Source organism: Benincasa hispida, chromosome 3 (genome assembly GCF_027475165.1).
Source record: "Benincasa hispida cultivar pf3 chromosome 3, pf3_genome.v1.1, whole genome shotgun sequence".
Classification (NCBI taxonomy): Eukaryota; Viridiplantae; Streptophyta; class Magnoliopsida; order Cucurbitales; family Cucurbitaceae; genus Benincasa; species Benincasa hispida.
The window spans coordinates 44,049,770-44,193,948 of record NC_143480.1 but is presented as its reverse complement, the minus strand read 5'-3'; the positions used below and the strand labels follow the sequence as shown (position 1 = coordinate 44,193,948).

General features: G+C 35.8%; 3 protein-coding genes, 2 long non-coding RNA genes and 1 pseudogene across 8 annotated transcripts; 2 read left to right on the top strand and 4 right to left on the bottom strand.

The window, feature by feature from the left end:
- The first annotated feature begins 23,280 nt into the window (after window positions 1-23,280).
- HCF164 (Thioredoxin superfamily protein) lies at window positions 23,281-24,826 on the top strand. The gene is made up of 4 exons (XM_039025658.2): window positions 23,281-23,692; window positions 23,838-24,056; window positions 24,174-24,277; window positions 24,384-24,826. Exons 1-4 carry the CDS (start codon window positions 23,480-23,482, stop codon window positions 24,664-24,666), a joined length of 819 nt encoding a protein of 272 aa, XP_038881586.2. The 5' UTR covers window positions 23,281-23,479; the 3' UTR covers window positions 24,667-24,826.
- A 129-nt stretch (window positions 24,827-24,955) lies between these two features.
- On the bottom strand, window positions 24,956-29,765 carry LOC120073056 (Protein kinase superfamily protein). Of its 2 annotated transcripts, none has more exons than XM_039025655.2 (4): window positions 29,424-29,765; window positions 28,314-29,067; window positions 26,740-26,814; window positions 24,956-26,612 (listed from the first exon to the last, which is right to left on the bottom strand). In XM_039025655.2, exons 2-4 carry the CDS (start codon window positions 29,011-29,013, stop codon window positions 25,303-25,305), a joined length of 2,085 nt encoding a protein of 694 aa, XP_038881583.2. In that variant the 5' UTR covers window positions 29,014-29,067; window positions 29,424-29,765; the 3' UTR covers window positions 24,956-25,302. The 2 variants fall into 2 exon arrangements, with proteins under 2 accessions (XP_038881583.2, XP_038881585.2); XM_039025657.2 differs by having other exon boundaries at window positions 29,431-29,700.
- Window positions 29,766-41,726: 11,961 nt separating this feature from the next.
- Window positions 41,727-52,755, bottom strand: LOC120072521 (uncharacterized). The gene is made up of 5 exons (XR_005480511.2): window positions 50,966-52,755; window positions 50,297-50,399; window positions 42,873-42,940; window positions 42,646-42,707; window positions 41,727-42,062 (listed from the first exon to the last, which is right to left on the bottom strand). It is a non-coding gene; the product is annotated as an uncharacterized LOC120072521 (long non-coding RNA).
- Window positions 52,756-54,953: 2,198 nt separating this feature from the next.
- On the top strand, window positions 54,954-57,140 carry LOC150037293 (uncharacterized). Its single transcript, XR_016528168.1, has 2 exons — window positions 54,954-56,414; window positions 56,735-57,140. It is a non-coding gene; the product is annotated as an uncharacterized LOC150037293 (long non-coding RNA).
- Window positions 57,141-59,431: 2,291 nt separating this feature from the next.
- Window positions 59,432-137,154, bottom strand: LOC120072502 (vacuolar protein sorting-associated protein, putative (DUF1162)). Of its 3 annotated transcripts, none has more exons than XR_005480510.2 (36): window positions 136,548-137,154; window positions 136,346-136,430; window positions 133,210-135,446; window positions 131,400-131,514; window positions 125,693-126,520; window positions 124,956-125,241; window positions 124,419-124,882; window positions 124,172-124,319; window positions 123,965-124,086; window positions 116,726-117,381; window positions 116,477-116,594; window positions 116,238-116,354; window positions 115,928-116,022; window positions 115,147-115,295; window positions 96,939-96,994; window positions 96,624-96,837; window positions 94,854-95,273; window positions 94,507-94,784; window positions 93,962-94,047; window positions 93,778-93,858; window positions 93,394-93,649; window positions 92,877-93,278; window positions 92,676-92,772; window positions 89,284-89,564; window positions 86,786-86,902; window positions 86,498-86,665; window positions 69,006-69,134; window positions 68,832-68,921; window positions 68,610-68,716; window positions 68,392-68,528; window positions 68,190-68,237; window positions 67,982-68,077; window positions 67,723-67,845; window positions 62,266-62,349; window positions 61,834-61,977; window positions 59,432-59,935 (listed from the first exon to the last, which is right to left on the bottom strand). XR_005480510.2 is itself a non-coding variant. In XM_039024874.2 (36 exons), exons 1-36 carry the CDS (start codon window positions 136,829-136,831, stop codon window positions 59,597-59,599), a joined length of 9,492 nt encoding a protein of 3,163 aa, XP_038880802.2. In that variant the 5' UTR covers window positions 136,832-137,154; the 3' UTR covers window positions 59,432-59,596. The 3 variants fall into 3 exon arrangements, 2 of the variants coding, with proteins under 2 accessions (XP_038880802.2, XP_038880803.2); XM_039024874.2 differs by having other exon boundaries at window positions 68,155-68,237; XM_039024875.2 differs by having other exon boundaries at window positions 68,155-68,237; window positions 92,877-93,275.
- LOC120074779 (5S ribosomal RNA) lies at window positions 119,767-119,885 on the bottom strand (annotated as a pseudogene).
- Window positions 137,155-144,179: the final 7,025 nt, after the last annotated feature.

The window sequence follows — 144,179 nt, the reverse complement described above, 5'->3', positions numbered from 1 at the left end:
TAAAATGGGAGGTATATTGAGTGGTAATTTTGAACCACTCTCATGCAGATTAAAGGATAATCTCGAATAAACAGGAGTTCATAGTTAGCTCAGGATTAAGATTGAGTTACCTTAGGTCATCAAATTTGAAATAGTCAATTTTCAACAGTAAACGGTTGTTATAAAGAAAAATGACTATTTTGTAGTCCAATCTTATGCAAACCTCTTTTGCATACGATGTCCCCACCCACATGTCTTTATATGAACAATTTTGGGATCACATCATTTGTATTAATATACAAGAAGGGCAATATCCATAGTGTCCCAAGGACAAGGTACCCAACCCTATTCATATACTTATTGACCTTTTTGGCTATATACTACAACTTAAGTTAGTTTTTGACTTAAGTTAGTCTTTACATAAAGTTTAAGTATTCATATTATAGTCATAGATTAGTTTATTGGATTTATAAAAGAATGCAATTCAATAACACCTTTGTTGATAGAAAATTTCAACAATAACTTTTTGTGAATAGAATATGTTTAATGCTTACAAACTACGAGTTTTAGGACAGTCCCTACATGTTCAAGACTAGAAGTCAGTATTTAAGAGAACAATCTTTCTGCTAACTTTAAAATAGATAGGAGAGAATTATATCTTTTAGAACTATACCTTTAATTATCTACTCATTATCCTTAAAATGGTAGGCTTATTGATTGGTGTTTTTTAGCAACTCTTACCCATGCAGATTAAAGGATAATCCCAAATAAACATGACTTCATAGTTAACTCAGGATTGAGAACGAGTTACCTTAGGTCATCAGATTGAAATAGTCAGATTTAAATTAAACGGTCGTTATAAAGAAAAGTGACTATTTCGTGGTCCGGTGTTATGCAAATATATTTTGCATAGGATGTCTCCACTCGCTTGTTTTCACATGAACGATTTCGGGATCACATCGTTTGTATGAAATACAAAGTGGACCACATTTATAGTGTCTCCAAGATAAGGTACCCAACCCTATCCTTATATTTATAGACCATTTTGGCCATATACTCAAACCTGATCCTCTTTTCCACATAAAGTTCAAGTATTCATGTTATAGCTAGAGGATTGCTAGTTTATTGGATTTAGGCTTTACAAGTGCAATTGACATATTCAATAACATATTCAATAGCGGTTTTATTGAATAAACCTCAATAACATCTTTATTATAAATAGAATGTGTTTAATTTTACAAATTGCGAGTTTTAGGACATACAACCCAATAGTTTCCAGGTTGAGGTGTTTCCTACAATCATTAAATACCTCTTTCTTAGAAAAAACCAACCTAGAAAGAGTTTATTTCTTTAAGCAGATAAAAACTCGAAACTTATTTTTTACTAAATAAAACGTACTTGTACATTTAGAGCTCGATCTTACTCTTAAACCAAGACAAATTTTTTGTCTCGACTTAACACGCCTTTACTTGTTGCCTGATCATTTTGAAAGCATTTCCTTCATTGCGTTGAAGATTGACTATTTTATCATGTAAGCTGAACAATCGTTTTTTTCTCCCATCCTATAAACTTGTGGTACAAACTCCCGCCTTCTTTTGTAACTCTTTTCTTATTCTCTTTCTAAAGACCCTATTTTTGTAGATCAACTTTTAAAGGGAATACTCAGATTTTTCAGAAGAGATAATATTATCGATTTAAGTTGCATATTGATAGGTTCCATTACATCTTGTATTGGTTGTTGGATATTTTCCTCTATAAGCTTGGATGATTTGGTGTTGCCTTCCTTGAAGAGCATTTATAGCATGACTTTACTGAAGGAACTCTTATCAAAGAGACTAGTGAGCAGAAGCAAGATCGTTCCAAACCCCATTGTGACAGAACATATACATTTACAATTAAACAATAATAGTTATGCAAAACTCTAAATTACAGCATGCTTCAAAAAGAAAATACTAAGGATCAAGAGAATTCACCCTTGAACAACTATTCACCTCATTCCCTTGATGTAACAACACAATCATTCACCAAAACGAACGTCACGCCTCCACAATCTCCTCGATCAAGAACAAATAACACTCGTCCCTCACACAGTAAGTAGACACCACCAAAAGGCTCCCTTGGTATTCTCGGTGTGAGAATCCAGGAGTTGTGGGTTTTGTATGGATTTGGTAGAGGGTAGGAGGAATTTGAAAGATCGTATAGATGATTGAGTACTCGATCATTTAGAAAACAAGTGACTATCGTATAGAAAACTCATTACACAATCGTGTATGCTATCAAGCTATCGTATAGCTAATTCTTTTGATCGTACGATTCTCAATAGCTTAATGATTGCATTATGTAAAAATGAAAACAATTTTCATTTTATCCATCAGTTACCATAATTGATCATAACCTCCCAATAAGTTGGTTATTAGGAGAAAAAACCGTAACCAATTATCCCATAATTGATTTTATTGAAAATATAAATAATATATATTCATAACCTATAGTTTTAATATCACATCTCATGCAATATATAAATCATAGTTCTTTTTCTCCCTTACAACATTTAATAATATATTCTCCATTTAATGTAACTAATACATTAAGTCAATTATATCTCATATAATTGATGCAATTTAATAATAACATATATAATCAAATTTCCTCTCATTAATTTGAACATTTCAAACTAACCTAAAAATTGATTCTCAACATGAATCCATTGAGCTACCAAGGGGAGCTTATGGACCTATAGCTTGAAGTTCCAACGGTACATGAATAACTAACTAAACTCTTTAATCATGATATCCACCATCTGTTAACTGTCGGGCATTCCACTAAAGACCGACAACTGCACTTTTCACGCTACAGATATATTTCTGTGTCCATTGGATAACCAATCAACAGTAGGATGACTCTAAACAAATCACTTGTAACTACAATTGGGACAATTTATCGTTTTACCCCTGCAATTACATCTATCTCCTTAAATACCATTGATTCCTCTAATGAACCATACATCATAGTCTTACTATGAGTAAATCCTTCTTAGGCCAAGAGAAAGTGTGGCACCACATTGTTCAAGTCCCAGAATTAGCCCTTAAAGGAGCAATTTATCTACTTACCCTTAACTCGGGGAAGGAGTGAATTCCGTGTAGTGTAGCTGAGTTCTCAGCTCCCCAATCAGAAAAATCCCTAAAGTGGTAGGTTTCAGTCGACGATTCTGCAACTTGCACCCATACAAATCAAAGGACCACCCTCATAGGCAGGAGTTCCCAACTCACTTAGGATTAAGGTCATGTTACCTATGGTCATCCTAGTGAAATGAAAGTGTCTGTCATGAACGGCATTATATAACGAGACTAAATATTTCATAGTCCGGCCTTATACAAACTCTTTTGTATAGAGCATCCTTGCTCGCATGTCTAATACATGAATGGTCAGGATCAGACCATTTGTAGCACTTTACAACACTTATAACATCTACAAAGTGGGCTGCACTCATAGCGTCAACAGGATAAGGTTTCCCTCCTTTATCCATATACTACAAACCATTTAGGTTATCACTTAAAGTACGATCCACTTGTATGTCATCACATACATGCTTAAGTTACAACGATAACCAGAGATCTTAATTTATTGGTTTGTGGTTAATGCAACTAAAATATCTCATATTTCAAAGACTGTAGTGAAGAAAATATCTCATATTATTACATCACATTATGTTTGTTCATATAGGTGTTTACAAACTACTGGACCCTACGAGATTTAAGGCATCAACCCCAACATCTACCACATCCTTTGTTTCTTCGTTTAACTCATTTCTTGCACATTTTTTTACGAACTCATGTATCTCACATGGGGTTAGGCTGTAGGACTTTTCAATTAAAGAACATTTTTCCATGTCATCTGAAAATTTTAATGTTTTTTATACATTATAAGTAATCTTCTGATCATTGACTCACATGGTTAACTCTCCCTTCTATACATCAATTAAAGTCTTTCCTATTGCCAAAAATGATTGTCCCAGAATTATCAGTACTTTCTTATCTGCTTCACAATCACAAATTATGAATTCTATAGATAACACAAACTTATCAACCTTTACTAAAACATCTTTGATCTACTTAATTAACGCAATTGTTTCATACTCTGGCAGCTTGCTCTTCTTAAACAAGATGTCTTTTAAAAATTTCACATAGTTGGAAATTTCTCTAATGCCTCAAGTAGTGGAATATTGATGTGAAGATGCTTTAAAATTTTCAAGAATATTGATGTATCATGGTTCGCTTTTTGCAATCATTGGGGAAAAGGTATTGGCAATTTTTATATCGGAATTGTATTCTTCTCTTTTGCAACCACTAATGACTCACCTTCTTTTTGTCTTTTTCGGCCATCTTTTTCTTTTCTTCAACTGCTGGGGATCATCCCTTCCTTAGACTTAACATCAATTGATCCTTCCTTACAGCTTTTCTCCTACTCTCCATACACTTTCGATCCTTCATATTCCAACCCACTTTTTAGAGTGACAACTTTGTAGTGTTCTTTTCCATTTGAGTTTAGAGCCTCCATGCTACTAGGTAGTGTCCCTAGAGGTTTACCCTGAATCTCTTTGGCTAGCTGTTCCACTTGATATCTAAGTTACAAAGAGCGGCATCGTTTCTTGTCATATATTCTTTTAGTATATCTACCATTGTAGAGCTCTTCTTAGGGGAGGTGATGGTGGCTACACTTATGGCTGCTACTGTGACACTTGAGGGAACCCTAGTGGAGTTGTCAGTGGGCGATGCTGAGGTTGCACTACTGTTAGATTTTTCCCATGCAAAATTCGGGTGTGACCTTCATCTTAGGTTGTTGGTGTTAGAATATGGGTCCCAATATTCTTACACCTTTCAGTAAACTACATAGCACACTGAATGGGGGTTATACATATATTCATTAGATAAAAATGGTTCCTAGCACAAAATCCATAGGTTGGAGATTGAGGTTCAGTGTGGACAGCGGCCACTTTTTGTGGTCCCGTCATCCAACTTTGAATCATATTTTCGATTATTGTTAATTGTTGACTCATGGATGCTAGCGTGTCCACTTCTTGTATTTCAACAACAGTTTTTATGATTGAAGTGTGTTCTCCATCACCCCAATTCTGATTGTTGTTTGTGATCATATTCATGATCTCTTGAGCTTCGTTTATGGACTTCTTAAGAAAAGATCCTCAAACAGATGCATTGACCATTATCTTTGAAGCTCAGTTCAACCCATTGTAGAACTACTCCATCACGATGAAAACTGGAAGTCCATGATGTGGGAATTTTCTTACCAACTTCTAGAATCCAATCCACACTCCATCAACATATTTAGATGGAGATTTCCTGAATGCTATAATGTCTTCTCTATATTTGGCGTTCTTTCAAGTAAGAAATATTTTCCTAGGAACTTGTCCACTAGGTTATCTCATATGGTTATAGATTTTGGAGGCAATGAATCAAGCCACACTTTTGCATCTCTCTGCAAAGAATAGGGAAATAGCTTTAGTCTCACTGCATCTTCAGAAACACCATTAACTTTAAAAGAATGGCAAATTCTCATAAAGTGTTATATATGTTTATGGGGATCCTCAATAGGTAGCTCGTTGAACTGTCCAAATGTGTTTAGTATCTAGAACATCAAAGGCTTCATTTCAAATGTGGGTACATCTATTGGTAGATCTAAAATTTTAGTGTCTAAGGTTTTGAATGCAAGAACATAATCCCTGATAGCTCTGCCTCTATCCTCCGCAATAAAGATGGGATTATGTTATTGTGCAACAGGTTGTATTGGTGGTTATTATTGATCTTTATTTTGCTGCTCACCATCTCTGGGAAGGTTAAAGGGATTGCCTTCAAGAGAATTGATTGGAACAAGTTGAACAAATGCAGCTGCTTCAAAGGTCTCTTGTGCGCTCAACTCCTTGCTCTTGACACTTTCATCTTTATTCTTTTATCTGGCGGTGAAAGGTCCTTTCTATTTCAAGATCTTGTTGAAAAATGCAAGGCCTTCTTCTCATGTATTGACTCCTCCTTGCAAAATAAACAACAACGAAAAAGAGTTATATCTTTCTTGTACTAGAGTCATTACGGTCGCATTGCTCATTCACAATTAAAAAAAGTAAAAAGTCGTTTGTCCCTGGCAACAACACCAAAAACTTAATCGACCAAATGTATGGAAGGTAAAATATTTTTAGAAAAATTAGGTTTAAGTGAAAGTATATACTGTCAAAGAAGTAATAATCTTGAAGTATTCAAGGTATCGAACCCACAGAATTAGCAATAGTTTTAATTTGATCAAGACTATAAATTTAATGAAATCAAAGGTAACCAAATGAATTGTGTTGTGAATGAGTAGAAATTGAGGTAAAAAAAAAACAATAAATAATATTAATCGAACGGGGTTAACAATGGCTCTATAGAAAAAGTGATGCGCGCATCACACCAGGATAGTGAAATATGCGTGGAGAGAAATCTACACCTATTCGGTCTGGTGTCCAGTTCCTTTAAGAGCTCTAAGTACGTACTACCGAATGTTCCCATGGGTAGCTGAATCCTAGATTAATGAAAGTTCAGCTTCTTTACCCTATGGTGTCCCTTATTTCGAGAGCGACATGACTATTCTATTCTTAGGCTCTTAGTCCCATATCCCTTTGTGAGATCCATTTACACTCTAGCCTTCTCAGCACTAAAGCTCCACTAGATTGTTAAATTAAGTGGCCAATTTCACCTACCAATACTTCCAATAAAAATCAAGAAAGAGAATACAATAACAAGAAAGTTGTGTGAGCATAATAGTATTTAAGCTATAGAGACTCTAGGGTATTCACATTGTCAGACCCCTAGAAAGAATTTAACTCATGATGATTGAAAAAATACAATTATTATTAGATAAAAAAATCATTACAACAATAGAATTCGATTTAATAGAGAAAAAAGGAATAAAAATAAATACAAGGAATAAATAAAAGAAAAGAAATGTTAGAAAATTGCAACTCCAATGAACTTGAGATAAATCTTCAAGTTTCAAGCCTTTCCCTAGAATAATCTCCCCTTTTCCAAGGTGAAAATCATTCCTCGGCACCCACTTCCATGGGGCGAGAAATCTTAGAGCCAAAACACCTTAGAGGAACTCCCATTCATAAGTTTTTGACTTGAAAGATGAAAATAAACCCAAAGTGACTGTTGGAAAATGAGAGAAACAGTGATGGAGAAGATGAGTTTGGCGAAGAAGTTGATGATCTTGATTTGGAGGTCTTCCATCCCTATTATAAGTCCTAAAGTGGTGGAAAAAGTCAAAATTCATGGTCTAAATGATTTCCGAGCGAAATTGGGGCTAAATAACTGATTAAGTCATGAAAATCGAAACTGTCTTTGACTAGTATGAAATCTAGAATTTTAGGGCCGAGTATTGCGGCCACATCAGATTGTTGTGGACGCATCAGATTAAAATTCTACAGAAATTGCCAAAAACTACCAAAATTCACCAAATTAGGTCAAAATCATAAAATATCATAATTAAAGGCCAATTAGACTTTTAAGAGCTAAATTTTGACAAGAAAAATAGCAAATTTTAAATTTTCATTTGAAAAAATGGAAAAAAGATTTCAAAATTGTAAAAATAACAAAACGTATTTATATGATAGAAAATACTAATTAGTATTGGACAAAACTATCCTAAACATTCTAGAACCACAAATATAGACGAGAATGCAAAGATACATTGCTTCAAAACTAACTCAAATAGCAAAAATACACTCTATCTAAACATTTTAGAACCACAAATACAGGCACAAAATTATTTTGTCTAAGGATCAATGTCCTAAGACACCTCAAGAAGTTGAGAAGATGAGACGGATTCCATATGCTTCTGTTGTAGGAAGCTTAATGTATGCGATGTTGTGTACTAGACCCGACATTTGCTATGTAGTAGAGATTGTCAGTAGATATCAGTCCAATCCAGGATTTGATCACTGGATGGCGGTCAAGACAATCCTTAAGTATCTTCGGAGAATGAGGGACTACATGCTCGTGTATGGAGATAAGAATCTGATCCTTACATGATACACAGACTCTGACTTTCAGACAGATAGAAATTATCACAAATCGACATCGGGGTTAGTGTTTACTCTAAATGGAGGGGCTATAGTTTAGGGAAGCATCAAGCAAAGATGCATCGCAGACACCACTATGGAAGCTGAATACATAACTGCTTGTGAAGCAGCTAAGGAGGTTGTTTGGCTGAGGAAATTCCTTTTAGGTTTGGAAGTTGTTCTAAATATGGATTTACCTATCACTCTTTATTGTGATAACAGTGGAGCTATGGCAAATTCGAAGGAGTCTTGGAGTCATCGTCGGGGTAAGCACATCAAATGTAAATATCACCTGATCAGGGAGATTGTGCATCGAGGTGATGTGATAGTCATGAAGATTGCATCGGAGCACAACGTTGTTGATCGCTTTACAAAGGCCCTCACGGCTAAAGTGTTCGAAGGTCACCTGGAGAGTCTGGGTCTACGGGACATGCAGCATCTTGTCTAGGGCAAGCGGGAGATGATACTGGCCCTAGTTTATTGTTTATTGTACATTTTTATATTGTATTGTACATTAGTCGCCCAAGTCATTAGGACAAATGGGAGATTATTGGGATTGGTGTCCTAATTCTCCCGAAGTCTTGTTGTTTTGTAAAGATACACATTGTTTGATGAATAGAATAATTGTTATTTAATTCTGGCATTTACTCATATCCAATAAACAAAACTCCTTGGTTATCTTATGTGAATTTAAATATATATATATATATATATATGTGATATACAAGTGGATCATGCCTTAAGTGATAACCTAAATAGGTCTGTAGTATAAGGATTAAGGTGGGATACCTGATCCTGGTGACACTATGGATATGACCCACTTTGTAGAAGTTTGCAAGTGTTGTAAACTACTATAGATGGTGGATCCTGACCATTCATGTGGAGACATACGAGCAGAAGTGTCCTATACAAAGAGTTTGTATAAGACCTGAACCACGAGATGACTAGACTCTGTATATGACGCCGTTGATACTAGAGACTTACATCTCACCTAAACGACCATAGGTGACACGACCTCAATCTTAAGTGTTTTGGGAACTCTTGCTTTTGAAGGCGGTCCTTTGATTAGTATGGGTGAGAGCGTCTAAATTGCCAACTCAACATGCCTACCTTTTTGGGAACTTGTCTGATTTAGGGGTTGGGAACTCAATCCACATGATGGAATTCACTCCTTTCCTGAAACAGGGATAAGTATAGAGATTGCTCCCTTAAGGGCTGATTCTGGGGCTTGAACATAGTGGCCACAGCTTCTCTTTGGAAAAGAGGACTCAGTCATAGTAAAACTAAGACTTATGTTCATTAAAGGGATCGATGGTACTTAATAAGTTAGATGTAACTACAGAGGCATAACGGTTATTGGCCCAGCTGTACTTACGAACGATCGGTGAAGGGTTGTCGCACTTCTTATTAGTTAAGATAGACATTTAATATATCTGTGGTAAAGAGAGTTCAACTGTCGATCTTTAGTGGAGTGCCTGGTAGTTAACGGATGGTTGATCCTGTGACTAAAGAGTTTAGTTAGTTATTCACGTAACGTTGGAGCTTCGAGCTATAGATCCATAAGGTACCCTTGGTAGCTCAATGGATTCAATTTAGGATCGGTTCTTGGTGTTAATTTGAAATGTTCAAATTGACAAGAGACATTTTGATTATATGTAATATGATCGATATGATGTATGAGATACATCTAGTGGAGGATTAATGTAAATGGGATTTACATTAAGTACCATGGAATAGAAAAAGAACTATGATTTATATGTTTCATGACATGAAATATTAAAACTATAGATTATAAATATAGTATGATAAGTTGGTTATCATTTATATTTATAATAATATTAATTATTGGATAAACAAATCTTTTTCTCTAATAACAAGAGTGGGAGGTTATTGGTGGTTCATGGTAACCGTGAGATAAAAGGAAAATGGTTTTCCTAATTTTAGTAAGTTTTTGAAATATTTGTTTTGAGATTTCTCTCTAAAAAAAAAGCATCTCACAGAAGCTGTCAAGTAAATACCAATTTACTAAGCGACAGCTTGAGCAAGCTAAAAGATCGTGTAGTGTTTAGCTTTTGCTAGACGATCACTTAGCTTTTGCTAAATGATTGGGCATCGACCTATACGATAGGTTTCAGCCATCTCCCACTTGCCCAATCGTATACACGACTGTTGTTTCCTCCTTTTTCTACCTTAAACCAAGTCCAAACAGAACGCACCCTCAAGATTCTCACACCTAGAATACCAAGATCGCCTTCTTGGTAGTGTTAAACTCAACTCGACGCCATAAAGGTTCTATGGAGGCCGTTCATGCTGTTGGGGTGTTCGTGACCGAGGCGATCGAGGAGTTCCAGTGCGCGGTGTTCGTGCTTTGGAGCGATCATGTTGTTCGAGCTTTTGAGGTTGCTATGTTCGAGCGTTCGTGAGCAAGGAGCGTGGAGACGAATCAAAAAAGGATCGTAGCATTCTCTTTGTTTATTTGATTGTTCATGCTATAATTTTTGTATTGATTGCATAACTGTATGTTTTGTGTACGACTGTAATTGTAATGTTCATACATGATTGTAATTTGGAATGATCTATTCTGTTGCTCATGGAAATCCTCGGTTTGATTTCGTTCAGTCCATCGTTCTCCGAAGATACTTGAGGATGTTGTTAACTGCGGTCCAGTGACCTTGGCGTGGGTTAGACTGATACCTACTGACTATTTCTACAACATAGCAAATGTTTGGCCTAGTATAGAGCATCAATACATCAGACTACCGACGGCAGATGCATACAAAACCCGTTGCATCTTCTCAACCTTTTGAGGCGTCTTAGAACACATGTCCTTAGACAAAATGACTCCATGCCTGAACGGCAGTAGGCCCCTTTTGGAGTCCTGCATCAAGTACTTGAGCAACATCTTGTCAATGTACGATGCTTGAGACAGCGCTAGTACTTTGTTCTTACGATCCCAAAAGATCTATATACGCAAACAAATTGAGCCTGTCCCAAATCATTCATTTGGAATTGGGATGCTAGCCAGTTTATAACTACAGTCAGTAGACCTATATCATTCCCAATTAGTAGGATATCGTCTACATACAACACTAAAAAAACTACTGAACCATTGACGATCTTCTTGTAGACATCAGGTTCATCAACATTTGGTTTTGGTCGAAGCCATACGATTTGATCGTAGTATCAAACCGAATGTTCCAAGATTGAGACACCTGTTTCAGCTCATAAAATGACCGATTCAGTTTTGCTCTTGACCTTGGGCAATGAATCCCTTGGGTTGCACCATGTAAATGGTCTTCTAAAGATTGTCATTCAGAAAAGTCATCTTGACATCCATTTGCCAGATCTCATAATTATAATAAGCGAAAATGGACAGGAAGATGCAGATCGACTTTAACATGGAAACATGCGAGAAAGTCTCCTCATAGTCGACTCCCTCCACCTGGGTATTTCCCTCTGCCACAAGTCGAGCCTTGAAGGTTTGCACCTTCCCATCAGCACCCCGTTTTCTCTTGTAGATCCATTTACGACCTATAGGTCTTACCCCATAAGGCTGATCTACAAGATCCCATACTGAGTTGAAGTACATCGACTCCATCTCGAGATCCATGGCTTTGACCCATTCATCTCGGTCTATATCCTCCATTGCCTTCTGATAAGACAATAGATCCTCAACATCGCCATCTGCTACCATAATTAGGATTTCTATGAAACCTATATAGCGAACGGGTGGGATCGCAACCCTCGAACTGCGTCAAAGTTCCCTCAACTCTTGAGGTGGAACCGACTTACTAGGTGAACTATCATCAACAACTCTTGCTGATGAAGGAGGCTCTTCAACAACCTTATTGAAGTTTCAGTAGTTTCGTTGGAAAGCTCACATAACATGACTTTACTACGTGGACTGTGCTCTCTAATATGATCCTCCTCCAGAAAAGTAGTGTTCGTGGAACAAACACCCTATTTTCTAACGGATTATAAAAGTAACCCCCTCGTGTACTTTTGGGTTAGCCTACAAAGAGGCATAACTTCGACCGTGGTTCCAACTTCTTGGGATTTTCCTCAAGCACATGTGTTGGGCAACCCTATATGCAGAAGTGACGTAAACTAGCTTTATGCCCATTCCACAACTTCAAAGGTGTTCTCGCAACATTCTTGGAAGGAACACAACTGAGTATGTATACTGCAGTTTCCACTACGAAACCCCAAACGAGTCCGATAAGGAAGCGTAACTCATCATCGAACAAACCATGTTCAACAAGGTTCTATTTCTCTTCTCTGCTACACCATTCTCTTGAGGTGTACCCGGTGCTGAGAGTTGGGAAACAATTCCATGTTCTATCAAATAGTCCTGGAATCTAGAATCCAAAAACTCTCCACCTTGATTTGATCGAAGTGTTTTAATCCGTCTATCCAATGCATTTTCAACTTCAGCCTTTGTTACATTAGATAAACATATCCATACCTAGAGTAATCATCAGTAAAACTGATAAAATACTCATAGCCTCCTCGGGCTCGCACGTTCATAGGACCACAGAGGTCAAAATGTACTAACTCAAGAGGCTCTTTGGCTCGATAACCTTTTTCTAGTAAAAGGTTGTTTAGTCATCTTACCCTCAAGGCAATATTCACACACTGGTAAATAATTTTCTTCTAACTCACTTAGAAGACCATTCTTCACCAATCTCTCAATCTATTGAACTTGATGTGCCCTAATCGAAGATGCATGGACATTTTCTTTTGGAGAAATTTGTTGACGTTTAGATTGAGTTACAACAGATTTAAACATCTCTATGTTATGGACGGAATTAAGGCTTACGATCTTAGCACATACAAGTTATTTTCCAGTTTAGCTATACAAATCTCAACACTATCCTTATAAATATACACTTTATCCACATTAAAAGAAAGAGTGTTTTTACATTGTAACAAGCACTTTACAGAAATTAAGTTCCTTTTTAATTCAGAAACTACAAAAACATATTTTAATACAAGAAACTTATTCTGTAAAGTTAACTGGATGTCTCCCATTGCCACAGTTGAGACGACGTTCCCAGTTCCTACTTGCATCGTCATTTCACCAACCTCCAACTGTCATCAGGATCTAATCCCCTGAAAAGAATAATAAGCGTCATTAGTGGCGCCCGAATCAATTATCCAGGCAGAATCATCATTCTGCACTAAGCAAGTTTCTAACACAAGTAAATCATATTTACCTATGTCTGTTGTGGCCTTAGTTTTGGTCTCCTTCCTTCCCTTTAGCCAGTGAGGACAATTCCTCTTCCAGTGTCGATCCTGGTTGCAGTGGAAATATTTTCCTTTTTCAATCGATGGCGGATGCCTCCTCGGGTTGACAGGTGGCGGGTTAGCAGACGCTTTCCCTTTTCCCTTACCACCCTTCTTCTTCTTCCCCTTTTGAGAGTTAGAAGTAGAAGGTGCGAACTTCATTCTTCCCTGAGGTCGAACCTCGATGAAACGTTCTAGAAGATGAAGCAAAATTTGCCTCACCCCTTTTCCTCTCTTTACTTTTTAGTAAAGATTAGAATGTCTGCAACTCGTTGAGGAGAGTTGTAAGGGTATATTCCACTTTGCTAAGAATCGCATTACTAACAAAGTAGAAGAAGCTCTCCGGCAAAGAATGCAGGATTATGCTAACCTAACTGCCCTTATCAATTCTAGACCCATTCATCTCCGCCACATTAAAGTGGACCATCATGTTAAGCACATGTTCACGAATAGAGGTGTCTTCCTCTATTTTGGAGTTGAAGATGTATTTCAGAGCATCGTGCTTGAGCTATCCAAACAATTGTCCAAACATGCCCCGCAGTGACTCCATGATCTCACGAGCTGAGACCATGAGCTCATGCTTCTTGGCCAACACGTCATTAAGACTGGCCAAGATATAGGCTCGGGCCTTCTTGTTTGCCCGTGTCCATTGCTCATACGCCTCCCGAACATTTCGAGCAACGTTTGGAGCTGGAATAGAAGGATAGACCTCCGTAAGGGCAAACATGAGATCCTTGATGATGAGTATCATCATGATCATATGTTTCCAACTCGAGTAGTTGTTGTAGTAAGTTTTTCGATGCTTAACAAAGCAATTGTGGCTGTAGCCATTTTTAAAACCGTTGCTGAAAAATGAACAAACTTTTATAAGACTTTGCTAAACCAAATTTTAACCAATTAGTTTTAGAAAAATAGTTTCAAAGTACCCTAAGTGATTAAGACTTCTATTTTGCAATGATGTCCCAGCGAGGCAGGGTAAATGTCACTGATGGGGTGATCATATGCCTTTTCACTGAGATGAAACATTCTCAACCATTAGGCATAACCAACTCTTGAAACTAAACCTAACAACCACCATTTATTTGGTCCAGAACTGTTAATCCTTAATAATTTCCTGTAATTGTGACCCTTCATTTTCGGCCCCAGAGTCCTGCCCTAATGAGCCCACCATAGGGAAGAAGCAGATTAGGACAAGAGACTAAGTAACCTTATACTGTTACAGGAGAACAAAAAAGGAAATGCGGAAAACTGCAATCCTATAAGGGGACACTCCCAGGGTGCCTCGAGGCGATGCACAAAAACTTTATTCAACCTAACGAGAGAGACCGTATGATATGCTTTCGCACTTCCCACTCCCATTTATTATGAACATTCTCTCCATTGACCTTGATATTGACCTCCCAAATACCATCCATTAGGAAGACACTCCTAGGGTGCCATGAGGTCGAGAGTAGATCTCACGGTGTGGACAATAGGGGAGAAACACGAGAGGTTTAAATGAAGTATCATATGCCCCAAGTGCCTCCCACTGAATGTTCTACCTAGGGGTTCATTAACCTAGAAAATCTGGATACTGATTTTAGTCTAAGTCATTTATTAAGTCTGCTAAAAAACAACTTTTGTCTTTGAAATAAAATAAAACAAGTTCAAGTAGTCACATTAAACTCTTTAATGGACTGTCTTTAACTTGCATGCATGCATCAAATCTATCTAATTCATCTTTCTAGGTAGGTTCCTAGGTAGGGATGTTACGTTTTTATCACCTTAAATACCCCAACCTAGACAGAACCCGCCTTAGACAAAAGGTCCCTTATAGATAGATTCGCTACATTTTAACTTTTTATTAGTCAATTCAATCATGTTAAACTGATTAAAATATTAAAGTCTAAGGTTACTAATCATATTAGAACTGTGATCTTAGGTCTATCTCATCCAAGTTTTAAACATTTTAAAACCATGAATTAAACCTAAGTGAGGATGCATGTCTTTCTTATTGATTTTAGTTCTAATTTCTTTTTATAACATTTATAAAAGAAACAACTAAAACATACATTGCCACACAACAAGGTATTTATAACGCTCATAAATTTAACCTATGTGTCATGCTTCATGCAATGTTCGATCATTACTATACATAACTTTTATATACAAGTAACAACCAATGACACATGCTTCCATACAACCTTATACTATAACAATTATAATATAAAGATGATTCATGTCAATGCTTTATGCATGCATAAATATAACTCTTATATTATATGATGCATGAGTATGCTCTTATGAAACTTAAATCATGCTTCTTAAATCATAACCTTTATAATAAAGAGATGATGCATGATCAATGAAAAACCTAAAGTGGGATTTTTCTATATGTGCATATTATATGACATATAAATAAAATATACATCTCAGTATAATAACATAGATTAATGGACCGGGATGAATCACCTCTAAAATCAGAATGAAAAATTCTATCTATTAAATTTTTCCATCGAGGAAACCAGTTCACAGGCAAACCAGGTCTTAAACTATCGGGCGAAGCTCCCATCGTTTAAAAAATGCCTCCAGGTAAATGATCGTGTAGCACACAAAACGAAAAGACAAAGATGCTAAATGATCTCTTAGACGAAAACGAAGCTGCGAAGCCCGATCGTCTAGACGATTGCTTAACACGTGATAGGTAAACGATTTACTATGCGATTTACTCTGCGATCATATAGTCAGTAACTAAGCGATAAAGCTTGCTGAGCTATACGATCGTCTAGTACGCACGCTTGAAACAACCCCCGATCATTCGATACTCAACGATCGTCTAACCCATCATCTTCATGACCTGACCAACGCTTGGTCGTCTTCATCCTCGAAGAATAGCAACCCTTACTACGAAGCTTCTTCACGAACGACTCACAGACTCAAACTAATTTTGAATACATACTCGATAGCAGTTAATAATGCCTAAAAATGTAGGGGCCTTTACAATTAACTCGAAATGTAAAAGAATTTAACAAACCGAGGCTTCATCCAGAAACTCCATTAATCCAAACATCCACAAACAAATTAATGCTTAAAACAGAGAGTAGACATGCTTTTACCCATTGAGAATTAAATGCAATTCTTTGCAGCGATGAATTTGGAATATAAAAAACTTGGCTCTAATACCAATTGAAGGAATTCTTATACAAGAGTACCTCTGAGCGGAAGCAAATCTTTCCAAAACACTGTGACCGAATTACCACATTTACATTCAAACATACAAATATGCATTAAACTACTAAATTACCGGCTTGCTTGAAGATAAAACAACACAGAGAACAGAAGCGTACCAGTTGAAGACTTTCTTCTCGGAAAATCTCGCTCTCTCCATGAATGGCTGCTCTCGCTCTCACTAGAACGAAAAGCTATCATTCAGCAACACTATGGTCATCTACCACGAATGGACTCCTCACGAACGGACGAAGAATGGTGACGACACCACCACTTGGAACCCTTAGTATTCTCGGAGTGAGAATCCAAAGAGTGGGCTCTGTTCGGATTTGGTAGAGGGGAGGAGGAAAACAGATCACATACAACGATAAAGCAAGTGGGAGAAAGGTGTGTCTATCGTATAGACAAGATGCTTGATCGTTTAGGTGAAGTACAAGATCGTGTAGGAAAAGTTAAACGATCGTCTATACGATCGTTTAGTAAAGCTCGGGCGCTAAACGATCGTTTAGAAAAAGGTAAGCAATCTCTAGTAGATGCGCGCTCACGTGGAAGCGATCCTTTAGTAAACACAAGCTATCGTATAGGCTCTGATTTACTAAGAAATAGAAAGCTAAACACACTATGAGCAATTAACCGTGTTCATTGATTATCTTTGCAAAATGAAAATAATTTTCATTTTATTCTTTAGTTACAAAAACTGAATGAACTCCCCACCCCCTCACATCAATCCCACGAGCCTCTTATCCATTCTCATTCGATCACGGCGGGGGAGCAAGTCAAAATAGAAAAACTCACATTGGGTTTAGGGATAATCAGGCTCGAACTGATGACTTCCGCCACGTCAAGGCGATACTCTACTGCTGAGTTATATCCCTTCCTTTTCCCTCATCGAGAAATAGAATTGACTAATCTTAAGGCAAAGGGTCGAGAAACTCAACGCCACTATTCTTGAACAACTTGGAATTGAGCCTTCCTTCTTTTCGCACTATTATGCAATACGAAAATGAAAATAATGGGCAAAATTGGATTCAATTGTCAACAGTTCCTATCGTAAATAAGATTGACTACGGATTCGAGCCATAGCACATGGTTTCATAAAACCGTACGATTTTCCCAATCTAAATAAAGCAGGTTTTACATGAGGAAGATTTAGCTCAGCATGTTCTATTCGATACGGGTAGGAAAAGAACCCAACTCAGTATTATTAAAAAAATAGAGAAATCAGAACCCAGTCAAACTGATATGGATCAACCCCTTCTTCTTGTGCCAAAGATCTTACCATTTCTGACGGCACCTCTCTCTCTATAAGAACGATGCATTCCAAGGTGTGAAGTGAAAGAGAAAAGTGGGAGAGAAGGGGTTTTGAATAAGACGACCTTTTCATTTTTCATTTTTTCCCCATATTTATATTGAAAAGTAATAAGAATTGGAGGTGTTAAGCTTTTTATCATCCTGGCGTCAAGCTATTTTTCTGTAGGACCTCCCCTACAGTATCTTCACCGCAGTAGAGTTTAACCACCAAGTTCGGGATGGATTGGTATGGTTCCTCTACGTCTAGGACACCAGAATATCAAACCATGAACGAAGAAAGGCATGACAGAAAAGTATATTGGCTAGTGATTGTGAGGCCCCAATTCTTGACTAGAGGGGACACCAAAGGCCTCTGCCCTTCCATCCCTTGGATAGATAGAGAGGGATGGCAGAGCTTTTTTTGGTTTTTTCATGTTGTTAAAGAGTTGAACAATGGTTCAAAAGATTCTGAAAATTGGTATGAATTTGTTAAAAATGCAACTTTTTCTGTGAGTATAGCTTCTTTCGGAATATTTATAGCATCTTTCTTCTATAAGGCCGCTTATTCATCTTTACAAAATTTGAATTTTCGTAATTCATTTGTTAAAAGTTCTACTAATAATTTTTTTTTAAAAAAAATCTAAATATAATATATAATTGGTCATATAATCGTGGTTACATAGATGCTTTTTATAGACTATCCTTAATTGGGGGTATAAGAGTATTAGCTAAATTAACTTATTTTTTTGATCGACGGGTAATTGATGGAATTACCAATGCGGTTGGTATTCTGAATTTTTTTGTAGCAGAAAGTATTAAATATGTAGGAGGTGGTCGAATCTCGTCTTATATCTTTTTGTATTTAGCTTATTTATTTATTTTTATATTATTAATTTACTTTTTTTTCTAATCATTTCTAATCAGTTCTCATTTTTTATATATCGAAATGGACGATTCCATCGTTTATAGTCGAAAAGAATAGTCACAAGAAGTTTTTCAAACCAGAAGAGAGATTTTCTTTTTTTATCTATTTTTAACTCCAAATTTTCTTTATTTCCATCTGGAGGGTAAGAAGTTTCATAAACTGGTCTTTTTATATTTTGATAGCGTGTCCTTTTAAAGTGGAATTCATCCTTTGTTTTTTCCTTTCCATTCACTCGGATCTCTTCCGTTTCATCAATTTTGTCCAAATCCTCCTTTTCTTCCGAAAAAAAGGAAGGAGAAGTATCTTCTTCAGTGGATCCCTCTTGTTCCTATTTAGTCCCCTTCGTTTCGGAAGTGGTTTCTATTTCTACATCTGTTTCTTCCTCGCTTTCCCCCATTTCCTCTGTTTCCTCCGTTTCTTTCAGTTTCTTAGTAATAATGGGTGACGGTATTCTGCCTAAATAGTAGACACAGGTAATAATTTAGAGAATACTAAAGATTCGAGCCATAGAATTTCTCAATTCTGACACAAGGTACTTATTAGATCTAATAAGTACATTAGATCTAATAGAATTATTTTGCTATATCCAGACCAATATCAATCCAACCCATTTCATGAATAAAATGTGACCAATTAACCAACCAACAAAACTACTTGTTACAAATAACATCTTATTGTTGCATCGAAACATAGAAATGTTGACTAATCTGACTAACATTGAACTTGGTAAAATGAAATGGTTGAATAATTGAAAAATGAGATTATTCAGGAATACACATTGAATGCTAAGATTATGCATTGAGTTTCTAGTAGTAGATCTATAATCAAAAAAGTGTTTGTGATTGTTCCAGAAGAAATGAAATAAAAGATACAGTAGAGTTAGGACAGTTACTGTATGAGGTCTACCCAATGCTAGATGCAGAGGCACATAATAGATCGATATGAACATCATAAGTTGTCTCGTAATAAAACCTGTTGTTGCTGATACTTTCTTCTCGGTTCCTTCTTCCATAACCCGAGCCTCTTATCCATTCTCTGTCCCGTAAACTATAGGTTACGGAGAAAACGGTGGCCAATCATCCCATAATTGCCAAATTAATAAATAATAAATATAATCATATTATATTCATTAACCTATAATTTAATATCATATATCAACCATAGTGTTTTCTCCTCCACAGATATAAATCATATTTATATCCAATTTCCTCCAAATTAATGCATCTCATACATAAATTCAATTATAACATATATAATTAATTAGTTCAATCATATCATATATAATCAAACTCTCTCTTGTCAATTTGAACATTTCAAACTGGCCCAAAAACTAATTTTAACTTGAATCCAAGCTACCAAGGGGACCTTATAGACCCATGGCTCGAAGCGTACGTGAATAGCTGACTAAACTCTTTAGCCACGAGACCCACTATTCGTTAACTGCCAGACATTCTACTAAAGATCAACAGTTGAACTCTTCTTACCACAGATATATTTCTGTGTCCATCGGATATAACCAATCGTTAGTACGATAACCCTTCATATATGCTCATAAATACAGCTAGTCAATTTACCGTTAGAAAATAGGAAAAAAATTATAACTGGAAGTGATATTAATATACTTAATTTAAGAAAAAGAAAACAAAAATTAAATACGAACTTAAGTAAAAAATAATAAGATACTAGAAAAAAAAACTAAAAACTAATCAAGAGAAATAGAATGGTATGGAGTGATTCTTCTATTGGAATTTGTGCCTCTTTGTTTTTCCCCTATAGTAACATCTTACTCCTTAAGTACCACTGATCCCCCTAATGAACAATACAAAATAGTCCTACTATATGTGGACACCTCTCAGACCATGAAAAGGTGTGTGGAGCCCCATTGTTCAAGCCCCGGGAACAGCCCTTAAGGGAACAATCTATCTAGTTACCCCTGTTTCGGGGAAGGAGTGAATTTCATCTTGTGTAACTGAATTCCCAGCTCCCAAAACAGACGAATTCCCAAAGTGGTAGGTTTGAGTCAGCGACCTGGCCACTCACACCCATGCAAATCAAAGGACTACCCTTAATGGCGGGAGTTCCCAACTCACTTAGGATTGGGGTCATGTTACCTATGGTCATCCTAGTGAAGTGAAGTCTCTGTCATAAACGGCGTTAAATAACGAGACGTTAACACTTCATGGTCAGGTTTTATACATACTTTTTATATAGGACGCCCCCGCTCGCATGTCTCCACACGAATGATCAAGATCAGATCATCTGTAGCAAGTCACAACACTTATAACTATTCTACAAAGCGAGTTGCATCTGTAGCGTTACCAGGATAAGGTTTCCCTCCTATATCCATATACTACAGACCATTTTGGTTACCACTTAAGACATGATCCACTTGTATGTCACTACATATATGCTTAAGTTATATAATGACAAGTAAGGATTTTAGTTTATTGGTTTGTGGTAAAGCAAATGAAACATCTAATGTGCAAAGTCAATAAGTGAAGTAAATATCATATATTATACATCACAAGTGTTTGTACAAAATGTGTTCACAAATTACAGGACATGAGACTTTAGGGCATCATCCTCAATAGAAACATGTGTGCACGAGTGGCCAAGGTCAACGACCTAGCGAGGGTGGTTGTCAAAAGCTAGTTAAGACGATGGAATTCAAGAAGGGTTGTTGAACCAATGATCGCAGATATGAGATTGAGAGAGAGATTTTGGTGGGCGCGACTAAGTGAAGAAGATGAAGATGAGATTTAGGTTTTTTTTGTTATCTTATTTTATTTAGATTGTTGAATAACAATAATATAATAATAAAAAAGATCAAATTAATTTGACAACAAGATGTATAAAATAATGAAAAAAATATTTAGATACAATCAAACCTGTAACAAATATTTAAACAAATAGAAAATTAATTAAGTAAAATCAAATTAGATAATAAAAGATAAATTCGAGTATATATTGGAGAGAAACATAAGGAAGTTTTTGTTTATTGTGATTAATTCGAAAACTAGTTACATAAAATCTAATAACAAATTGAAAGCTAGTTAAATAAAGTCAAATTTGATAATAAAAGATAAATTCGAATATAAATTAAAGAGAAAAATCAGGAAGTATTTGTTGTGATCAATTCGAAAAGTAGTTAGATAAATTTTAATTTGATAGTAAAATATAAATTCAAATATAATCTGAGGGAGAAAAATTAGGAATGGAGCTCATTTTTTTTTAATCTGTTAGGTCATAGTTTGATAACTGAAGTTTCAATAATTACACTATATTCATAAGTTTATTCTCATTTAAGCTTCAACAATTATATTTTATTTATAACTTCATCAATTACAAAACCTAAGAACCCATAGAGGAAAAAATAATAATAAGCTTAACTCGTTGTAGAGTCATAGCTAAAAGAGCAAGATTGCAAAAGTGAATATTCACTTGTTTATCAAAATGACATATTTTCATTGACATGCTGATAAAAACAAAGTATATATCAAATTTTTAAAACAATATAATAAAATAATAAGATGATAAGTGATAATCGTGGTAAAAAAAAAATTGAAAATTTGAGATATTTGAAAGAAATAGACACTTTGTTTGATGAGAATATTTATAAAATAACAAAAAAAAAAAACTCAGTCGAAAATAAATATGTTAATAAGAATTTAAAATAACAAAGAATTAATAAGATAATGTAAAATCTGAATATATACTATACATTTGAATTTAAATGGAGATATAAAAAGCAGTTTTTGATTCATTTTGAATGAACTTGAAATTTGGTTATACAAATCAAATATGATAAAAAATTACCAATTTAAAATTCAAAATTGGCAAAAAAAAAAAAAAGCTACAAAATTTGTTTGATTGGAAACTGATAACAAAGGGTTACCCAATAGATTCACGTTATAGTAATTACACTATATTCAATATTGTTGTTGGCCAAATATATTAAGAGTGAATCTGATATTATAAAAGTCGACCTAGTCGCACACGTCTTTTAAAAAATCTTATTATTTCTAAGTTTTGCTATAAATCTAAATAAACAATTGAATTGTACTATTTTCTCCTATTACTCTTTTATTATTAATATTAATCCAACTCAACCCAATGACTCAAGTCCAACTCACTTTCTCTAGTGCAGCCCACATTTTTTTTACTTTCCCAAAATTGGCTCCTCAATCGAACAAGATAGAAACACTTGACATTAAAAAGAAAAAAAAAGAAAATCTTACAAAAAAAAAAACTGGCCACAACCGACCAATAAACTCTTCAAAGTTTAATTTATGCATTCAATAAATTTAAATTTGTGTAACTAACCTTGAAAAAAGCTACGTAAAATTGAATATTGTTGACATTATTAACATTAGAGCGTAGAAATCATTACATTATCATATTAAAAATGAATAGAGGATAGTTTAACTAAAGTTAACACCCCGCACATATATCAAACCAATTATCCCAATTCAATCTTAGTGGCCTAATTATTATTATTTTTTTTTCCATTCATTTGTAAATGTTTAAATTTTTAACTATGAATTCGTTCTCCAAAAAAAATAAAAGAAAAGTTTCATTTACTAAAGTCAACTTTTTGTGGATGAATTAACTAAGAAAAGAAAACTGCGGAATTGAGTGGAAATGTGAAATGCAGAGATTTTGGAGTGAGTAAACTTATCTTGTTCGTTATGAATTCCCAAATGGCTTTCCCGCAAAGTTGTAGAACTCCCCCAATGGCTCGCTTTGCCTCTGATTCCATCACTCTCCACCGAATCCCTCTCTGCTTCCGTATCCCTCACCCTCTCCTTCATCCTTCCGCCGCCCGGTTTCCAACTTCCCGCCGCCAATTTTCACCGCCAGCTTGCCAAACGCTTCCTAACTCCGACACTTCCTCCGCTCCGGTATGCTTCAATTTCTTCTTCATCTCTATCCATTTCTTTCTTTTTTGTTATTTTTGCTCAATTTCCTTCAATAATTGAATCAACCAAAACTAGCCCTAATTACCTGAAATCGAAACCGATTCGTTTTTCTGTCTTTCTTCTCCAGGAAAAATCGTCGGACGGTCCTGAAACAGCCGGTGACACCACTGGCCAACCCGCTAGTTCTTCAAGTAATCAGGGCTTTCCAGAGTTTCCCAATAAAGATATCAATAGACGAGTTGCAGTCATTTCTACCGTTTCTGCACTGGCACTTTTCTCGTCTAGTCGATTGGATTTTGGAGTTTCTTTGAAGGACTTAGCTGCGGTGGCTTTGCCTTATGAAGAGGTTTGGATTCCTCTTTGCTTTACCTGATTATGATCTCAAACTAAACTAATTATAGCTCAGAGTGAAGATTCATATGATGCTTTGCTGATGATGGTTGACGATGATTAAATGATTCAGGCTCTCTCAAATGGGAAGCCTACTGTTGTGGAGTTCTATGCAGATTGGTGTGAAGTTTGTAGGGAATTGGCTCCAGATGTATACAAAGTTGAGCAGCAGTTCAAGTAATCATCTTAATGTTCCATACATTGTGGAAATGTTATTCCATGTTTACAAGAAACTTTTTTGTTTAAATTTGAGGAAGCTAAATAGATCTCTTTGGGCTTCCAGGGACCGTGTAAATTTTGTAATGCTTAATGTTGATAATACAAAGTGGGAGCAGGAGCTTGATGAGTTTGGTGTTGAGGGTATTCCACATTTTGCTTTTTTAGACAAACGGGGGAATGAAGAGGGCAATGTAGTTGGCCGACTTCCAAGACAATATCTGCTCGAGAATGTAGATGCTCTTGCTCGTGGAGAAGCATCAATACCTCATGCCCGTGTCGTGGGACAGTTTTCAAGTGCTGAAGCAAGAAAAGTGCACCAAATTTCTGATCCAAGAAGTCATGGGTAGATTCTCTTCCTTTCTTTGAAGCATTAGGTCAAGTTGTTAATTCAAATACTCTCTGATAGATATTCCAGATGTAGCTAGTCCATCTCATACCATATATCCAATTGTTTCTTGTATTATGGACATAATTTCTCCTCTTGATAGTAAATAAGTCTTTATTTCTCCTCTTGATTGTTAATTAGTCTTGCTTGTTTCCCCATCTGGTTTTATGCTAACTACTGGTGGGTTTAATGATTAAAAAAAGTACCCAGGAATTTGAATTCCTCTTATTTATGGTGTTTTGCGATCTGTATTTACCCAATTATGATAATCTCATTACTTTTGACTTTTGTACATGTTTGAAAAAATGAAACAAGTTATACAAGAATTGTAATCGGACAGATAAGCCGATCCCACTGCTTGGATATGAACTTTATGTGAAGAAAATGTCCTATGCTTGGCATGTGGCATTCCCTGAAGATGAACAAAGAATGCTTCACATTTCTGGGAAATGACATCTATAATTCTATCCATAAGGAGGTTAAATCAATGACACAATGTAAGAATTTTCCGTAGGATACACAAATAATGGTGAAACGTAAAAAGGTTAAATGTCCTACAAAAGAGCTTCCTCTTTTTCTTCTTCTTCTTCTTCTCTTTTCACCGTGCTACATTACCCAATAAACTATTTGTTGAAGGTGAGCTTTGTTCACTTAACCAAGGATCCTGTATGGAGACTGGGGAACTATCCATAACCTCCTCTACAGGAGGCAGATAGTCCTTATTATGGTTGTTTTCCGACGGGATCATCAATCTCTGGCTCCCCAGTCCTGCAAGCAACCCGACCTTTTTAATTGTAATGCTACTTATGGATCTCTCGCTTACACTACGAGGAGATGAACAAGCTGATCCTGCTGATGATGCAGCACAAAAATGCTCCTCCATTGATGTCCATCCACTGCGTCTGATGCTTTCCAATTCCTCTGCTACTTCTGTCATCGAAGGCCTCATGTCGCTGTGGAAAGCAAGGCATCTGAATGCAAGCTCAGCCACCTTGTGAATAGAGTAGAGGGTCCAAGCATCTCTATGTGGCTCGATGAAAGGATCAATTAGTTCATCCACAGAATTTCTCCCAATCCTATCAATGGCTAGTGCAGCTAAGTTTACTTCACTCTGGGGACGGGTGAAATCAACCACTTTCAATGCTGTTATTATCTCTACTAGGACTACTCCAAAACTATATACGTCGCTTTTGTCTGAAAGATAAAAATTTTGATGGTATTGTGGATCAACGTAGCCTGGGGTCCCTTGTGGAGCTGTTGAGACGTGTGATATTTCTGTCATACCAAGTCGAGAAAGACCAAAATCTGCAACTTTTGATTTGAAACCATGATCCAGAAGTATATTGCTTGATTTGATGTCCCTGTGATATATTGGTGGATGCACAGAAGAATGGAGGTATGCTATTGCACGAGAAGTTTCAGCTGCAATGGTGAGTCGTGTCGTCCATGGGAGTCCATTTCCACGCTCTCTCTGAAGATGTTGAGAGAGAGTTCCATTGGGCATAAACTCATAGACAAGGATCTGTTGGCCTTCCTCAATGCAGCAGCCAAGCAAGCGAACCAGATTTGGGTGGCTCACCGACGAAAGCAGTTTTATCTCATTCATAACCTGGTCAATGCTATTGTGGTCTCTATATTTGATCTTTTTCACAGCAACCCACTCATCCTCGTGAAGCCTTCCGGCATAGACTGTACCAAAGGCCCCAGTTCCCAGCCTTTGTTTCTCAGAGAAGCCATTAGTAGCTCTTTCTATTTCTTTGTAGGGATATAAAGTAACACTTGAATTTCCAGCGGCCTCACTTAGAAGCCTCTTTGCACTCATCTGACCTTTCAGACACATTGAGCGCCGTCGGATGCAGTAACAGATAAGGGTCAGGACAGCCATAAGAGAAGCCCCTACGACGACACCTGAGAGTATAACTGTGTTAGATTAGAACCATATACAACCGATTGATGTGTTTTTTTTAACAAATGGATGTACCATCTGATGGATAAGCCATGTTATTTACATTTAAATGAAGTAGGGTATAGTTACCTGTAATTAGAGCAACGACTTTGCTTCCGCCACATCGGCCAATAATATATGTTGAAGGATTGCACTTGTGAGAAACTGTAGCAAATGCACCCAGCAAAACAAATTAATAAAAGAAGCAAACATATGCAGCTTGACAAATAATGAATGGAACAAAAAAAGTGAACAATGCTTTATGCTTTTTTCACTTGCAATTTTTGAAGTCTTTGATTCTCTACCATTGAATTCTTGTAAAAATAAATTGTTCATTTCTCTTGGAAAATTAATTAGAACAAGAAGAACGAATTGGCAAATATGTAATGAAACAGAGGCCATGGCATGTTACGACAACTGGAGAAACGTTCCAAAAAAAAGTCTCACACTCCCAGTCCTAATTGTACTGCTGCTTGTGGTAGGGACATGACTTCAAAGCTCTCCTTCTTCCTCCCACTAAGTCTTACCATCTCTATGACTTTCTAATTTTACTCTAAAACAATGTTCCATGGTCTCTATCTCTCTTTGACTTGTAAATTATCAGAAGCCTGGAGAGTAGGAACCTCATTTTAAAACTCTAAATTGGCAACATTTATGGCGCATATTATGATCTATAAGTTATAAACAACCCACATAAAAATCCATTGATGATGCATTCTCTCTTTGACCAATTCTAGATCATTCACACAATTTGAAAAATTGGCATCACACTTCTCTCTCCCTCCCTCCCTCCCTTTAATATTATTATTATGGGCACATGGCATTCGGTTTTCACACGGGCATGAATTTTCTGACTTTTCACACTAAAATCATATCCACCTCAAGCACCGATGTGGCATATAGCCAAACTTTCAGAAATGTACAGAATTGACTTTCCCATTAACTAACATTATTTTAAAGGCGTCTCAAAATAAAAATGAAAAAAGATAATTTTAAAAATTCTGAATTCAAAGGAAAAGCTTGTAATTTTTTATATAATACCACAACTTCAACACCCTACCCCCCAGAAAAAAAACAAAAAAGAAAAGAAAAAAAGAACGAAAGTAAAGAAACCAGAACGAGAAAAAATGGGGAAAAAGCAGAATGAGCAGCCTTTGATTATTTATTTAATTTTTTTTTAAGAAATAATTTAATTAAAGTATGGGGGAAGGAATCGAACCTCAGACTAGGAAACTACGTTTTTGTTGGCATAATTATTCTGTTACTCATTTGGAGCTATTTAATTTTTTGGAAGGATTTAAAATAAAAGTCCTACTACTAATTTTAGCTAGGTTTTACAGAATTTAACCACCATTTTGCCACCGTCGGACAAATCAAATGTAGACGGGGCAAGCAGGCAAATGGTTAATGAATATTTCCCCACGACAAGAAGGAGCAGCATTGACTAGAAAGAACAAGGTGTCGACCTCTAATTGGCTAACATGTGCCGTTTCTTGTCGTTTATTTTCCCAATTTATCCCAGGGGATGGGTATATTAGGTTACCCACTAAAAACATTGAAATAAACAGGAACCCAATGCGTTGAATATTCAAATAACTCATATTTAATATCTATTTTAAATAAAATAAGTTGTATGTAGTCACCGAATTAACTCTGCGACTTACCTTTCCGGCAGCCGTGGCCGACGTCGTCGTAAGCATTTCCTTCAAATCCGTCCATGCACTGGCAACGAAATCCTAGGAGCTCCGTCAATCTGGTAATGTTCTGGCGTTGGGCATTTTTTGAGCATCGTACGGAAGACGAAGGTGAGAGCCACCACTCTAACTCAATTATCCCAAATTCGACCTCGAACAAAGAGGTTGTATTTGACGTAGAATTAACGAATACAGAGAACAAAAGGGAGTGGCACTTATCCAAAGGAGGCAGAAATCCATTTTGCTCGGTCTTGGTGAAGCAGCTGACATTATTACTCTTAAAGCCGCAGTTCGTCGGTTGATTCAGGTTGAAATTGGCCGTGACTCCACATGGAAGTGGTTGTTCGGTACAATTCAAGAGGAGACTATTGCGAAGAGTGGGCTTGTAGTTTTTGGTGGACAGTTCTGAAATTGAATTGATAGAGATATTGCACTCTGTAGGGAGTTTGATGAGGATGCTCCTTTCAGTAACGCTATGGACCTGGAATCTGCCGATTTGAATCTCGCCATTTTTGCTGCAAGTCAATTTGATTGGGTTCGAGTCTGAGAATCCAAACGGATGGCGTACAAATTCAGCCGAATTTTCGCAGGACGTTAACCCCTCGGCGATTGTTAAAGAAACCGAGAAAATTGCAATTATAACGATTAGAAAGTTTCGATGCGAAGACATAGTTGACTGCAACTTACTCCAACTGAACAAGCAACAAACAGAATCATCCCCTCCCTGCAAAAGAAGATTTATCTTCAAAACTAAGCCAAATAATCAAAACCAAATGCCTATTCTTGGACAGGAAAGATGATCAGCAGAATCTGAAGAGATACACAATAGAATTTCAGAAAGGTTTTCAAATGTGAACAAAGCAAACAGCCCTCCCTTCAAATCGATTTCTCTCAACAAGTTCGTAAAGAACCTAGAAATTTCAAAACTCTGAAATTAAATGAAGAATTTAAAGCAGGACTGCGATGCCGTTGGGAGGCCATCTATCCTAATAAATATTCTTAAGATGGAAGCAAATATCATAGACGAAAAAGAAGGAACAATTTTCTACGGTCATAGCATTAATGAATTGAAAACTCTACCTCTGACCTCGCTCTTCAATGGCAGTAAATGCTCTGTTGATCACACTTGGAAGCTGGTGAGAGAAGAAGTCGATACGATCATTCAAGTTGATTTCAGATGAAAATTTGTAGACTAAGTTTCAATCGAAGAAAAATTTGTTCCCCAAAATTGTTCTAAAGAAACGACCCGAATCGCAAGGCTTGTTGATTCTGATGGAAAACGGAAAGGGAAAGCTGAGGAAAAGAGAGAACGAACCGTGAAATTCATAGAGAGCTTCTTCTTCTTCTTACTTTTGAACGCCTCGACGGGTTTTTTATTATTATTAATATTTTTAATATGACCAATGTACCCTTTATCATTTTAATACACTCTTTCTCCACACTCACACAAATTTATAGAGAATAACGAAAGTACCCCTGATATTTTTAACGTTCTTCAATGTATTACTTTTAATTTATTTTCCTATTACATCATTTATTTATTTTTTCTTTTATATATATGTCACTAAATTTTGTGGCAGTTAAATCTGCTACCAGAATCATTTAAATGCAGAAAGAATTAAAAAAAAAATAGGTGAAAACATTGCCATGTCATGAAAAAATATATTGTTTAATTATAAATTTAATCTTTCAACTTTTATATTTGAATCTAAATGACTCTAGTGTTTTAAAAATTAGAAATTAAAAGTTTATCTTCTATAGTTTTGGAGATGACTTCTCGTGTAGGAACTGTATCTTATTCTTGCAATTTATTCGTATACTGACTTGTTTGTACGACGTATTTTCTTGCCCTTCGAAAATTTTTTAAGCTAGCTTTGAATCTCCTCTACATTAAGTGAGGATGTTGGTTGTGGTCAAAAAATAAAAATAAATAATTGTGTCGAGAAGAATTTATTACATTGAATTGAAAATTCTAGAGACATGTTGGGAACAAAAGCTTTGAGGTTATGAGACACTTTTTAAAATTGACACAATATTGAAAATTATTGAACCTATTAAATAATTTTTATTGTCTAGAGATGTCATTTATTTGGTGACAATTTATTTCATGGGATGGACATCTTCGTTATCTCATTTGTTTTGCATTAGTTTAAAGCATCTAAGGCATATTGAGATGCTATATCAGAGGTGTTTATCTAATTTTGGATGCCTTCTAGCAAAATGAGTTTTTTTTTTTTTTTTTAATGTCTACATAATGATATATTTGCTCTTCAGATTTTTTTTATATTGTTTGTTATTTAAAGCGAAATAGTGTATTATTTTCTTATAATATACTAAGAGCAAACTACAGTTTTAAGTCCGAAATTTGAAGAATAGGTATATATAGTCTCTGAGTTTTCAAAACATACTATAAGAAAAGAGGTAATCCTAAAAAGATAAAATTTTAATTTAAAATAATAATAATGAATTTTTGTAGTGTCTTATTATATTTATTTTTAAAAACTCGAGGACTATAATAGAAAGGTATATTTTAAAAATTTAGTGATCAAATGAATCTATTCTAAAAGACTTGGGGACTAAAAATATATGTTTTAAAAATTTAGAGACCAAACACACATATTTTTCGAATTAAAAAATTAACTTTCCCAAATTATGCATTCTTTCCCTAACAAATTATTACATATTCAATTAACTATATTATTATACATTTATATATAAAATAAACTTTGTTTCAATCGAATAATATCTTAATTTATTTTCAATGGAAATTTAAAGTGCAAAATTCCTCTTATTTTCAAAAGTTTCTCGAAACCTCTATATTTAGCGATTTTCTTATTCTGTAACTATTGAAATTCTTTTTTAGTTAATTTTATAAACTAAATATATTTAAAACCATACTATTTAAATTAATAAACATAGTTATATAAATATGAATTATATTAAATTGATGTGTAAATGACATGAATAGTCATAATAACGTTCTTGAAATAATTAAAACATTTCCAAATACGAGTTATGCGAAATAAATATAATTATCTAAATATTTTTAAATACCTATAAAAAAAAAATTCGGACAAAACAAACATGTCCACCTAAAAATGGCTGACAAGTAACCGTTATATTCCAGGACACCAAAAGATTAGATTAAAAAAAAAACAAAGTCTTTAAAACTAAAATTTCTTACTAAACTTGTAGGAAAAAAAATCTAGGAGAAATTGTGAAAATAACCAAGAAACTATGTACTGTCAAAATATATATACTATTGAAATATATAAGTAATAAACATAATTTTCAATCTAAGTATAATTTTTTTTCCCCTTATGTGTAAGTATGGCAAAAACAGAAGATCGAATCTTTGACCTTTAAAAAACAATCATATTAAATATAGTTGATAATTTACAAATCAACCAAACATTACTTAAATATAAATGACGATCTCTCTCATTTGAATTACTAAATTGTAAAGAAAATTATAGTATGGTATGAAAATATTATTTAAAAGTAAATTGTCAATGCAAAATAAAATTGGAATAAGGACCACAATGCTTAAAAGTAACGAAATTTGGAGGAAATGAGAATATTATACAGCGAAGTTATGCCTTATAAAAAAAATCTCATTTGTGTTATCCCCACGGAGACTTTGATGGGTGCTTTTTATTTATTTATTTATTTATTTATTTTTAATTTTCTAAAAGAAGAAAAAAAAATAAAGGTTCATTGTGATTTGCCCTTTTCTCCCATCTAAAGTTACTTTTTCAATATACTCTTTAAATTGTCAACACACATTAAATTTGGTTGTCGTTTCATCTTTTATACAACTCACTCAGCCACCCACAATTTCAAATAGTAATCAAATAATAGGGTAAATTAGAAATTTGATCCTAATATTTGAAAAAAAAAAGTTAAAATTTAATTTTTATGAATTTGATAAAACTCTGAAATTATTTATAACTATTTCATTAAATCAAATCATAGGGACTAACTTTTAATTGTAAATCATGGAACTAAATTCTAACATTTTTCAAATCGTAGAGAGTAATGAAATTTTAATTCAATTGACATAAATTTATATTATTGACTTGGAGGAAAAAAAAATTGATTTTTATATAGTTAAAAATACTAATAATAATAATACAAAAAGGGAAATGGTATTTATTTAGCACTTGTTTTGTGGCAATCATCTGATTTAAAAAACCTTTTCTCATGTGCAGTTTTTTTTAACATTCTGTGCCTTCAATAAATTAAAAAATAGATACATAATTTGAGGAAAAGATGCTCTAATTGAACGTTGGTATGAAATTAAAGTTTTGAAAAGCTTAGATTTAAATACTAATTTGGTTTTTGGTTAATTTATTTCAGTATTAACATATATATACCTGTAGTTTGAACTCTCTGGATCTCAACTTTCTTAACTTTCTTAGTTCGTATATTTTTAGAAGGGATAGTTGCATGAATAGCAAAAAAAAAAAAAAAAAAAAAAAAAAAAAGTTGCAGACATGTCTCAATAATTTGTCTTTTGCAATTTTAGCAAAACAGCAACCCACTCAAACATTAAAAGACTAAAAATCCAAAATGTCCTTCTGCTATTGATATACTTCACTTTAGGTAATCATCTTAATGATATACTATCACTACACTAATATTCTATTTGAAATTTTATTTTTAATGAGTATTGACATATTATTGATATACCAATGTTATACTTGAAAAGAATTGAGCCCATAAAAGCAACAAACAATATGAAAGTTAAGCACGCATGCACCTCAACAATTCTAAGTTCGTAAAAATAGCAAAATTAAGAAAATCATTCCAAATGAAATAATCAAAATCCAAAATGCCTCTCACGGTTAAAGTGCATAATTGCTATTAGATATATTAATAATGGACTTGGAATATTGAGTGATGTTATATAATATCCATATACTTATAGCTTCAAGTATTTACTGATTGATGTCTAATACATTCAGATCTTATATTTGATATACTATTAATACACTTGGATATTTACTTATAAAATGAAACATGCATGCTTTACTTCAAAATAAGTTACTAATCAATTGTTAATTATTGTTAGATAAACTTCTAATACGCTTGGAATGTTGATTGTTGTTAGAGTTTACTATTGATACACTGGCATAATCTTACTTCAAGTATTAATTGATTGATGTTTGATACACTTATGTTATATATCTAATATATTACTGATAAACTTGGAATATAATGCTTATAAAACCAAATACACATGTTTTACTTCAAAATAAGTTACTGAATGAATATTGATTAGAGTTAGATATACTATTGATAGTCTTGAATCTTGATTAGTGTAAGATGTATATGTTGGAACATACCATCGTGCAACGGAAGTGACCAAGATCCATAAGCATTTCAATTCATTAATTTTGGCATAAATGAAAGCATGCTTCAACAGAAATAAATGGGTTTCAAGACATACCTTTGTAGAACTTCCTCAAAGCTTGAATCTAGCTGCAAATCTCCGATGAATCTTGTTGTAGACCACTCAAAGATCTTCCCTACTATCATGTTGGTGCTCTAGATTGAGTTGTGGGGCTCAAAATGAGCTTGAATTAGGGGAACTCATAGACAAACTCACTACAGCAACCCAGCAGAAGAACTCCTTTCTTCTCACGAATTTTTTCAGAAAATTTTGATCGGTTGCCTTTTTTCTCCAAAATCACTCCAATCTCTTCAATATATTGCAGACTATCATGCAAAGAGATTAGCTGCATGACATGCAACTCATGCTTGGAATTAATGAAGCTTGAAGATAGTGGGTTGTTAATGAGCTACTAGATGAAGACAATGGAAAATACTTATTTTCCATTTTGTGTTTTTTCTTTCTTTTTCAATTTTGATAAATTGATTTCATGAATAATTTTTTAAATAAAATTGAAAATATTATTAATTTTACAAAATTAATTTCATAAATTAATTTTTTAATAAATAATTATTTAAACAATTTAAATAATTCTAATTAATTTAATATCAAATATTAAATTAACTTTTACACAATTCCATCTTCAAATATTTAAATCATATTTAAATATTATTTATCCAATTTCGTTTAATTCTAGTTTGAACACTTCAAATTAACTTATCACGCTGCTCTAGAGCTAATCCATTTATAAGCTAGTAGGGAGACCTCACGGACCTACAAATCATGAGCTCCAATGATCCGAGATTAATCGGCTAAACTCATTAAACCGAACTAATCCCATTCGTTAACTAATGGGTGATTCTAGTAAAGCCCATAGTTAAACTCCCCTCACTGTAGATATATTATATCCACTCGATATAAGTTAACCCTTCACAGGTTGTTTGTAATAACGGTTGGGTCGAATCTCTATTTTACCCCTGAAATTACCTCTTGTTATTTAAGTCCCACTGATTCTCTAATGAACAATTAATTTGTGATCTAATCAACAAATGAATCCCTCTCAGACCAATGAGAGGGTGAGGCCTCTTACTTAAGACCCAGAATTAGTACTTAAAGGAAACAACCTCTGTACTAACCCTAATCGGGTAGGAATGAATTTCGTCTTGCACCCTATATCCCCAGTTATTCATTCAATCTTATCCCCAAAATGGGAGGCTTATTGAGCAGAGACATTTGATCAACTTTCACCATTTACAGATCAAAGGATAATCCCGAACAAACAGGAGTTCATAGTTAGCTCAAAATTAAGGTCAAGTTACCTAGGTCATCGCTTTGAAATAGTCAGTCTTAAACAGTAAACAACATTATAAAGTAAAAGTGACTAGGTTCATGATCCAATCTTGGACAAACCTCATTTGCACATGACACCCCCATTCCTCATGTCATAATATGTACGAATTAGGACACTTCGTCTGTAGCACTTTACAACTCTTTGTAACAACTACAGAGTAGGTCGCATCCAATAGTGTTACCAGAATAAGGCACCCAACCTTATTCATATATTATAGATCATTTGACTATTTACTCGAACCTGATCCACTTATATGTCTCTACATAAAGTTCAAATACTCATATAATAATCAAGTGACTTAGGTTTATTGGATTTCTAAAAAAATAATATATTTAATAACAACTTGTTGAATTTTCAAAATAAGTTCTATTGTTTACAAACCACGAGTTTTAGGATATAAAACCCAACAGTATGCTTGATACACTCATGTCTTACTTCACATACTATCTTATTGATATTTGATACACTCATGTACTATAATCTAATATAGAGTTGAAAGTTGTTTGATATTTGATATACTACTAATATAATATTGATAATATTGAAAGTTGATTGGTATATGATATATTGTTGATATAATTTTGGCATTCTTAAAAATTGATTGATATGTTTTGATATACTGGTGATATAATGTTGATACACTTAAAAGTTGATTGGTATGTGATATATTGCTTACATACCTATTATACATAAGAGTTGTTTGATTTCCTCAAGAAAAAAAAAAAGAAAAATGAAAAAGAAGTTATTTGATATGTAATATATTATTGATATACCATTTACCCAAAACTTCATTTATATTTGATAAACTCTTGATATACTTGAATAGAGTATCTCTTAGAATCTTAAATGATATAGAAAATATTAGGTATTGCAAAATAATTTTGTGGTGGGATGGGTCTATGGGCTGGAGAATGAAGGGAATAAGGAATGAATGGGTCTGTGAGATGGGGTTTGTGGCTGCAAAATAATTTGGCAATTTGGGAATATAAATAAATTAAAAATTGGATTTTAAAAAAAAAATGTCATACATGCAAAATATAAAATGCAGTTGATATGCTTGCAATATTATATTCCTAAATTTCCACCCATTACAAATTCCCTTTTTAGAATGTTGATTTTCATTCGTGTACTTAAAAAATATCATTTTGATTCATATGTGAAATCTTTTAATAAAGATTTTACACATAGAAGTTATCACTCGATCCAAAAGTTTAAGTTTTTTTTATTCATATATATAAGGTGGAGAACTAAAAGCCAGTACATACTATATGCCAATTGAGTTATACTCACTTTATATTCATGGATAAATTTACAAATATGTCGTACAAATTAAAGAAGAAAAATGTGCGGGAATTCCTTTAAGGAGCCTTTTGTTTTATGGGAATCCAAGATTCTCATGGAGTGGTGATCATTTGGATTACCGCGCTTGTTTTGTGGTAATATATATAAGAGTTTTGGATATCCTCCTGAAGATTAGATTTTCTGGATTTGCTTATTGACGGCATTCTTTTTTTTTTTATTTTTTTAACCCTTCTTTTTTCACATATATATAAATATCACTCTTCTTTATTTTCACATTTTATAATTAAAATAAATATTGCCACTTTCTTTAATTTATATATATATATATATTAAGAAATATATTAAGTTTAAATTTAACTTAAAATCTATTTTATAAAAAATTAAATTAATCTACATTATTTTGTTGAAAAAATAAAATGATAAAACTATATTAATTTAAAAATAAATTCAAATTAGAAAAAAAAAACATTTTACGTTAAATTAATAATACTAAAGACATTCAGGTAGAAATCCTACCAAATAAGTGATTGTAGTGATCCAAGTATTCTCATATATCTTCAAAAATATTTAGAACAAATATAATTATCTAAAGAAGTATCTATAATTACGGATATCTAATTATTTTAATTATCTACGTTTCTAAAAAAAAACACCGACGTAATCTTAGAATTTTTTTTTTTTTTTTGACTTTAGGTAACTTGATCGAAAATTTCAAATCACAATCACTGAAACTAATTTCAGAAATTAGGACCAAAATTGAATTATTGAAATAGTCAGCAACGGGAAAAGAGGTGCGGGAATTGCAAATTGCATGGAGTGGACGCGGAAATGAAATAGAGAAAGTCAACGAAAAAAATTATAAAGTAATTGACCAATAATAAAACCCAACAAACAAACTACTTTTGTCTACACACCATCACCTCACCTTTCCTATTCATCCATTATCCATCTTTGTGCTAATTGCTAATCACTTTTTTTCTTTTTCTCACCCCAACCTTTATATTTCTTTCTTTCTTTTTTTTTTTTCCTCTCTCTCTTTATTTTATTACTTATTTTGTTGAAGCAACCACAACTTGATATGATGGACAATCTTATCCAAACTTACAAAAAGGAAAACCTTTTTTTTTTTTTTTTTGTCGGTATTATGCTTAGCCGACCATACTTTGATACTTAAATAAGTTATAGAAATTAAGTGGTGATAAGTAGGGATGTTCAAAAAACTCGATGACCCGAATAAATCAATCAACCCAATCTAATCCATTCGATTTGGGTTGGGTTATGAACTTTTTTGAATTGGGTTGGATTCAAATAAATGAAAATTTTATAGATTAGATTAGTTCATAGGTCACTTGAAATAACCCAAACCAACATCAATCAACCCAAACTTATTATTAACTTTAAAATGTATGTTTTTTCTTATCTACAATTAGATATACATATATTTATTTTAGTTTTCTTTAATGTTATCAATTTTTTGAATAATTTATTCTTCAATAACTTTTAAAATTAATATTGATTACATATATTTTGTAGACTAAATGAAAAAAAAAAATACTATTTACTAACTAAAATTTTCTTGCCCCTTATTTTTGTGATAATGTAACAAAGTGTAAATCTAGTTTATATTTTTTTAAAAAAAGATATATCAGATATTTGATTACATAAATTTTAAATCATGATTAATGAAAAAAGTTCTAATTCATAGAATCTTATATTTCAAGAAAGTTGAGATTTGAGAGTGTTGTTCATATTGCATTTTTCTTAATTTTTAAATAAATGTAATATTCAACATGGTTAAGTTAAGGGTATGAATGTAAATTAACATGAAAACAAAGACGAACGTTGAGAGAGTCGTCCTCATGCAAAACACGGCGCGGATAACATTCGCGGAAGTCTTCCGCCGTATCTGTGAAGCGGAAATTTCGAATGGACAAAACTACCCCGAGAGCAAAAAAATATTGACCGGAATATTCCTCGAATTTTTTGACTTTGCATGAAGGAAAGGATAAGAATGTTTGAACTCTCCATTTCAATCCACATGCATCTAAACTAGAATTCAAACTTCAAGTTGCTATTTTTCAACTTTAATCAAATGTATATGTAGCAATTTTTTTAATCTAAAAAATGCATATTTTTACTAATCTAATAGTAATAGAGTAGTAAAAAATTAAGTATATTAATATAGAGAGAACGACATCTCTATTAATATAAGATACTCAATTATAAAATTTATCAAAAATCCCATTAGTTTATAACTACGATGAATTAAGTATTGTAGTAAAAATACGTTTAGTGTGGTTTGTGAAAAACTCTATCTTAAGGCTTTTAATTTGAAAGTAGTAAGATAATAACTACTCTATATTATGGTCTTTTTCTTTTGTAATTTCCATTTCTTTTAAGGTGAAACATAATGGAACTAGTACAACAAATTTCCTTACCAAGATACTGTATTTAGTTTTTGTAACTTAGCGTACATCAGCATTCACAAATTTCTTATATTCAGGAAATTATTTTATTTTGACTAATATCCATTGTAATCTATTTTAATAATGAGCACAGATAGCCAACTCTTTATGGATTAGCAAAACCTAAAATTGGTAAATTTTTACAAAGAGAGATAATGGATTAGATGTGTTTTTCTTACCTAATAAAAAAAATATAGATAAAATAAGTTATTATTATTTTAGTACATAGAAAAAAATAAGTTAAAGGAACAAAATCAACCTTATTAAAATGACGTGATGAATTTCTCTCCGTGTAAGACATCAAAACGGCGTTACCCATTCTTTCATGGTAACGTTTTGTGTCCAAGCCGTGTTCGATAAGTTGACTTAAGGGTGTTAGTTAACTGTTCAAATTAGCTTTCGTTTTATTTTCGACAAAGCAAAAAAAAAAAAAACATTGAATTAATTTATCAATTTATAATGATGGTTTGTTCAACTAATACAATTATGTTCAATTTTTCTACCTCATATATTGTAAAAAAAAAAAAAAAAAAAAAAAGATTTCGACACTAATAGCCTACTAATGTAAGAAGAATAGAAGTTAATTAGGTAATTAGGTAATATTTTAGATTAATTTTTTTTTACACCTACTTGTAATAAAGCTCTATTAAATAAGAAGCTTCCCCTCTTGGATTACTCTTTAAGGCTACTTAGGGTACATCAATTTGGTATTAGAGCATTCGTCTGGGCCAACATTGATTATCGTCAGTGGTAGTTTGGGAAACTCTTGGTGACGTCAATCACAAGAGGGAGTTTCGTGAGTTGTGCTCGTTGTTGAACAACCCACATATAGTTAGAGGGGAACCCTTGAAATTTCAAGAAAAAAAGAAGAAATCAAAGATTTTTCAAGATTTTACAAGAATGGATTATTGCCGATCAAAGAAGATGTCCAAGAAAAACCATTAGTTGTTATAGGCAAGAAAATCAAATTCACTTCCAAAAACAATGTAGGGATTCTGGCTCAAGTGATTCAGAAGAAGAATTTCAACATACTAATTTTGCCTATGCTCGATTTTCTCAAAGAACCTATCGTTATCCACATTGGAAATTTGATTCTAGTGACTTCAAAGACGTTTCTAAGTCAACTTGGGATGGAGTAAGAAGATGACAATATAAAAAAAGGGCTCAACAATCCAACCAAACCCATTTTTCAAAAAATCAATGTAATGGGAGTTAAATGAATTAAAGAATCATCCAGAATCATCAAGGATGGATTTTTACAGCCCAAGAAGAATGTTCAAGACTCAAAACTATTCTTTTGGTTATGAAATACGACCAAGAAAGATTGATTTAAGAAAATCAATGGATGAGTTCTATCCCCATTACAAGATTAAAACATATCCAAGAATCCAACAAAATGATTACTTTGATCATGTAATATTGGAGGAAATAAAGAAAACAACAAAAGAAATCCAATGTTCATTGTGAAAAATGACTCAACATATCACTACTGCAAAACTGGGCTTTAATGTCAATTTAAAACTAATATTATAGGGATAAAATGTCGATTGGAAACTGACATTTAAGATCGTGTTATAAAAGGTTTTCAATTTCGGTTGTCTTTAACGTCGGTTTTAAACCGACATTATAGACGTTAAAGACAACTGATATTAAACACCTTAAATAACATCTTCTTCAATGTCGATTGTCTTTAATGTTGGTTTTATACCGACATTAATGACAATAAAGACAACCAACATTAAACACTTTAAATAACACCTACTTCAATATCGGTTGCCTTTAATGTCGGTTGTCCGGCATTAAAAGTCTATTCTTTTTGTGACAAATACTACCTATCATCGTTATGGTACTTCAAAAATAATAGATATATTTTGCTTGCACACGTGTGAATCAATAGTATTTCTCTTTCCTGTACATGCACAAAATAAAATCTTAATTGCTTTTAAATACACAACTCAACTTTATTGAAATACAAAAATGAACTAATACACAACAAAAAAAGTGACAAGTTGTTTAACTAACTTTTCAACAAATTACATTGATCGAAAAACTGAGAATAGCTCAATTTGACATCTGAATGTGCTAGAAATCACGAGGTCTGTGACTCAAATTCCCCTATCTCAATTGTATGTACTCAATAAAAAAAATTACAATAATCAATATATACATAAGTTTAAAGATTGAAAGCGCTGGTTGTCTACTTTGAAGGATCCAAATTAGTCCAAAATCCACCATAAACTTTAACTAATCATTCGAATTAGTCCAAACCTACAACCAATAATAACCTTTCACAAGTCACAGATTTTTCAAGGTTTGAAGACTAACATGCAATGCTTTAATTGATTATTCTAAACAACGTTTTAACACATAAAACTTACTGGAAATGACTTGAGTCCTAGTTGAAAAGTGATCGAAGGAGTCTAAACTAATCCAAAGCTACACACAGAAATTTTAAGTGTTAGAGACAATTATATGACTATGGAGGACTCGAAGTCAAAGAATTGTTGAGCTCAAATGCATAAGGGCGACTCATATTAGCAAAATAAACTAACATATTGAAAATACTACAAAGATAAAAGAATCTTAAAATTATGTCAATAACATAATTGAGGTACCCCATAGATGCAAAAAAATAATAATCTCATGAAATTTGTTTATGAAAGAAGAAAACTTACTCAGGAAAGACAAAGAAATAGGTGTAAGGATGCAACATAGTAGCAGTGGGAAGTCCAATGGCACCCAGAAGAAGCAAATTCATGACCCCAAAAAAAAAAAAAAATCATGGCCAGTAAGGAATTTTACTTTTTTGTCAAAGACAGCTGAGTATTTGCATTCAAAAACAAATTCTATTAAAAAAAAGGGAGGCGTTAGTGAATCCCCCATCATGGAGGAGAAATTCTTGACAGTTGACTGAGAAAAACCCCAATTCCAACTCTATAACACTATCACTTCTAATCTAAACTTCCCAAAGTACATTTCATGTTCTCCATCCTCATGCTTCAAATATGTATGATAAAAACTTTACAACAACAACCTTTACCACTGTGATGGTAACTAAACCTTACTATCCCATGAAGAATAAACCACAATGTTTGGAAGTTCGAAAAACAAAATTACTTGTGAGCTCCGTTTGCTTTTAATTCATCAGTCAGCTGTGATTCCCATATTCATGTGTCACTTTCACCAAGAAGCCATTTTCAACATCACTGCTGCAAAAAAAAGGTTTCATAGTATTTCATTTAGGAAAAAAAGTTCCATTGTAGAAAAGCAGCAAAACAGGTTAAAAGAAACGTCCCCAATCATAGTTCTGTTCCAAGTCTGACTCCTCATTTTCATTTTTTTGCTTTCTTCTCTCAATAACTTCTTCAAGAGCACTTTTAGAGGCTGAGTTCAAAGGGCTTGAGCTTTTACCTGAGCTTTCTATCACGGCTATAAAACCTTGAAATGGTTTAACAATATTCACACTTTCAATTAATTCCTTTGCATTGCATTTGTTGCCGCCTTCATTAAACCTTATAAAACTATTCCCAATATTTACTTCAGAACTTTCCAAGGGCAACTCTTGTTGACATAAACCAAAACTATTCATATTTTGAATTATTCATAACTATTCCCTACTGTATGTATAACCACTTCTCTAACAAGATCTTTATCTAATGAAAATTATGCTTTCTTAATATCCTAATAATATTCAAAACCATCATGGATCTATAAATACAAGTTTCCAAGAGTTAGCAACAAAATTAAAGAACCTTAAACTAGTTTGAAAAGGGACTTAAAGTGATATACCCTTTAAATCTCACCCAAATCGACTTGAAGCCTTGCTGGTTGGTGTCCAAATGCGTCGAATCCTACATAATTGACTCAAGTGGTTGTCATAGCATCCTAGCGCCAAATTGTCCCATAATCACAGCAACTCAGAATTATAATGAAACAATGAAACCTTTACTTTTTTAAATGTTTCAATGTCGATTGAAATGGAAAGAGCTCATAATTAACATAAGCAAATTCCCTACCTTCCTACTTTCCATCAGAGGACATGGTTGTCTGTCTGATGGGAGACTTCAACTGGGCATGAGACAACCTAGATGAGAAAATGAACAAGAAAACTTTGAATCATAGAGGAGTTAAGAAAACTTTTCAAATTGCTCATAAGTATAGTTAGACCAAAATTACCATTTTGTCCTTGTAGTTACATCTAACTCCTTAAGTACCACTGATCTCTCTAATGAACAATAAGTCATAGTCCAACAATGATCAAACCCCTCTTGGATAGGATAGAGTGTGACGCCACATTGTTCAAGCTCTAGAATCAACCCTTAAGAGAGCAATTTACCTATTTATCCCAACCTTGCAGAATGAGTAAATTTCGTCTTATGTAGCTATGTTCCCAACTCTCCAATCAAACGAATTTCCAAAATGGTAGGTTTGTTGAATCGACGATCTGGTCACTTTCATCAATACAACTCAAAGGACCACCTTCATAGGCAGGAGTTCCTAACTCACTCAAGATTCAGGTCATGTCGCCTATGGTCATCTTGGTGAAATGTAAGTCTCTATTATGAACGATGTTATATAATGAGACTAGTCATTTCGTGGATCGATCTTATACAAACTTATTTGTATAGAATAACCCCACTCACAATTCTCCAAATGAATGATCAAGATCAGATCATTTGTAGCACTTTACAATAATTGTAACATCTACAAAGCGGATTGTACTCTAGTGTCACCAAGATAAGGTATCCAACCTTATCCATCTACTACAGACTACTTAGGTTGGTCTTACAAACTCCTTTGTATAAAATAACTCCGCTCACAATTCTCCAAATGAATGATCAAGATCAGATCATTTGTAGCACTTTACAATAATTGTAACATCTACAAAGCAGATTATACTTGTAGTTTCACCAAGATAAGGTATCCAACCTTACAGATTATTAAGGTTATCCTTTAAACAGGATCCACCTGTATGTCACTACATACATGTTTAAGTTATAGAAGATAACCTTGGATGTTAGTTTATTGGTTCATGGGTTTAATGTTACTAAATGTCAAATAAAACATCTCATATTTTATTAAATAAACAAAACTTTTGTACAATACATACAAACTATAGGACCCTACGAGATTTAAGGCATCAACCCTAACAATCTCCCACTTGTCCTAAAGTTAGTGCGGTGTACAATATACAAGTCATACTAATATACAAGTACACAAATCAATAAACTAGAGCATAAAACGCGTCCAGTACGAAAATCTCCCACTTGCCCTAAACTATATGTGGCCTATCTTGTAGACCCATACTTTGCAGGTAACCTTCAAACACCTTAGTCGTGAGGGCTTTTATAAATAAATCGGCAATGTTGTGCTCCAAAGCTATCTGCGTGACGATCATGTCCCCTCGATGCACAATCTCTCGGATGAGATAATACTTCTGCTCTATGTGTTTTCCGCTTTTTTTACTCCGAGGCTCTCGAAAATTAGCCACAACACCACTATTATCACAAAGGGTGATGGGCTTCGACATGTTTGGAACCATTTCAAGATCAGTCAGGAATTTTCTGAGCCACATAGCTTCCTTAGCATCTTTACAAGTTGTTACATACTCAACCTCCATAGTGAAGTCAGCAATGCACCCCTGCTTGCTGCTTCTTTAGACTATTGCCCTCCGTTAAGAGTGAACACTGATCCGGATGTGGATTTCCTAGAATTCTTATCAGTCTGGAAATCAGAGTTCATGTATTCTCTAAGGATCAAATTCTTAGAACCATACACTGGCATGTAGTCCCTCATTCTCCGTAGATACTTGAGGATGTTTTTAATGGCAGTCCAGTGATCAAATCCTAGATTAGACTGATATCTACTAACTATCTCCACCGCATAGCAGATGTCAGGTCTAGTACATAACATCACATATATCAGGTTGCCAATAGCCGATGCATAGGGGATCCATCTCATTTCCTCAACTTCTTGAGGTGTCTTAGGACACTGTTCCTTAGACAATATAACTCTATGCTGAAAGGGAGTAAACCTCTCTTAAAGTTCTACATCGAAAATTTGACAAGCATTTTGTCAATGTACGATGCCTGAGATAGAGCTAGCGTTTTGTTCTTTTGATCTCTAAAGATCTGAATGCCCAGAACAAACTGCGCCTCTCCCAAATCTTTCATTTGGAATTAGGTCGCTAGCCAATTCTTAATCTTAGTCAGTAGACCTAAATCATTCTCAATGAGTAGGATATTGTCTATATACAATACTAGAAAAGCTATTGAACTGTTGATGATTCTTTTGTATACACAAGGCTCGTCGACATTCTGATTAAAGTCATAAAAGTTGATCACAATATCAAATCTTATATCCTAAGATCGAGAAGCTTGCTTCAATCCATAGATGGACCGATTAAGCTTGCAAACCTTTTGCTCTTGACCTTGGGATATGAATCCCTCAGGCTGCTCCATATAAATGGTCTCATCAAGATTTCCATTTAGAAAAGTAGTCTTGACGTCTATTTGTCAAATCTCATAGTCGTAATATGAGGCAATGGATAGAAGGATCCATATAGACTTTAACATGGCAACATATGAGAAAGTCTCCTCATAGTCGACTCCCTCAACTTGGGTATAACCCTTTGCAAGGCTCTAGCCTTGAAGGTTTGCACCTTCCTATCAACACCCCATTTTCTCTTGTAGATTCATTTGCAACCTATAGGTTTTACCCATCAGGTTGATCTACAAAATTCCAAACTAAATTAAAGTACGTAGACTCCATTTCGAGATCCATAACTGTGATCCATTTATCTTTGTCAACATCCTCCATTGCATTCTTGTAAGACAATGGTGTTGGGGTTTGTGCCCTAAAGTCTCGTGTCCTGTAGTTTGTAAACAACTTTGTACGAACACTTATGATGTATAATATAAATGATATTTACTTCATTACTTAACTTTGCACATTTAGATGTTTTTTATTTTACCACAAACCAATAAACTTAATATCCCTGGTTGTCTTTATGTAACTTAAGCATGTATGTAGTGACATACAAGTGGATCATGTCTTAAGTGACAACAAAAATAGTCTGTAGTATATGGATATAGGAGGGAAACCTTATCCTGGTAACACCACGGATGCGACCCGCTTTGTGGAATTGTTACAAATGTTGTGACTTATCATAGATAATCTGATCCTGATCATTCGTGTAGTAGACATGCAAGCGGGGCCGTCCTATACAAAGAGCTTGTATAAGACTTAACCTCGAAGTGTTAATGTCGTCATATAACTTTATTCAAGAATGAGACTTCACTTCACTAGGATGACCATAGGTAACATGACCTCAATCCTGAGTCAGTTGGGAACTCCTGCCATTGAGGGCGGTCCTTTAATTTTCATGGGTGCGAGTGACCAGAACGCCGACTCAAACCTACCATTTTGGGGATTCGTCTAATTTGGGAGCTGGGAACTTAGCTTCAAAAGATGGAGTTCACTCCTTCCCCAAAGTAGGAGTAAGTAGATATATTGCTCTCTTAAGGGCTGATCTTGGGGCTTGAACGATGTGGCGCTATGCACCTTCTCATGGCTTGAGAGGTGTACACACATAGTAGGACTATGTTGTATTGTTCATTAGAAGGATCAGTGGTACTTAAGGAGAAAGATGTAATTACAGGGGCAAAACAGTAAATTGGCCTACTGTAATTACGAGCATCTGTGAAGGGTCATCGTACTGATGATTGGTTATATCCAATGGACATAGAAATATATCTATGGCAAGAAGAGTTCAACTGTCGGTCTTTAGTGGAATGCCTGGCAGTTAACGGATGGTGGATATCGTGACTAAAGTGTTTAGTCAGCTATTCATGCACCGTTGGAGCTTCGAGCCATAGGTTCATAAGGTTCCCTTGGTAACTTGGATACAAGTTGAGAATCAGTTTTTGGGTCAGCTTGAAATGTTCAAATTAACAAGAGGGAGTTCGATTATATATGATATAATTGAACGAGTTAATTAAATATGATATAATTAACTTTATTTATGAGATACATTAATTTGGAAGAAATTGGATATAAATATAATTTATATCTAGTAGAGGAAAATATTATAATTAATATATGATATTAATTTATATGTTATGAATATGATAAGATCACATTCATTGAACGGTTATAAAGGAAATGGAACGGCAATTCTTCTGTTCAAAATAATGGATGAGTGCATTATAAATAGCTGACAGTGTGCAGGAGTCATAGGCGTGCGAACATTGTGAAAAAGATAGTGTCATCATTTAGAAAATCAGTGCCTATATGATAGTGACTGCATAATCGCTTACATATACGATATTGCTAAGCGATCGCTTACCGGTTACACCATCGCGCGCTATTAACTAAACGATCGTTTACTTTTTCCTAAGCGATCATTTAGCTCTCGATATTTACTAAACGATCGTATAGACGATCGCTTAGTTTTTTCTACGCGATCGTTTGGACGATCGCTTACCCTTTTCCTACACTATCGTTTATATGATCGCTTACCTTTTCCTACATGATCGCTTATTTTTTCCTACACTATCATATACTTCACCTAAATGATCAAGCATCTTGTCTATGCGATAGACGACTTCATCTCCCACTTGCTTGATCGTTGTGTGCGGTCTCTCTTCCTCCTTCCTTCTACCAAATCCGAACAAAGCTCACACTTTGGATTCTCACTCCAAGAATACTGAGGGCTCTGAATGGTGGTGTCTTCTCTGTTTCCTTCTCTCCGAGTGGTGATTGTTTGAGGTAAACGGTTGAGTTTTAGACTCGCTGTGAAGAAGAAATCTTCATCTGATATGATCTCTTGATCTCTTTAGCATTATGAATGCATATTAGTATGTTTTGAATGTATATGCAGTAATTCTGTCACAATGAATTGGAAAAATCCGCTTCCGCTCGTAGGTACTCTTGAATAAGAGTTCCTTCAAATGGATCCTCAACATCTACGTTAGCTAACATAACTAGAATTTTTGTTAAAACTCATGTAACGGACAGGCGGGTTCTAAACCCTCCCACTACGTTGAGGTTCTTTCAATACTTGAGGTGGACATGACCTACTAGATGAACCAACTTCAACAACTCTTGTTGAGTTATTGGGTTCTTCAACAACTCTTGTTGAAGGTTCAACAGTTTCCTTTAAAAGTTCATTCAACACAATCTTACTGCGGGGCTTATACTCCCTAATGTGGTTCTCATCTAGAAATGTAGCATTTGTCGATACAAACACTTTTTTCTTTAGGATCGTAAAAGTAACCACCTTTCATTCCTTTAGGGTAGCCTACAAACAGGCACAATTTTGAACGAGGTTCTAGTTTCTTAGGATTTTCCTCTAGCACATGTGTTGTGCAACTCCAGATCCTGAAATGATGTAAACTACCTTTACGACCATTCTATAATTCCAATGGCGTTCTGGTAACACTCTTGGATGGAACACAGGTTAAAATATATGTTGCAATCTATACTGCATAATCCTAAAATGAGTCCGGTAGGGATGTATAACTCATTATAGACCAAACCATGTCCAATAGGGTTCGATTTCTCCTTTCTGATACATCATTTTGCTGAGGTGTACCAAGTGCTGAAAGTTGGGATACAATTCCATGTTCTATCAAATAGTTCTAGAATGTAAGATCCAAAAACTTTCCACTTCGATCAGATTGAAATGTTTTAATCGTTTTATTTAATGCATTTTCAACTTCAGCCTCAAACTCTTTGAACTTTTCAAAAGCTTCAGACTTCTGTTGCATTAAATAAACATACCCATATTTTGAATAATCATCAGGTGAGTTCCCAACCTACCCATTAAGTCAAGGTTCTCTCAATACTTGAGGTGTTCAGTGGACATGACCTACTAAACGAACCAACTTCAATAACTCTTGTTGAGGTGATGAGTTCTTCAACAACTCTTGTTGAATGTTGAATAGTTTCCTTGGAAAGTTCATTCAACACAACCTTACTGCAGGGCTTATGCTCCCTAATGTGGTCCTTCTCTAGAAATGTAGCGTTTTTCGATACAAATACTTTATTTTTCTTTAGGATCGTAAAAGTAACCACCTCTCGTTCCTTTAGGGTAGCCTACAAATAGGCACAATTTTGAACGAGGTTCAAGTTACATTATTATAATTACTAGAGTTACATTGCCTTATTTATTTTCTCAAGATTGCTCGTAACTGTAGCAGAGGGGACCGACAGAGGGGACCTCATGGACTTGTAGCTTAGAACTCCAATGGTACTTGAATAATTAATTAAACTTCTTTAATTATATTATTCAATATCCATTAACTATTAGGCACTCCACTAAAGACTGACAGCTGCACTCTTCGCACTACATATATATTTCTGTGTCTATTGGATATAACCAGTCAATAGCACGACAACCCTTCACAAATTGCTCGTAAGTACAACTATGCCAAAATTACCGTTTTTCTCCTATAATTACATCTAACTTCTTAAGTACCACTGATCTCTCTAATGAACAATAAGTCACAGTCCAACTATGATAAAACCCCTCTGGGGCCAGGAGAGGGTGTGGCGCCACATTGTTCAAGTCCCAAAATTAGTTCTTAAGAGAGCAATTTATCTATGTACCACGACCTTAGGAAAGGAGTAAATTTTGTCTTGTGTAGCTGTATTCACAACTTCTCAACTAGACGAATCCCCAAAATGGTAGGTTTGTTTATTCAGTGATCTGATCACTCTCACTCATACAAATCAAAGAACCGCCTTCATAGGTAGAAGTTCACAACTCACTTAGGATTCAAGTCATGTCGCCTATGGTCATCTTGGTGAAATGTAAGTCTCTATTATGAACAGGGTTATATAATGAAACTAGTCATTTTGTGGTCCGGTCTTATACAAACTCCTTTGTATAGAATACCTTCACTCATATGTCTCCATATGAATGATCGAGATTAGATCATTTGTAGCACTTTACAACAATTATAACATCTACAAAGTGGGTCATACTCGTAGTGTCACCAGAATAAGGTATCCAACCTTATTCATCTACTACAGACCATTTAGGTTATCACTTAAACATGATTCACCTGTATGTCTCTACATGTATGTTTAAGCTACAGAAGATAACCTTGAATGTTAGTTTATTGGTTTGTGTATTTAATGCTACTAAATGTCAAATAAAATATCTCATATTTTATTAAATAAACAAAATGTTTGTACAATACAATTACAAACTGCAGGACCTTACGAGATTTAGGGCATCAATCCCAACAGTATCTACATACAGGTTTAAGCTACAGAAGATTGGAGGGATCGAATCCTGTAGCGGAAGCATTTCGACGAGGAATGTCTTGCATTTTTCGATTTGATTTTACATTAAACTAAATCTTTACACTAAACAAAATAAATAAACAAGTAAATTAGCATGCTTTAGGGAAAGGATTAGAACAATTCTTACCTTTGTAGATTCCCTAATGCCTCAAACAAGTCTCTCCAAGGTTCCAACGAACGGATCTCCAAACAGTCTTGATCACGAACAACTCCTTGAACGATCTCGAACACTACCACGAGAGAAACCCCGTTATTCTCTTAGAATTCCAATAGCGGATAGGTGATATCCAACTATTGGGAGAAGGAGAGGAGAATAGTGTTTTTTTTTTTTTTTTATAGTAGAAAGGCTTAGAGAAAATTCTACACAATAACATCAGAGAGTTGTGTATTATCAGAGTTTCTCTACAACGAGACCATATTGTATGTTTTGCAAAGGACTATAGGGAAGTCTTTATATAGGGAAAAGTTAAGGACTTTCCGTAATATATTTTCCATTTCTTAATATATATTTTTCTTTTCTGTAATTAATTAAATAATAATTAGTCCACTTAATTAAATAACACTTATTTAATTAATTAATCCAATTAAAATAACACATTTTTAATTTGTACAATTAAATAACACTTATTTAATTTTAATTTACACAATAATTAAACGAGCAATTATACATTATGATGGAACACGAGATATACGCAGCAGAATAAGGATCTAATTACACTCTAATTGCTTTTAATTAAAAGGAAATTAGCATGCAAATGAAGGAAAAACTAGTAAATTAATAGGGATAGAATACAACCTTTGTAGCTCCCAAAACGCTTTCATCTCCACCCGAACACGAGCCAGAAAACTACTAGTGCTGACCTACTATCCTCTGGACTTAGAACCGGATTGTGGGACCCAATGGATGAAGAACCCGAGAGAGAGAAATAGATGAAAAAAGAAGATGGAATTTTGGGTTGGGTTTGGGTTTTGAATTTCACTCAAAAATAGTGATTTTTCCAGTCCAAATTTAGAAAATAATTTTGGCAAAAATGGCAAAAGTTTTTCATCCAATTTGAAAGTCCAAATTTATAGAAAAAAGTCATGCAACAATTGCATGAAACAAATTCATAAAAACCCAACACCTCAAAATTCATTATCTAAGTGGGCTTGATGTCTCCACTATAAGCCAACACCTAGTCCACTATTTTGTTAGTGGAATTATCCAACAAAAGTTTGGATTTTCCTATTAACTTTAGTCAAAGGGCAAAACAGTCATTTTGTCAAAGTCAAACTTTGACCAAAAAGTCAACATTTTGACTTTTATATTTTTTCCGTGTTGACTAATTTTGACCTCCGGAGCATGAATTCGCATTCATTTTCTCAAAATTCAAATCACATTTGAATATAAGGTCGGTCAAAGTTTGACTTTTCAAAGTCAAAAGCCAACTCTTTGACTTTTTACATCTTTGACCATTTCCATTATTTTCAAGCTTTCGAATATGAACGTATTCATATTCTTGATATTTAAATCACATTTAAACATTAAAGCTGTATCTCTAAACTGAAAAACCAACCACTATATCACATATACTTGTCGGTTTCTCTCTCTTCACTTAATTCGAACAATTCGAATTATTCTATCATACTGTTCTAAGTTTATTCCATATGAGCTAGTAGGGGAACCTAATGGACCTATAGATCATGGGCTCCAACGATCCGATATTAACTGGCTAAAACTCTTTTAGACGAAGCTAATCAACATTCGTTAACTAACAGGTCATTCCACTATAGTCCTGTAGTTGCACTCCCCTCACTATAGATATATTTGTGTCCATATGATATAACCATGATTAGTAAGCTAATCCTTCACAGGTTGTTCGTAATCTCGGTTGGGTCATAAAAATCGTTTTATCCCCAAGATTACATCTTGTTCCTTAAGTTCCACTGATCCTCTAATGAACAATTGGTTTAAGGTCTAACGTATAAATCGAACCCTTCTCGGGCCAAGGAGAGGGTGGGGGCCCTTGTTCAATACCTGGATTCAGTATTAAAGGGAACAATCTATCTATTATCCCTATAACGGGTAGGAGTGAATTCCGTCTTGCACCCTATGTTCCCAACTATCCACTTGATCTTACCCCTGAAATGGGAGGCTTATTGGGCCAGCGATAATGAGCTGCTCTCACCTATGCCGATCTAAGGATAATATCGAGTGAACAGAAGTTCATAGTTAGCTCAGGATTAAGATTAAGTTTCCTAAGTCATCAATTAACGAAATAGTCAGTTTTATACATAAAACGACATTTAGAACGTAAAAAGTGACTATTTCATGGTTCAGTCTTATGCAAACTCATTGCATAGGATGCCTCCACTCACATATCTCTATATGAACGATTCAAGATCACATCGTTTGTACTAACTACAAAGTGGGTCGCATCCATGGTGTCCCCAGAATAAGGCGTCCAACCTTATCCCTATACTATAGACCATTTTAGGCTATATATTTGAACTTGATCCACATTTATGTCAGTACATAAAGTTCAAACTACATTAAATAATCCCAGGACCTTATTTTATTGGATTTAAGATTACAATTTCAATAACAATTTTATCGAAAAACAAAACAGAATATGTTTATTAATTTACAAACTACGAGTTTTAGGACATAAAATCCAATACATTAAACCCAATTTAATGTATATATTTAATTATCATATACATTGCATGTATATGTGCAATATCTCTCTATTAATTAATTGTTTATGAGTCTAATTCACTTGAATTAATTAATTTGAATCTTATTCAAATATTACTTTTCAATTTAATTATAGATCATATCCATTATTAATTATATATTAATCACATTAATATATAGTTTTCTCAAATTAATTTAAACATTTCAAATTATCCCTTTTAAGTATCCTCTAGTGAGCTAACGAAGGACCTAGTGGACCTATAGATTAGAAGCTCTAACTATATGAGATCAATTGGCTAAACTCATTAACCAAATTAATCAATATTCGTTAACTGTGGGTACACTCCACTAAAGATCTACAATCCACTCTTCTCACTACAGATATATTTTTTTTGTCTACGTGAAGGATCCATAGTGAGGGGAACCTTGAGTGGAAGCGAGATCGCCCCAGATCCCATTTGTTTTGAAAAAAAAAAAAATTTATAGGAAAAACAAAAGGGGAAAGATCATGCATTTACAAAATTAATACAACATGCCACAAAAAGAAAAAAGAAGGAAAATAATTTAGGATTTCGGAAATCCTTACCTTTGAAGACTTTCTTCCAAGATACCTCCCTTAATTTCAAAAAATTAAAATAAATAAATCAATTTTAATTTTAATTAATATATATTAATTAAAATTAAAATTGATTTATTTATTTTAATTTTTTGAAATTAACTTCCCTCCCTTACGTGAGTTGGTTGGGAAGTTTTTGATCTTCTTCTTCTTCGTTTTGACAGAGAGGAGGTAAAACAGAACAGTTCTGAGATTTTTTTTTTCCAATGTCTCTTCTCCTCTCTCAACTCTCATTCCCTTTCCAAAAAAAATCACAGAGCCAATAACTTGTGTAATTTTCATCCTAGAGAATACAAAAGGCTCTAATTGGCGTCTAAATTAGGGTTTCAAGTTCGTGACCATCTGGAAATATTTTTTATCGTGATTGTTCCAGATCAAAGAGGATATATTTGAAGAAGGGTTCTTCAAAGGTCAAAGGTAAAGGTATACTTATTATTCCTTTTCTACTTTATTTTACATTTAGCATGCTGTAATTTAAATTTAATGCATAAAGTTTCTATATTGTTTATGTAGAATTCACGTTTTGTAAAAATTGGGATTTGGGTCTGATCCCCGTTTCTGCTCACGAACCTTAATCGATTCCTTCAATTGTTACTACTATTGTCTTTGACATGTGAAGAATGAAAGTTCCTAAACCCCCTGTCCAAGCGTCTTATAAATTTGCTGAATTGTTTAGTTAACAAAGATAAGGTATCAGCAAGATTTTCTTCTGTATATTTGTCTTTATTTCGAATTTGATCTTCATTAGAAACAAACTGCAAGGCTATACCTTTACCTTTCTTATCACATTTTTCATCAAAGGTCAATTCAAAGGTTCACAATGATCCAAACAACTCATTCGCCTTCATGGTAGCAATATTATAGGCCTCTTCGATAATTGTAACTTTCATATCAAATCTTTTTGGTAGTAACCATAGAATATTTCAAACGAGTTTGTCTTCATACATTTTTCCACCAAAAGCAAAGGATTCATTCGCAAAATCCAAGATGCAAGCATTGAACTTAGTAATACTTTCATCTTCCAACATCTTCAAATTTTGAGGTTAGAATCTACAGACGAGACAACTTCACTTTAAAGGTTTCTTCATGCGCCACAACAAGGATATCCTACGCTTTTTTAGTAGAAATACATGTATTGATAAGTTGAAAAATTTTCTGGTCAACTCCATTGAAAATAGCGTTTAGAGCACGAGAATTTCCAAGGGAAGCCTCATCCTCAACTTCAGTCCAATCCTTCTCAAGCTTGAGAGAGATCTTGCCATCTTTGTCAACAATTTGGGGATGTATCCATCCAGAGACAACTGCCTTCCAAGTCTTACTATCAATGGACTTAAGAAAAGCTATCATTTTTGTTTTACAATAGAAATAGTTAGTTCTATCAAGCATAGGGGAATGAGTAGTTGATCCACCTTTCCAGATCAACTCCATTGAATACTCGATGAACAACAGTTAACCTGCTCTGATACCAATTGGAAAAAAAATGGTGGATCTAACACAAAATAAAATGTCAAGCACGATGTCACAAACAATATGTATAACAAGTGGAATAAAGTAAACAGAAAAATAAAGACAGAGATTGATAACCCAGTTTAGTGTAAATTCACCTACGTCTGGGAGGCAGTGTTCCCGGTGGAATGAAACTTCACTATATATAGAGCTTAGTAATTACAACGAAAGTACTTATCTGATAAATTCCCTCTTCACTGCTTCACGTACAACTACCTCTTCAGTTTCAACTTAGGTTTCTCCTAAGTTTGAGCTCCCCTTTCTTCCACAAAAATGCTTCTCCAAATTTTGTATGAGATCCCCTCAATACAACATACTTAAGCTCCCCTAAGAGAGAGATCCTCTCAATACAACATACTTAGACCCCCTAAGAGTGAGATCCCCTCACATTCATCATATTTAGGCTCCCTTAAATATGAGTGTTCATTATCTTCAATGTACTTAGACTCTCCCTAAATACAATATCAAATCAAACTCGTCTCAAGTTCTACAATGGCTACAAAAAAAAAAAAAAAAAAAGCAATGACAAATACACAAATTTTCAATAACAATACATGGAGATTAAGGTTCAGACAAACCCTAAGCTCAAAACTCTCAATACAAACTTTTCAAATTAGGTAATTAACCCTAAAATTGAATAAGAGTACAATATAAATAAGTCTAGCTATGAAATATATTTCTTGAGTGAATAAATATTCTATATAGAAATCTGCAAATCACGCAAATAGATATGAAAAATATATTTTATAGAATCGGTTGCCAGACATGTAACGATGTTTATGACAATACTCGAATTTTGTATGTAATAAAATCAGCCAACGACACCACAGTAACACCATTGATTTGCTGAAACAAACAAGAGGTAAACCAATGAAATGTACTTAAAAAAGGAACTAGTTTAAAATCAAGATGCAAGTTTTTTTTTAGAACGGGAAGGATTTTCTAGAATTAGAAGATTTTTATGGAATGACCAAGGTCCAGTTTTAAAGATATGATTTTGATCGATAAAGTTAAGAAATTTGAAAAAATAGATGTTCTTCCCTAGATGGCAGACTTGGAGCTTGTGCTCTAAATTCCAGAATTTGCGGAAAGCAGCTTGGAGGATTTCTCAAGGAACTGTCCGGAGTTTTCCAACAGGACAGCTGACCAGTTCATTATTTGAATCTTGAATGGAGGAATTTTCAATCTTGAAGCTGATGGAGTCTTCTTCAGAGGTGAGGGAGAAAGATCTTCAGTCATTGATTAGATCTTCTTCGTCCATGGTAGTTCAGGAATAAACGGAAGAAGGAGAAGAAGAGAAAACAACTCTGAAAAACAGGGAAAGCTAAGAGAGATGGCTCTGTGAAAACAGGGAACAAGCTCTCACGATTTTGGAGGAATCTTCGAGCTCTCACGAAGGAGGAAAATTTCTTGACTGATTTTTACACGTGGAATGTTGTTGCAAAGGTATTTTCTTCCTACAATTAATTAAAGATTTGGCTGAAAATCACTAGTAGACATTTTTCTAAACATTATTTCGGTTGTCATTTTTCAAGTTGGCTATTTATTTTTATGGCTTTTTTTTTCTTTTTGGAATTTGTGTTTGATGGCCACATATATATAGTTTTTTCCCATTTTTTAAGGTATTTATAAAAGTATATGATAGACCAGTTAAGCCATATGTATCTGCTAAGATCAAGAGGTCCGTGAATAAAAGGAAAAAAAAAGAAACATAATTAAATGTTCTGTCAACTTTTTGGGGGGTTAATCTGTACTGTACGTTAAAGGGGCCATGAGAGGAGAATCATTCAGCAAATTCATTTCATATACATGGAAGGAAGTACACCCAAATTGGAGGAGAAGTGAGCATCACCAAAACCATCTACGATTATTCAATTACCCAAAAAAACGTCGTGCTGTTGCAGCCACCACTTCTCTGCCTCATCCGCCGCGCCGCTATTGACAAGACCTTCAAAAGTCTTCTTCACTTTGTTCAATCGCTTATAGAAACGAATGCGGCGAAGAACCACATCTCTGTCCATTTTGCCACCGGATTTCAAGAGAAGGTGGCTCGAAACGACGCCGTTGTTGCTGCTGCTGATATCCGAATTTGAGGGATTCTCAGTCTCTGAGAAAGATGGTTGTGGCGGCGCTTTGGACATCATGAAAGCCATTTTTTGTGTTGTGGAAGAGAGAGCTATTTACAGAAATTGGAAGGATTTTATAGAAATGAAGAAAGTGGAGATTTCGATTTGATTTAATGGGTTTTGATTTCGGGTAATAAAAAGCCAAAATTGATTTTCCTGTGGGTTTTGAGTGTCCAAGGTTTTAGAAAATCAGTGGGTTTTTTGTTACTTAACAAACTTACCTACCCAACTCTTTTCTTTCTGCTTCTTACGCTTCCATCCTTCACAAGTCACGACTTATATGTTTCAAGGAAAAGCTTCTACTTCATAATCTAAAAATTGGGGTTTTATTTTTTAAATTCTTGTCAATTTTCTCAATTTGTCAAAGTGAGCCTTAAGAGTTTGTGAGATATGAAACTCCCCAACATAGTAGTTTTTTGAAATAATAATCAAACAAAATTGCAAATTTTTGTAAAAAGTATTAATCGAGGAATGTTGACGCGTGTAAAGCGAGAACATTAGTCTTTCAACTCTCCTAATATTATTAAGTTTCAATAAATTTTAAATGTTAAAAATTGACAATTTAGTCTTTAAATTTTAATTGATATCAATTAAGTTTTTATATTTATAACAATTTAATCCTTAAATATTAATAAGTAATAATTTAATATCTATATTTTAACAATGATAACAATGTAGTTCCTATTATAAAAATCTCTTTAAAATTAAGTGTTAACTTGTATCATGTATCTACTTAATCTTTATATTTTATTTAAAAAAATTGACTTTCAATTAATTTAATGATCTGTGTGTAAGAAATTTAATTAAATCTTAATAATATTTTTCACAATTCGTTACCAACTGAAAAAATATATGGACTAAATTGTTATTTATTAAATTTCAATAACTAAATTACCACAAATTCGAAAGTACAGGACTGAATCGTTACAAAAAAAAAAAAAAAATCATGGACCAAATTGTTACTATAATGAAAGTTAAGTGGTCAAAAGTGATTTTTAACCAAATTTAAATTTAGCTCATGATCTCAAATATTTTAAAGATCAAATTTAATTTATATTAACATTCTCTTTATAAATTTATAAAAAATATATATTCATACTATGTCTTCTCTCATATGAAAATTATTCTCATGATTTAACCAATTTTGACAAAATTTAAGTCTTTTGAGATTTATTATAAGTATATAAACAAAATTTAGAAAATTAAAGTATAAAGAAAAAAATAAAATAATTTTTTTAAGGGAAAAGATAGAATAAAATTAAAGTATATAGATAAAAATGATATTTTATCTCATTATTAATGATAACCATGCAAGTAATGATAGAAGTTTACAAATATGATATTCCCACAATTTTTTGCCAACAAGAGCATAGCTCAACTGGTATAATATTGGTACTATCAACCTCGAGGTTTGAGGTTCAATTCCCCCACCCCATACTACCTGTGACAAGTTGATAATTTCATATGGAAAAAGGTTTAGGATCGCATGTCAGAGAAACGTCATGATAATTTTAACACACATGATGTAAATATAAGGTCAATTAGTAATGATTTTTAAAAAGTAGACAATTTATCATTTTTTAACCTCTCGAATGAGTCAATGATGCAATTTTCTCATAAATATATCATATCTAGATATATTTGTTGAAATTCTATGCCACAAAAAAGCGAGAGGCACTCACTCTTTCCTATTTGGTAGGATGTAGCCGACTCTCTTTACTAGATGATGAGCAATGACCAAATGCATGAGAAATTACACAACACAGCTTGAAATAGAGAATTTTAAAGAAAAGAAAAGGTAAAATATTATCATTATTTTGCCTCTCCTAAATTTTAGGGGTTTTTTTCCCCCTCAACATTTTATGTTTAGACCTTTTTTCCGCCATGTGAAGTCATTGCTTGCTTTCATTTCAGATTTGATGTAGAGCACAACTTTAATTTCATATCTAGTCTGAAACAAAATTGTCATTCCAAATCTGCAATTGAAGCTTTGTTTTAGATTTGAACAAAATAGAATAGGAAGACAATTAACTAGAACGTCAGGGAGGAAGACAACAATGTCGAGATTTGGTAGGAGAATGGAGAAGATAGAGAGCAAAGGGAGAGGAGACATACGCCACATCAGATAAAAATAATAATAAATAGTCTATATTTTCTTTTTGAAAAATTACACATAGGATTCCATACCATAAATTAATTGTCACTTCACTTCAAATTTTTGTCTGGTCAACTAACAGTCAATTAAGTTTAGGGACCATTTAGAATTATTTTCTAAATCTTAGAGACTTGTGTTGCTTTGGAAACTTCATAAACCAAATTGAAACTAAACTCAAAATCTGATAAATCTGGTGTATTAATTTTCCCTTGTGAAAATTACCTTAAGATCACGCTACTTTTGAGATAACCTTCCCAATGTTTTATCATTATGTAGCAGATAATCTGTTTCCCACTTCTACATCACAAAAAGATATACAGTGCATAGATACAGAACAGACAACAAAATTATTCCTTGTCATTATTGTCAAGGAGAGTCAACAGAAAGCCACTTACAATCCGCCGTACAATAGGATTAGGGATATTACGGCACAACCGACCATCAATATAGGCTACGATACCAGAAAGCACAAACTTGCCAATTCCCGTAGTCCAGATGAACTTACCTTTGGGTTCCTTGCCAGTTGGAACTAACGCAAGATTGGTTTCTTGATTATCAGAGTTTGATTCTTTGTTCCGAGGAATCCTGACTACAATCTGAGTGACACCTTTTCTCAGCATACGGATTGCAAAACTTACAAAGAGGTGTTCACAGAGAGTTTGCACCGTAGGCCCAATCTTCCATTCCTGAATGAAAGGCGCAGAAAACATTGGTCAGTAACTGGGTTTTGCACTGTGTCAACTCGATATGTCAGCCGTTCAAATGATACAGATAATGAAAGACAAGAAATAGCATTATGTCTAATCGCAATTAAGATTTCAACTTTTAACATTTAACTGAAATTTAGAAACGGGACCAAAATGTATGTAATAAGAGGAAAGAGAGGACATCTATTGCTATGGTGTGCTGTTCTGCCAAAGAACACCAAAGGGAGAGTAAGGAACTTCAATTTCATATGGCCATCCTATTTTCATTTGCTTATAATAAATAATTAATGGGCATTTGAGTCCGTTTACATGACCATAGTGAATATCATAGAGTAATTGATGTATTTGATTGTTTTATTCATTTTATGTACTTGAGTTGCTTGTTTTTAAGTTAGTCACTTTAGTTTTAGGCTACCGGCTAAATAGAAGCTCTTTTGTATTATTAAAAAATTCTGATTCATTGATAAAGAACCTTCCTCTATTTTGTCTGTATCAATAATAGTTTGACCTTAAGGCAGTGGATGCCGGGAAAAACATATCAAATATCCTTATTAGGTGGCATTCATAGTTTAATCTGGACTAAATAATATCTTGATTCACAGCTTACGCAATCTGATTATTGAAGCATGGTGATTACTATTGTCTATTTACCGATTCCCCTGGTCACAAGATTTCTTCTATCAAATGTGCCAAGGAAGGTTTTCTATTAGTGACAGATCTGAATTAGTAAGCCTGCCTTGAACAATAAACTATGTACTTCTTTCAGGCAACGAACCTTTCATTGTATAGTTTTGGAGCACTGGAACTTGTTATATGTTTCCATAAGATCTAAAAACGAATTACTGACTTCCACTACATCAAGAAGCAATTTCTTGTATGGTATGAGATAAATGAGTTAATTTACTGACCAATCTCCTATAACGCTCCAATTTGTCACTCAATCAATGTGGCACGAGAGCAAAATACCCTTGACAAACCAAGTTACCCCCGTTATGTTCCTACATCATACCTCAGTAGGCCATGACCATTAGTCTCAATTTGAGCTGAGTTATTAAACTCATTTGTTGTTTTAATTCTGCATTTTTTGCCTTACTCAAGTGCTGTCTTCCACTACATCAAGAAGCAATTTCTTGTATGGTATGAGATAAATGAGTTAATTTACTGACCAATCTCCTATAACGCTCCAATTTGTCACTCAATCAATGTGGCACGAGAGCAAAATACCCTTGACAAACCAAGTTACCCCCGTTATGTTCCTACAACATACCTCAGTAGGCCATGACCATTAGTCTCAATTTGAGCTGAGTTATTAAACTCATTTGTTGTTTTAATTCTGCATTTTTTGCCTTACTCAAGTGCTGTTTAAAAGGTAAATTATCATTTTGTTTCAAGTGCTCAATGAACAAAGTTAATTGTGCTTGGGGTATGAGATATACAGATCTGAGACTCGGAAGGTAATAAATATGAACCAGGATTGGTACTGGTTACTACGGACTCTCCACTGATTTTGGATATGTGAATCCATGTGTAATTCAATTTTTAATGATCATGTGAAATCCCTCCCCCACATTTTCTTGAACTCAAAAAAAGAGGAAAGAAGTACGGAGATCTAGAATATTTATGCATAACTACAATAATCTGCACGTAAATTTAAACTTCTAAAATATTACGTATCGATGAGAAAAATCATAAAAAGACGATAAAACAAACCAGATCAGTTCTGGAAGATTTTATCTTCAAAGTTATAACAGCATATAGCTTAAACTCTACCATGAAAGTTTAGTCATGCATTTGAATACCCAGTTACCAGTTTCAGAACAGAAAACAAAGCTAGAAAACGTAATAGACAAGCAAGTGGACAGAATTGATAAGCTTACACTTTCACGTCGAAGATGGTGAAAAGGTCGACTACTCATTCCTGAATCTCCCTTTAACAATTCTTTGCTAACAAGAAATCCTTTCACACGCTCCACGATCTCATTCATCAGAGGAGTGTTTGGGGGAAGATTTTTTAGGATAACCTGAATGAATACATAAAATTATTTGAGTTCTGAAGCTTAGTTATGAGGGCTGTCAAATCAATAGATGTACAGTCTGAAAAATCAAGATGGTAATCAGGTCATAAAATATTTTGGTTTAGCATGATTTCATAATATAGTATCTAGGCCATTAACGTACAATCAAGATAATAGTGCATCAGAAGAACTTATGGTCCTGGGCAGAAATTTTCTAGTGAATGCTTCCTTAGTCATCAAATATATAAAGAAAGAAATACTTGATCCAGCTCCTTGTATAGCACTAAGACATACCTGATTGTCAATGACTCTAACCCTAAGATATTCTTGTCTGTATATTGTATCCAACATAGCTTGCAGGTAGCCTTCAATGTATAGCTGCAGCCATTGAAAAAAGAGACCGTTATTCAACTATGTAACGCTTGCAGAATGCTGATATCAACTTTCTGGAATTAATAAACCATATTACCTAAAAAATTCACAATCTAAAGATAAAAGAAGTTGTATTTATGCTTCTCCCCAACATTACACTACAATGATGTCAGTGTGATGTATATTTTAATTATACTAGTTTACTACAACATGTTACATATGGTCTTCCTTCTTTTGTTTTTGGGTAAAATTATACCTCATTAGAACTTTTGCAGATGTCAATAATAACACGAAATTAAAAAACCATGAACAAATTTATCAAATAATATGTAACGGTATTTTCACCCATGAACATAATTCAGTACTTTGTATGAATGCCACCTAAGCAGAACTTAACTAAGTATGAGATTATATCGTCGACCTGCTAAGAACTGTGGAGCCCAAAACTCTTTCAATGCCCATCTTCTTTTTACTTAACCTTTACGCAAAAGCTTGTAATTGGGTTTTTGAGAGGTGATTTTTCGAGAGGAGGAAACATAGGGGCGGTGGAGGAAGAAAACTACACTTGCATGTGAGCTGGAATGTTTCTTCAAGTTAATGGGCTTGGCCCATTATTTGTAAGGCGGCAGCAACATAATATATATATGCGTGGTGAAGAGAGGAGAACATACAGCAGACGGCAATTTGAAGAACCTTTCTTCAGTTTGAAGTTCTTTAAATTCCAGTGTGGTGTCTCGTGGTAGTGAGTGTATTTTAGAGAGAATTTGTTTATCCACTTTTAGGTTAAGGGTTTCCTTATTGTTTATTCCAAGAATAGTTTATATTGGGCTATTTGTGAAAAATTTGGGAAAAATTTGTAGTGCCAGCTTGAGGGTTATTTGCAATCTCTATCATTGTAGAACCTGCAATTGCAAAAGTTTGGATGTAGTCCTGAGTTTAGGGCAAACCAGTATATTTTTCAGTGTCACTCCCTTTTTTCCTTATCCACTTTATTTACAATTGTATGATTGATTAATTAGTTTGGCTCTAACATGTGAACTGGGAGTTTGAGATATAATTTAGTTTATTCTACATTTAGTTATATCTCATATAAATTCCTAACACGACTAGAAGGTTAGATAGTTTGAATCCTCACCCATCTGAGTTGTTGTACTTAGCAAATATATATATATAAAACTAATGGTACATGTAAAACTCTTAGGTTTGAGAAAGAATCAGAATGTCCAATTCATTCACCAAAGATATGAATAATACAAATGTACACAACATAGAAAAGGAAAATATCACAAAATATTTACAAGAATGGAAAATCCTAATTATAGAATAATAACACTCCCCCTCAAGTAGGCATCTAAATAAGACTTGAGTGTATGAGAGAAATATTCCTTAGCATTATCACTCCATAGGATTTTAAGAGCACCACTAAACTGAGTTTGGATTTCAACATGGAAGTGACGAAAATGAGAAAGTAACTCAGAATGACTAACCACGTAACACGAGAATAGTCATCGACAAATGTAACAAAATACGAAACCCTCCTTTGGACTCAACCGGACAAGGATCCCAAACATCAGAATGGACTAATTCAAAAGGAGCACTAGCTCGTTTATTGACTTGAGGATACAAACTCAAACGATGAAATTTAGCAAACTGACGTGACTCACAATCTAAAGAAGACAAATGTTGAAGTTGTGGACAAAGACTCTTCAACACAGAGATAGACGGATGACCCAAACGACAATGCTCTTCAAAGGGAGAGGACACACTTGAGCATGTGATGGCCGTAGGTGTTTGTGGTTCAAAGATGTAAAGACCTCCAAATTCACGCCCTTTACCAATAGTTTGTTTCGTCATAAGATCCTGAAATAAGTAATAATCAGGAAAAAAGGAGGCACAACAATGAAAATCACGAGTGAGTTTACTGATCGAAATCAAATTAAACGAGAAATGTGGTAAATTTAAAACTGATGACAAAGAAATTGATTCAGTAAGATGGACGGTTCCTGATCCTAAAACAGGAGTGGAGGTTCCATCAGCTATAGTGACATTAGGTGAAGAGGTAGATGTACAAAGGTTAGAGAATAAACTGGGGTTACCTGTCATATGGTCTGTAGCACCAGAGTCAATGACCCATTTTGACGTGGAGGAAAGAAGGCATTTAGAAATGTTACCTGTATCTGTGATGGCCGTAATGGGAGTAGAAGATGATGCCCTCAATGACTCTTGATATTGCTGAAATTTAGCAAACTCCTCGGCAGAAATCGTAATTGACTTGTCAAGATTATCAGGAGTAGAGGCGACATGTGCAGAGGGTGATGGCATCTTCTGACCCTTATTCAGCAATTTTCTGTATTCATGCTTCGTATGGCCAAGTATATGGCAATAATAGCAAACAATACCTCTTGGATTTGATCTTTGGTTATTTAGATGACTTTTGAAGCTATTTGATTCAATCCCCCTTATTACTTCTATAATCATTTGTGCGCCCAATCAAAGCACTGCTAGAATCAGATGATGTAACTGTTTGTGTCTTTTTAGTACGAAGTATTCGAGTGTAAGCTTCTTCCAACAAGGAGATATTTGAGCTTGACAACACTTGATCTTTGGCCATCTCATATTTAGGTGCAAGACCTACTAAAAAGCATGATAAACAACTTTTCACGTTGTTCGTACTGATTGGCATCAAGGCATTGAATTCCGCGTATGTATTTTTAACCTCCATAAAGTAGCTTGTAAGAGATTTTTCTCCTTGATCAAATTGATATAGAGTCTTACAAACATCAAACACTCTATTAATATTCTCTTTCCCTAAATAAAGGAAATCCAGATATTCCAATAGTTCTTTGATTGATTTGCAGTGATTTACTAGTTCAACAATTTCACGGTCAATAGAATTCTTGATTTGTAGAAGCATCTTTGAATCGTCCCGCCACCAAATCTTCTTATTAGCATCAATAGGTGGCTCTTCTGTGATGTGATCATCCATCTCCATGCTCCTAATAAAGTGGCAGACATTTGATCTCCATGAATAGTAGTTGGATCCATTCAACTTGTGTTTAGTTATTTTTGACACCATAGGAACAATCTCAGACATGACTACTAGTTTCTTATCAGCCATTACCTAAAAAACAATAGACATCGGACAACAGAGAATCAAACCCTAATTTACCGAAGAGATGTCTTTACAAGCAATGAGAATATCTATATATCCCAAACAAACACACCACCAAGAAGAGTCAACCACACTGAAGAAACCCACAGAAAACGAACAAAAAATGACGGCACACGCGCCTACACGCGTCGGCGCGTGGACGAACGGCAAAGAAGATCAATCGGCGCGTGAACCTCACGCGCTGGTCAGATGGTAACCGGACTTTGAGGTTTTGTAGATCGGCGGCTGGGCTCCTCTTTGGACTGGGCGGTGTCGAAAAAAACAGCTTCCTTTTTTTTTTCGGCGGCAGCTAACGGCGGCGAACGAACCGAAGACAGCGACTATGAGCAAAAGTGTAAACTCACCTCTCCACAAAACCCTAAATGTATCACAAATGGGTTCTAAATTCTCAAACCCTAAGGTTCACAAAAATCTTAAGTTTATTTAGAGAGCTCTAATACCATGTAAAACTCTTAGGTTTGAGAAAGAATCAGAATGCCCAATTCATTCACCAAAGATATGAATATATACAAGTGTACAAAGCATAGAAAAGGAAAATATCACAAAATATTTACAAGAATGGAAAATCCTAATTATAGAATTATAACAGTACAAATCAATTTATTTATTTGAAAAATTCATTTTTGGCTATATTTATATTATTGAGTATTGTTGAGTTTAGTATTGTGTATACTAGGCAAATAGCCAAATTGGCTCAACCAGTGTTTTAAAAGGCCCTCTTGGGCACGCGCCTAGGCCCAAGGCCTCTGGCGCCTCGTCTTGGAAAAGCGAGGCTCACAAAATAAGGCACGCCTTAGGCGCACGCTAAGCCCCAATGATCAAAGCCTTGCTCCTTGGGGCTTTTCAATTATTTTTAAAAAATAGTATTAATTAAGGATTTTCCTTCTTTATTAATTAAAAGGATCAAGTTTACCAAACCTAAATGCAAAATTTCTTGTATTTTGGGTCCCTTTGTTCCATATTTCCACTTCAATTATACTCTCTCCTTTTAATGTAATATTTTTATATATAGTGCGCCTCACAAAAAAAAAAGCCCACGCATTTTTGTGCGCCTTGCACCTAGACTTTAGAGAGCCATTGCACCTTAAGGCGCCTTGGGCATTTAAAAACACTGGGCTCAACCCTTGTGTACCTGACGGATATATGATACAGTTTTTTTTTTCTTTTTACATGCATGCATGCATACATATATACATGTATATAAATTTTCTATGCTTCAATTTCGTCTGGTCATTGAGTGTAAAAATCTCTGGCAACTCCTATGACATTGTACGTTGAAAACACAATAGAATAGTGGCTCTTTGAACACTGATCCTAATCTCTGGGAATGAAATTAAAGCTAACAAACCCGGGGAGCCGAAATGGACGAAGAAGGAACAGTGTGAAAGAGTTGTGATTGATGACAGGGACAGAATTGAGCGGGATATGAGGTTAACCATTGAAATTCTAGAGGCCCTAGGTTCAGCATCGTCAAGTTTAAGAACATTTCTTCAGCCTCACAAACATTAAAACAGGGGATGGTACTACTACTAGCTTTCTTATGGCATGATCACTAGTAAGAATTGGGATGCTTTATGCTAAAACTTCCTAGACCTGTTGCCTTGTCAAGTCAGCCAGACCGTATAACATGTGATCAGTTGGACAGAGAAGGAAGAGCTTGAGCCATTTCCTTTAGGTGCCCAACCAGAGAGGGATGCAGTAAGCTCCTTCACCACTCTCCTTCAGAGAGAATTTACATACAAGACCATCGTTCTTGGCTTCTATACGAAGATGACATTTTCTGTTAGATCCGTTGTGAACTTTCTCTCATCTAGTATTGATAAGCAATACTTGCTCACTCTCTTCTGCGGAATCTTTGGAAGTCGAAGCATCCCAAAAATTGGGGTTTCCCTTGGTCATTATCACTGGGAGGACATTGAGGCTGATAAATTCAAAGTGTATTTTCACCCATAATTTAACAGAGATTATCATGTGTGCACAATGAAAATATAAAAAAACGAAAGGCTATCTTGTGATGATTGATTGTGCAATTAAAGGGGAAAACAATCCAAGAGCATCTCTCGAGATATCTTCTTTAAGATGTAAGAACTATGAACAGTATCAAAGTCTGTAATTGCATGAGATATTACTTGCATATTCAACTTGAAGTTATCCATATTAATCACGAGCAAGGAATACAACATTGACTAGTACACCACACACATTACCTCATCAACCCCTGGGCTTTGATCAAGTTTGATATTTCTATCTGGACCACCTTGCATCAGAACACTCCCAAGTAAAGATGGCTCCATGGCTATCTTTAGTATTCCTTGGTGAAATCCACTCACCTTCAAATTTGCAGGAACAACCAAAGTCTTAGTTTCTGATATTTTTGTTTCAGGTTAGGTGAAAAATAGAAAGGAAAAAAGGAAAAAAGACAAAAGAAAAGCATAACACATGTACTCGAATAGAAAGGTTATCTACCATTCCATTAAAACCACTTGCTTCTGCTCCCTTGAGAACAGAGTCTGAAATTTCAGTTATAGCAGCAAACATAACATTCGACCCTGCTGTCCTCAACTGTAAATCAGTTTAAATCCAATTAGACTTTATCATTGTCATGTAATCAACATGTATGCTAAGACTATCAGACTCACAGTTTTCCCTAAATCTCCAAAATAGCGTTTGGTACCTGACCCCCTTTTCGCATCAATACATTGCTTGATAAACTTGAAAGTCCCTGCTCTCAACAGTCGAGCAGTAATTGAAAATTAACAAACATAGACTTTTAAACAATTGATAGAATCATCTTTGATCATGAATGCAACTGACTATTGGAAAAGTTAAAAAATGGTCGGTTCAATTTGAATTTGGCAAATAACTATTTGCTTTACCTGGAAAACCCATAAACCCACGAGACGGATCAAAAAAGACATCTAAGGAAGATGAAGACAAATCATCAAAAATGGAAATAAAATCTGGAGGGAGCAATGAACTTCCTTTTGCAATATAGATAGCCCTCATGGCATACCTGGATCATTAAAATGCGACTTTAATTTTATTCAGCATACAAAAATAAAATTTAACAAAAATGAACATAAGTTCTGCTTACCATGAATAATGTTGAGCACATCTAAGAAATAATTCATGCATTGTGATCAAAGCATGAGTAACTAGAACACCATTGAGCTCAACAACCACATTTTTCATCGCAGGGATCTACAAAGTAAAAAGAAGGGTACAAATCAATGAAGGCATACATGTAAAAGTAGAAATGCTACAGATGCTAAGTGAGCAAGAGAAAGCAAGCCCACAAGACTGACAAGTCGCTCACCTTTACTACACTATGTAGTAAGGTCCTCAGAGTCTCCTGTGTTGAACTATAACTTGAATATGATTCCTCAGGACGGAAATTTGCAAAAATCTACAAAAATAAATAAATCAAATTATAATCAGTTTTCAGTTGAATATCAAGATTAGGCAAGCTAAAGAGAAGATAAAGCCTGACCTTTATCGGGTGGATCTCAAAATGGTCAAAATAGTACTGCTGGCTCTCAGTTTTTGAGTCGTTAAGAGATGTTCTCCAAAATGGAGCAATCCTCATTAAGGTCTCCTCGTCAAGGTTCAAATCAATTGGCTGTGAACGTAAGCAATAACAAAATCTAAGTGTAGAAAGTAACGCAGAAAAAAAAAAACAACCATGTTAAGACTAAGTTAAATAATGAAGTTTAATCTTAATATGATAATTTAAACTTAAAATTTTTAGCAATTGAAACATTATATTAAAATCTATGGTATTAAATTCAAATTCTTGTAATTCTCTGTCTTCCTTTATTTTATTTATGCAGTGAACTTCAACAGTTACTATTACTAACATTTATGAGATAGGTGAGGATTGTCAGGAAAAATAAATTAGTCATAAGTAGATTAAGATTTTTTAGTTTTTTTTTTTCCTTTTTTGATAAGAAACATTTTATTGAATAAAAGAAATAATGGGACACCCCAAAGCACCTAAAGGTGATTACAAAAGAGATTTCCAATTGGAAACTAAATAAGAAAGCCTCAAACGTGTAAATGATTGCTTAGATTTGCACTAATACAACACAATAGATAGAACCAAATCAATAAAATGATAACAATTGGAAGAATGATCTCTAGACGTTTGTTGCACTCGCCCCCACAAAGTCCAGAAGAAAGCTCATAAGAAAGCCAGTTGAAGGGTCTTCTTAATACCATGGAAAAGATGGCGAACCAACAGAGAAGCAAGATTATCGAACATATTATGAGAAAAAACTGCCGACTAACCAAAAGCTTGCATCATGATATGCCAAAAACACAAAGCAAAAGGACAATGCACAAAAAGATGAGCAGCAGATTCTGAATGCTTACGACACATGTGACACCAAGACGGAGAGATAGTCATATATGACATTTGTCGTTAGAGACGATCAGTAGTATAGTCACTATATGACATTTTTCATTGGAGACGACCAGTAGTATCAATAGCACCAAGGCTTAGTTGGAATAAGAAAATTTTGATTTTCTTTGGAAATGATCCATCCAAATAGCTGAAGAAACATCCTTGACATGGGATCAAAAGTACCAACCAAATCATCCATGAGAGATTTAACAGAGAGCGATGAAGGATCAATAGCCCAAATCCAAGTGTCAGGTGAAAGACGGAAGCTGACTGGAAATAATAATTGAGACAAGGCAGCCCATTCGAGAGTTTCTAAATTAATGAGATTACGATGAAAGTGCAAATACCAAGCTTCAGATTCCTCAATCACACATCAACCACCTTAATATCAGGAAAACAAGCCAGCCAAAAAAAAAAGGAAAAACAATGTAAAGAGCACCCAGCTAAGCCAAGGATCCTTTCAAAAAGAAATAGATGTACCAGTACTAAACCGAATCTAAGTACGGTCAGCCACTAAATCAATGGTCTGGCAAATGATATCCACGAATAACCGTCAACCATATACAAGAGGGAGTGTAATATTTAGCCACAATAAGCTTTCGCCATAAGGCATCCTTTTCATACAAAAAACACCAAACCCATTTAGCTAAGAGAGCTAAATTCTGATGTCGAAAGTTGCCAACACCAATGCCACCCATCAATTTAGAGCGTTGAGTGATCTCCCAATTCAAATTATGCATCCCAGTCTTACCACGAGCCCCCTCCCAGAAGAAATCACAAATCCATTTTCGATAAGTAGTAAGTGGGCAAGCTAGACAAAGAAGCCTGTATAAGTGTATGTCAACCCCCTGTTGAGATAAAGGCATACTTCCAATTGTGAAGCTTATGTTGTATTCTCTCAACAATAGGCTACGAAAAACGGTTTGATATTAGGCCAATGGCCCTGCTTACAGCGAAAAGCGGTCACCATCCATTCCAATTCAGAATTTGTTATGTTAATCTCTAGAAGCTCACTTTTGGAAAAATTAATAGATAAACCAGAAGAAACTTCAAAAATGTGAATAACCTCAAACAAATGCTGTAAAGCAGAGCGATTGGCAGTAGACAAAAGCAAAATGTCATCGGCAAATTGTAAATGGCTCAAAACAAAATCAGAGACACCAATAGAGTGTGATTTTTGAGTTAGTAGTAATTAGTTTTATTATCTAGGTAAACTATTTATATGAATGAATACCATGACATTTCCACTTCTGTCCATCAAAATTACCATCCGTTAGCCTCCAAGTCAATTAATACTTCGATTTCATCAAAACTCCTCTCTTAGGATCACTGGTATTCTTGTTTTTAGGGTGTTACCTTTAATCAAATAGTTCTAAGTAGGGATCATATCCTTTTTCAATGTTTTTATAATAATGTCATGTTCGAGAAAATCACAAACAACTTTTTGCAGGAAGGGACGGGGAAGGAAATGGTTCTCATTTAGTTAAGTGGAAATTGATTGCTTCAGTAGACAGGATGACAGTTTGGAGATTATAAAGCTATCTTGGAAGAAATCTTACTCTCTTGAACAAGTGGTTGTGGAGTGTTTAGAACCTAATGTTATGGAACATGAATGCTATGAGTTAAGCGTCAATGCAATAGTTGAGACTTTGACGTGGTCTCAAATGACACTTTCAGGAGGCCCTACAGAAGCCATTTCTTCTTCTTCCTCCTTTTTTTTCCCCTCTTCAACATTATTTGTAGATGTGTGTTTAGTATATATTTGTCTTAATTATTATTTTAATTATGATTTATTGTACTTTATTTTTTAGTTAATTTCCTTAGTTGGAATTTCTCTTATGTTATAATTACCCATTATTGGGTCCTTTTGAATAATGAGAAAAACTAACATTCTTCAAAAACCGCATGGTATCAGAGCTAAAATAAAACCTTAACCCTAGTCCAACTATCGCTGCCGCCATTGTTGTCGCCTCAGATCTCCGCTGCTGTCGCTACACAAACCCTAGCCACCATCATCAGATCTACCGCCACCTTGAAAAATCCAGATCTATTGTTAGATCCACACACCCAATTCGATAGGTCTGGCATCGTTTTCAGCTCAGATTCGTCTTGATCCCACCGATGATGCCGCTATACGCCGGTGATCCACCACAAACGACGACTGGAAGCCACAGTCGTTCGGGGGTTGGTCCTCGTCTAGATCCACGACCTCCTCACATCAGATCTCACGTCTGCGGTTGGGACTCAGTTCGTGAGATCTACCGCGTTAAGATTGCTTCTGCCTCCGATTAGCAAACAACACTTCAGCGTTTAGTCAGGCCGCTTCAACCAAACCGGTTCAGTAAGGCCGGTTCAATCAGATCCAATTTCAAATTGGCTCATGGTAATATTGCACCGTTCGTTTTTCAACCCCATGTGTGAGTCTTCTTCTAATTTGCGTGATCAAGAGTTGGGTTCAGGAAAGCTGATTGGCATTGCTTAGCAACAAGGTGGCCTCTATCTTTTTCAAGGAAAACATCATCAAAGTTCGTCTTTCAACCCCATGTGTGAGTCTTCTTCTAATTCTATTAGTTTCATTTCCAAGTTCTCTTCTTGTTCTACGTCTCTGTCTAGTGAAAATCAAGTCATGTTATGGCACTTTTGTCTCAGTCATCCAAATTTTTTGTATCTTGAAAAGCAGTTTCCTCATTTGTTTATTAATAGAAAACCGAGTCACTTACAGCGCGAAGTTTGTCAACTCTCCAAACATACCAGAAATCCTTATCCAAGTGTGACCAACAAATCTTCAAAATCTTTTGCATTGATCCACAGTGATATTTAGAGGCTCTCCAAAGTAAAAAATATATCTGGAGCACGTTGGTTCATAACTGTTATTGATGACCACACTAGACTGACATGGCTCATGAAGGACAAATCCGAAACATCTAGTATTTCTCAATCCTTTCACTCTATGATCTCCACTCAGCTTCAAAGTAATATTCTAAGTCCTCAGAATAGATAATGCTCAAGACTATTTCAATTCAACTCTTGTGTATTTTTTTCATTCATGGTATAGTTCACATTAATTCATGTGTAGACACTCCTCAACAAAATGGGATTTCCGAAAGAAAAAACAAACACCTTCTTGAGGTCGCTTGTTTTCTTATGATTGCTAGTAATGTTCCTAATCTGTTTTGAGGAGAAGTCATTCTTACTGCAACTTTTCTCATAAATCGAATGCCTAGTCGAGTCCTCAAATTCCAATCTCCTCGAGATGTCTTCCTCCAAATTCATTTCCAACAACAAAACTTTTCTTCACAGTTAACCTTTCGGGATTTTGGATGTTCCTCTTTTGTTCATAATCATTCTCCTCATCAATCTAAACTTGATCCAAAATCCATCAAGTGCATTTTTCTAGGTTATTCATCACATCAAAAGTGGTACAAATGTTATTCCCCAATTACTAGAAAAATGTACACTTCAATGGATGTTACCTTCTTTGAAAAACCACCATTTTTTCACTAAGTCTCAAATTCAAGGGAGAATATGAAAGAATTTGAGCCATGGGAAATTCAGCCTACTTGTCCCATATCTCCTACTCACATCATATCCAAAATCTTAGCTTCTTCTCAGAATGAACTACCTAATCATGTGTCAGTCCCACCTATTGCTTCTAAACTTGAAGCCTCACGAGTTTCTAAATCTGAACCTTTAGTCTCACAAAGTCGAAGTCCTATTGTTTACTCGAGAAGGAAATGGGCTACCTTACAAGACTCTGAATGCCAACTACTTGAACCAGACACATTTTTTTTAAATCCACTTATGAGAACATCACTTCTATGGTCTCTTTGGTTGATGATACATCACTACCAATTGCTCAACAGAAAGGTGTTAGAAGTTGTACTAGCCATCCAATTGAAAAATATGTGGCATATGGAAAATTAAATTCGTCGTATAAAGCCTTCATAACCCAATTGGACAATATTCAAATTCAACACAATATCCAAGATGCATTTAAGGATCCTTAGTGGAAAAAGGCTGTAAGTAAGGAAATTAAAGCTCTAGAAAGTAATGAAAAGTTTACTCTCACCACACTTCCTCCTGGAAAGAACCCTGTTGACTGCAAATGGAGTTTCACAGTTAAATACAAGTCAGATGGCAGTGATGAAAGATTCAAAGCAAGACTTATGACTAAAAGCTTCACTCAATCATATAGTATCGATTATCAAAAGACTGCTGATCCTGTGGATAAATTAAATATTGTTCGTGTCCTTTTATCTTTAGCAGTAAATCAAGATTGGCTCCTTTATCAACTTGATGTCAAAAACGTTTTTTTGAATGGTGATCTCGAAGAAGTTTATATGCAGGTTCCTCCTGGAATGGAAAATGGGTCTAACAGAGACTTGGTATGCGAGTTGAGAAAGTCTTCATACAGATTAAAACAGTCTCCTCGTGTTTGGTTTCATAGATTTGCCAAAGTTAGGATTAAAAGTGGTTATCATCAATGTCAAGTTGATCATACTCTATTTGTGAAATCTACAAACAACAAAACTACAATCCTGATTGTATATGTAGATGACATCATCATCACTGGAAATGATCTATAGGAGATTCTTAATTTGAAAAAGTTGCTTACAGCCGAGTTTGAAATTAAAGACTTGGGAAGTTTGAGATATGTATTAGGAATGAAGGTGGCGAGATCTAAAGATGAGATTGTCATTTCTTAATGAAAATATATCATAGACTTACTAAAAGAGACTGGAAATCTAGGGTGTAGACCTGTTGAAACACCTATGGATCCAAATTTAGGCCAAGACGAAATTGAAGGGATTAGCCCAGTTGACAAGGGCATGTATCAAAGGCTTGTGAGAAAGTTAATTTACTTGTCACATACCAAAACAGACATATCATATTCTGTGAGCATTGTTAGTCAGCACATGAACAATCCAAATGAACATCATCTTAAGGTTGTTAATAGGATTTTAAGATACTTGAAAGGTACTCTAGGTCATGGGCTATTATTTAAAAAGTCATCAAACAAAATGGTAGAACTTTATACTGGTGCTAGTTGGGCTAGAGAGCTAACTGATCGAAAATCTACATCTAGATATTGCTCTTATACATGGGGCAACTTAGTCACTTGGAGAAGCAAAAAACAGTCAATTGTAGCCAGAAGTAGTGCAGAAGTTGAATACCGAGCTTTAGCATTGAGAATTTGTGAAGGGATGTGGAGTCAGAAGCTTTTGGAAGAACTAAGGATAGAAACTCAAAATTCATTCAAAATACTTTGTGATAGTCAAGTAGCAATCAGCATAGCAAAGAATCCCGTCCATCATGACAGAACGAAACACATGGAGATAGAACGACATTTCATATCTGAGAAGGTCAACAAGAGCATAGTGGAACTAAACTATGTTTCGTCTCGCTATCAAATTGCTAACATTCTCACCAAAGCTTTACCGAAGAGAAATTTTGATGAATTCAATTCCAAGCTTGGATTGTATTCTATATACAACTCAGCTTGAGGGGAGTATAGATTTGTGTTTAGTGTTTAGTATATATTTGTCTTAATTATTATTTTAACTATGATTTGTTGTTTTTCCTTTTTAATTAATTTCCTTAGTTTTCCTTTTTAATTAATTTCCTTAGTTGGAATTTCTCTTGTATTATAATTACCTATTATTGGGTCCTTTTGAATAATAAGAAAAACCATATTCTCCAAAAACTTCATTATTCATAATTCTTAATTCCCTGTGTTATAATTCTATTATTAGGGTTTTCCATTATTGTAAATATTTTGTTATATTTTCCTTTTCTATGCATTGTACACTTGTATATATTCATATCTTTGGTGAATGAATATATTATTCTGATTCTCTCTCAAACCTAAGAGTTTTACATGGTATCAGAGCCCTCTAAACAAACTTAGGGTTTTGTGAACCTTAGGGTTTGAGAATTTAGAACCCGTTTGAGTTACGTCTAGAGTTTTGTGGAGGGGTGAGTTTCGTGAAATCATTGTACTAGTAAATCACTGCAAATCAGTCAAGAAACTATTGGAATATTTGGATTTCCTTTATTCTAGGAAAGAGAATAATAATAGAGTGTTTGATGTTTTAAGACTCTATCAACTTGATCAAGGAGAAAAATCTCTTACAAGCTACTTTATGGAGGTTAAAAATACATGTGCGGAATTCAATGTCTTGATGCCAACCAACACGGATCCAAAAGTTCTAATGGCTCAATGTGAAAAGTTGTTTATCATGAGTTTTTTATTAGGTCTTGCACCTAAATATGAGATGGCCAAAGATCAAGTGTTGTCAAGCTCAAATATCTCATCACTGGAAGAAGCTTACACTCGAATACTTTGTACCGATAAGACACAAGCAGTTACGTCATTTGATTCTAGTAGTGCTTTGATTGGGCGCACAAATGATTATAGAGGTAATAAGAGGGTTAAATCAAATAGCTCCAAAGGTCATCCCAATAACCAAAGATCAAATCCAAGAAGTGTTGTTTGCTATTATTGTCATAAACCTGGCCATACAAAACGTGAATGCAGAAGATTGATGAATAAGGGTCAGAGGATGCCATCACCCTCTGCACATGTCGCCTCTACTCCTGATAATCTTGACAAGTCAATTACGATTTCTGCAGAAGAGTTTGCTAAATTTCAGTAGTATAAAGAGTCATTGAGGGCATCATCTTCTACTCCCATTACGGCCATCACAGAGACAGGTAACATTTCTAAATGTCTTCTTTCCTCCATGTCAAAATGGGTCATTGACTTTAGCACTACAGACCATATGACAGGTAACCCTAGTTTATTCTCTAACCTTTGTACATCTACCTCTTCACCTAATGTCACTATAGCTGATGGAACCTCCACTTCTGTTTTAGGATCAGGAACCGTCCATCTTACTAAATCAATTTCTTTGTCATCAGTTTTAAATTTATCACATTTCTCGTTTAATTTGATTTCGGTCAGTAAACTCACTCGTAATCTTCATTGTTGTGTCTCCTTTTTTCCCGATTATTGCCTATTTCAGGATCTTATGACGAAGCAGACTATTAGTAAAGAGCGTGAATTTGGAGGTCTTTACATCTTTGAACCACAAACACCTACGACCATCACATGCTCAAGTGTGTCGTCTCCGTTTGAAGAGCATTGTCGTTTAGGTCATCCATCTATCTCTGTTTTGAAGAGTCTTCGTCCACAACTTCAACATTTGTCTTCTTTAGATTGTGAGTCATGTCAGTTTGCTAAATTTCATCATTTGAGTTTGTATCCTCGAGTCAATAAACGAACTGGTGCTCCTTTTGAATTAGTCCATTCTGATGTCTGGGATCCATGTCCTATTGAGTCCAAAGGAGGATTTAGGTATTTTGTTACATTTTTCGATGACTATTCTCGTGTTACATGGTTATATTTAATGAAAAGTCGTTCTAAATTACTTTCTCATTTTCGTTAACTTCCATGCTGAAATTCAAACTCAGTTTAGTGGTACTCTTAAAATCCTACGGAGTGATAATGCTAAGGAATATTTCTCATGCACTCAAGTCTTATTTAGATGCCCATGGCATTCTTCATCAATCATCTCAAAATGGGGTTGCAGAACGAAAGAATCGTCATCTCCTTGAGACAACTAGAGCTTTGATGTTTCAGATGCATGTTCCAAAATCCTTTTCGGCTGATGTTGTTTCCATAGCTTGTTTCTTAATAAATCGCATGCCCTCTTCCATTCTTAAGGGCGAGATACCTTTTCATACTTTATGCCCCAAGCAACATTTGTTTCCCATTCCACCCAAAATATTTGGTTGTAGCTGCTTTGTTCGGGATGTTCGGCCTCAGCATACCAAGCTGGATCCAAAATCCTTAAAATGTATTTTCCTTGGTTATTCTCATGTTCAAAAGGGATATCAATGTTATTGTCATCTCTCCTGATGTCACTTTTTTTAACATACCTCATTTTTTTCATCACCGTCTTTCTCTTCGAATAAGAGTCAGAGGGAGCATAAGGAATTAGAGGATGATTTCCTTGTCTACACAGTTATTTCTCCTTCCGATCCTCTTCCTGATTCATCTCTACCTGTGGGTACCTTTACTCTTCCACCCATTGTTAAGATCTATACTCGATGACAACCTCCTTCAGTTCCATGCCCTGTACCACTTGATAGTGACGACCCTCAAACTATCTCCATAATGGTGTGATATTGTCCACTTTGGGCATAAACCTTCATGAGGCTTTGTCTCATCCTGGTTGGTATGTCGCAATGGTGGAGGAGATGACTGCCTTAGATGATAATTGTACTTGGGATTTAGTTTCTCTCCCTGCTGGAAAGAAGGCTATCGATTGCAAATGGGTGTTTGCAGTTAAAGTCAATCATGATGGTTCTGTTGCTCGGTTAAAAGTGCGTCTTGTAGCGAAAGACTATGCACAAACTTATAGCGTTGACTATATTGATACTTTTTCTCCTGTAGCAAAAACGGCATCTGTGATGTTGTTTATTTCATTAACTTCAATAAATCATTCACCTTTACATCAGCTTGATATTAAAAATGCATTTCTTCATGGTGATCTTCAAGAAGAGGTGTATATGGAGCAACCACCAAGGTTTGTTGCTCAGGGGGAGAATGGAACGGTGTGCTGCCTTCGTAAATCTTTGTATGGATTAAAGCAGAGCTCACTAGCTTGGTTTGGTAAATTTAGTCGGGTGATTGAAAGCTCTGGAATGTGAAAGAGCATGTTGAATCATTCGGTCTTTTTTAAGAGACCTGAAGGTGGTGTCATCTTGTTAGTCATATATGTGGATGATATTGCGATTACTGGTGATGATGCTTTAGGTATCCAGTCCCTAAAGACCTTTCTTCATAGTCAATCCCATACAAAAGATTTAGGCATGTTGAAATACTTCTAAGGAATTGAGGTAATAAGTAGCAAGAAAAGAATACTATTATCACAGAGAAAATATGTACTTGACTTATTGACTGAAACAGGAAAGCTAGGGGCTAAGCCATGTAGTACCCCAATGATGCCCAACTTACAGCTCACAAAAGATGGAGAATTGCTAAGAGATCCTGAAAGATATAGGAGATTAGTGGAAAAACTTAATTACCTTACAGTGACTCGACCCGACATAGCCTATTCAATAAGTATTGTGAGTTAGTACATGTCATGGCCTACAGTTGATCGTTGGGCTGAATTGAAACTGATGAAAATAATAACAGAGAAAAAACACAATATTTACGTGGAAACCCTAGACCAGGGAGAAAAACCACGGTACAGATCTTTTCTTTTATTATTATAAAACTAATACACTGAATACATGAGAACAGGGTGAATAAATAGACTTGTAGAGAACCCTAGGGTTAGAGACAATTATAAAAATACCCCTAGAGTAAAAACCCTATTTTCAACACTCCCCCTCAAGTTGGTGCATAAATGTCGATAAGACCCAACTTGCTGAGACAATAGTCAAAATTTGGTCTAAGCAGCCCCTTGGTGAGAACATCTGCCACTTGTTGATTAGACGGAATATAGGGAATACAAATGCTCCCGTTATCCAATCTTTCTTTAATGAAGTGTCGGTCAATCTCTACATGATTGGTCCTGTCATGCTGAACTGGGTTGTTCGCAATGTTTATTGCAGCTTTATTATCACAGAACAATCTCATTGGAAGTTCCCTGTCTTGGTAAAGATCAGTCAATACCTTATTTAACCAGATTTCTTCACATATTCCCAAATTCATTGCCCTGTACTCAGCTTCAGCACTACTCCTTGCCACTACTCCCTGTTTCTTACTTCGCCAAGTGACAAGGTTACCCCAAACAAAGGTACAATATCCAGAAGTTGACTTTCTATCAATAATAGAGTCTGCCCAATCAGAATCTGTATAGGCTTCAATCGTTTTTTTCCCAGATTTTTTAAACATTAAGCCCTTACCGAGGGTTCCCTTCAAATATCGAAGGATACACTCAACTGCATTCATATGTTCCTCATACGGAGCTTGCATAAACTGGCTCACAACGCTTACTGCATATGAAATGTCTGGTCTGGTATGGGATAGGTAGATCAGCTTTCCAACCAACCTCTGGTACCTTTCCTTGCTCATAGGAGCCTCGTTGTTTGTAACACCAAGTTTTGCATTATACTCCACAGGTGTGTCAACAGGTTTACAGCCAGTCATGTCTGTCTCTTTGAGTAAATCAAGTGTATATTTTCTTTGCGATACTGAAATACCTTCTCTTGATCGAGCTACCTCCATTCCCAGGAAGTATCTCAGCTAACCAAAGTCTTTAATTTCAAATTCTTTGGCCATTCTCATTTTAAGCCTCAAATTTTCACTCTCATCATCACCGGACAAAACAATATTATCAACATACACTATGAGAACAGCAACCTTCCCGGAAACCGATCGTTTTGTAAATAGTGTATGATCTGAGTGCCCTTGGTTGTAACCTTGTGCTTTAACAAATGTAGTAAACCTATTGAACCAAGTCCTTGGGGATTGTTTCAGTCCATATAAGGATTTCTTCAGTCTGCAAACCTTGTACTTGAACTGACTTTCAAATCCATGAGGCGGGCTCATATAGACCTCCTCTTCAAGTTCACTATTAAGGAACGCATTTTTAACGTCTAATTGATACAGTGGCCAATCTTTGTTAACAACAACTGACAACAACACACGAATAGTATTGAGTTTAGCTACAGGAGAGAATGTTTCAGAATAATCAACTCCGTAAGACTAGGTAAAACCTTTAGCAACAAGTCTAGCCTTATACCGATCAATCATCCCATCTGATTTGTATTTTACAGTGAAGACCCATTTGCAACCAACCTTCTTGTGTCCTTCTGGTAAAGGCACCTGTTCCCATGTACCATTTTTCTCAAGTGCCCTCATTTCTTCTATAACAGCCGATTTCCATTCAGAGTTCTCCATGACTTCACGGATATTGCTTGGAACTATTATGGTGTCCAAGCTAGTGGTAAATGCTTTAAACTCAGAAGACAAGTTATTATACGTCAAGTAGCTGTGCATAGAGTACTTTGCACATGAGCGAGTACCTTTCCTTAGTGCTATCAAAAGGTCGAGAGAGGCATCATGATTTTCCACTTCTCTCGGTATCTCAGCATGACTGGTAACCTGTAACTCGAGATTTTTAGTAATATCTTCCACTCCTTTGTCAACAACAAGACTTTTCCCTTTATTATTCTCTCTTTCAGCTGTTTCTTCATCTGTCACATATTTGGTATGGTCATTTCGACCTCCTTCATCTTTTTCGTCTCTGCACTTGTCAGTCTCCATACATATATCAACTTCATTAGTTTCAGGAATACACGTACCTGAACCAGATGCCGGTTCTGGAACCTGGACCTGAGCCGACGGATTAACAGGTGGCAATTCTTCCTTTCGACGATTCTTCCTATAGTAGGTTATCCAAGGAAGCTGGTTAGTAGGGAAAACAGGGCAGGCTCTTTCAGAACTAGTGGAAGGGATCAGAGTGGAATCCCCTAAGGGAATAGCATAGGTGGACCAGTTAGGCTCTTCACTTGGACTCTCCCCCTGAAGATGACTAACGGGAAAGAAAGGTTAGTCTTCAACAAAGGTAATATCCATGGATACAAAATATTTTCTAGAGGATGGATGATAGCATTTATATCCATGTTGATGAAGGGGATACCCAACAAAGACACATTTTTTAGCACGAGAGGAAGACCATCATCCCTATCTGGGTACGATCATAGCTTTATTCATTCGTTGAACCTTGGGGATAACAGCATTAAGGTCAATCACCACACCACCTCTATCATACATACGACATTCCATTCCGCGAGAGTGCATGGTCAACACACACCTAAAGCGCCTGGGCTCTAGTCTTATAAGGAAATCGAAGATTCTCGACTAAAGGTTGAAAGTCTGTACTAAGACTCAGAGGAAGAAAACTTGGGAGGACATATGCAATGAGTTCAACAATAAAGATAGTTACAACATCGAGGTCGATGTAACCAAATGTGACTTAGAAAGCACCTAGCAGCAACCTAACGTTTCTCTGAGTACATTACCAGATAGATGGAGGAAAAGGGCATCCCAAATGACAACCAGACCCCTGGGGGCAACTGGAAATGATAGTGAAAAACCTCTTGCCTTTAAATCTGACTTTAGGGCCTAAACGTTTACGGTCAATAAAGGAAACATTCGCAACACCGCTTATCTTCTATACTCTCCGCTAAGCTCCTCGGCAACAAACAGGACTCTTATAGACGAGATCTATTCTCTTAGCTCAGTGTACTCATGGTAAGAAAATCTGGGTACTGGAAACATCCCCGAGTAGATCGTTCAACACCTGCAACACAAACCCATTTTTGACCTATTGGTCCTAGTATCATAGGCGACCGAAGCAACGAATGAAGGGGAGCTCTTCGAGCTTTCTCCGCCAGTGGCTTATGTAGTGGTCGGCCGGCGGAAAGCTGGAGCGGATGCATGGTCCTCCCAAAGGACACACGAACTAGTCACTCGTGAATAAAGACTGTTCCCATATACGACCCAACAGGCCCATACGCCCAAAGAGGCAACACATATAAGGAATAGACAGCTCTAGGGTATCGATGAAGGAGCGTTAGAATTCCTCAATCGGGGAAATTGTCCCTTCCTCTCGTGAGAAGATGGTTTCGTGTCCCTCCGAACAAAAGTCGGTGGACAAAAGCGACACAGCCAAAGACACGGAGGGGTACATCGGAAATCAGACGAGTAGTCGGAAAGGACTCTTTGAAAAGGTCTAAAGGATTATGAAAGTCAAGGACACGAGAAGACATACGGTTGATGAGGTGAGCTGCTGTAAGAATGGCATCTCCCCATAGGTAAGACGGAAGAGTAGCAGACAACATTAAAGACCGGACAACTTCTACCAGATGGCGATTTTTACGCTCGGCTACTCCATTTTGTTGAGGAGTATAAGCACACGAGTTCTGATGAACAATTCCCTTAGACACAAGAAAGTCATGAACAGAGGTATTAAAGAACTCTCGTCCATTATCACTCCTTAAAATCCCAATTTTGGCATGGAACTGGGTTTCAATCATAGTATAAAATTGTTTAAAGGTAGATGACACCTCTGACTTATCGGCTAGTAAGAACACCCAAGTAAGACATGTATGGTCGTCTATGAAGGTGACGAACCAACGTTTACTAGTAGAGGTAGTGGTTGGTGATGGTCCCCAGACATTACTATGAATAAGGGAGAAGGGACTAGATGGCTTATATGGTTGAGAACGAAACGAAATACGACTTTGTTTGGCACAAATGCATACATCACAAGTTAAAGATGCTATATCAATATTGCGAAACAAATGTGGAAATAAATATTTCATATACTAAAATTTCGGATGGCCTAAACGATAATGCCATAACATAAAGTCATTTTCAGAAGTAGAAAACTTTAAAGACATAAAACCAACAGTGTGATCCTCCTTAGAAGAAGTCTCATCAGAAAGAAAGTAGAGCCCCTATCATGCCGGGCAATGCCAATCGTCATCCCCGACTTCTGATCCTGAAACACAACAGAGTCTGGTGAAAAAATAGCTTTACAGTTCAGATCTCTTGTAATTTTACTAACCGATAAAAGATTATATGATATTTGTGGCACATGAAGAGTATCACGTAAAATAAAACCATCAAGAGGAAAAGTATTCCCTTTTCCTGCAACTGGGGCAAAAGACCCATCTGCAATTCTGATACGTTCATTCCCCGCACTCGGACAGTAAGTAATAAATAATTCTGAAGAACTAGTGAGATGATCTGTGGCCCCTGAATCTACGATCCAGGGTTTCTTACCATTAATGCTAACAAGACCAAGAGCTGAGAATGTACCTGATTGAGCAATGACACTTACTCCGATGACCTTCACATTGGTCTTACTATGGGCTAAAGACTGATGCTGTGAATTTTCAGTAACTGGATCACTTACAGAAGTACGTCCGGAGTTTGATCTGTCATGAGACTGTCATTTCTTACTGTTCGGGGGCCTGCCATGCAGCTTCCAACATTGGTCCTTCGTATGTCACGGCTTCTTACAGTGCTCACAGACAGGTATGGGCTTTTTGTCACTGTCAGAATTGGACGCCTTTGAGACAAAGGCTGATGCATCAACAGAGGCTATCACGGGACTGTTCATAGCCTGTGATCGGTCTTCTTCTAGACGAATCTCGAAACACACCTCTCGGAAAGACGAAATAGGTCGTTGACCCAATAAGCGACTTCACACACTATCATATTTTGGGTTCAATCCAGCCAAAAACACATAAATCCGATATGCCTCTTCAAGCTTCAAATACTGTGCCCTATCCTGTGCGCAGTTCCAGATAATCTCCTGGGACAAATCCATTTCTTGCCCAAAAACTAACAGATTATTGAAGTAGGACGTAACAGTCATGTTTCCTTGCTTGTATTCATGGACTTGTTTACGTAAAGTGTACAATCGGGATGCGTTTTGTCGTTGTGAGTACAAGTCCCTGGTTGCCTCCCAGATATCTCTTGCAGTTGCTGCATATAGAAGAGGCCGGCCAATCTGAGGCTCCATACTGTTGATAAGAGCAGACCGTAGCAAAGAATCCTCCCCTTTCCAGATTCTTTCTTGAGGATCACCTGGGATGGGTTTCGGAATTTCTCCTGTCAGATATCCGAATTTATGCCTACCTTCTAAAGCCATTCGAATTGACTGGGACCATGAGAAGTAATTCTCCCCATTCAGTTTTTCTCCAGCCAGAATTCCTGCAGAATTGCCCACTGAACCAGTTAAGTAATTTGTATTAGGAAAAATAGATAACGAGTTTACCGGATTCTCTGGACCAGTAGACGGTTGGGAAGTTGTGCCAAGCATTGTATCTGAAATCTGCTGATGCAAAAAGGCCAACCGATGTCTCACATCATCGGAGTAATGAACCGAACTACAACCGGCTGGAAACCGAGTCGCCATGGTCATCGGCGGGGCACTGGTAGCCGGTTGAGAGATCGCCGGTAAATGAGAAGGCCCCAGTCGGCTGTGCTGCTCAAGATGGTTGCCGGAAAAACCCTCATCCCTCTGGTCAAACGAACCGAGAACAGAATCGGAGAGATTCTGCTCTCCTTGCCGGACGGAGTAACTCACCGGGCCTGTCGCGACTCCTTGGGTGTACACCGGCGGCGCGGTTGTGTTTCTGAAGGAGGTAGAAGATGAAATCCTAAGCGACGCTGCTTCATCGATCGGAAAAGCGGGTTCGACAGAAGACGAAACCCCATAATCGGCGACCGGAAACTCAGATAGCCAAGAAGGAGCGATCGGAAGCTCGTCTGTCGCCTGCACATCGGAAACGCCTCTGCCCGTCGACATTCTTGGGCTGTTCCTGATCGGCAACTGTGATCCCATTGCAACCGGATGGTTTCCTGACGAATTGGTTGCCTGCAATCGGACGGCGGAGATTAAGTCTGGTAGGGCAGCCTAAAAACACTCCTTAACCGCAACCCTAATAGCGGTTTGCATATCAAAACTTGAAGATCCACCAGCGGAAGGCGATTGTGGATGGTTTTCTTCCATAATGGCTAGGATTTCGCCCCTTTGCTCTGATACCATGATGAAAATAATAACAGAGAAAAAACACAATATTTACGTGGAAACCCTAGACCAGGGAGAAAAACCACGGTATAGATCTCTTCTTTTATTATTATAAAACTAATACACTGAATACATGAGAACAGGGTGAATAAATAGACTTGTAGAGAACCCTAGGGTTAGAGGCAATTACAAAAATACCCCTAGAGTAAAAATCCTATTTTCAACAGAAACAGATTCTTTGTTAACTGAAGGCTGCTCCCAGGCGTGGTTTATTATATAAGGACTATGGTCATACTAATATTGAATGTTTCTCAGACGCCGATTGGGCAGGATCTAAAGAAGACAGAAGATCAACCTCAGGATATTGTGTTTTTGTTGGTGGTAATTTGATTTCTTGGAAGAGTAAGAAGCAAAATGTGGGGTCACGTTCAAGTGCGGAATCAGAATATAGAGCAATAACACAGTCTGTATGTGAATTGATTTGGATATATCAGCTTCTTATTGAGTTGAAATTTGAAATCACCACACCAAAAAAGTTGTGGTGTGATAATCAAGCAGCACTTCATATTGCGTCTAATCCAATATTTCATGAAAGGACTAAACATATTGAAGTTGATTGCCATTTTGTATGTGAGAAAATTCAACAAGGGTTGGTATCTATAGGATATGTGAAGACTGGAGAACAATTAGGAGATATCTTCACAAAAGCATTGGATGGAAGACCTATAGATTATCAATGTAACAAGTTGGGCATGATTAATATATATGCTCCAACTTGAGGGGGAGTGTTATAGTTCTATTGTTAGGGTTTTCCATTATTGTAAATATTTTGTTATATTTTCCTTTTCTATGCTTTGTACACTTGTATATATTCATATCTTTGGTCAACGAATAGATTATTTTGATTCTCTCTCAAACCTAAGAGTTTTACACCCTGAAACAAACGATCATTCAGCATAGAGGCCTACAAAAGGCCGGTGGGTGTATAGCCAATGTTATCATGCCTGATATTACCTGCAGAACAACAGAAAAATACTTCACTTGCTTGACATGAAAGCTGGTTGAGTTCAGGACGCAGACAATTTTGAGAACACAATCATTTGGGTCACTGTAATCAAGTCGATGCCTACGAAGCATTGCAGCAAAAGTAGCTCCTACTCTCTTCTCCTCCAATTTCAATGACTGCACCAATTATGAATGAATTAGCACTTCATCACATTACAAAGTTGTTAGAATAAATGGGTGGTTACTTGAATGACTTAGAAACTGCCAGCATAACATCAGGTTAATGGAAACCAGTACCTGAACAGTAATCTGGTTATATTTCTGCTGCTCTGCGAACACAGAGTCCAAACTAATGTCCCAGAGTCTAGCAGCTACAAGTGGCATACATGCTGATGGCTCACTCTCATATCCATCCTGATAGTAAAGTTAAAAGGTCAAAGAAATTAATACAATCCATTTAAGGTTTTTTGGTCATCTAAGAAATCAATGGATTGATTTTCTGCAACCATTTTCTCACCACAAAATGACATGTAAATGCACAACCCAGGAAGTTGGGTTGAATATTTATATATTCACAGTTTCTAACATGATGAATGACTATGAAAACAAAGCAAAACAAATTATGAGACATGAATACCCATAACTACGATCACATGGATGAAATGTGATACTCATAACACTTGGTCGGATACAAAGGTTTGAGATTACAATACAAACCAACATATTAGATATAAACAATGCATAGGAAAGATTCAGGCTGGACATTTTCCAAATCTACAGACTACCTACTGGCTACTGTTTTATCTATGTATATATGTGTGGGTATATATTCAAGAAACAAAACCTTCCATTGAAATAAAAAAGAGACTAATGACCAAAAGATACAAACACAACTAGGGAGTGAATAAAGAGATGAATAAAACATACAAGGGAAATATATAAAAATAAATAAATAAATAAATCCAATTATTCAATTATTCAGATGATTATAGTCTTTCCTTTTTCGGTTGTAACTAGTTTTATTTAGTTCACTACTTTCTTATTGATTTAAGGGCAAAGTACATTTTTAGTCCTCAAAGATTGGGATTAGTGTGGTCCGGGAGGTTCAAAGACTAGTTCTAAATTGTCCATTGAGTTAATTTAACTTTTAGTTGATTGATGGACAAGTGAGGGCTCATATTGATGTCGCAAATTTTAAATTGAGATTGAATATTATTTTTTAATGACATTGTGATTTCATTTTTTCCTAACTCTTTCCGTTTCTCTCTCTTCCCTTGACCTTCTTCTCCAAACCCATTTTTCCATCGGTCCCATCTTACATCCCCAATCCCAATCTCCATTTATGTAGCACTTTAGTTTCACATCCAGAAAATCTCAATCCACACAATCAAATGCTTTTTGATGTCTATTTTCAAAATCCAATCCTTTAATTTTTTTAATCTACATTCTTCCACCACCTCATTTGCAATTAGAAATTTGCCTACCTACAATAAAGGCATCTTCATCAAGAAATGATAGATGACATTACTTTTTTCATTCTTTCTGCTTATACTTTGACAAGAATCTTATAAATGGAAGAAGTTGAGTTGTTTGGCTTGAAACCCTTTACTGATGCTATCAATTCCTTCTTCTGAATTAGACATATGATGTTTTCTTTCAAAGCCTAGTTAAGATGCCTATTATGGTGGAAGTCTTTAAACAATTGTAACAAACCTTCTTTCGAATACTACCAAAACTTCATTTAAAAAAAAAAAAAATCAATTATGAAAGAGTATATATGCTTATAGATTAGTAAGGTGGTGGAATATTATAGATCAAAAGATATGGGGGAGACGAATATTCTGCCATGGCTCCTTTTATGCATTAGCATAGAAAGAATGTTTCCTTTCTCTCAAAAGAAAAATATTAAAAAAATATTTTTTTTAAACGAGAAACGAGCCTCTTAATAACAAATCGAGACTAATGCTCAAAGTACAACAAGATACTAGCAAAACAAAACTTTAGAATCAGGAAGTGCACCCGGACATATCAACTAGGTTGACACCCCATAGCACCCTCATCACTTCCTATGAGAACAACAGAAGAAAAAGTACAACTGGGAATCAAAACATGGCCAAAACACAGTGAAGACTAAAGGGTCCATCTAATACAAAGTGATACAATCAGCAAAACTAACAAAGGAATTTAATACAAACATCCACATTGGTGAAGACTAAAGAGTCTTGGAGAAATCTTGGAAAAATCTTGGAGCTGAAGTTTTTATTCATTGATTAAAATGAATGATAAGTTCCCTTTAAATAGGCCCAAAGGGAAAGGGCTTGTACACACCTAATTAACTAACTAACCTAACCTCCTTTAAATAGACCCAAAGGAGAAGGGTTTTGTCACACCTGAATTTAAAAAGAGAATACAATCTGTCATTTTATAAGAATATCCAAAATACCCTTTCTACAAGAAATACCCAAAATACCCTTAATATCCCTACATCACAAATGAGAACAAGAAACTCAAAGACCAACACTAAATAAAAGAATCTGCATGGTCGAAGAATGGCATATAATTAAATATTAATAATTATAACGAGAGCAAGAGAGAGAGTTTCAAGTTCAAAAGAAGAGTACAGTTTTAATAAAACAAAAATGCACAAAGAAAAGAATCAATAAGCCAAATTAGATAATATTCTATAAAATCAAGGCACAATACCACCCACTTAACCAAATTTGAAATTTTAACATATTTGAACATTGTAAATGAACACTTGAAAAGGGATGAGTTAGGGAGATACGAAGGCTGACCTGCCTCCAACATTCAAGTAAGTGAACTGTGATATTAGAAATTCTGAGTTGAAACTTTTCAGATGATGGAATCACTGAACCTCCTTTGTGACAATCAGATTTCTCACAAATACGTAAAATCCTGGTTGGACCATCCGCATATATTTCGTACCCAACCTTCATAATCTCCGGGCCACTAAAGCTGCCAGATATTGTGTGATGTGTCAAGCCTCCTTGTCGCCTAGACTTATATAAAGGCCTCCATGTGCGCAACTTGTCCAAGTTAATTTCACGAAGGCTCTCTACCAGTAATTTCAACAGAAAAAGTCAATCTAAGAAAACTTGTCTGGCAAACATTCCTTATTGAGACCATGCACAACCCAATTTCAAAATTGAGTAAGTTTGAAACAGAGTTCCTTCCATAATTTAATCATCAAGATCCAACATATTAAAAACAGATACCACACATGATATTTAGCCAAAAGGCCAAGAAAGATATTCGACATGATGTAAGAAGAATGGGGTTAATTGGGTAATATTCTAGGTTAATTCCCTTTTTACCCTCACTTATAATAAATCCTATAAATTGGAGTCTTCCCCTTTTGCATGAAGCATATTATCATTCTAATAAAAGACTCATAAGTTTGATACTTAGAGGATTATTCCTTGAGACTATTTAGGCTACATCAATTTGGTACCAAAGCAACCATCTCGACCAACATTGACTACCACCAATAGAAGACAGAGAAATAACTCTTGGTGACACCGATCACAAGAGGGAAATTGGAGTGTTATGCTCATTTCCACCTTTTCATGCTTTGGTGGAGGATTGGTGGTTAAAAGATGGAAACAAGCACAACACTCAAAGCTTCCTCTTGTAAGTGGCACCATCAAGGTCCAAGAGTTTCGGTCTTTCACCAAAGGCAGTCAATGTTGGCCCAGACGGTTGCTCAAATTCCAAATCAATGTAGTCTAAGTAGCCTCAAGGAATAATCCTCCTTTTGAATTCTTCTTTTTGAAAAGGAAACCATACTTTTTATTAAAGCATAAAAAGAAGTACAAGAGATGTGTACTTAAATAGGAGCGATACAAGATACGGGATCAGGAGACGCACCTGAGCATCTCAACTAGGTTGACACCCCCTTAGCGTCCTCATCATGTCCATAAAACTCAAACAAAAACGAAAAATATGGAACTTACAAGAGAATTGAATACAAAGAAAAAAATGCCCTCTTTTGATGGACATAGTACAAACCAAGTACAAACCACGAGGGAAAACAAGAGAATAATAATGTAAGCCTAACTACTTAAGTTTTCAAGGTTGGATAGTAGTGACCCTTCTCCTCAAAACATAATCAAACTGGGAGGATGAATGCTTGCCAATTCAAACATAAATCTTGAAGTGAATAGGCTGTAAAGTGCTTTGAAAGAGAACATCGTTGAGAAGCATTAAGTTTAGCAGCCTCATAACGGGAGAACCAAGTGTGTTTTCTATCTTGAAAGATTCTTTGATTTCTTTCAAACCAAATTTCAACTAATATTGTTTTTACTGCATTGCACCAAATCAGATTTGGGGCTTTTTTGAGGATAGGACCAGTGAGTAACTGCTGAACGTTCTTTTTACAAGTACTTTCGGAAACCCAGCTGATGTTGAAGGATTTGAAAAGGACTAGCCAACAATTTCTTGCAAAGAAGCAGTCAAAGAACAAGTGTTGCAAGTCTTCTCCAGCTGATTTACATAAAACACATTGATTAGGAGAAAGAAAATGGGAGGGCAGCTTGTGTTGCAGAACTGAGGCACTGTTTAGGGATCCAAAAAGCAAGATCCAAACCGTAATATTCACTCTTCGAGGACTATTGGTCTTCCACAAAGCTTTTAAAAGGTGGGTGTCAATAGGTGAGGCCAAGGCAAGATGGTTAGACAGAGATTTTACTGTGAATGAACCACTTGCTTCTAAGGACCAAGAACGATAGTCAGGTCTGAGAGAAGGCTTTAAGTTGGAAATCAAGAGAAGAAAAGTCTGAAAGTCTGGTATTTCTTCATCTTTTAATAATCTTCTCAAGGGTAGAGACCAAGATAGAATTTGAGAATCCCAATGATCCAAAATAGATCCATTTTGGTTAGAAGCAACTCTAAATAAAGAGGGAAAACTGAGTTTAAGGGGTGTGTTACCAGCCCAAGAGTCATGCCAGAAGGCTATTCGGCTTCCATTTCCCAGTTTGAAGACTGCCAAGGCTTCTACTTTCAACTAGATTTTTGATATGCTGATCCAAGGACTACGAAGACTACAAAAAGACTTTCCAGAAGTGTGCCATTCACCAAAATTTCTACCATGAATACTCTTTATAACTTGTGCCCATAAAGAAGAATTCTCGTGGAAAAATCGCCACCCCCATTTGGCAAGAAGTGCCAAATTTCTTCTTTTTAATACTCCTAGAGCCAGTCCCCCATCCTCAACTTTTTTTGATACAATCCTCCTTTTGAATTTGATTTCCCTCTTGTGATTCTATTTCCTTTCCTTGAAGCTACAAACTCCAGATTAACAATCGGGTCAAGAAACGGGGAAATATCATCCTCCTGAGATTTTGACTTCCAAAATATATGAAAATACTCGCAATAAGTGTTCGACAAGAATTCAAGAAGTAAACAAGAATAATGGAAAGAACAAGAAAACTAGAAGAAAACTCCCCAGGCACATTCGAGAGAGCCCGGAATTCTCTTAAATCTCCCAATCTTCAGCTTCTACATCAAAATAACCACACCCAAAACTGATCTTCCGAAACCCTTCAAAACCTCTAAAGTCTTCGGTCCCTGCACCAACATGGAACAAACTTTCCAAGCCCCAGTAACTATTTGACAGCTGTGAATTTCCCTTTCCTACCCCTCCTTCCGATGTATAATTGGGGGTTAAGTTCCAAAACAACCCCCCTTCCCCCCCGGCTCTCTCTCTCTCTTATAGGATAAACGTGTGTATTCTGGAGGTCAAAATGATTTTTTTTAATAAAAGGAAGAATCAGAGACTGAATCTTGGTTGTGCAGCGTATTCTACCTAATGCTGGGTTGGAACTACATCATGAGGCAAAATGAAAGATCTAAATTTTTGTTTGAACAAGATACAAACTTTTCATAATGATATGAACTTCAAATAAAATTAAAGATTTAAATGCTTACGATAGGATTGTTTAGTAGAAATAAATTTCTAATTTCTGTTTTCTGAAACTAATTTAACCCAACTAGCAAGTCATTGGAAATGCACAGAAAGTAGGGAACTTTTCCCAAAAAGAAAACGGGGGGAAAAACTTATTCTTTTCTTCACAGTTTTGGTAGGAATCAGCAACCAAGCCAGTATCACCAAGGTAAAAATACGAGAACAGAGATACAGACCTTGAAAGAAAAAATAGTTTACAAGTACCGTTAATTTGGACTACTAGCTCATGTGGAAGAGTCAAGTCATCCCAGACATAGTCAACGCTACAGAGAGATCCTAGGACCTCTGGCTCCACAACATCCTGTAAATTTATCGTACCATTAATAGAAAGGAATACCAACATTATATTGTAGTTCACATCCATCCACCAATTGATGAGAGAGGAAAATGGAAGAATAGCACAACCTTCTGATAGTATGTAATAGAAAAATCGGGCAAACGATTCTCAATCCTGTATGGAAGGTTGGTATTTGGTGGTTTATGGAAGTGTAAATTTAATGTTGAACCTTCTTCCACCACATGAACTGCAGCAAATTCTGTGCCTTTCAAAGCCTCTTGGTCTGGCTGCTTTTTGAATTTCACGTAAAATCGCCCCAATGAAGCAATGCATATTGGGCCAGACCAACTCAAATCAGAGTCAGTAAGGTAGAACTGAATAAATTTTAATGAATCATCCATAGTTTTTGAATGCTTCTTAACAAAATTTTCAATTAGACTCGATCCTCTAGGCTTCTGGATTCCGTCCTGCAGTTTGAGTGTTGCTTTTTGTTTACTGTCAACTTGGATTGTGCTTCCTTCATCATTCTTCTTATAGGATTAAAAAGAGGAACAAAAAAGAAGAAAAAGATTAAATACATAAAACATAACAGTGACCAGAGTGCTAAAGAAAAGGTAACTAGAAAATGAATAACGAAGTACAAACCTGTAAGTAACACTGACGTACAGTAATATTTTCTTTTGATTCATTAATCACTACATATCGTGGAACTATAGTTACAAGCTGGGACGACAAAACCATATTTCTCAACAGTGATCCCAAAGAGACACCAAGTTTGATACAAGATACTACGCCATCTCCTTGAGTTTGCAAGCTTAATTCTGTGAAGCCAGATAGAGCATCCAAGTCAAGTATTGATTCAGATTTATAATTTTCCGACTGTACAAACACCTTTTTGGACCTGTAAGAAATTACAATGATGTCACTAAAAAAAATGAAATATTAGAAAATTAAATTTTGCTGACGTGAGACAAGGAAATAAAAAGAGAAAAGAGATCCATTTTACTTTCAAGTGAAGAATCATCTTACTTTAAGAACCATGAACAACTGGAATGTGGAAGCAAACTTATTCCTAAATTTGGAGGACAGAGACCATTCTCTTTTACATCCCTGCATACATCCATGGCTTTCATTTGTTACACAATCTGCCAAAGGTATGCATAGGCTCTAAAAACAATGCAAGTAAGCATTCATGAACCATTCTATGATGCACCTGTAAAGAGTCTTCTTATTGGAAGCAAGAAAATGTAGCTTAAAATTTGTGTCATTCTTCAGCGCATACGGTGTAAAAACAGTTACCTGCAATTGACAATGCATTAGGTTACCTGCAGATCAAAATGCATCAGGTTTCCTACATGAGACATAGTGTAAATAGTTTACTAGTTGGAGCTGTTGCAAAATTTGAGCCCATAACCACGTTAATTATGTTAAATGATATATAATTAAATTTGCCTCCATCCATTAGCTTAAGCTTTTGGGACAATCGACGATTTAAGATAGTAGCAGAGCAAATGGCCAGGGAGGTCCTATGTTCAAACTCCTGCAATGTTATTTCCTCCCCAATTAATATTCATTTCCACTTGTCAGATCTTCTTCATATTTCAAGCCCACAAGTGAGGGGGAAGTGTTATAATTAAATTCACCTTCACCCATCAACTTAAAATTTTGGGTCAATTGGCGATTTATGAAATTAAATAACTAGTAATGAAATGTGTATTTTATTCTTTGAAAACAAAGTAAAAGGTAAATTAACATCACCTCTAATATGCCTCTATGGCCACGAGCCAATCTTAAAGAAGCAAAGTACTGTCCACCACCAAAATCAAGATCAATGTCTACGGATTGGACTTTACTTTTCTGCTTCAGTAACTTCTCCACAAAATCACCACTATTCACTGACTTGCAAGTTGAATTTAATGCAGTCAATGTAACAGTAAAAAAAATTATGGCAGGGTTCACATAGAAATTAGCTGTTGATTCAGATGATATAATTGCCCTGGATCCAATATATGGATCCTCATTTGAGGTACTACTATCTGCAATAAGATCAAATGACAAGTTAAATCATTTAAAACTATCCAAACGGAAACCAATTTCAAGCTTACCTTTCTCACTTAAAAGCACATGTATATCTGAATACAAGGAATTGGACACTCGTACGGTAGGAAGAAGAAAAATCTGTTTTTGCACTTGTAGCACATCGGATGAATGAGTAGTATCAAACCTATGCCCAGATTCATCAGGCCGCATTATATGCACATCCTTGCTAACGCATTGAATCAGAAAGTGCAAGTACTCTTCACGTCCATCATCAACAAACAGCTTACAACTTGCTGTGCTAAAGGAGTACTTCTCCAACCCAACCATTAGAGCCCTTCTGAATTTGTAGCTTAACTTATCAAAAATTCCAGACAAATGCTTCGCCTTTTCACCTTTAAAGTCATCTGACCACTCAACTGACCTTGAATTCTTAAAATTCATTGATTCATCAGTCAACATTGGTCTAAAAGAAAGAAGGAAGTTTCCTGAAATGTTTTGAACCCCTTAATTTCAGAACAAGGTAACGTGAAGGGAGAATCATAAAGCAATGCAGTTTAATACTATTTATTAAAACCTACGTAAAATTGGATGGTTTCTAGCATCGAGGACAGTCTTCACAGACACAAGGCTAGATTTCTGGTCCATCATGGATGTTTAAATCTTCTATTCAAATAGGTCTTTTTTTTCTTTAAAAAAAAATAAATAAAAAAAATAAAAGGAAAGAAAGAAAGAAAGAAAGAAAGAAAGAAAGAAAGAAAGAAAGAAGAAGAAGAAGAAGAAAGAAAGAAAGAAAAAACACTTTTTATTGGTGTTATTATGTACTTATAGTTAACTAATACAAATACAACAAATATTAAGGCTATAAGGACTCTAGTTCATCATCTCTCACGCAGGATCAGGAGGAAATAGGAAAAATCCGACAAGGAGTTTCCTATTTAGAACTGTCAAAATTATGCTTCAGTTTAGAAATGTGCCTGGTTCTTTCTAACCCAAAAAATATCACTAGCTAAAAGAGCAAATATGGAGTTCCTTTTTTGCTGGTTTTTACATAAGCCATCCAAATTCGGAGGACATGCAATAACATGAGTTTTTTAGTACAAATTGGGAGCGAATGAATTTGAACCACAGATCTCTTGATCCTCGGCACATATACATGCCAATTGAGCTAAGCTCTTGTTGTTAATAACATGAGTTGTTTAAGCCTTTAAGGGGATTGAGTGATTGACTTGCGACACAGGTGGTTTCTAGTGTTTTTTTCATCTTTATTGGTAAGTATACTTGATATATTAGGCTCTGTGTCACTGGAATTGGACTACAGCAACCACTGCAACGTCTGGAATTTAGCTAGTTATAGCAGTCCCTTACATATGTAGACACTCTAATGTTTCTTTAATCATTTAAGAATGAGTATACTTTTCTCCTCCTACCAAAATGTTCTGCAAAGAGAAACTGAAAAAAAGACAGAAGCAGGCACTCACGAAGTACATAGTGAACTATTTAGCTTTAGAAAGTAAATGAAATGTAAATTCACTTTCTTCTTGTATCACTGAATTTTGGAATTCCAAAAGTCCAATTAACCTAATAATTTAATCCAAGAAATTCACACCCAAATTCATTTTGATCACCATCGAGCCCTCCTAATGTGAAAGACAGCTTTTCATTGCGTGCACTTGAAATCACCATAAGTTAGTTCTGGTTGTTATTATTATTATTTCACATGGACATAGAAGGGAGAGGTAAGAATGAAACAGCATAATGATGAAAAACTATCTTGTCATACAATCCTCTATTCACAAAGAATAACTGGCCATACTTAGATTAGGCTTACCACATACCAACACTTAAAGACTTTAATGCTTTTCTCGATCCACCAGAAGAGTTTAACGCATCAAACATTGCCATTGAATCATCAATCACATCTCCATGTTTTAGCAACACAGAAGCACATTCATCTTCATTTGGTTGGTTTCGCCGAAATCGAAGTTCCATGGTTAGTCCACTTTCATTATGTATTCTCGTCATAGGGGAAATCACAATGGACAAACCATCCTGCAAAGCAGAGAGAAACAAGGGTTGTTACACGAGAGCAATCATTTTCAAGAATTGTGAACTCAATTAAAACGATTTGTTCACAAAGTGATACAAGTTACCTCAGGATGATGAGAAATGTCAACCACAATAAGTGGCCCTGGATAAGTTTTTGAATCTATGGAAGAAATGAGAAGTGTACGTGAATATCCTCAGCAGCATTCCCAAAAACTTTGCCTCAATTAGCATTAAATTGAGGATACGAAAAACAATATGATAGAGTCTATAAAATCATATATTTCTTTCATTTTTTATCATTTTTTTGGAGTAAAAGATGCCATTTCCAGTTCACCGTAATTTATAGCCCATAAATTTCAATAATGTATCTTCCATCTTTTAAGAAGTATGTATAAGACAATGAGTGAAGCATACCCTGTGCTTTTCTCAGCTTAGTGCGCACAATGTAGAAAAGGGAAAAAATAAAAAAACCAAATAATTGACCATTAAATTTACACAAATATTATAAATGTCAAATTACCTATTAACCCAAAAGTTTAAGCTTATATGTTGCTACAAATTTAATCCCAATCAATACTTTAAGACTCCCCTCACTTGTAGCATTTTACAAAGTTTTTTCCAGAAGCATGGAGCAGTCCCCCCCTTCTTTCTTTCTTTCTTTTTTTCCCATCTTTCTCTTTCCTCCTCCTTCCACTTTACCTTGGGGGAGTGGTTTTTATTGATTTGGCCCATTGGCCTTTCATATTGTTCTTGTAAGTAATGCCGGAAACTGCTAATGTACCAAGGGACTACCAGAGATGTGATTGCAAAGTTCCATGAGTGACAAGTTGGCTACCAAAGACATTTTAAAACCAACTAAGAAGAAAGTATCGATATTTATGATAAGTGTATTTTGGTAAATATTATTTGTCAATTTTTTTTTCTGGTAAGAAACCATTTCATTGATGGTACGAAACTCTAAATGGGGAGAAACTCCAATTCAAGGGAGTTGCATAAACCCACCCATTGGAAAAAGATTATAATGTTACAAAAAGGAGACATTGAACTGGGGCATTAACACTTCACACCTCCTTCGATGGGATAAACTTGAGCATCCTTCGGGAGATGGGGGACTTGACATTGTTGACATTAGGCTACAAAATAAAGCTCGAGCTAAATAGATTTGGCGCTTTTGACAGGAAAAAGGGACCCTATGAAGAATAAAAATCATCAGGTCTCCCTCCAAAGGTCTGTGGAGCCACATCCTTAAGCAGAAGGACCATATTTATAGCTACATTCAGTGCTTAGTTGGGGATGGCAAATCCATTTCCTTTTGGTTTGACCACTGGATTGGGATTGGGATTGGGATCGATGCCCTCAGAAAAGAAATTTCCAAGCTTTTCGCTATGGCTGAATCTAAAAAGGCATCCATAGTAGAAGTATGGAACCATGGACACAGCTCAGGGTTTTGAACTTTAGAAGGAATCTCAAAGAACTGTAATATTGGTATTACTGTTTTGTTATTTTATTTATTATTGGTTCATTTGTATTAGATCTTTTGGATATAAGGAGGATGCTGAAGAGGTGTCAACCTAGTTGAGATTCCTGGATTCATTTGTTGATCCTTCTTTCTTTTGTTCTCAGTATATCTTTTTGTACTTTAAGCAATAGTCTCATTTCATTATATCAATAAATGGGCCTCCTTCATGCAGCATATCGCTAACATTCAGCATATCCCTAACATTCAGCTCACTCGTTGGCTTGATCTTCGCAAATGGAAGCTTGATAGCAGCGGTTTCTTCTCTAGAAAACCATTAATCTCTCCTCGGTTATGTCAACACTTCACCATTCAAGGATCTTCACAAAAAAATTATGGAAGTTCCCTTGTCCAAAAAGTATCAAATTCCTTCTGGTAAAAGAGAAAAGAGAGAAAGAGGAGACACAAGGTTTACGTGGTAAACCCTAGAACGGGGAGAAAAAAATCACGATAAGGAGTCCCCATTTTATTTATTTTTACATAATGTGAGAGATACAAGAGGATTCTTATTTATAGGCTCCAACAAGCCTAAATACAAAAAAGGAAAGAAAAATAGGGTAAAGTAAATAACTATAATACCTCCGTATTCTTATTTACAGTACTTTCTTCAACCAGATTTCTTCACAAGTTCCTAAACTCATAGCTCTGTATTCAACCTCTACACTACTTCTAGCAACTACACTTTTCTTCGTCACCAAATTGCCCGAGGCCTACGCTTTTTTGATAACCAGGTTACCCCACACAAAGGTACAGTACCCTAAAGTAGACTTTCTGTTAGTACCCTAAGGTAAGACACCATCTCGATGAAGATCAGACAGTACTTTCTTCAACTAGATTTCTTCACAAATTCTCAAACTCATAGCTCTGTGTTCAGCTTCTCCAAGTAACCAGGTTACCCCACACAAAGGTACAGTACACTGAGGTAGACTTTCTGTCAGTTACTGATCCTACCCAGTCAGAGTCAATATAGACCTCAATGCATTTCCTGTCAGTTTTTCTGAACATTAGACCTTTACCAAGAGTGCTTTTCAAATATCTCAGAATTCGAGTCAACTTTCATATGTTCTTCATAAGGTGCCTACATAAACTGACTGACAACACTAACAACATAGAAAATGTCTTATCTGGTATGTGATAAGTAAATTAACTTTCCCACTAGACGCTGATACCTCTCTTTATCAACTGGAACTTTGTTAACAGAATCTCTCAGTTTAGCATTGAATTCTATAGGAGTGTCACCAGGTCTACATCCAGTTAATACTTGTTTCCTTTAACAAGTTAAGAGTGTACTTCTGTTATGAGACAGAGATTCCTTCCCTTGATCTCGCCACTTCCATTCTAAGGAAATATTTTAGATTCCCGAGGTCTTTGATTTCAAACTCGTCTGCCATCTTCTTTTTCAGTTTGGTGATCTCATCAATATCATCTCTTGACAAGACAATATCATCCACATACACGATTACGACAACAATTTTCCTAAACACTAGCATTTTTGTGAACAATGTATGGTCAGAGTATCCCTAAGTGAACGCTTGGGACTTAACAAAGGTAGTAAGCCTTTCAAACCAAGCTCTCGGGGACTGTTTCAGACCATACAAGGACTTCTTAAGTTTACACACCTGATGATCAAATGGACCTTATCTATGGGAATATACAGTGTGAGATTGGTGATGGTTCCTCTACAGAGTTTTGGACAACAATTGGTTTGCTGGTTCTGCCCTAAAACAGACCTTTCCTAGGCTCTATCGGCTATCTACCACAACAAATATTTCTATTAAGGAGGCTTGGAATGCTACAAATTGTTCTTGGTCTTTAAACTTTAGAAGAAATCTTAAAGAAGATGAGATTGAAGAATGGGCTGCTCTTACTCATCTTATTCCAAGCCTGAACCTTACTAATAGAAAGGACCAATGGATATGGAAGTTTAGCCACACTAGTTTCAATACAAAGTCTTTATACTCTTCCCTCATATCCAACCCACTCTCACCTTCAACCGGCCTTTTCAGGAAATTGTGGAGCTGTCCCTGCCCAAAGAGAGTTAAATTCCTCCTATGGGAAATCAGTAACACTTGTCTAAACACTATGGACAGATTACAAAAACGATGCCCTTGATCCTATCTCCCTCATGGTGCTGCCTTTGTCAAATGAACAATGAAGATGCCCAACATGTTTTCTTTGACTGCCCTTTCTCTAGAAAGTCTTTTCTGCTTTCAACTGGTCTATGGTCCTTACAAATAATTTGCAAAGTTGGCTTCACCTACTAATTGGCTGGACTCCTTTCAAAATTGACAAAGAATGCCTCTAGTTAAGCATCATTTGTGCTGTATTGTGGAAGATTTGGGATGAAAGAAATGCTAGAAACTTCCAAGACAAGGCTAAGACAACAAAGGACATTATTGATACCATCATACACCATGCTTCTTTTTGGTGCAAAGATTTACAAGCTATATACAATCATAATTTTTCTTTCCCTGTTGCAAATTGGAAACACCTTTTCCACTCCCTTTGAAAGGGTCTTTTTGTACACCCTATGATTGGGGTCCTCGTGTACCAATGGATATCCATGGATTTCATTTAATCAATGAAATTGTTTTTTATCATAAAACAAACACATTTGATGATCAAACTGAGCTTCAAAACCTGGAGGAGGGCTCATATACACCTCTTCTTCTAAATCACCATTTTTTTTTTAAAGGATACGAGTCTCTTTATTATAAATATATAAAAAGAGACTAATGCTCCAAAGTACAAGAGATTTATACAAAGAGCATAGAGATCAAACAAAATGGGATAACTCGTGCCTACTTGAAAAGAAATAAAAGTACAACATCGAGAAAGAGAAGAACACCGGCTTAAAAACTAAAATAAATTAAGGTGCTGGGAAGATAAAAGCCTGCCAATTTAGAAATATGTCTTGTATTGAGAAGCCATCGAATTCTTTGTTCAAAGAGTACCAAGCTGAAGCATTCCTTTTAGCTGAATCAAAACGAAACTCCCAATTTTTCCCAGCATCATGGAAAATTCTCTGATTCCTTTCAAACCAAATATCTGACAAGATGGCCTTGACCATGTTGATCCAAAGCAACCGTGGCTTCTTTGGTAGAGAGGGACTCGAGAGGAGATAAGTTAGATTGCCTTTGAAACTATCACCAAATGCCCCAACGAAGTTGAACATGTGAAACAAGGACCACCAGCACTTTTCCACAAAAGTGCATGAGAAGAAAAGGTGGTGTAAATCTTCACTTGCCGAATTGCATAGGGGGCAAACAGAAGGCAGCAAGGCGACTGAATGTAGCTTTCTTTGCAGAACCATGGAGCAGTTTAACAGACCAAAGAGCATAATCCATATCTGAATGATAACTCTCCTTGGGCTTTTAGATTTCCAAAAAGCTTTAAAAAGGGAGATCTCCATTGAGCTCTTCGAGGAGAGGTGGGATGTGAGGGACTTAACTGTGGATGAGCCTGAGGCTTCCAAGGACCAATAGCGGCTGTCCGGCCTAGATGAGACTGACTTTTCTGATAATGCAAGCAACAAGGCTTGAAAATGAGCGATCTCCTCATCTTTTAACAGTCGACGAAAAGTGATGGACCAAGAACTTAGGGAATGATCCCAGTGATCAGCTATGGAGCCCCTTGGCAATAAGGAGATCCTAAATAACGAGGGGAAATGAGAGGACAATGCAGAAGGAAAAAGCCGAGGGTCAGACCAAAAACCGACTCTATTTCCCTCACCACCAACAAAGGGAGCTAAATCTTCCAACTTGGACCAGCTTTTTGAGATATTTATCCACGGGCTTCGCAAACTATTCCCATACTTTCCAGATGAATGCCAATCAAAGAGACCTTTGCCGTGGATGCTGGCAATAATCTTCCGCCAGTAGGAATTCCCTTCCATCATGTACCGCCAGCCCCATTTGGCGAGCAAGGCCGTGTTTTTTACTTTAAGTCCTCCCAAACCGAGACCTCCATTTAAATGAGACTGAGTGAGAAACTAAGCTCCATTTAGCCAGTGATTGATTTTACTTCCTTTATGACCTTCCCAAAAGAAATTTCGGATTAATCTTTCTAGGGAAGAAACCATTGAGTCCGGCATTGAAAAGATAGACATGTAATACGTTGGGAGATTGGATAGAACTGAAGAACAGAGTGTTTCCCTGCCACCTCTTGAGAGATTGAACCGTTTCCATTTATCTAGTTTCCGGTGGACCTTTTCTATCACAGGCTGCCAAAAGGAGTATTGCTTAGGATAGCCTCCAAGGGGCAAACCAAGGTAAGTGAGGGGGAGAGTTTCGACCTTGCAATTAAGAAGTCCAGCCATATAAGACAAATCCCTTTCTTCTATATTAACACCACTGAGGGCTGACTTTTCCGAGTTAACCTTCTGACCAGAACACCATTCAAAAAGACTGATTGCCTCTTTCAGTTTTAAAAGCATTTTGTTGTCATATTTTCAAAATATGAGGGTGTCATCAGCAAATTGGAGCAATGGAACATGAATCATCTCCTTTCCAACCACAAAGCCCTCAGATACTCCATTAACATACAGCTTTTCAATAATAGAACTGAGCATTTCACTTAATAAGATAAAGAGGAAAGGGGACAATGGATCACCTTGTCTAATGTCTCTTAAAGCAAGAATGCGACCTCGGGGCCTTCCATTGATGATGATTGAATATTTAGGGTCTTGAATGCAGCCCAAAATCCATGAAATCCAAAGAGAGTCGAAATTTTTTGCAATTAAAATCTTCTCTAAAAAGGACCAATCCACCCGATCAAAAGCTTTCTCCATATAGAGTTTTAGGATCCAACCCTTTATCTTTTTTGCTCTATATTCTTCCACCACTTCATTAGCAATCAAGACAGCATCAAGAATTTGTCTTCCTTCAATAAAAGCGTTCTGAGATGGGCCGGTAATGGAATTCATTACTTTTTTCAGTCTTTCAGCAAGAACCTTTGCCACTACTTTGTAAGTTAGGGTAGTAAGGCTTATTGGTCTGAAATCCTTAATGGAGACTGCATCTTCTTTCTTTTGGATGAGGCAGATGAAATTTTCTCTAACACAAGCATTCAATTTGCCACTAGAGTGAAAGTCTTCGAAGAGCTTGATGAATTTATCCTTGACCAAAGACCAAAATCTCAAAAGAAACTCTGTAGTAAAGCCATCTGGTCCGGGAGCTTTATTTTTCCCAAAGATTTGATGGCCAAAACAATTTCGCTTCCGTGAACTTTGCAATGAGTAAAGCATTTTGGACTTGTGTGACTTGGGGCCAATTTAAGGGGGCTGATAAGTACCTGATTCCTGGGGATTTTGAGTAGGGGGAGTCATAAAAGCTTAGAATAATTCCTTCAACTTCTTTGAATGAGTTTGTAGGCACCCCTTGATCGTTGAGGAGCTCATTAATCTTGTTCTTCCTTTTCCTTGCTGCCAGAAATCGATGAAAGAAACTAAAGTTTTCATCTCCCAATTTCATCCGATTCAGCTTACATTTCTGTATTAGATCCCTTTCTTTCAGCCTATAAATGCTTAGTAATTCTGTTTTTAACTTGGAGATGCTGGCTGCCACCACAGAATCCCAGCCCAAAGAATCAATCTGAGCTTCTTTTTCAGCTATTTCCTTTGACAAGGCCGTTTCCTCTCTGTTTTGAGCTTTTTGGTATTCAACTGACCAGATTTTTAGTGCTTCTTTGACCAGCCTTAAGTTTGTATTGATGACATAGCCTGGCCATCCTTTTATGTTGTTGTTCTTCCAGGAGTTTTCAATGGAAATGACACAATCTTTGTTGGATAGCCAACTGTTATAAAATCTGAAGGGAGAGGGGCCCCAACTAATAGTGCTTGCACTTAGGAGCAATGGAAAATAGTCAGAAAGAAGACGTACCTGGTGATTCACCCTTGAGTTGGTAAATAATTCATCCCATTCCTTATTGATAAAGAATCTGTCCAACAAAGATTTAGAGGTGGAGTTTTCTCCCCTGGACCATGTAAATTTTCCATTTGATAAAGGGATCTCTAGTAGGTTGGCTGAATCAATGAAATCGTTTAAGAGTTTCATGCCTTTGGTATATCTTCCAATAGGTGATCGTTCATGACTCCAACGGGTTATGTTAAAATCCCCTCCTAAGCACCAAGCTTCAGGGCAATAACCTGAAATGGTAGAGAGTTCAGGTCATACATATTTTCTCTCCTTATAATCAACTGGTCCATAAACATTGGTGACTCAGCATATTTTCTTGCATAGGGTACGTCATTTGATCGACAGGGAATAGCCCCCTTTAATAGATTCTATTACTTCAATTTTGCTACTATCCCACATTGTTAACAGGCCACCAGACTTGCCAAAAGAATCCACTGATGCCCAGCCAATTTCTTTAGAACTCCAAATAGATTTGATGAAGGCAGCATCGAAATTCTCCTTCTTGGATTCCTGAATAAGTGCTAAATCCGAATGTAGACTTTTGAGTAGCCTTCTGAGTGCAATTCTTTTATTTAAGTCTTTAAGACCCCTTGTATTCTAGGAAAGTATCTTCATTAAGGGCAAGGTGGGAGGAAGCTGGCAGGGGAGGGGAACTTCAGGCCAAGATGAAGCCACAGTCCTTAATCAGTAGTGATCGTAGCAAGGAGTCCTCTCCTTTCCAAATGCGCTCTTGAGGATCCCCTAGTCTAGGTCTGGATATCTCGCCAGTCAAATAACCAAACTTGTGACACCCTTCAAGGGCCATTTTAATAGACTGAGACCAACAAGATGTTGCCTTCGAGCCTGCTAAGTTGCTATGGCTTATTTTTTGCCTGATAAGAAAAATGCTCTCTCCTCTCTCCTCTCTCCTCTCTCCTCTCTCCCCTCTCCTCTTCCCTCCCTCTGACACCCTATTCCGACCTAACTCCCCGCCCTCCCTCCATCTCCGGCACCCTATTCCGACCTAACTCCCCGCCCTCCCCCCATCTCCGACCAAACTTTGTCTATTCCCACCAACCTCAACCCTCACCTGCAACCCTCGGCTCATCTATCTCTCATGGCCCGTCCATCTACCCTCCCCTCCAAGCCTAACTTAGCTGTCGAAGTTATCAGCTGTAAGATTAAGGACAGCCACTTCTGTGCCCTCATCCAAGCTGGTTCAGTAATCATAGAAGATGTGGAAGCCAAAAAGCAAATTTCCTTGTCAAAATCACAGCTACTTTGGTTTGTGAAGAACATCTCGACCCTTTCGAAACTTCCAACATCTAGCTTCTTTGTCAAAAGCGGGCAAGACGCTTCTGGTATAACCAAGATTTCTAAAATCAGAAGCTACTCAAACTGGTATTTAAGAAGTGTAGTGTGGCCTGCAGTTGGAGGACGATTCTTCATTCACATTCCATCAGGAACTCTTAATTCAGGTTGGTATTCCTTCCTTACCTTGCTAAATGATGCTTTATCCCTCTTTGAAGTTAAACAGATGGAAAAGAACCCTCACTCAGTCCCAAGCTCCTATGTTGACATAGTAGGGGGAAGATCGATTAAGTCTGTTCTTCCAGAAAAACAGAGTCCCCTGCCCCCTCAGAACATCAAAAAACAGAGCAAATCAAACTGTTGGGTCCAAAAACATCAAGATGTCCTCAAAGAAGATTTCAACAAACTGTGGGTAGTCAGCTATTTTTGTGAATTCAATGATTGGAAGGAAGTTTCAGAGGTACTAAGACAGTGGTCTAAGTCTAAAATTCTCATCAATCCCCTTTCAGCAGAATCAGCCCTATTAAAGCTGGAAAAGGGGAATTTAGAAGACTTGATTGAACATCCAGGGGTGTGGCAAAGAATAGGACATCTTCACCTAAAGATTGAAAGGTGGAACACTAAATTACACAGCCGGCCAAGGGTAGTTAAAGGTTATGGAGGATGGATTTCAATTAAAAATCTACCATTAGAATTTTGGTGCAAGCAAATATTTGAAGCAATTGGTGCTTATTTTGGTGGATTAGAAGCAATTGCCATAGAAACTTTAAACCTCTTAAATATGGTAGAAGCTAGAATTCAAGTTAAGGAAAATTTATGTGGATTTATACCAGCAACTCTAGAAATTTCAGATGAAAACAGGGGAAGCATCTTCCTTCATTTTGGTGATATTGAATTTTTAAACCCTCCAAAGAAGGCCAAGAGGTTTTTTAATGAAAAGAATCTCTCAAATCCGGTAGACAAGGCTAGATTTAATCAAGTATTGATAGATAAAGGATTATGTGATTCAAATGAGGGTGAGCAATGGTCCTTCCTCAAGATAACAATCAATCATTTGAATTTTTCCAGAAATCCCCTATTTTCAAAGGGAATTTTGTCCCAAACGGTGAAGGAAGTTAAACAACCGGAAAAAGAGAGTCAAGAAACTTCCCCATTAAAAAAGTTGACTCCGGTGACTTTCTAGATAGATGGAGGAGTAGTCAGCCCATCGGAAGCTATTATTGGTGAAGTTCAATCTGGATCTACCCCTAACCGATTTAGTGTGAACAACAAGAAAGAGAAAGAAGTGGAGTCATTAAGAGGAGAAAAGGAGTATCATTTATTGAAGAGAGAAGGTATAGTAAATCCAACTCATTCCAAAGGAAGTCCAACGGTTTCTACATTCCCAATGGCCCATTTAATCTCCTCTCTCGAAATACCAACAGCCCCCAATTCAAATATATCCTTTGAGGAAGTCCAACAGTCTATTTCATTAAAGCAAGGAGATTTTTTATTAATGGACAAACAAAAAACCCATCTGAAGGATGCAGCCACTCCGTGTGAGGAATTTTTGGTTTCCAAGCTGGCAGTTGATCTTCCAGCCCATACAGAAGGCCAATCATCAAGTTCTGCCTTTCCTTTTCACACCTACGAATCATTCAAAAAAGATTCATTAGGTGGCCTTTCCTCTCCCCCTACCTTACCAGGAATTAATCCAAAAAATACAAGCAAGGCTTCCATCTTAAAACCTTTTCGAAAACACTTCATAAGAAAGAAAACTTCTTTCCAAAACGGCTGGACTTCCCTGTTGAATGCAGACATTTTAGAAAGTCGTTGCATCAAGGTTCAATTACCTTCCGACTCCTCTTCCAGGTCAGTATCTCACCCCTCCCACCCCTGCTCCTTCTCCTTCAAAGATTTCAAAGTCCTAGACTCACAAGTAGCCTTTATTAGAGGCTTGTCCGACCCCCCAACGGAATTTTCCAAAGGTTATGACTCAGATGAAGACTCCTTACTCAGCATTAGTAGTGAGGAGAATGGCAGCCTAGTCTATGACGTCCTCCAAGAAGAAGAATACCTTGATTATGAGCAGCAACAAGACTTGCACTGTTTGTTCCAACCTGAAGAAAACTTCAGCACGATTAGTTTCATCAATTCTTGCATCAAGCCCATCAAAAAAGAAGAAATTCCAAGCAACCTGATAAAATTGGTAGAGGATAGTGGATTGATTTTGGGTTAATTATAAGAACTCTATGAAAATCATTTCATGGAATACTAGAGGTTTGAATGATGCTTCCAAAAGATTGGCTGTAAGAAGAAATATCAAAAAAGTCAATCCGGACTTGGTCATGATCCAAGAAACCAAGAAAAAGTCTTTTGACAGCAGATTCATAAAAGAAATTTAGAGTTCTAAAGATATAGAGTGAGAGTATGTAGAAGCACAAGATCATTCAGAAGGCTTGTTAACCATGTGGGATGAAAGTAAGATCACTGTGACAAAGGTTCTTAAGGGAGGCTACTCTTTATCAATTAAATGCATTTCATTATGCAAGAAGACAGCTTGGGTCACAAATGTTTATGGTCCTACGGATTACAAAGAAAGAAAGCACATTTGGCCGGAATTATATTCACTTTCAGGGTATTGTTGTGAGTCTTGGTGCATTGGAGGAGATTTCAACATCACTAGAAGGATTCAAGAAAGAAATCCAACAGGTAGATTAACAAATGGGATGAAGAAGTTTAATAAATTTATTGATTCAGCAAAATTATTGGAAATCCCCCTTGAAAATGGCCAATTTACTTGGTCAAGAGATGGTCCTCTAGCTTCTTCTTCACTTCTTGATAGATTTCTGGTATCAAATACTTGGGATGATATCTTTGCAAATACTAGAGTTGTAAGAATGGCAAGAACATGTTCAGACCATTTTCCAATCCTTCTTAAAGCGGGATCCTTTGAATGGGGGCCATCTCCCTTCAGATTTTGTAACAGCTGGTTATCCATAGTAGAAAGCTGTAAAATTGTTAAAGACACGTTGACGGTGGATGTTCAGCAAGGTTGGGCTGGATTTGTCATCTCTATGAAGTGAAGAAAAGTTAAAACAGCCTTAAAGCTTGGCATGTTGAGAAAGCAAGAAAATCAAATGAGGAAGTGCTATTAAGAAAATTAGAGGAAATTGATCAACAAGTAGAAGCTTATGGCTTAACAGTTTTAAACAGAAGTTTGAGAAATATGTTGACGGCTGAACTTCTTTCCCATTATAGAAAAGATGAAAGAAATCTAAGACAAAAAAGCAAGTTGAATTGGTTAAGTTTAGGGGATGAAAATACAAAATTCTTTTATAGATTTCTGGATGCAAAAAAAAGAAGGAATCTGATTTCTGAGCTCATCAATGATCAAGGAGTAGCAACCAATTCTTTCAAAGAGATTGAAGACCTCATCTTAGATTTCTACTCCACTTTATATACCAAATTTCCAAGTCAAAGAACAGTGCCTCTCAACCTGAAATGGTCCAAAGTTTCCACTTCCGATAATGCAAAGTTGACAGCAAGGTTCTCTTTAGTAGAGATCAAATCTGCCCTAAATCTGTTAGGTAAAAACAAGGCCCCTGGACCGGATGGTTTTACAGCTGAATTCCTTCTCAAATTTTGGGATTTCTTCAAAGATAAATACCTAGAACTTTTTGAAGACTTCTACAATAATGGAAAGTTAAATTCATGCATAAAAGAAAACTTCATCAGCCTTATTCAGAAGAAAAAGGATGCTACTCGGGTATGTGATTTCAGGCCAATAAGCCTAACAACTTTGTCTTACAAATTAGTAGCTAAAGTGTTAGCGGAAAGGCTGAAAAAAGTAATGCCAAGTATAATAAAGGCTTCTCAAAGTGCTTTTATCAAAGGAAGACAAATTTTAGACCCCATTCTTATTGCAAATGAAGTGGTTGAAGACTACCGTTCCAAGGGAAAAAAGGGTGGATTCTAAAAATTGATTTAGAAAAGGCCTTCGACAGGGTGGATTGGGAGTTTCTTGAAAAAATTCTAGTTGAGAAGAACTTTGACTCAAGATGGATTATGTGGATGATGGGCTGTATTTCTAACACAAAATTCTCAATCTTCATAAATGGAAGACCTCGTGGCAAAATTCAAGCTTCAAGAGGAATAAGGCAAGGTGACCCTCTTTCTCCTTTCTTATTCCTACTAGTCAGTGAAGTCCTAAATGCATTACTTTTCCAGTTTCAAGAAAAAGGCAAGTTTGAAGGTTTTATTATTGGCAAAGACAGAATTCATGTTCCTATTTTACAATTTGCAGATGATACTCTAATTTTCTGCCAAGATGACAAAGAAAAACTCAGCAACCTAAAGAAAATACTTGAATTATTTGAGTGGTGGGGCTGAAGGTAAATTGGGAAAAATCGGCTTTATGTGGCATCAATATAGACCATTTCAAGTTACAATCAGAAGCAGCTCTCTTAAACTGCAAGGCTGTCCACCTCCCATTTATGTACCTTGGCCTTCCTCTAGGGGGATATCCTAAACAACTAGCTTTTTGGCAACCAGTGATCGACAAATCCAAAGCAAACTGGACAAATGGAAGAGATACAACCTCTCAAGAGGAGGTCATGCCACCCTATGTAAGTCAGTTCTTTCTCATATACCAACTCACTATATGTCACTTTTTCAGATGCCAGAAAGGTGATTCAATCTCTAGAAAGAACATTGAGGAATTTTTTTTGGGAAGGGCATTCCAGAAGCAACATAAATCATCTGGTTAAATGGAGCATAGCTTCACGGTCCCAAGAAGATGGTGGACTCGACATTGGGTGCTTGAAACGCAGAAATCAAGGCCTTCCAGCAAAATGGGGGTGGAGGTTTTTCTTTGAGGTCAACTCACTTTGGAGAAAAGTTATTATAAGCATTCATGGAAGAAGTAAGTTTGGTTGGCATACCAATGGTAAATTTTCCAGCAGCCTTAGAAGCCCATGGATTAATATTTCAAGATTTTGGTTAAAAGTGGATTCCTTGGCAGCCTTCAAAGTTGGTAATGGTGAAAGAATAAGCTTTTGGAGAGATCCTTGGATTTAGTTCCTCTAAAAATCTCATTCCCTAATCTTTTCTCTATCTCCACCAAACCCGAAGGTTCATTACAAGATTATTGGGATGAGATTTCAACATCTTGGACTTTTCACTTTAGAAGACTGTTAAAGGATGAAGAGGCAGAAAACTTCCAGCTTCTGTCTGGAAAACTCAATCACTGTAAACTTAATTCAGTTCCAGATAAAAGACGGTGGTCTTTAGAACCAAGTGGAGTTTACTCAGTCAAGTCTCTTGTAAAGCATCTATCTTTCTCCTCCCCAATTGGTCAGTCTCTAGAATCAACATATGGAAGTCTAAGAGCCCTAGAAGGGTGAATATTCTGATTTGGATCATGCTGTATGGCTCTCTTAATAGCGCAGACATCCTCCAAAGGAAGTTACCTACTCACTATATTTCTCCACAGGTTTGCACTCTTTGTTGGGTAAACTCAGAATCTCTCTTGCATTTGTTCTTCCAGTGTGTTTTTGCATAATTTTGTTGGACATCCCTTTTCAAATGCTTTAATGTCAGCTGGGTTCTTGATAATGACTTTAAGGCTAATGTGCTTCAACTCTTAATCGGGCCATGTCTGAAGAAGAAGCCAAAACTACTTTGGACCAACGCAGTTAAAGCTTTATTATCAGAAATTTGGTTTAAAAGAAATCAAAGAGTATTTCAAGACAGAGCCTCTTCTAGTTCAGCTAAGTTCGATATCGCCCATATCAACGCCTCCTCCTAGTGCTCGCTTTCCAAGGCTTTTCAAGACTTCTCTTTATAAGACATCAACCTCAATTGGAAAGCCTCTATTTTCCTGCTCTCTTGATTTTGTAACAGCATAGTAGTGGTTAGTATTCTCAGTTTAATTTTCAGATAACCATTTGGTTGTAAGCCTTGCCTTTTGCAAGGTCCCCTTCATTTTGTACTTAGTTTTGGATTCTAGTTTTTCTTGGAGATGATGAGAATGCTAGGGAGGTGTCAACCTAGTTGAGATGTCCTAGTGCATTTGCTGATCCATTTTGTACTTTTTAGAGTGCTTGTTTGTAGTGCACTTTATGTTTGTTTCCTTCTTGTCACTTGTAACATCTTTCATTATCTTAATGAAGTGGATTGTTTCTTGTTCAAAAAAAGATAGACTGAGACCAGAAGAAACAATTCTGGCCGATTAACTTTTCTCCTGCAATTAAGCCGGTGGAATTTTCCATAGAACCAGACAAATAATTTGTAGTAGTTAAAGCAGGGAAAGAGGTTATCGGACTCTCTAGATACATCGGTAAACTGGAAGGAACGTCTAAATTCAATACATTTGAATTTAAGTTTGTGGTTGTGGAAGCACCTAGGGTTGCCCCAAGAGCGGCGATTTGTTGTTGAACACTCGTCTGAAAATCAGCAAACTGTTGTTGAACCATTGCCGGAGAAAGACCCATGGACCGGTGATGTTCATAGCTCGACGGCAGCGAATGGAGGAGCCCAAGCGGCAGCAAGCTATTATAGGCAGCTGGCGGCACATCACTCCCGATTACGAACTTGCCTCGGTGATGCGTGGAAGACCCAGTAGCACCGGCTTTAGATTCTAGCGACTGGATGAAGTAGTTGGCGGCAACAGGACCAAGGCAACGGCGGCAGGACCAGAGGAGGCGGCAGCACTGGGAGTAAAGCTGGCGGCGCTAGGGTTCTCGATCGACTGTTGTTAAGGATGTATTTGCAGCGATCAAAGATACCGGTCAACAACAGTCTAAATGGAAGTGGCGGCAGCAATCGGAGGCTGTGGCAAAAGCGATGTTGGTGCAGCACTAAGGTCAGCTTGCACAGGTTGGTTTTTGTCAATGGTGACTAGGGTTTCGTAGCCACACTCTGACACCATGTTAAAACAGGAGAGAAAGAGGAAACACGAGGTTTACGTGGAAAATCATAGAACAAGGAGAAAAAACCACGAAAAAGAGTCCATTTTATTAATTTTTACATACTGTGAGAGATACAAGAGGATTCTTATTTATAGGCTCCAACAAACCTAAATACAAAAAAGGAAAGAAAAATAGGGTAAAGTAAATAACCATAATACTCCCAGGACTATAAACAATCAACTAAGTCCCTTATTTCCAACACCTTCATTAAAAATTTATTTATTCTTGCCTCAACACGAGATAAGCTGCAAAAAAGGTGCTCTTGGTTCTACCTCTACCCTTCATGGTGCTGTCTTTGCCAGAAAGACAATGAAACTCAGAATCACATCTTCTTCCACTTCCCATTTGCTGCTGAGATTTGGGATGAATTTTTTTTTAAAAGGAAACAAGCCTCTTTATTAGAAAAATAAAATGAGACTAATGCTCAAGGTACAAGAGAATTATACAAAGAGCATGAAAATAAAACAAAACAAAATGGATCAGGAAGCACATGGAGGCATCTCAACTAGGTTGACACCCCCTTAGTGCCCTCATCATGTCCAGGTTTGGAATGAATTGTTTTCTGCCTTTGGGTGGTTCACGGTTCCTCATGATTCTCTAGGATGGATTAGAGTGTTGCTAACGGGTTATCCTTTTAAGTCAACAGAGAAGCTTATTTGTTCTAGCACCGAAAGAGTCGTTTTGTTGAAAATTGGAAGAAAGAAATGCAAGAATTTTTCAAGGCAAAGAAAGATCTTCTAGGGAAGTCTTAAGAGTTAATTATATTCAATGCTCTCTTTTTGGTTAAGAATTTACAGCTTCTCAAAAGTCAACTTAAGAAATACATATATTTTTCAAAAGGAAATGCGAATTTACATTGATATAACGAAAAGAGTTTAATGCTCAAAATACAATAATGTCGAAACTGAAAATAAAAGTTCAACTGAAAGATGCAAACAAATGAAAGCAGTCCAATTCAAAAAAATGTCTTGAATAAAATAATTAGAAAAATCCTTTGAGCGAGAGCACCATGAGGATGCAAGTAGATGAGATGAATCCAAGAGAAAAGACCAAGAAAGGGCTTTATCATGAAAACCAGCTGATTTCTTCCCAACCATATCTAAAACAAGAGAGTTTTCACTGCATTAGACCATAAGATTTGAGAAGAATATGCCAAAAGAGGGCGACCCATCAAGAGCTGAAGAATATTATTCCGGAAATACTTGTCTCCTGCTTCTTCCTTTGAGTGTCAAAATCATGAAACCATGATCTCATCTCTTCCAAACGGAACAACAAGAGCAGTATTCTGAGCATTCAAGACAAGGCCACTGACAAATGGAAGGAATAATCTAGACCCAGGAAGCTTGTGATATAACGTTGCAAAGATACCCATTTCATTCTCAATATCTTTGTAAGAAATAAGAAAAACTTCATTGCAAGAAATAATTTCTATGATCAAATTTTTTCTCTTCTTAGCATAAAGGAATCTGTGAAAAAAAAACTAGTGTCTTCACCACCCAACTTCAACCAATTCAATTTGCATTTCTGAATCAAATTTCTTTCTTTCCTTAAGAGTATAAAGATTCAATAGATCTCCCTTAACAGCAAGCCGAAGTTCCATGTTCAGAGAGGAAAGCAAATTATTTTCACCTTTTGTATCATAAAAGGCCAATTCCGAGAGGACTCGTCTCCTGCGTCTTCCTTTGAGTTAATCATGAGACCATGATTTAACAGCTTCTTCCACCTCTCTTAACTTTGAACTAATTGCAAAACCAGCCCAACCACTTGAAGTTTCTGTACACAGCAGCTTTAAAATCACATAACAGCATTCTTATTTAATAACCAGCTATTGAAAAAATGGAAAGGAGTCAGACCCCACATAACCGAACCAGCCTCCAAAAGTAAAGGAAAATTATCAGAGAATTCTTGGGCCTTAGTTAACAAAAAGTTCATCTCATTCTTTAGAAACCAAGAAGCGGTCAATAAGAGTGTGAAGTAGAGGGACCATCTCTTGACCAAGTGAAACTTCCATTGAATAAAGGAACTTCCATAAGTCCAGCATCACTTATAAATTTATGGAATCTTCTCATTCCTTTAGTCATTCTTCCAAAAGGAAATCTTTCGTGAGCCCATCTTGTTATACTAAAGACCCCACCAATGCACCATGGTTCAATACAATAAGATGCTAAAGAAATTAGTTCTAGCCATAGAACTCTCCTCTCCCAATAAATGGGGCTCCATTTTGTACTCTTTGGATATTTTCATTCCATCAATGAAATAGTTTCTTCTAAAAAAAATTAAAAAACAAAAACGGGCAGTAGACAAAGGGACCATACCAGGTTTGTTATTATGAGAGAAGGAGCCACACTTTGCATCTGTGACCTTTCTCCATACAGCTTCTTTTTCTTTGTAATATTGCCAAACCCATTAGGCTAGGAGAGCTTTATTTTTTTCTTTCCTCCTATCCAATCCGAGAATTTTCAATGATTTATAATTATGTCAGCTTTATTTCTATTCCTTTTTCTTATTTTTAACGAGTTCTTGTATAAGAAGACCTGGATTTACATTCTTGAAATATACAGAATATTATATTTCTCTGGGAACACACTAATAAGCAAACAAGTCAATTACCAGTAATGAAAAAGAAGAAAATTGAGGTTACCTTTCACAGATTTTATGCGTGTTCTCCAAGAAAATGTTTGGGGTTGTAAGTCACAAATATGGATAGTTGTTGTAAAATTTTCAGTTTCACCAAGTTCAAATGAAATAACCGATCCGCTCTCACGAGATTGGTCAAGTGAGCCTGCGTGCCTTGTAAAAATGCAATGCCCCCAAGATAATTAATTTTTGTAAAAAAAGAAAATGAAACTTTTCATTGATATAATGAAAGGATACTAATACTCAAAGTTGGAAATCTTAAGTCGCCGATTGAGCCAGAATCTTAAGTTGATGGGTGAAGACAAATTTAATATTATATCATCTAACACTCCCCTTCACTTGTGGGCTTGGAATATGAAGAAGACACAACAAGCAGAAATCAATATTAATTGGAGAGAAAATAACGTTATGGGATTTGAACACATGACCTTCCTAGACCACTTGTTCTGATACCATCTTGATTTTGAGAGGATAAAATATATTATTCTAAATTATACTTTGTAACTTAGGTCTTCTTATATACACAAGAGACCTATTACATACATGGAAAAAATAATAACAATAAAGACTGAATTTTGGCAACTGATATTTACACTCAAATGATAGAAATTCCAACAGGAAAATAGAAAAATAAGTAAATAATAGATAAATGATTATGAATTACAATGAAAAGATTAAAGCATTCCAATTAAGATAAAAACCCTTAATAGAGATTCTCTTCTGGAATCTATTTTTAATTGCAAGGATATAAGAGCTAAGAAGTAAATATATGCAAATTAAAGTACCTCAGAGAGATGAAAGCAGGCTTAAATTTTCCTATCGTCAGACTCTTCTTGTTGTGGAATTGACACTGAAGATTGACCCCAAACCGATTTTCCACCTGTAATGTAAATGCAGATGAAAATGTAGGCCAGTGTAATCTTTGTATAATATGTGTAGATTTGCCCTTCATTTTAGTCTATCAATGATTATATCGGTTCTTCCCTTCAATTGGATATGTTAAATTCCCCATTAGACAAGAATTTCTGCAAGTTGCACCCCATCAATCATCTTATTGAATATTTTCCATAATAAATAACATCTTGAAAAGCAAACCTTGCAACAATTTGGACGAATTATGGAACTTCTCACTACATACGGACCAGCCAAATCTAGTTTCCCAATGACAAAGAGAATTACATCCAGCGAGGTCTCATTTAAGGATATGTCCAACTACCAATATACCACAAAAGCATATTAGTGAGATGTGTAATGAAAAAACGGGCTAACTGAAGAGTCAAGAAACTGCTTAAATTAAATGATAGTCACTGTTTCCTGTAAGAAAAAGATAGTACCTCCTTCGTTCTACAATAAATATGCACAGGAACCCCATGCAAAATTGTTCCTGTGCTACTGGTTTTTGCACTGAAACGGTAATAAAGGAAAATATCAACTGGTTTGAGAATCCCTTGCCTGCATTACAAATTCAAGAAAATGTTATGAAAAGGAATTGAAACTAAATTAAGGGGAATCACTAAAAGATAGATCTTCAAATGGCCTGGCATCAAGGTAACTGCATACTTCCACTCAGCACAAATACTCACCACGAATTTCTTTGTGCATCAAAATAATGTAGCTCAGCAGTAGAAGTGCAAAGAACCCTGGTTTTATTTGATGAAATTTGTAGGGTCAGATTCATATTACTGAGACAACCACAAACGAGAGGCAATATGTCACTCGTATCAGATATGTCATGAACGATGGTGAGAGAAATATAAATTGAAATATGTATTCTTGGAAATGTCCCATCAATTCCTATTCTCTCATCTGGGTGGGAATTTTGTTCACGACTGGTTTCAGCATTCCCAGCAAAATAATGGTTTATATCAGCAACACCATGAACTGTAGGAAAATCATGGATGATTTTGAATTTAAAAGGATTTCCAGGTTTTCTGACAAATTCTGGAACCCCATCAACGAAGGCAATACCACAGTCATTGTTTTTGTTCACTAGATAAAAACTTCTTTTAGCAAACTGATTGTATGGTTCCCAGTCCGTATCACCTTTTTGACCTCCAGGCGTCCAAGAACATATTCTCCATAGTGCCGTATCCCTATCATCAGTGCCAGATATATTTACAACTCCAGATCTGGGACAACAGTTCAATCTTAAATGTTTTCCTGCAGCATTCTTTGCATACAATGATATCAAGGAGAACCAAACCACTGGTGAGGACATCCTCTGTTTTTTGTATTCAACCTGCACACCCATAGTGATATGTCAAGTTTAAGGACAAAAATCATCGTGTTAGGGAATAAAAATCATCGTGGTCTCTCAAGTGAAAAGGGAAGTTAAAAAACACACAAATACAGAAGTAAATGAAAAAAAGAGTCCTACGTTCATTTATCTTAGAACTCTAAAACAAATCCAATTCAAGTAAGGCTGTTAGTCCTACATTGATTTGTCAGAATATTTTACTTGTTACCCTCATAGTTTTATCCTTCAAATAACAGAAAATTATGAGAGAATGCTCACATACTATTCTATTTGCTAAGCACATACAACATTTATACGATGGTTCATACAACAAGAAGGGAGATGAGACATCCCTTTGGGTGCTCCACTCAAACCATATTCTCCAAATGGAAGAAGGGAGATAAGATATCTCCGTCGACGTCGTCAGCCATAGTTACCATTGCCGTCACTTCATGCCACCATTTTCGTTTTTTGAAAAGGAAACAAGACTTTTCATTGATGAAATGAAAAGGCCTAATACTCAAAATACAATAAATGATAGGAAAATAAAATTACAACATGATATAATCAAAATCAAAACTATAGCCACCGAACATTAGACTTAATCATGAAAAATAAATGCATTCCAATAATTTAGAAATAAAGCACCAAGAAGAAGCCATAAACCAAGCTAATTCAAAACAGTCCTAAGGAGGCATAAATTTGTCTTGAAAAACTCGTTGATCCTTTCAAGTTGAAACTCTGAGAGATGCTTATCTGCATTAGACCATAACACCAGAGATTAAAGCTTCATAGGGCAATTGGACTTCCAAAATGCAGAAAAGGCCAATTATCCCAAGACTTCTTTAAGCAAAACTTCCAAAAATCAGAGATGCGCCATATTGAACCGATTATTGTCATGGATGCTAACTCTACGACAAAGGGACTCCTCTTCAAGCATTTACCACCAGCCCCACTTAGCCTTTAAAGCCAAAATTCTTTGATATACACCACCAATTCCAAGACCTCCAATCAAACAAACTTTTAGAGACCAGCTCCCATTTTTCCAAATGGGTGATTTTTACTCCTTTAAGGCCTTCCCAAAAGAACGAAATCAAGATTCTTTCAAAGGTCGAAATCACCTAAGCAGGCATTATGGATGAAAACTTATAATAAATTGGGATACTGAAAATTAACTGATATCGAGCCGCCGTCTTCGTTTGTGGGTTTTCTGCTTTACCCTTTTTTTTTTTTTGTGGTTTTTCACCCCTTTTCGTTTTTGTGGGTTTTCGTTGTTGTTGTCGCTTTGCTTGTCACCAACCTTCCTTCTCCATTGTCATTCTCCGCAGATGTCACTCTTGCCATCCTTAATCATCACCGTTAGTTTCTCTCCTTCAGTTCTGCTCGCTGTTTTTTGTTTTTGGTTGGATTTTGCTTGTTCTTTTCAGATAGTTTACTCCATGGCGTTTAAAGCCAACAGTTTACTCCATGGCACAACTTATTACTAGATTTTCTTAGTTCTTGATTCTTTTTTTTAAATGGAAACAAGCCTCTTCATTGAATTAGTGAAATAAGACTAATGCTCAAAGTACAAACAAAGATACAATAGTAGAAACAGCTAAAGGATCAATAGGAACACACGGGCATCACAACAAGTTTGACATCCCCATAGCACCCTTAGCAAGACCAAATACAAGAACAAGCTATCAACGATGAGGGACAAAGAAATACAAAAGAAAATACTAAGATTCAACATTATCGAGGTTCTTGATTGGGTTTGTCTTCTATTCACCATTCAACAAGCAAATTTCATGGAGTCTAGAAGTTTGGTTAATAACTGCTTCTGTTGCATCAATGAAGATGAAACCTTCTATGTTGAAAATTGTCTAGAAGCTTATTAATCTTTTGTCCTTTATTGTAATTCTACTATTCTTAGTTTAGGGCTTTCATGTATTCCTACATATTGAACTCTAATGTATAGATGATGAAGTTCTCCCACACATTTGGGTCTTACATTATCAATAATCATCTTTCAACCGTCAAAATTCTATAGTTGGAAAGAATTCATTATTGAATCAAAGGATAAAATGTTAAATGCAAATATTCTGCAAAACAAAGCGCCTTTACAAGAACCAAAAAGGATCAAAGAAAGAAGTGATCGCTTTTATGAACTCTTCACTAAATTTTACACCCAGAAAAAAGACCATGTTCCTTTGTGTTCTCAAGATCTAAATGACTCCTTATTTAATAAGGATTGAAGAAGCTTTTACAATTTTGTTGGTTCATACAGTCAACTTGAAGAAGTTCTTCTAAAGATTCATGACAGAACTTAAGTGGGAAGTAATATTGGGCTCAATTGTATGCTTTTTGACAAGGTTTCAATATCTTTTTTTTTTTCTTTTTCTTTTAGGGGTGCAACACTAGGACTTCCCAAGTGGTCACCCAATTTAGTACTACTCTCGCCCAAGCGCGCTTAACTACGAAAGTCTGATCGAATCCGATGCATTAGTGCTGGTATAATCACACCCACTTTCAATATCTTTTTCTAAGACAAACTCACCACACATAAGAGATTTGGGAACAGAGCACAAGGGTGAAGCCTTAAGACCAACTGAATCTAATATAAGCCGAAACAAATGAGTTGATCATAAATCTAGAACAACCAATTCATGGTTTTGAATCAAAGGCCTCAGAGTTGAAGAGTTGTGTGACCAGCACAAACCATCAACAAATGAAGAATCGTAAACAAATCCCACCGACTCAGGCCTTTGAAAAAGTTAAAAAACTAAAGCATTCACCATACTAGCCATATTGAACCCTTCATAAACTTTAGAATCTCAGTTCAAAAGTCAAACCAAAAGGATGACTTTAATCAAGCTCAAAGTAAGAAGCGGGACAAAACCAAGCTAGGAACATCTAAATCTCCTCAAACATCAAACAATAATACCACAAAGACCAATCTTGGTATCACCGACAGAAGAAGCCAAAGCAAGTCTTCAAAAAACAATCAGAACAAAATAGAATTTAAGCTAAAGTCTTATGAATCACCTCAATCTTCTTGTATGCGAGGACATTTTCTTTCAGCCTCATCTTACTGCCAAAGGATGGAATTCCATCGTTTTGCTGGCTACTTTATTCACGTTTAATGTATTATTTGGGATGTTTATGTTAGATGATATATAATAAAATTTACCTTCACCTATCGACTTAAGCTTTTACGCTTTAGGTCAATTGGTGATTTAAGAATTAAGATGGTATCAGAGCAGGTGGTCTAGGGAGGTCCTATGTTCAAGTCCCTACAATGTTATTTCTTTCCTAATTAATATTGATTCCACTTGTTGGGTATTCTCCATATTTCAAGCCCACAAGTGAGGGGGAGTGTTGGATGATATATAATTAAATTTACCTTCACCTATCAGCTTAATTTTTTAGTCAACCGATGATTTAAGAGTTTATTTTTTCCTTTATCGATGTTCTCTTGTTTTTTTTTCTTTCCTTCCTTTGAGATTTATGTACTTTGAGCATTAGTCTCTTATAATTTCATCAATAAAAAGCCTAATTTCCTTTTTTAAAAAAATAACTTTCTTCCAACTCCCTAAAGAACAATAGAGGAAATTTCTTTAAATTGTAGACCGCACACCTTGACTTAAGAGAGAAACTTTTCTTGTATAAAAATGTCACTACTTGATGATTGAATTCCATCTGAAACGGTAGAAGTGGGCAATCCGATTTGATGGGTGTCTGGAACAGAGTTTTTCAATTATCTAGAATAGAACCATCAATTATATCTTTTTTACATGGGCAACCATGATGTTAAAAGTCAAGTTTCACACTACTTACAATAACATCAGATTCATAATTTGAGACCTCAATATGGGGGAAAAAAGAAAAAAGTGATTGTTGAGTTTGTATCCTTTGAGCAGTAGTCTCTTTTCACTATATCAACAAAAAAAATTATATCTTCTTTTTCAAAAAAAGAAAGAAAGAAAAAGAGGAAGGACCATCTTAAATGTCTAGAAAGGACTTTAACAAGGATTTTGTATAATCTGGTGATAAGGTTTATTGGCCTAAAACTCCAACTCTTCGCAAATTGGTCTTTTTAAGAATAAGGGAAAAGTCTCGTTGCATTTATGAGTCCATTCTTAAAAAAATCCTGGAACACCTTTTAGTTATATAGGAAACAAAGATGTATATATTCATCAAAAGAACCAAAACGAACAGCCTAAGGGCAGATGGTTGAGAAAACCCCCTCCCACAAAACTAATAAAGGAGAGCCCTCCAATTGTTAATAATCATAAGAAGACTGTAAGTCAATAGGTCATTCTTAAGGATGCATCAAAATTTTTACAGAATTTAGCCGTGAAAAGAACAGGGTCAAGGGACTTGTTAGATCCAAGATTACAAACCGCATTCCAAATGTCCTGTTCAATGAAGAGCAATTCAGAATTATCGATAGTGGTGCTGAGATGGGGTTTCAAACTAGCAGTAGAAGAACCTAGAGGCTTGTCCGTTTTGTGTAGAGTGCGTCAAATAAAAGGACAAATTCTGATTTAGTGGCCACTATCCTGTGAAAAGAACAGGTATGTAAGTCACCTTTGTTGAGTGAAATCAGCTTACATTTTTGTTTCCAACTTCCTCTTTTGCATTAATGGAGAGAAATTGGGATTTAAGACTACTTCATTTTGCTATATGTTTAGGAAAGCTTTCTCCCGTTTCTTCAAGATTGTCAAGCAAAGGAATTTCAGCCATAATTTGGTTTTTTTGTGTTGTGACACACCCGAAGTGGGTTTGTTTCATGTTCTAAGAATCTCTTTTAAACCCTCTAAGATACTTGAAAGGCACTCTAAATCATAAATTATTGCTTAAAAAGTCATCAAGCATGATGGTAGAGCTCTATTGGACTGAAGAATTAATAAATTGGAGATCCACATATGAATACTACTCTAACATTTGGAGCAACTTAGCCACTTGGAAAAGTAAAAAGCAAGCAGTTGCAGCAAGAAACTACATAAAAGCTGAATATCAAGTTTTAGCTCTAGAAATTTGTGAAGGAATGTCATTCAGAAGCTTTTAGAAGAATAAAAACTCACTCTTTATTCAAAATCTTTGGTGATAGTCAAGTAGCAACCAACATAGTAAAGAATCTCAAATGCAGCAAGAACTAGTCAAATCGCAATCATGTTTTAGAAGAACAAATCATAGCATTATTATCTTTTGGCAGCAAGAATCTTACTATACCTTATTATGTTCAGGCTTTTATTGTTATTTTCATTATTGGTAAGTTTTCTCTTATTTCAGCCCCTTGTAAAGTTAGTATCTGTTTTTTAGATTTCATGGATGAAATGAAAAGATACTAATGCTCAAAGAACATAAATCCCGAAGGAGAAAACAAAAAGAACACCAAGAATTTTGTAAGAATTTTAATTATTCTTTAAGGTTGTAGTCTCACCAAGAATTTTAATTATTCTTAAGATCGCAGTCTCTACATTGTAATTTGGTTCTAGCATTGTATTGGCAAGTTTGTCATTTGAATTTTGTTTCATTTTTGTACTTTGAACATTGGACTCATTCATTATTTCAATGAAAGACTTGTTTCTGTTTAAAAAAAAAAAAAAAAAACAAGAAAACATTGATGAAGGAAAATATGCATCCCTTGTGGAGTTCGTATCTATTGAGTATTAAGTGAAAAATTCTCTCTCTTGTTAAAAAAAGGAAAAATATAGTAAAGAATCTCATAAATCATGACAGGATGAAGCATATAAAGAGAAATGACATAAAGATAAATCGTCATTTCTTGTCTGGGAAGATTAATGTAGCATAGTGAAACTAATTATGTTCCATCTTACCATCTAATTGTTGATATTATCACCAAATCATTACCTAGACAAGCTTTGATGAAGGCTTACAACCCATCTTTGAGGGATGAGGGAGTGCAGTATATTGCATAATTATGTTTAGACAAAACATCTCTTTTTATCTTTCAATTATTATTTTATATCCTTTTCTTTTATAATTAGTTTCCTTGGTTGAAGTTTTTCTTGTATCATAGTTACCTATTATTGGATCCTTTGTTGAATAAGAAAAGCAATTTCTCCAAAAACGTAATATTTTGTCCTTTATTGTAGTTTTACATTCTTTTAGTTAAAGACTGTAGTATATGCCTACATATAAACACTTATGTATGTTCGTGAGTACTCTCAACAATTTCTTTCATTGCTACTTATTCAGTGAAAAAGGATGAGTTATTGAAAGAAAATAAAGAAATAAAGTTGGAACTACTGTAAGAAGCATATTTTTTTACTAGAAATAAAACTCTACCTTCCTCAAAAAGGTGGTCCAATTATTTCAACAGCCATCATGTTAGTTAATAGCTAGGCATTAAATCCGAAGAGTTTTTATCACAAAGACTAGAACATCTTATCGACAAAATATAAAGACATGGCTCAATGGAAACTATATGCTATAACTAGCATCAAGTGAAAAAGAAGGTTAAGCAAAAGGGATATAGTTGGAATCTTGATAGCAAAGGGAGAGGAAAAAAACGAAACAAAAAAATAAAATATAAACCTGCCTACATTGAATAAACCAAACAGCTTCACAGAATTACCCTGAATAAAGCCCGATCTCCCACAAGAGAATAGTGCATTACACCAACTAAATTGTACCCGTTACCACCTTCTACACTGAAGTACATGTGCTGATGGATATCTTGGATTGCAACAATCGTTCCTTTATAGTTTAAGGAAAAAATTAGCTCAAGATAACAAAAAAAAGATTGTACATTGTCAGTTAGAAACCTTTAAATGATAAATACCATCAGGAACCAGGGTTACCACATCAGTGGTAAATGTCTCTTTGGTATTAGTATCAACTTGCTGACTACCCAACCATTGCCTTTTATGCTCATTCGTCTTTTCCTTGTCATATGATCCAGAAAATGATGAAACAATTAACAAAATCACCTGAGGAAATAAAAAATCATATACATATTATATAACAAAGCAAAAGAGAAATAAAAAAAAATGTGTTGGCAAAGCTTCTTTAAGAAATTTAGGACTCACCTGTATTTCAGAATGAGACAATGTGAGATCCAACCCTGACAAAGAGCCTTTGCCAGCCCATGCGTTACTTAATAAGCCTATATGATCACTACAGGTCTTCTCAATTGACAAGGAAGCGACCAGGTTCTCCAGTAAATAATGCTGACAGCTAAAACAAAAAGGCCCAGTGACATGACTATTCCCAGAAATTTTTTTATGAGAAACTGGATGTTTTGAACTACTTGCATCATTATCTGACTGAACTCCCTTTCCATGTTGAGAACTTGCAGCAAGTTCTCCAGCTACAGGGTGGGACGACAAATTTGAAGAAAAATGAGGAACTTGAAAATTGTTTCGCAAGGTTTCCTCAATTTGGTGGGAGAGAATTGAAAAGTGAGAAAGACTAACTTCAAGTTCTTTCCTATTATCAGCCAATTGAAATTTTAAATCCGCATCAACTTTAATCACAAATTCCCAAATCACATCTGCAAAAAAGGACCAATAATGAAGTAGGTGTACAGATATTATTAAAATCGAACCAAACAGAACATAATATACCAGATTCATCTTTTACAACAAGAACAAGAGAAATGTTAGAGACATTGAGGATAAAAACTTCCAGAAGTTTCCCTTTAACTCTTAGAAGAGAGTCGGTAGTCTTGCCAACAACATCGTCAGTAGCACTTTCATCCAATCTAGTAATTTCCACCATGTCTTGAGCCTTCTTATCTTGTTGATCAGAAAATTGCAACACAGACAATAGACTCCGTATGGCATGGCAGTATTTATGGAAACAATTGATAAAGAATGCCAAAGCCAATGTTTCCAGGAAGAGAAGACCACCCTGTCAATTGGGACCATGTTTGAATTAAATTAGATGGCAATTGTTTGAACTTGGTAATTTTCAAGATGCAACGGCACAGTAGTACTCATTCATCTCTTTACTGTTAAATTTCTTGACAGTTTGGAAACCCAGACTTGTAGTAAATCAAAGCTTCCTACCATATTTGGACAAAAAATAAAATTTTCATTCACCTGATGAGGGAAAAAGAAAAGAAAAAAACATAGATACAAATCCCTGAGGGATTTATTTGTCGCTTTATTGATAAATTACTTGACAGTTTGGAAACCTAGACTTGTAGTAAATCAAAGATCCTACTATTTTTGGACAATAAACAAGATTTTCATTGAACTGGTGGGGTGAGGGGAGGGGGGGCGGGAGGGGAAGACACAAAGATGCAATACAACTAAAAGAAAGGGGAAGTATGACTCTTTATGCTCCACAGAACAATCACCTGAATCCTCCAAGAGATGGTCCGAAAGTCTCCCCCGACAGAGAGAGATGACGAAATTTTACTCAGTTGATGTGCTCCAACTAAGATGTCATACACTGAGCACCTCGTTATGAGAATCCTACTAATTGCAATATGTACAAGCAACTGAAAATTTGAAAATGGTGAAGTGGAAACAAAGTCCAGATCCTGAACAAAGACAGACCGTCCACCTGGCCCCTCAGCATTAACTGCCATGTCAGAATTCTCCACGTTCAATTCATTATTTCTAGAAATAGAACTGTGGTGAATATTCCTCAACCCTTCTGAAGATGAGCCATTACGTGGAATCAAAGATAAGGTAAGAATGAAATGAGAAAGAGAAATCTGATGATAGAAGTAAAGACAGCAATTAAGTAATTGCGTCTGCAGAGATTTGAATACAGATTCATCTATATCACTTTTGTGATACCTAAATATAACTGAATTGATATTAGAGATATCAGTAAGAATATCAACTCCATCCTCTTCACATGTTACCTTGACTCCTCCCTGATCAACAGACATCCAAATTCCACAATCAGGGGAATTGATTTCTGCCATTTTCTGGCTAAAGATATTAGAACTGTTGAAAGTGTCACTCATCCGGGAATTATGAAGAATGACATCCATCCGCTTAATTTTAAAGCTCCCGTGAAACATAGAACTAGTTCGGCAACTTATCGAGGCTTCTTTCACGTATACAAACTTCGGCATGGGCTTTGTCAGCATGATATTTTGTTTCATAAATTCTTGGGGACACCAACTAGTAGAGCCTAGATAAGAAATTGTAGAGGACAAATGTCCAATAACCTGACAAAAACAACAATTCAGATAAGAAAACGAAGACTGAGAGATATACTCCAATTGACAAGAAACGTAAGATTCAATTCAGTAACTTCAAACCGATTCAATTCAGTAACTTCAAACCATCTGTAGGGGGGATTTAACAAGCACGGAGAGTCCAGAAGAAAATAGATTTGACAACAGTTATCTTTGTTTATTCAACAAAGCATAATATTAAAAAGAATTAAAACAACCCAAGGATACCGCGAATTATATTAATCATATTTCTTGAGTTGAGTAATATGAATTACACAAGAAAAATATAGAAGTTAAAAAAAAAATATTACAACTAATTGAGAATATTTATAAAATGTTTTAGATAATGCACGCCGACGAGAAGCATGGGATTTTAGTAATTTCCTTATTTATCTTCTTTACTTCGTCAGTTTGTTGCCTACAATACCCTTTCTTTTATGGTATATTCACAAATATTTTCCTTCAATCACGTTTTGCAAATCCATCATCCGTTTCAACCACATTTGCTTGGAGTTTGAATATCCCTTACTGTTTGTTTGAGAAATAAGGATAAAACAACAGAACAGAGAAACAATGGAGATAACAGAGAAGAGTCGAACACCCAGAAGATTTGAGAGAGCTGGAGCTCTCCTGTCCAAAAACATTCTCTCAGCCCCTACTACTAATACTACTTCCCCTCATGTACAGACACATTCCTGCTACTGACTGTCAGTGGATGGATTCCCTTTATTACCCCTACACACATGTCTTCAATATATGGGGTCTCACGGAGTTCCATGTACTTTCTCTTTCTTCCATTTTTTCTTTTTTTTTTCTTTTTTTTTGCTGGAAGTGTACATTTTGACTTCCCATCATTTGTGACTTTCTTTTATCCGCGAGAGGGAATTTACAAACAACTGAAAAAGCACAGAGTTGAAAAGAAGAAAGATCTTAAACTTGTCAACAAATTTGATAGGAAATAATAATGAAGGTATTTGAACTCAGGAGCCCACAGAGACAAGGAAAACAACATCATCCCAAAGCTGCTCACATGACTTTTCCTCGTCCTTGAAGATTCTTCAATTCCATTCCAACCATACAATCTGTTAAAAGAGAGAAAGAGAGAAAGACGAGATACGATACAAGAAAAAACACGATAAATAATCCCCGTTTATTAATTTTTACATAATGTGAGAGATACAAGAGGATTCCTATTTATAGGCTCCAACAAGCCTAAATACAAAAAAGGAAAGAAAAATAGTGTAAAGTAAATAACTATAATACCTCCGGGACTATAAACAATCAACTAAGTCCCTTATTTCCAATACTCCCCCTAAAGTTGGGGCATAGATATCAATCAGACCAACTTACTAACACAAGAGTCAAAATTATGCCTGCGTAACCTTTTGGTGAGAACATCTGCAACTTGTTGATTTGATGGAATGTACGGAATATAAATATTGTCATTGTCCAATTTCTCTTTTATAAAGTGGCTGTCAATCTCCACATGTTTCGTTCAATCGTGTTGTACTGGATTCTTGACGATTCTCATAGCAACTTTATTATCGCAATAGAGTTTCATAGGTAAGACACCATCTTGACGAAGATCAGACAGTACTTTCTTCAATCAGATTTCTTCACAAATTCCCAAACTCATAGCTCTGTATTCAGCCTCTACACTACTTCTAACAACTATACTTTACTTCTTACTTCTCCAAGTAACCAGGTTACCCTACACAAAGGTAGGGTACCCTCAAGTAGACTTTCTACCAGTCACTGATCCAGCCCAGTCAGAGTCGGTATAGGCCTCAATGCATTTCCTGTCAGTTTTTCTAAACATTAGACCTTTACCAGGAATGCTTTTCAAATATCTCAAAATTCGATTCACAGCTTCCATATGTTCTTCATAAGGTGCCTACATAAACTAACAACAACACTGACAGCATAGAAAATGTCTGATCTGGTATGTGAGAAGTAAATTAACTTTCCCACTAGACGCTGATACCTCTCTTATCAACTAGAACTTTGTTAATAGAATCTCCCAGTTTAGCATTGAATTCTATAGGAGTGTCAACAAGTCTACATCCAGTCATACTTATTTCCTTTAACAAGTCAAGAGTGTACTTCCATGGTAAGATAGAGATTCCTTCCCTTGATTTGGCCACTTCCATTCCAAGGAAATACTTTAGATTCCCGAGCTCTTTGATTTCAAACTCGTCTGCCATCTTCTTTTTTAGTTTGGCGATCTCATCAATATCATCTCCTAACAAGACAATATCATTCACATACACGATTAGGACAGCAATTTTCACAGACACTGACCTTTTTTGTGAACAATGTATGGTCAGAGTATCTCTGAGTGAACGCTTGGGACTTAACAAAGGTAATAAACCTTTCAAACCAAGCTCTTGGGGACTGTTTCAGACCATACAAGGACTTCCTGAGTTTACACACCTGGTGATCAAACAGAGCTTCAAAACCTAGAGGAGGGCTCATATACACCTCTTCTTCTTAATCACCATTTAGAAAGGCAATTTTCACATCAAGTTGGTAGAGAGTTCAATCTTTATTTACTACAACAGAGAGAAGAACCCGAATCGTGTTTAACTTTGCTACAGGAGAGAGAGTTTCTGAATAATCTACTCCATAAGTCTAAGTAAACCCTTTCGCTACAAGTCTGGCCTTGTACCTATCTAAAGTACCATCAGATTTATACTTCAGAGTGAATACCCACTTGCACCCAACTATTTTATGTCCTTTTGGGAGAGTAACAAGGTCCCACATATTACTCTTTTCAAGAGCTCTCATTTCTTCCATCTTCCTCTCTAGAATCTCCATAGCCACATGTATGTTTTTTTGGTATTGTTGCTATGTCAAGACTAGCAATGAAAGCCCTAAACTTAGAAGACATATTACTATGGAATAGAAAGCTATACAAAGGATACTTAGTGCAAAACCTGGTGCCCTTTCTCAAAGCAATTGGCATGTCAAGAGAAGCATCATAATCCTCAAGTTTGTCTGACTTCTCATATGTTTTCCCATATGTAGTAGGATTCTGATCACACAATTCAAGCTGAGATAGAATTTCGCTTTCTTGTGTTTTTGTTATAGTCTCATCACTATCTCCAACCTGTTATTTTCTGGAACTAACACATTAGTCCTGTCATTCTCAGTTACATCCACAATATCATCCCCAACACACAAATCGTTATTATCAGGGACACATTCAATAGTACCTTGAGCTTATGTTGGTTCAGATTCATGGACCAAAGCCAGCAGAACAGTAAGGGACACAATTTCCTTTCTGTGATTCTTCATGTAGTATGTTAGTCAATGGACCTGTTTAGTAGGTAAGACAATGTCATGGGAACTCAAGATGGGCCCAGGAAGATCAATAGGGATGGAGGATGTTGACCAGTTAGCCTCTTTACTAGTACTCTCCCCCTGAAGATGACTAACAGGGAAGAAAGGTTTATCCTCAAGGAATGTACCATGTTAAAAGAGAGAAAGAGGAGACACAAAGTTTACGTGGAAAACCCTAAAACAGGGAGAAAAAACCACAATAGAGAGTCTCATTTTTATTAATGTTTACATGATATGCAAGATATAAGAGGATTCTTATTTATTGGCTCTAACAAGCCCCAATACAAAAAAGGAAAAAAAAATAGGGTAAAGTAAATAACTATAATGCCCCCAAGACTATAAACAATCAACTAAGTCCCTTATTTCCAACATGCCACATTGATTCAAGGAGCCTTCTGAGGATGAAAAGTTCTAGCCACATAACTGAGAGAACTTGAAACTAAGGCACTGTTAGAAGAAACCCACGTCATATCAAAAGCCGCTAGCAGCACAAACCAAAGAGACGACGATTGAGCAAAATCAACTATGATTATGGCTTTTCAAGTAGCTTATATAAGAGCAAAAATAAGCTCCAAAGAACTATCTAGTTGAAGCTAAGAAACATGCACTTAAACATTAGTTCACCCAAAATCAGCCAGTCAGTACTCTCAGCAAAGGATTCCCTAAATATAGTTCAGGAACTTATTGGCAAGCTAGGGAGGATTGATATCTTCACAACTACTTGAAGGTGAGTGTAGAATGATAGTTGGTAAAAGTGAATCCTCGACAACTAGTTGGCATATCCTCCATGCTTTGACTACTTTGTTCCTTAGATTAGGCCTGTAATGAGCTTCTAGGATTAGTGGTTATTTTTTTTGTTTTCTGCAGGCTATATGTACACTGTAGGACCATAGGTAGAATTAAATTTGAAGCAACGATAAAAATCTCCATGAACCATATTGATAATTGTTTTATTTTTATAGTTTAGTGCAGAGGAACACAGAGTCACCTAAGTGCAGAGGACAAAACACACAAGTCCGAATCCTCAGTTCCTCTAAAATCTTCTACAACCATTGTAGTTCCTAGTTCCCACATCCATCACCCATGAGAAGTTTTTCACATGCTGCCTCAACGCTACTCCTAACAACTATATCCTTCTTTTCCTCTCCTTTTACTTCTCCACAAACAAGTTTCCTCCCATAGAAATCCATAGCTCAGATATGAATCATCTCTCCAGAGGTGCCCAGTTTGCACATCAATAGATTTTTCTTTTCTTTTCTTTTTTTATTTTTATTTTTTATTTTTTATTTTGACGATACAGTTCACATCAATAGATGTTTCAGCAAAAATTACATACTTGCCAAGTCAATTGGATGATGTAGTAGCTTATCAACTTTAAAAAAATAATAATAATATAATAACAATCGAAATCCCGTTATACCAAAAACACTGCACATTATGTAAGTGTCATGTGTACAAAAATAAAGGTGTCAACAAACAAACAAATACACCATATGTAGAGTCATCGAGATTGCAAAGATACGATTACCTCAACGAGAAGATATAAATCCTCCATATATGATAAAGAAGTGAAACCTGTGGTCGTCCAGTCAAAAGCTACTGAGAAAGCATTGACATTCTCACTAAATGAGTGAACAGATTTCCTGCATGAATATTCCATTCACAATAAACTTGATTTATAAAAAATAAAATAAAATAAGACTGGAAACAGTTACTTTGAAACTTTCATATTAAATTTAGATGTTAACTGTGCATTCCTAACTGCATTGAATTTCAATGGTATATAGTGATGAATGCACTAGGTTGTGCTTGCATTCTTCTGAAAAAACCATCTACAATATGTTTGCATACTGATATTTAAGGTTGCTATCTAAGTACAAATAACGTAGTTCCACACTTCCACTTATACGCACGTTGAACACATACTATCCCCAGCCAACCTCAAACTGACAGAAATTCCATAAATTACTAGCCATGGTAAGAAATTTCCAACATGAAGTAAATTAATAATCATTTTTATTGAAAAGGAAACTATTTTTCATTAATGAAGAAAAGAGAATAAATTATTAAATACAACACAATTAGCAGACTACAAAATGTACAAAAGGGAGAATACAACCAAAAAGTCCCAACACAACACTACAAAAAGAATTAAGGAGAAATAAATGCAACCCAACTCAATTTGATATCTTGAAGAGAAAATCTCCGAAAAAGCTTAGAATGGGAACACCAATGAGAGACCTACAAGTGAGATGCCTCAAAATAATCCATCCCTCAATATGCTTGCTTTCAAAAACTCTTTGATTTCTCTCTAACAATAATTCAGAGATATTTGCTTTATGGCATTGATCCAACGAAGTACATCAATAATTTCTAAAATAATTGTAAGATATTTTAATTTCTTTCTTGGTTAGGTGAAAACAGTAAATTAAATATAATTACTTCTAAATTTTGAGCAAGACATTTGGTAACATTTTCATTTATTGTTTCTTGTTTCCTATTTTTTAAAGGGGAAAAAATAATTGCATTTAATAAATGTCTCTTGTTCTTTCTCTTTTATTGGGAAATAGAAAATAAAGACAAGTTGAGTAACCATTTCTTATTTCTTGCTTTATGAAAATTAGTTTTAAATTAGATATCCAAAATTTTTATGTTATATTTTCTTTAGATATGTATGATGCATTCTAGAGTAAAAAAAATGTTAAAATCATATTTTCATTTATGTTTAGGAAAAAAAATCAAAAACAAGAAACTTGATCCCGTTGTTTCTATAATTTCTACACAATTTTGAAATTGATCCTTAAAAATGAGAAACAAGAAACAAAAATAATTATCAAACGCCACTGTTTATAAAAACTGAAAACCCAAAACAGTGATGTTACCAGGACCCCTTGGTTTTCTATTCTAGTCGTTTAAAAGTGGCCATCATTGAAGAAAACCAAATGTCCTCTCGTATTGCTTTCTTGTCATTAATGAATAAAAGTTTTGTTTCCTTGTTAAAAATATCGTGTGAAAAGTTTCCATCTCATTTTCATTGCTCGTCGACATAATTATGTTATCTTGTAATGAGTACATGACTAGAAGAAAATCAACCAGAAATCATGCTCAATAGGGTGGGTGGGGGGAAATCAAGCATAAACAAACACTCACAGAAATATGTGCGTGTGTGTGAGTTTTTAAAACATACATTCAAGAAAGAAAATAGATTTTCTTTATTATTATTTTTTCCGAAGAGAGAGAGAGCACTTTTAGTTGAGAAGCCTTGTTAAGTACATATTATTTATTGACAGAGAATCACCACAATTATATAGAGAAAAGTATTAAGAAAATAACCATACCTGACAATTGATGATAAGACCAGCATTGGATTGAAAATAAATATTTGATCATGTTGTATCCGGTCCAAGTTCAATATATAAGCTTTTAACCCTTTAACTTGTAGGTAGAACCAGAGGGAAACCAATTCTTGAGATGTATACTTTTCACTACCAATTTTTGAAATACGGGGTTCTTTCAAAGAGAGATGCTCCAGTTCTTTATCATCAGCTTCGGAGGAGTTCTCCATTAGAAATGCCAGATCAGAACTGGAAGCCGGGCATACGGCAATTTCAACATCATGCACATCAAATGCAATGAGTGACTCACCCTTATGAGCTATCTCAGTGGAAATTACGTAGCCATCATGGAAGTCCTTTTCAAGTGCCATTTGGATGTGAGAACCAGCTATGTGCATTGCAACTTGAATGTGTTTTAGTGGTAGCTTCTTAAGCAATGATGTCATCATTTGACTAGTGCAGTCCTCATACTTATCATTCAAACAGACTTCTCTATTATCTACCGTATCTGTTGATGGATGCGAAGAAACTTCAGAACTTCGCTCATCCTCAGTCCAAGAATAAGCACGATGTTGCATCAATTGAAGGAGCAAAGATGCCGATAATATGGATGAATATCCCAAAGCAAAATTCAGCTTACCTAGAGCTAAATTGCATTTCCATAATGAAGTATTTGAATTCTCATGCACTGATTTTGTCAATGAGCTATTGATTTCACAAAGAAACCAAGGATTATCTGAATACTTGATCCCACTTTCTTCAAGATTCATGCATACAGATTTCCATCTCAACCACATGCCCTCCAAATATTTAACTAGGAACGGGTTGCAATCAACTTCACCAAAGTCAGCAGTATCTGTTTCACGACCATCAGAAGGAAGAAAGCTCTGCGCAGGTTCACCCCAAACAATAGATTTCGGATTATTTGCTCCTTCCATGTCACACTCTTTTAGAGACCCTAGCAGATCACCAGAACGGACTCCACCACTGGGAACCTCCATGGAAGGTAAGGAAGTAACATTGAATTGATCACAGGATATGAGTAAAGACTGTTCACAGAGGTCTACCGTATATATGACTAAGAGTGCATCAAACGAAAAATGGAATGAAAGAAAAAAAGAGGATGGGATCCCAAACTTTGATTTAAGGTTTTCAAATGTGGGAGGTTGAATTTCATTTGCGGGATAAATAGAAACTAACAGTTTTCCAATATTCAACATAAAGCAAAACTGTGAATTTGAATCTTGGCGTACAATTTCTAAACATCCATCCAGTTTCTGTGGTTGAGTCAAGGTTTTAACAACGTATTCCTCTATGAAACAAAATATCCTGCATAATATTTTCCAAATGCATAAAAGAACTGAAAAGATCTGATAAAAGAATTTTAAGTGGACGATGTTAGATACTTCCTTTTTGTCTTCTGCACATTCAACATTCTTGATGGCTCTATATCGTGCTATTTTTCGTCCCTGTGCAATGGATCCAATTGGTAACTTCTTCTCAATATCCAGTATTGTCATCCAATGTTTCTTGAAAGAAGTGAAGAGTTTTCTATCCGAAGAAATCTTATAAGTGAATTTCTTCATCAAATTGTCCGTAGGATATCCAGTTAATAGTAGTAAAAGTTCATAGACATTGACATACTGTATCCACAGCATCACAACAGTGACAAGATGATGCAATGACATTCCTGGCGATGAAGTAATGTGGCTAATTCTTCGAGCAGCTAGTTTCCATAGTTGTCTACCATTTCTAGAAAACTTGTATTCTTTAGATGACATTCCATTTAATATTGAATATATTGAAACCTCAACTGGAGTAACTGAAAGACTTAATTCTGGAATTCTAAGATTCACGTCGACAAGCTGAAGATCATACAATTTGCAGCGACTGAATATAACTTTTAAATTCAAAATTCTACTACTCTGAGCTTCCCTCTTCAAAACAATCTCAAGATCATTGCCAGTGATGGTAAGGCAGCTGTGTGCTAATGGTTTAAAGATTCCATGTATGAGCTCATGAAGGCATCCTTGATTTCGATTATCAAATTTGGCACTTAGGCGCTTTATGCTCAACGAATAATCAAAAACATTGTTAAAGACTGGGAACTCCAGTACTAAGTTAATATTATTCACCTTTAGGCAACCACGTTTGAGTAGTAGATTTCTAGAAGCTGTTTTCAACCGGTATCTTGGTGGTGGGTCTAGAAAACTCTTCATAATATCATGCAAAGTAACACCCTGGAACCCATTCAATAACCATAGTGGTGGTAGTTAGAATAAGGCACTAGGATTTCTTTTTATAGAAGAAAAACAAACTGAGGTACTAGGCTGAAGTGGTAAACAACATTTCTGTTCAACAAAAGTAATCAAAGAGCAAAATATTTGAAATCTAAGATGACGATTTGTTATTCAAAAAATAATAATCGAGAATGTGGGATACAACAGAAAAAAAGAATCAAATTTAAATATATTTTGATAGCACAACTTGAAAGCTGTCCTGAATTGATGAACTAAGAAAGTACTTGGCGGCAGTTTTGAAAAGTATGAAAATAGCATTTGCGTTTGGCAGAATCCAATTGAAAAATGAATAAAGTGAGGGAAATAAAGAGAATATATAATGCTTCATTAGAGAAAAAATGTGTAGTTCAAATTTTCAGAAAACCTCAATCTATGTTTTCATACCCTTGAAATATTGAATTTGTAAAGACGACATTAAAAAGATAGTTTCAGCTTGTTCCCAATAAGATAAAAGTGAAAATATATTGGATATCAAAATGCCTATAGACCCAGTTTGTAAATATTGAATTCTTTGAGCAACTCAACCGGGCACTTCACCTGTCCTTACAACAATAGTTCTACTAAAGTTATTCCCAAATTGATAGCAATTGAATGACACAGAAATTCAAGCTTCTTAAGTAGTATCGAAATTCGTAACAAATAAGCTACCAAGAAAAGTGAAGCAAAGAATATTATTCACCATTGAAATGCTTTATTTAAAGAGAAGACTAAGATCGACTATACGACAACACCAAGTTGTAATGAGCTAAAAGATGTCAGTATCCACACTACATAAAACGCAACCAGCACAATCCAATATCTAAATTTGTCCGGAAATGGAAAAAAGAAAACGGCATCACCTCCGGATCACTAGCAGACAGATTCTTTTTCAAAGTTTCAGAAAATGCCATATTGGATTCCCGTTTTCCTCTCGAAATCTCCTCCCTGTTAAATTCCCAACCAAGTAAATACCAAGTAACCATCCCCAGTCAATAGAAACCATAGATTTAACAACACTTACGATTTAGATTATCATAGATACAACGGTAGCAATTGACTAACCTGATACACAGCGTTACATGGACATCGTGTACTGTTATCTTGAAGGCTGGAAAGGGCCAGTATGTGACAACAACGCTCAAGTGGTCGACAATCACCTCTTTGAAGGACATGCTTGTCGCGGTCTCCTCAAATAGCTCATTGAGAGCCGAAACGTTCAAATGGAGTTTGTGGGCAACGATGGAGGAACGAGTAAACCCCAAATTGAGCCGAAGGTCGGAGTCTTCGGGCAGCCATGGCCGCAGCAGAGACACCAGCCTCCGCAGAAGAAAATTGTACAAACCCATAGCTAATGCTGCTGGAACAGCACGATGATGATGCGTAATCGTAATTCTTCCATATAAGCAGTGATTCCTTTCCCAAAAAACGAGCGTGAAATCGTAAAGTGAGGATTGGGAGAATATGAATGAGGAAAAGTGAGCTTGTAGAAGAAGACGTGAAGTTGCTAAACGCAAGACAGCGGGTAATGTCGGACGGACGTTTAGCTAACGGTTTTTTTTGTACCGCCTAGTGTCCAAATGAAAAGTGGTATTTTGTTCATGTAAGCCACGTATGCACCTTGCACGCTTGATCATCAAGAAATTTGATCTTCGATGGCTCATTACTTGATCCTCAATTACCCTTAGTCGACTGCTACTAAAGAACTAGGAGCTGATTCTAACAAAGAGAAGCGCATTTACATCATCGTGAATGCACGATAACTCGATACCCAGATGCATGGTCACTCAATACGTGTGCAATTGACACGTGTATACTCGATCGTAGTCATCCATACTCATACTCGATCATTTTGAATTGTCTGTGCTCGTTGGAGGACTTGCGCTATAATTAATGCTCATGTACGAAAATACACAAATTAGGGAATTTTCTGACAATTCTCACTATTCTTTCAAATCAATTTCTTGAAATGTGAAGTAATTTTTTTATTAACTAAGAAGAAACAGAATTGAAACACAAAAGAGAAAATCAAACTTTCTTTCCCCCAAGAAACTCACTTCACAAAACTTGTTTATCTTGACAGAGATCATGTTATAAAGGCATTCAGATCATTTCACTATATTATCTCACACCTCAAGTAAGTAAATGTGCTAGTTTTTTTCTCATTTTTTGCTCACATTTTTCACTTTTCCGACATTGTGTGAGACATACGAATGTAACAAAGAGAACGAATGAGTGTGAGTTTATGCACTGAGACATGCGAGTAGCTCCCAGTGGAGCAAGGATAAAGGGAGAGAAAGTTATGAAATAGTAAGCATTGAGTTAAGAATATCGAGTATCGTGTAGTGAAAAGCGTGTAACGAGGATCGAGTATAGTGAGTATTTCACAGTGACCAATTTTCCTAACTGCTCACTTTTTGTATTGTTTTTCTTGAAGGATGGAGAAGTATATATTCTTATGTTATGGTGGTACATGGGACGACACAGAAGAACGCTATGTTGGAGGCCGTTTGAAGGATTTGCTAATTCCAAGCACATTGACATAAATGAGCTGGTAAATCTAGTATATGAGATAATGCAAATTAATTCGACAGGGTTCAAGATTATAATGAGGGTTGAAGGAACTCTAAAATAGAGAACCAATAAGCGGAAGCAAATCGTTCCAAACTCCATTGAGAAAGAATACATATATTTACAGTCTAACAGAAACAATTATGCATAAAGACTAAATTACAGCATGGTTCGAAGAATAAATATAAAGAGATCGAGTATAATACATTTGAAGAACTTCTTATTCACGTATTTTCCTCCATCAATCTCTAACGCGTCCAAAGAAGAACTCGAATGCAACGATCAGAACTCGAGCACAACAAACAACTGGAAGATCCTCGATCTCAACAAGTGAAACTCAATCCTCGATCCTCGTCGAGTAAAACTCGATCCTTGCAGCAAGTAAACGAGACACCACCACAAGAGTTACCTTGATATTCTCGATGTAAGAAAGGAGTTGTGGGCTCTGTATGACTTTGGACAGAGGGAATGAGAAGGTAAACAATCGAGTATGCAACAGAAAGAGGAAGTCTATCGTATAGATTTGGTACTCGATCGTGTAGTAAGAAGAAACCTATCGTATAGACTTGCTATTCGATCGTGTAGCAACAAGTAACTATCGTATCGAATACTCTAAGCCTATTGTTTATTCTCTCTACAAGTAATTTGATTACTTGATGCTTGTAGCGTGTGTTATGACAAAATGAAAACTATTTTCATCTTTTATCCAACAGTTAGCCATGACTGTAAATAACCCCCCACTCAAGTCGGTTATTGGAGAAAACTAATATTAATTATCTCATAATTAATATATTGTAATTAAATACAATAACTAACTTATCATATTATATTTATAACCTATAATTTTAATATTTCATCATATGAAACACATAAACCATAGTTTTTTTTCTCTTTTATGGCATTTAATATAAATCATATTTATATTAATTTCTCCAATCAAATAATATATCAAATACATCATATCAATTATATCACATATAATTGTCAATTTAATTATATCATATATAATCAAATTTCCTCTTGTTAGAACACTTCAAACTAACCCAAAATCTGATTTTCAACTTGAACCCATTGAGCTACCAAGGGGACCTTATGGACCTGTAGCTTGAAGCTCCAACAGTACGTGAATAACTGACTAAACTCTTTAATCACAATATCCACCCTTCGTTAACTGTCGGGCACTCCACTAAAGACCGACAGTTGCACTCTTCACACTACAGATATATTTCTGTGTCCATATAACCAATCAACAGTGCAATAACCCTTCACAAATCGCTCGTAAATACAGCTAGGCCAATTTACGTTTTGCCCTCCTTAAGTACCACCGATTCTTCTAATGAACAATAAGTCATAGTCCCATTATGACTGAGTCTTCTCCCAATAAATAATGTGGCCACTATGTTCAAGACTCGGAATCAACCCTTAAAGGAACAATTTATCTACTTGCCCTACTTCAGGGAAGAAGTGAATTATGTCTTGTGTAGCTGAGTTTCTAGTTCCCCAATCAGACGAATCCCCAAAATGGTAGGCTTGTTGAGTTGGCAATCTAGCCACTCTCACCCACACAAATCAAAGGACTGCCCTCATAGGCAGAAGTTCTCAACTCACTCAGGATTAAGGTCATGTCACCTATGGTCATCCTAGTGAAATGTAAGTCTCTATTATCAATGACGTTATATAAAGAGACTAATCATTTCGTGATCCGATCTTCTACAAACTCTTGTATAGGATACCCTTGCTCGCATGTCTCCACATGAATGATCAGGATCAGACCATTTGTAGAACTTTACAACACTTGTAATATCTACAAAACGGGTCGTATCCGTAGTGTCATCAGGATAAGGTATCCCTCCTTATCCATCTACTACAGACCATTTAAGTTATCACTTAAAGCATGATCCACTTGTATGTCTCCACATACATGCTTAAGTTACATAAAATAACCTCGGATCTTAGTTTATTGGATTAAGTAAATACTTATAAAATAACACTTATTTTATTAATAACAATATGTTTACAGAGTTTACAAAATACGAGACTACTAGGAAAGTTTAGGACACCATTCCTAATAATCTCCCACTTGTTCTAAAGCCTCAGGAGACTAATGTACAATACAAAAGACAGTACAAAATACAATAAACTAGGGCATACTCTATATCCCAATAACATCTCCCACTTGCCCTAGACAAGGTGCTGCATATCCTGTAGACCTAGACTTTTTAGATGACCTTTGAACATTTTAGCCGTGAGAGCCTTTGTAAATGGATCAGCAACGTTGTGCTCTGACGCGATCTTCGTGACAATCACAACACTACGATGCACAATCTCCTGGATCAAATGATACTTCCGTTCTATGTGCTTGCCTCTTCAGTGACTCTGAGGTTCCTTAGAATTTGCTACAGTCCCGTTGTTATCACAATAAAGTGTGATCGGTAAAGACTAGTTTGGAACAACTTCCAAATCAGTAAGGAACTTCCTAAGCCAAACAGCCTCTTTAGCAGCGTCAAAAGCAACTACGTATTCGCTTCCATAGTGGAATCCGCGATGCATCCTTACTTGATGTTTCGCCGTACTATAGCCCCTCCATTCAAAGTGAACACTGACCTTGATGTCGATTTCCGAGAATCTCTATCAGTCTGAAAGTCAGAGTCTGTATATCCCGTAAGGATCAAATCCTTATCTCCATACACGAGCATATAACCGCTCATTCTCCAAAGATACTTGAGGATCGTTTTGACCACAGTCCAGTGATCTAATCCTGGTTTGGACTGATATTGACTAACGATCCCTACTACATAGCAAATGTAAGGTATAGTACATAACATTGCATATATAAAGCTACAAGCAGCCGATGCATAATGAACTCATCATTTCCTCAACCTCTTGAGGTTTCTTAGAACATTGTTCCTTAGACAAAACAATTCCATGCCTGAAAGGTAATTAACTCTTCTTGGAATTCTGCATCGAGTACTTGATCAATATCTTGTCAATATATGATGTCTGAGACAAGGCCAACTTTTGTTCTTATGATCCCTTATGATCTGGATCCCTAGAACAAACTGCGCCTCTCCCAAATCTTTCATTTGGAATTGGGCGGCTAGCCATTTCTTAACGTTAGTCAGAAAACCTATATCATTCCCAATGAGTAGGATATCATCCACATACAGCATAAGGAAAGCTACCGAGTTGTTAATGATTTTTTTGTAGATACAAGGCTCATCAGCATTTTGATCAAAGTCATATGATTTGATTGCAGTATCAAATCGTATATTCTAATATCTAGATGCTTGTTTCAGTCCATAAATAGACCGATTAAGCTTGTAAACCTTTTGCTCTTGAACTTGTTGAATGAATTCTTCTGATTGAGTCATGTAGATGGTCTTCTCAAGATTACCATTCAAAAAGACAGTCTTGACGTCCATTTTTATCTAATAATCATAAAATATGGCTATGGACAGAAGAATTCTGATAGACTTTAATATGGCAATAGGTGAGAAAGTTTCTTCATAGTCCACTCCCTCAACTTAGGTATAACCCTTTGCCACAAATCTAGCCTTAAAGGTCTGTACCTTTCCATCTACACCTTTTTTCCTTGTAGATCCATTTACTGTCAACCCCGTACTCCATTTTTCCTACATAAGTGAGTAACAAGCGTGTTAAGTAAAATTATGAAAGGAGGTAAAGAAAGTAGGCAGATGGAGGAAGAAAATTCTAAGTGTTAGAAATACTTAGTCAAGGGTGAGTTTTAGATAATATAACAAGGGAAAATTGGCTAAGTATGGAAGCAAAGTGTAGGCATGCGTTGATGGAGAAGTGTGGACGCATGGGGTTGCTTGTGTAGCAACCAAGGCTTATAGAGGGTAAGTGTTGAAGGCAAGGATAAACTATGCATTGGTACTAAGGATGAATGCAGGGGTTGAAAGGCATGATGCGTTGATAAGGCTTGCGACAGCCTCAAGTGTGTGCATGCAAAGACGTTGGACAATCGTGTAGCAGATGATTGGCACTATACGATGGGTACGCGGTCGTATAGTAAGTGAACGACACTACATGATGAGGTAGGCGATTATGTAGGCGAGCGCTGGGCGATCGTGTAGTAATTGCATGGAGTTGAACGATGCGCTAGACGATACGAAGGATCTCGCTAAACGATAACGCTAAGTGATGGGGCATTGGCACTACACAATCGGTATCAGCACTAGACGATGAGCTGCACAACAAGTGCTAGACGATAGACATTGGGCACTACACGATGGACGTTGGGTGCTAGACAATGGACGTTGGGCACTAGACGATGGACGTTGGGTGCAAGACGATAGATGTTGGGCACTAGAAGATGGACGTTGGGTGATAGATGATAGACATTGAGCACTAGACGATAGGCGTTAAACGTTAGACGATAAAGTATGCAATGTACGCAAGGCATTGAAACTCGATGCACGCTAAATTTATATTATGAGGCGAAGGCCTAACATGGGTTATGAAGGAAGGGAAGGAAAAATAAATTAATTGAAGAAACTCACTAATTGGAATTGGGCCGGAAGCACTAAGTGCTGGATGAGGTGGCGGTTTAACCATTGAACAGGGGAGGCGGCAGGAAGTATAAAAGGAAGAGGAACTTCAGAAGCTAGGTTTTCGCAAACAACTTGAGCAAATTAAGTGAGATCAGTGCCATTTGAAAGCTGGAAGAACCTAAATTTTGAGGTTGTTTTTCCGGAGAAAGATCTCATGAAGAGAAGAACAAAAAGTGAAGAATTTGCAGAAGGGGCAGATTCTCAAATTAATCAGGGATCGAAGTGAAGATTGGAAACTCCAAGCCAAATTACAAGGAATTTGGGGCCTATATTTTAAGGTATGAAAGTTATCTCAATTCTAAAAAAGTTTGTAGAAGAAAGTTTCTTAAAAAGAGTTCTAGATTGAGTTATGAATTTTTTAAGTTGAAAGCTATTTATGACAACTATTCTCAAATAGTTACCAGGCAACGCATCTCACATTAATGTTATGTTTATGCTATACTTTTCAATGAACAAGAGGATGCGTTAGTATAGAAAGCTTGTGGGTAACTAAGTCATTAAGAGTTAAGAATAAGCAAGTTCAGTGTGAATAGCTCAGTACTGAAGGACTAGATGAGAAGGTATTGAAGCTCAGTCTTAGATTTGAATAGCTCAGTACTGAAGGACTAGATGGAAGGTACTGAAGCTTAGTTATAGGTTTGAATAGCTCAATACTGAAGGACTAGATGAGAAGGTACTGAAGCTTTGTCCTAGAATTTGAATAGCTCGATACTGAAGGACATGGAGAAGGTATTCGAGCAGCTCGATACTGAAGTACACGGAGAAGATATCTGAGCAGTAGTATCTAAGGTATGACGGTACTTAAACGAGAATCACATGAATGTAAAAAAAGTTGTTATTGGTAGTGTAGAGATCGTTCCACACTAATTATGGATTGACGTTGAGGAATTGAGTAAAGGTTCTCTCTCAACTAAGGTTGCAAATTATGTTTTTAGGAAAAGAACAAAAGGGTTCCTTCCTAGTTAAGTAGTAATGCAGTAAAGGATGATAAAGAGTGAGCAAGAGGGCCACTCTAGATTGATAGACTAAGGCATAGTCTAGCAAAGCATAAAATAGTGTTATATGATGTTGATGATGACATGAATAATAGTTGCCAAGTTTATGTTTTCAGTTAAAGCTTTCAATTTTAATATCAAATTTATGTATGAACATTATGCTTTAAATGTTGGTCACTCACTAGGCTTCTAGCTCATGTTTTCAAATGTTTTCCTTTCAGGTAGCGGTTAGTTCCCGAAAGACTTCTCTGCTGTTGCTTTGCCACTCAAAGAGTCAGGTTGAAGGAAGCTTAATTGAAGACCTGTATTAGTTAGTACACATGTGTCTGTCATATAGGGACTAGTATTCTAGAGGGGGCTCACTAAGTTGTAATATTCATGTAAAACAGTGCTATGAAACCCTGTAATATAAATATGTTAAGTTTTGAGTTAATTAGTTCAGTATATTAATGAAATGTACGTATTCAGGGTTTGAGCAAATTTAATAAGCTAATAGGCAGTAAGTGCCAGCAAGAGGGTTGGTAACTGTTGCACTCACCACTCCATCCAGATTAAAA

What these genes read in the sequence shown, in the direction of transcription:
- HCF164 (XM_039025658.2), top strand. Translation starts at nt 23,480, where the DNA reads ATGAATTCCCAAATGGCTTTCCCGCAAAGTTGTAGAACTCCCCCAATG. An exon ending in TGGCTTTGCCTTATGAAGAG is followed by an intron (nt 24,057 to 24,173) that starts GTTTGGATTCCT and finishes TAAATGATTCAG; the next exon opens with GCTCTCTCAAATGGGAAGCC. An exon ending in AAAGTTGAGCAGCAGTTCAA is followed by an intron (nt 24,278 to 24,383) that starts GTAATCATCTTA and finishes TTGGGCTTCCAG; the next exon opens with GGACCGTGTAAATTTTGTAA.
- LOC120073056 (XM_039025655.2), bottom strand. Translation starts at nt 29,013, where the DNA reads ATGTCTTCGCATCGAAACTTTCTAATCGTTATAATTGCAATTTTCTCG. An exon ending in CGGCCACGGCTGCCGGAAAG is followed by an intron (nt 26,815 to 28,313) that starts GTAAGTCGCAGA and finishes CATTTGCTACAG; the next exon opens with TTTCTCACAAGTGCAATCCT. An exon ending in AGTCGTTGCTCTAATTACAG is followed by an intron (nt 26,613 to 26,739) that starts GTAACTATACCC and finishes TTATACTCTCAG; the next exon opens with GTGTCGTCGTAGGGGCTTCT.
- LOC120072502 (XM_039024874.2), bottom strand. Translation starts at nt 136,831, where the DNA reads ATGGGTTTGTACAATTTTCTTCTGCGGAGGCTGGTGTCTCTGCTGCGG. An exon ending in CAAGTGGTTTTAATGGAATG is followed by an intron (nt 67,846 to 67,981) that starts GTAGATAACCTT and finishes GCAAATTTGAAG; the next exon opens with GTGAGTGGATTTCACCAAGG. An exon ending in ACCATCTTCGACGTGAAAGT is followed by an intron (nt 59,936 to 61,833) that starts GTAAGCTTATCA and finishes CCTTTCATTCAG; the next exon opens with GAATGGAAGATTGGGCCTAC.